This window comes from Microchirus variegatus, assembly GCF_963457635.1.
Source record: "Microchirus variegatus genome assembly, chromosome: 14".
NCBI lineage: Eukaryota > Metazoa > Chordata > Actinopteri > Pleuronectiformes > Soleidae > Microchirus > Microchirus variegatus.
The window spans coordinates 10,648,940-10,793,118 of NC_139815.1; the positions used below are offsets into that span (position 1 = coordinate 10,648,940).

The 144,179-nt window shown below is 40.5% G+C and overlaps 7 protein-coding genes across 7 annotated transcripts; 4 read left to right on the forward strand and 3 right to left on the reverse strand.

The window, feature by feature from the left end:
* Window positions 1–12,636: 12,636 nt before the first annotated feature.
* Window positions 12,637–13,600, forward strand: cart3 (cocaine- and amphetamine-regulated transcript 3; the record flags this gene model as incomplete). The annotated part of the gene is made up of 3 exons (XM_083900953.1): window positions 12,637–12,807; window positions 13,308–13,391; window positions 13,493–13,600. 3 exons carry the CDS (start codon window positions 12,637–12,639, stop codon window positions 13,598–13,600), a joined length of 363 nt encoding a protein of 120 aa, XP_083757079.1.
* A 9,006-nt stretch (window positions 13,601–22,606) lies between these two features.
* cdkn2aip (CDKN2A interacting protein) lies at window positions 22,607–25,731 on the reverse strand (the record flags this gene model as incomplete). The annotated part of the gene is made up of 3 exons (XM_083901262.1): window positions 22,607–23,237; window positions 24,298–24,422; window positions 25,484–25,731. 3 exons carry the CDS (start codon window positions 25,729–25,731, stop codon window positions 22,708–22,710), a joined length of 903 nt encoding a protein of 300 aa, XP_083757388.1. The 3' UTR covers window positions 22,607–22,707.
* A 718-nt stretch (window positions 25,732–26,449) lies between these two features.
* Window positions 26,450–33,513, forward strand: tubgcp4 (tubulin gamma complex component 4). Its single transcript, XM_083900662.1, has 18 exons — window positions 26,450–26,544; window positions 27,485–27,613; window positions 27,860–27,982; window positions 28,065–28,118; window positions 28,231–28,287; window positions 28,610–28,689; window positions 29,197–29,398; window positions 29,494–29,659; window positions 29,737–29,861; window positions 29,954–30,004; window positions 30,080–30,185; window positions 30,589–30,696; window positions 31,185–31,329; window positions 31,417–31,594; window positions 31,692–31,826; window positions 31,946–32,062; window positions 32,669–32,808; window positions 32,942–33,513. Exons 1-18 carry the CDS (start codon window positions 26,467–26,469, stop codon window positions 32,946–32,948), a joined length of 2,001 nt encoding a protein of 666 aa, XP_083756788.1. The 5' UTR covers window positions 26,450–26,466; the 3' UTR covers window positions 32,949–33,513.
* A 263-nt stretch (window positions 33,514–33,776) lies between these two features.
* Window positions 33,777–50,872, reverse strand: tp53bp1 (tumor protein p53 binding protein, 1; the record flags this gene model as incomplete). The annotated part of the gene is made up of 28 exons (XM_083900533.1): window positions 33,777–33,961; window positions 34,895–35,031; window positions 35,206–35,402; window positions 35,599–35,693; window positions 35,784–35,972; window positions 36,708–36,890; window positions 37,452–37,643; window positions 38,721–39,118; window positions 39,391–39,561; window positions 40,145–40,365; window positions 40,905–41,057; window positions 41,135–41,194; window positions 42,678–42,948; window positions 43,725–43,817; window positions 44,416–44,482; window positions 44,632–44,823; window positions 44,901–45,017; window positions 45,376–46,480; window positions 46,845–47,035; window positions 47,122–47,216; window positions 47,321–47,447; window positions 48,168–48,328; window positions 48,417–48,471; window positions 48,861–48,962; window positions 49,072–49,139; window positions 49,242–49,326; window positions 49,429–49,516; window positions 50,693–50,872. 28 exons carry the CDS (start codon window positions 50,870–50,872, stop codon window positions 33,777–33,779), a joined length of 5,178 nt encoding a protein of 1,725 aa, XP_083756659.1.
* A 5,481-nt stretch (window positions 50,873–56,353) lies between these two features.
* On the forward strand, window positions 56,354–86,163 carry map1aa (microtubule-associated protein 1Aa; the record flags this gene model as incomplete). The annotated part of the gene is made up of 7 exons (XM_083900651.1): window positions 56,354–56,582; window positions 57,122–57,223; window positions 75,696–75,778; window positions 77,414–77,554; window positions 77,673–84,684; window positions 84,774–85,000; window positions 86,008–86,163. 7 exons carry the CDS (start codon window positions 56,354–56,356, stop codon window positions 86,161–86,163), a joined length of 7,950 nt encoding a protein of 2,649 aa, XP_083756777.1.
* A 4,848-nt stretch (window positions 86,164–91,011) lies between these two features.
* On the reverse strand, window positions 91,012–118,598 carry ppip5k1a (diphosphoinositol pentakisphosphate kinase 1a). Its single transcript, XM_083900882.1, has 31 exons — window positions 118,502–118,598; window positions 113,969–114,447; window positions 113,539–113,734; window positions 112,464–112,554; window positions 112,290–112,375; window positions 111,518–111,672; window positions 111,021–111,122; window positions 109,481–109,642; window positions 109,240–109,361; window positions 109,043–109,144; window positions 108,677–108,763; window positions 108,514–108,589; window positions 107,998–108,107; window positions 107,679–107,764; window positions 107,444–107,569; window positions 106,425–106,546; window positions 106,143–106,325; window positions 105,804–105,945; window positions 105,246–105,469; window positions 104,635–104,762; window positions 104,416–104,530; window positions 104,198–104,305; window positions 103,544–103,672; window positions 103,320–103,451; window positions 102,884–102,977; window positions 101,469–101,594; window positions 97,573–97,623; window positions 96,674–96,853; window positions 95,275–95,412; window positions 95,071–95,184; window positions 91,012–94,741 (listed from the first exon to the last, which is right to left on the reverse strand). Exons 2-31 carry the CDS (start codon window positions 114,110–114,112, stop codon window positions 94,131–94,133), a joined length of 4,242 nt encoding a protein of 1,413 aa, XP_083757008.1. The 5' UTR covers window positions 114,113–114,447; window positions 118,502–118,598; the 3' UTR covers window positions 91,012–94,130.
* Window positions 118,599–125,637: 7,039 nt separating this feature from the next.
* On the forward strand, window positions 125,638–138,501 carry LOC310936461 (aggrecan core protein-like; the record flags this gene model as incomplete). The annotated part of the gene is made up of 18 exons (XM_083900535.1): window positions 125,638–125,725; window positions 125,833–125,924; window positions 126,884–127,175; window positions 127,292–127,466; window positions 128,308–128,435; window positions 128,542–128,835; window positions 129,057–129,359; window positions 129,485–129,659; window positions 129,748–129,875; window positions 130,000–130,293; window positions 130,396–130,494; window positions 130,586–132,670; window positions 133,155–133,232; window positions 135,650–135,808; window positions 135,897–135,979; window positions 137,294–137,438; window positions 138,168–138,350; window positions 138,434–138,501. 18 exons carry the CDS (start codon window positions 125,638–125,640, stop codon window positions 138,499–138,501), a joined length of 4,869 nt encoding a protein of 1,622 aa, XP_083756661.1.
* Window positions 138,502–144,179: the final 5,678 nt, after the last annotated feature.

Genomic DNA, 144,179 nt, shown 5'->3' on the forward strand with positions numbered 1-144,179 from the left:
TGCATTGTAATGTACAGTATATTCATGGATGGCCAAAAGTATGTGGACAGACAAAATTGGAGGCAGAAACCAAAAATGTGTGTTTCCTAAATTTTGGACTTCTTATTTTGGTCCTGTTGTTCAAATATCTGTTCTACATGTGTGTATTGTGTATTTTTTATTGTCTGAATCTCTTATATTGAGTGAGTAGCAACACTCAGCATCACTGACTTTAAAATGGACAACATTCCACTCCAAATGTACAAAAATAAAGCCCTTACTAGATGTTGAACCATCTTGAGCTGGTGATGTTTCAGTCAATACGTTCTGCTCATTAGTGATCATGGGGTGGAGCTGAGGTATAATGAGTAGTAATGAGTCACTTTCAGCTGTTTATCTAGTATCAATTAACCCATTTCAGTCAAAACCATCCATGACCAGTATGTGTCACATGCATTAATGACTTTTCTGGATCATTGTTCCCCAGGCTCTTCTTCTGCCCTCTAACGCTGCCACCCCACCCTGATCGCCTCTGAGGTGTCACGTGTTTGCAGTTTTCGTGATCGTGATGAAAACCTCTCAGGATCAACAAAAGCAGAAGCAGTTTTCCAGGAGCTGTTAAGGAAACAGAAATAGCCAAAAGCAAAAGGAGAGAGGGAAACGTTGCGGTGGTGTCTGTGTAAGAATTTCAATTGTCTAAATTCTGGAGTGAGCGTCAGCACAAGTCAACAACTGTAAGAAAAACACATCCATCAAGATGAAGTAGTCAGTTTGGACATAAAGGATCATCTGTGGTGGTGACACCTTATTCTACATAACCTTATTCTACCTCTATTACCACATGAATTAAGATTTTTCCTAAGGTGTTAATACATGCTTAATATTTACTAATAAAGGGCTAGTATGCTACTTATATACATGTTAGTAAGCACATATAGTTAATGGTGAACATGTGTTCCCTTGTATGTGTTAGGTTCACTTTGTTGTCAGGGATACAAGGTTACGGAACAATGGAAAACGGACATAGACTGGTGGTTTTAAAAAGGGAAGAGTGAGCTGAGTGTCAGACATTCAGTCTGTACAACAGTGTCATGACTCATCGTTCGGTTTTTAATTACAGAAGTTTTAATAAGCGAAGTCATGTGAGATATAATAACACAGTCACTGCGGTGGGTAATTCCCACATGTCTTAATTAACCTTCTCTCACTAATTCAGTGCAGAACAGTGTCACTAAGATCTAAATGGAGAGCAGGGTCTCGCTGACTGACTCTCTGTCTGACAGTGGTCAGAGGGAGAGGAGGCTTGTCTTCCAATCAGAAGGTCAGGGGTTTGAACCCCGTCTCCTCTCATGTATGTGTGATAGAAAAACCTCTGCATATACACATGCATATCTTTCACATGCACCAATTATGTCAACTATAAAACAGGATGGCGATGGAATGACTGTATTTTCTGTTTTCAAAGTTAAAAAATAAACTACAACTTAAAAAAAAATAAAATAAAAACCACAAGCATGTACGCATAAGCACATGTTTGTGCAGCTATACCTTTAGGACACTGCATTGACTTCAATTCATTTGGACAGCCCAAACCAGGGGTGTTAAACTCGCCCAAGTCAGCGGCCACATACAGAGCAGTGTGATCTCAAGTGGGTCGGACGTGTAAAATAACAGCATACACTCTTAGAAATAAAAGCACTAAGTAGAACCATAAAAGGTTTTTGGCCTGTCCTCATAGGAGAACCCTTTTGGAGGGTTCCACGAAGAACCTTTTAAAACCCTTTATTCAGGAAAGGGGTTTTAAAGGGTTTTCTGGATCAAAATGGTTCTTACTGGAACCATTAGTGTTACCAAGAACCTTTTTAGAAGCAAATGGTTCCAGGTAGAACCTCAGCCCTTTTAGAAGGACCCTTTTGGAACCCTTATTTCTAAGTGTGCCAACCTATAAACAACAACAACTCCAATGTTTTCCCTTTGTTTTACATTTAATGAATCTTTTCACGCAAAACATATTATGACAAACCTGACAATGTTATGCTTAAGTTTACCATCGACACGTCACAGTGGATCTACAAAGGTATCTGGAACTAAAGATTCTAGTATTTCACACAATGATTAGAACATGTCAAGAACTAGAAATGATCTTACTACACATCTTTGTAGTATTACTGAAACTAAAGTGGGAGCTAATAAAAATGCGACTCAAGGGGAAAAATTAGGATATAACTGTTTGTATAACTACATAATTGTAGTTGATTATATTAACACCTTTACTTCTATGGATAGGGGATGAACAGGCGGTCAGTATTTATGCCAGAAAAGGTTCTAAAGAGGTGACAAATGCAAGAGTACGCACACAAACACACACACTGTATGTATGTATATATTCAGCCTCATCATATATGTGCATGTTCAATGTAATGTGTTTTCCTAAAGATCAAAGAGTCACTTCAAGCTGTGAAAATAAACACGAGATCTGAAATTCAAATTGATGACGCAAAGTGTCGTCACTGCCACGAAAACGTCATCGTTCAGTTGAGCAAAATGAGAAAGAGTTGGTTAAAAATCACTGGGAAAGATTAAGAGATTTAAAGCAACCGTATATGTAAAACCATAAGTGTTAGAAGTTGCCACAGAAGGACAACAAAGAAAGCTTTTGCATGTACACCACCGTGCTGCCTCATTATGCTGCTGCTGATTGCCACCATTGATTCAGGACTGATGTTATTAGGCTGCAACAGTCTGCAGTAATTTACTGTGTCTTTCTATCGCAGCAGCATCTGTTGAAGCTGCAAAGCATCAACACACAGCACCAGAGCAGAGCAGGGATTTCACGGTGACATTTATTCAACAACAGGTGCAACACGATATTGGACAAAAGATCTTAAGACAACAAAGACCTCACGGGACCTGGTTTGTGTTCATGAAAACAAAACAACAGGAACATTTTTCGACCTAAAAATCTCAGATATTCACACTTCTGTGTCAGAAGAAATCAATGAGACATTATAATAGTGAAGATATTCAGTCTGTGCAACATTTTCCAAACCGTTTGGGTCTTTTCTTCCATGTGACCTCCCTTGTCACTTTGAGTTGCCACACTGTGGCTGTGAAAGCCTGGAAAGGTTCAGGCATTATTGTCTGATATAAATATAAATATAAATATGAGTGACAAGCAACAACTTTGTTTCTACTGCTGACGATGTCAGACGTTACAGATTGAAAAGGATCTAAATGTCAGCGAAGCTCAGGTACATCTAAAGGTGCAGTGTATAACATTTTCCAAGATTTAATGGTGAAGTTGAATACTGCAGTCAAATATCCTTCACCTCGTCCTTCCCTTCCAACCGACTCCTGATATCAATAGAAAAGGTGAATTTTGTGGTAATGAAAACACTAGAATTCAGACAATTAGGCGTTTATACACTATTTTATCTTCAATTTCAACACAATTTCTCCTAAATTTTACACATTGAACCTTTAAGATACTTTGAGAATCTTTGCTCTTGTGTCTTGTGCAGAGAGGCACTGATACTGGATCAGATTCAACAGCTGACTTTTGCAAAAATGGTGAATGGTCGCCTGAACACTTTTTAAAACTGTTAATATATACTGATATATAAGTAGTCTAACAGTCGTATACATTATTGTTGAATATTTTATGTTTGATTAATTTATTACATATATATCTTATATTTTAAGTATTTTTTGTAAGTTAATAAGTCTAACTGGATTGATTTATGTGGATTTATAGTTCCACAACTTTGGTCTGTAAATGGGATGAAATGTAATAACTCATTTCATGGTATGTTGTTATCTCCAATCATACATTTGACTGCGATTCTTTAACTTTTTTAAAGCACAAAATTACATTTATGTTATGAAACAGCTGCAAAGTGGAAAAACATGGAATTCTGTTCTGTTCGTTAAAGCTCTAGTGCGTAACTTTTGATGATGTTTATAACCTCCGCCAAGGAGGTTATGTTTTTCGCTGGAGTTTTTGTTTGTCCGTCTGTTTGTTATTTAGCAACATAACTCGAAAAGTCACGGATGGATTTGGATGACATTTTCAGGAAATGTCTGCAATGGGTCCAGGAAAAAGTGATTGTTTTTTGGCCGTGATCCGTAGATGATATCACTAGCTACAACACTCGCTGTCTGACCCAGGCAGGGTGTATTTTGTTAGGCACTGAGCTGCCTTGGCGGAGGTCTGTGCTCTCCGAGTGCTTTTCTACTTGATAATGTTATTATTCTGCCCGTTTGGTTTTCATGAACAGGCAGTGACATCATTCATACTTAAAAATAGGCTCCGTGAAGCAATACTATCAGACCTTACTAAGGGATTGTTTGTATGTGTCCACAAGCAGTGCACAAAGGGGTGGGGGGCAAGAAGCATTTATCTCATCCAATTGCAGAAAAATTCACCTCTTCACCAGCTTTTTTGTGTGCTTCTTACTCCAACCTGCTTGCTGCCCGGTGACACAAGATCTAACCACCGCTAAAGAAACACAGAGAGAGTTTGAACTAGCACTGATTTGTTTATACTTTAAAGTTACTCACTGCACTTTTAATCTGATTGATTTCAGCCACAAATCTTAAAAACTTTAACCCACTGAACAAATGCTGATTATGATATAGTTCATTAGTTTGAGCTGTTAAAGAGGTAAAGTGTGTGTTGTCTTGTTTATGTGTATTAGTGCACAAGACCACTTCCGCACGTGTCTGTGAGAACACAAACACACACACGGATGTAGCAGAGATGAGGGAAATTCTTATCATTGTGGCAAAAACCGTCACCGGATTTATTCCCCACACTGCAATTACAGACGAGAGAACAGCGTGCATTATTTAGGGACAACTATATAAGCCGTGTAGGCAGACAGAAGCAGAAAAGTCCCGAACCCGCAACCCTTAATTACCTCTCAGTGACGCACAGAGCTCCTCTGAGGGATGCTGGGCTGACAGAGTGAACTTGTCCAAGTATATGTTATTTACCGATCCAGTGAACTCGGAGCTGCGCCTTTGTCCTGGGGGTTCAAAAGGAAAGGGTGTAGTGAGATACTTTTCCTCATGGATAGTTTATTATTCATTGCAATGTCTTTTTTTTTTTGCTCCCCTTCTTTTATATGCTCATTTTTTCTGGTCAGTAAAAATGGAATATTAATAAAGATAAACCAACGCTGATTCATCTTCACTTTGACAGACAGTTTGAGATGGACTTGTGCTGCCCACGCTTCAAACTCTGTGTCCTCAACACCCCAGACATCCTTTAAAAGGCCCAGCATTATGTTTTAATGGCAGGGATTTTGCATTAATCATCTCCATCACCACAGGTTTGGAAAAAAAGCTTCCTTCCTTCCCATTTGTTAATGGTGCAAATTGTGCAAAATAAACCAGGAAACTTTCATGGTGAATGGAAAGGGAACATCAGTTGTATATTTTCTGACTAATTAAACCCGATGCACTGTAACAGGGGCAGTCACGGCTGCTCTAAAGTTCTAACATTCTAACATTTCAGAATGACCTTGAGCTGGAGTTTGTCAGGTCTATAATCAGGGATTTGTTCTTACTGAGACGCTGCCTCTCACATTCCGGCCATCAGTCAGCAATCAGACATATACTGTAATTAAATGACCACTGTGTGAACAGAGGATCAACCTCCTGCTGCGGTAAATACACACCTCAGAGTAGGAACATCTTCATCTACGTCACAAAAAAAAACATGGGATCTCTGATGATCAATACCAGGGATGCAATACATCATTCATTACTGAACTGAACTCCGATTCAACACTTAATGTCCATCCATCCATTAGGTCATTGTGGCTAGAAATTAAGGTGGTAAGGTAGCAATTAATATATTTTCCCCAAAAGCATTGTCCCCATTCCTCCTGTAAGAACCCAGTGTAGTTCCTATGCCTGATGGGATGTGCACTTTGCACGTGGATATCATGTTATTGAGACTTGAGATTTAACTAAATAAGTGCAGCTATTTCCAGTGGATTGATAGTCACAGTAGTAAAAAAGCAAAGAGTTGTGGTGGAGAGCAACAGCTCAACACACTTACTGTCAGCTCGTCACACAGTGGCACAGCACGTCTACTACTGCTACTGATATACCTCATCACTAACAACAAAGGGGGGGTTGTTAATTTTAATCTGATTCAAATTAAGTTCTTAAAATAGTAAAAGGTGCCATATGTAAGAATGTGGTCAAAAACAGTTACTACACTCAAATTCAAAATACTGAGGTATTTTAGGTTTCGTCTTCTCCGCCATTGTAGCTCAGACGTAACTGGCAACCCGTGGTTGCTCGGCAGCTGAGACTCTACTGACTGCAATGATTGATAGACGCCGATAGGTGGCACCACATGCCAAAACATGATTTCAAAACATTAACATGATTTGCAGTCTGCAAATTATTATTTTTTTATTGGGAATATTTTGGCTGTACTGTTGTTGTTGGGGAGTTCAGTTTGTTATATGAACATTATTCCTGAGTCTCTGTGACATATTAGGAGGATTTTATGGCCAGTTGCTTTAGATTTATTACACAATGCACCTTTAAGAATTGATGTTGTAATTGATTTATCACGCTACACCAAGCAGGCAGCGACTCATCAGCAGTAGCTGCGCTGCCTGTAGCGGGGAGGTGGGAGTGAAGAGGCTGTGTCCTCACGGTGGGTGAGATATTTTCAACGCAGAACATGGTGTTATACTGAAACGACGAAGACGGTGTCCATTCACCAATAGCCGAGCACATATTTATTTAACATTAGCATGCTACTATTTTGCGGCTAACTTTGCGAACCCGTTTCCAAAGGTAAGCAGGCGAGGCTATGATTATAGAATTAGCCTAGCTAGCTGTTTTGTGACCGTCAGCCACGCTGGAATCTCTTTACAAGGCGTATTTGATTTGCGGTGTGCATGTACCTCCTACATGCAATGCACTCGTTCATTTAAAGTACATGGCAAGAATTTGCCGATGCAATACATACTGCACCGCAAAATACAATATATTGTGATATATTGGGATACTATAAGCACGGTAATATTTTGAGGACACCTCATAGTAAACTCTCATTATAGAAAATATCAATGTATAAACAGTATACAGTCTTGTATCTGTAATCAAATGGCTGAGGACCTAATGCAAATGAGTGTTGAGATGTTTAAATACACAGAAAAACAGATTAAACACAATATTATGCCATATTAAATATACTTAGATACATTATATTATTGATATATCATGGTTGAGAAAGAGGAGGATCCCATCCCATAGCATCCACACAGACACACGGTCACATATAGATGACTCACTCAGTGATGAAATCACATGTGACAGCAGCTGGTGGGGTCAGAATTCAGAGTGCCAGTTCATGTTTTCAAAACATGATTTGATATCGTATTGTGGCTGACTCTGTACAGTTAATGATGCTCATTAATCACAGGCCGGTTTGTGAGACTCGAGATGCGGCAATTAGCCATGAGTCACAGCTGAAATTACCGCTCAACCCCGATGCTTCTTTGTGAGTAAAGCTGACTACGCTGCATCAAGACCAATCGAAAAAAACCAACACTGGAAACGCATCCTGACGTACATGTCAGTGAGAACGGCTCTGACATCATCCCTCGATATCGCTTTCCTTATTTTCTTCCTCCTCAAAAACCACTGTGAGTTTATTTCTGGAAAGAAAGCTCCTGCTAACAAGACAGCTCAGTGTCAGTTGTATCAGCGTGTGTAATTAAGGCTGGGCTCTGCAGATACACTCATCACTAAATGGAGAATCCCCCTCTTATCAGTCTGCTTTCTCGCTTCGATGCACTCCTCTATGGACTTCTCTCGACAGTAAATCTCCCAATTTCCTCCTCCAAAAAAGATCTTAAAGCTTAAAAACTATAGACTGACAAGTTATAAATCTGTGGTGAACTGTTGCAACATATAGCAGATAAGAGAATAGAAAACATTTAAAATGAGTCTATATGCTGGACTCTTCCTGTTCATTCTATTAGCTTTTTCTGAAGAAATGACAGATGTGACAAATGACACTTTGATTTAAACTTACTATTTTTAGTTTTTCTTTCTGTTGAATGACGTTTTTTTTTTTTCTACAGACATCTGTCCTGGGAGGTGATGGGGGGAAATGTCAAGCCCAAAGCAAGCCAGGCTATTTTTAGGTCCAAGAGACTTTTTGAGGTATGAGGCAGCATTAACAGTTTATGATGGTGGAAAAATGGAACAGATGCCACGAGAAAAGATACAAGCTATTAGACTTGGTGTCAATTAATAACAATAAATAGTAATAAAGTTACAGGACGGAAACACATAGTGTAGTCATGAGACATATTGACCAGATAGAGACGACAGAGGACATCGTTTTCTTACATAATCTTAAAATCAACCAATGCAGACACGGGCTAAACCACAGCTAACCTCAGGGGTAATCAGTGGAAAACAACATAAAAAATGCAGATGATTCCATTCAGGAGCCATGAAGAGATCACTGAAGGGTTTGTTGAGCATTAACATGGTGTCAATCATGTGCTACGGTCGCCGGAAATCAACCCAACTGAACACAATGGCTGCCACTACTGCGATAACCCTATTTTTAACCTGTGTATCTTGTTTATTTTCATATATATTTAAATTGTCTTCTCTTTATATATTTATTTATTGTATAAGGTTATAACCTTAACGTTGCTGTACACTATACTGAGCATATTTGAATGACAAAGTCTGTCTAAGTCAATGAGAGACAGTGCTGTAACCATCATTATAAATAAAATACCATATCAGGAAATGTTTGTCAATAAAAATTGTGTGTTTTTTTTCCTCCTCATAATAGAAGTGAGGAATCTTTACCAGCGTGCGTCGAGGTTGTTCTACAGGCCGGGTTAGTCACTCTGTGATTCGAGTCATTTGCCACAGGAGGAATGAGGTGGGTTCAATGGGTAAGTACGTTATTGATCCCAGAGGGGAAATTACTTACAAGTGCAGGAACACACATACAATACACACACCACGTAACAACACAACAGTGCCACAGAGAAACAAGAAACTGTCCAACAACATTTAGAGTGACTGATGACATAGATGTGTCAGACACAAACATTTATAAATGTCAAAAAAAACCACTGGAAATAGCATTTTAATTTGTCGGTTATCAGAAGAATATAAACAGACGCTCAGCGGCACCCTAACCCCAGATGGTTTTCCATGTTGTGCACTCAGATATAGTCTTCAGTATACTAAACCTGAGAGTTATTTCTGAAATAGTCAGACCAGGCTGTCTGGCACCAACAGCCACACCACATTCAAGTCACTTAAATCACATTTATTCTCTTTTCTGATGCTCAGTTCAAACTTCAGCAGGTCGTCTTGACCATGTCTATATGGCTTAGTGCAAGGCTATTCAACTAAAGGCCCGGGGGCCAGAACCGGCCCTTCAAGCAATTTGGAGCGACCAGCGGCCCATTAACCCATAAATAACGAACGTATTATTAAAAAGCTTTGCCTATTTGTATGTACCAGAAAATGTTGCACTATGAGCCAACTGCAGCGGTACCTGTGTCTTGTTGGTACTGTATCTTTTATTTTTTGCACTAAGAGCCAACTGTAGCAATTGTGCCGGAATATAATAAATACTGTCACTTATATTTCTGCAAAAAACCTCTTACCTCTAATTTTGTAAGAGCAAATTGTGTTATTCCCAAATGTTGGCAAATTGTATTGTACCTGAAGGTTGGTGGTTTTGTTAATTACCTTTTTTGCACAAAACTAGCAGCCATTACAATAAATATGTGCTAAATAATTTATACAATTTTGTATCTATTTGTATCCATTTACTGTATATTGTACATGCAACCCAAAATATTAGTACAGGGGTTGACCGGCCAACTGGCTGGACAGCCTTCCAAAAAGCTGGCCCTCCGGAAATTTTAGTTGAACAGCCCTGGTTTGGTGCATTAAGTTGATGCCATGTGATTGGTTGATTTGTATTAACATGTGGATAATGGAGCAGTGAGAAAAGCAACAATATGAAATGTCAAAAAATAACCTGTGACAGTAAAGTGATTGTGTGTGAAACTTTAAATCTGTTTTGCATTTTGTGCCGAGTTGAGTAGGGCGACAGAATTATTGAGTGGCTGTGAATAAACCATCTCAGTCAATATTGTTTCTATTGTTTTCTGTTGCCACCAAGAAGCCAAAACGTCAATGAATGCCGTTTTAAAGCAAATTGGAGAAACATCTGAACCCCACTTTTGTGAAAAATGTTTGCAAATCTGAGGCCACTGTTTTGAGTCATACAACTTTGATATTATGATTTCATGATTGATCAATCATGAAATCACCTCATGCTGTCAAAAACAACCAGAGGAGCACAAAGTGAAAAGTGGCTCCAAATGAACCATACGCTTTTGCTTTGAAGTGGCGCCTCTGGATGAAACAGAACGGCTGGTTATTGTGAATGAAATGTTAAAATTGCTGTCTTAGTCATTAAAAGTAAGGAAAGAGAGACGTGAGTCATGCAGCCTTAAGCACAATCAAAGCTTCCTGCTCTGCTCTGCTCCTCCATCTCTGTCTCTTTCTCTGCTGAATGGACCCAGAACAGGCGGCTCAGAAACAGGGCGATCAATGTGGTGGGTGTGGTGGTGGTGGTGGGGGGGATAAGTCAAGCACAGGATTGAGGACAATACACGAGCCACAACAGCACTGCTGCTTTGTCTGTGCAGATTATGTGTAGACCCTCCAGCCTTGCTTTGGATATATAATGATACCAAACTGTGGCTGTGCAGAAAAAAACAAAAACAAAGCAGTTTTTGTTCCTTTTCACAAACTCTCTGATTAAGTACTTTTTACTTTAATGTTCAGGTTAATGGGGATGCTGCCAGTTTTGTTGTGCAGAGACAAACAAATAAAGTTTAAGTATGATCGTATAGCATCAATCAATTTGAGTTTTACAGTGTCAACTAAACATAGTTTAAAGTGTTTGTTGTTTTCTGCCTATGAAGACGTTAAACCCACCATTAACAGGCGTCTTCAAATTTCATATCGACTGAAATTTTCCAATTATACTCAACAAAATTATAAACGCACAAACTTGAAATGGTGAACAAAAATAGAATGTCACAACATTTGCTCAGATTCTTGATTCATTTGTTTATGGAATGATTTGTTTTGCTCAAACCCAGTAGTCTAGTGTCACTTGGCCACTCCTATTGACTACAATCTCAGATAAGAGAGTATTTCAACTCACAAGAGTCATGGAGCATGGCAGAGTGGTGGTCAATATGCGTGACCAGTACACAGACACTCTTTATGGTCTGGTCAATAAAAGGGCACACCAAAATGTGGACTTTTGTCACTTATCAATATGCCACAGATGTCACAAATCATGAGGGAGCATGCCATTGGCATGATGAGTGCTGGGTTGAGCGTGAATGAATGACCCATATTCACCAGACATGTCACCTATCGAACACCTTTGGGATGTTCTGGATAGACGTGTCCACCAGCGGGTTCCAGTTCCCCAGAACGGCCGCCAACTTCAAGTGGCTCTGCAGGAGGAATGGGACAACATCCCCCAGGCCACGATCGACAACCTGGTGATGTCCATGTATCACCGGTGTACCGCTCTGCGTGAGGGTAATGTGATTGAAGTTTGTGAACTTGGATCATCGACCCCCATTGTGTTCTTCCTGCCATTACTCCAGGACTTTTGTTTTGAAATTGATCCTAATGCTCGCAAATTAAAGCCACTTTATTGATAAAGTTGTACTGTTATTTTTGGATAGTTACTCTGTTTTGTCACATAACAATAACTACAAGTTTTTCTTTGTGCGTTTATATTTTTGTTGAGAGTAAATTTTCGACCATGTCACTCAGAACTGTACATAAGCTACACAATCTGATAAGCTCACTCTGTATTATAAGTGATGTTCTACCTATTCTTCCCAAATAAAATACATTGTGACCATATTCCTTATTGTTTGTTTCAAACAGTGACTTGATCTCATCGGCTAGTGTTACAGGACACCAGGCTCCAGATTAACTTCCATACACAAACTCTTGACTTTTACAAAAGAGAAAAAGTAACAAGGACAGCTTATCCTCTCAGTGCTGTTTGGTTTTGGATTTACAGGATGAGCTGATGGAGTCACTGAGTGGATGATGGAGAGGCTGCAAATACCACTCTGGGTATTAATAGAAAAATGACATTTACTGAAGTTGGAATACAAATAATGTAATACACTCTGCAGAAGAACAGTATCATTCGTTCTTTGAGGTTGTATTATAACAGTGTGGTTTTCTGATCCACAATCAACTGTCTTCATGCTCATCAACACTTCACAGATCATCACTTCATAATCTGGCGAGTAACGAGTAATCCGTTACGCCAACAGTAACTGTATGGCTGTTGTTGGTTTTTTTGAGGCATAGTTTGCCCAGCAACTTTTACGGTATGACTCACCCAAAGCAGCTGTTACGCATGACAAAGAAGGGGCGATGGGGCGAGGGGGGGGGGGGGGGATCAAAGGATAAGGTGGAGCGAGCAAATGGCAGGCGTGAGATAAAAAGGTGTTTGGCGCGGAGGAGCCACAATTTCGCAAAGTAAGATATTGCCACATGCTGCTGCTGCCGTGCGTCAGGACCATGCAGAGTTCCAGGCTGCTGCGCGGTGCGCTCCTGTGCGCGCTGCTGCTGCTCTCCAGCGCCTTTGGAGTCGAAGTGATGGACACCGAGGAGTCCGAGGAGGAGCTGAGCCCCAGAGCGCTGCGGGACTTTTACCCCAAAGGTCCGAACCTGACCAGCGAGAAGCAACTGGTAAGATTTGATATGGTCACTATTATTATTTTTTTTAATCGAACAATTGTTTACGTTTGTTTTTGCATGTTAGTTGTCTTAGTTAAAGTCAAAAAAACAAAGTGAATCTTCAGTTTATGCTCTCAATAAATGTCATAAATGTGTGCCATTTTGTCATGTTCGATTTATTGGCGTTTAATTTCATTTGATTTGCATATTTACTTATTTATTTTATTCCATACAAACTGGTTTTGTTATGGTCTGTGATATTGCATACTTTGCTGAGGTGCGTGTGCGCTCTTAAAAACACCAAATATTAATACAAAATCATTTAACGCAAATTATTGTTGTTGTTTTTGCTGAAAAATATATATATATTTTTTTAAATGTATTCCATGTCCCTAACCAACGATATAACGATTTTCTCTTATTGCATCATTATACGTATTTCTAAATGTTTTATACATCTGTATAATGTGAATTGAAAGACAACGAACACTGCTGTTTTCGTGCGTGTGCAGCTTGGAGCCTTACAGGAAGTTCTTGAAAAGCTGCAGACTAAGCGACTGCCTCTGTGGGAAAAGAAATTTGGACAAGTCCCAACGGTAAATATTTACTGTATTTATGTATTGATGAATGCATGAATATATGTGTGGCAGCAATAAGTGGATGGAGACAATCTAACCTCTCTCTCTCTCTGTCTCAGTGTGATGTCGGGGAACAGTGCGCCGTGAGAAAAGGAGCGCGGATCGGAAAGATGTGCGACTGTCCCCGGGGCGCGTTCTGCAACTTTTTCCTGCTGAAGTGCTTATGAGCCTCGTCAGATGTGAATGGAAACGAAAGAAAAAGGACAAGAACTGCCACTCGGTTTACTTTGTTATTAATGTCATATTTTTGTATGCAGAGCTGAGCATGTGGGGGCACAGTATCCCTCCTTTACAGAAAAAAAGGAGTATTTCTATGATGTAGATATTCAAATATCACAGAAAAACTACATGTCTGTAAGGATATTGTGATGGAATCACAGTTACTGTAAATACTCAGAACCACTTTGTGTGTGTGTGTGTGTGTGTAGTACACCCACAGGATCAATGTTGTGACACAGGAGACATAAGAAATAATAAAGTCACATGAGGACCACATTCACACCAAAGTCTTAAAGTGCAACCTTGGATTGATATGAAATCTGTCACATGAACCTGCACTATGTTGTCTCACATTGATGTTTTGTGTGTGACTCATAGCAACAACGTCAATAAACTGTGGATCATCTTGTTTTTGTAAAGCAGTGGAGTGGCTGCATATTCTTTTTAAATCTGCTGAGTCATGTAAACACCACTATATAAAAAGGCACATGTCTGAGTGAATTGCAACCCCAGTATCATAGCCAAAACTGTATGATGATGATTATATCAGCGCTATCGATAGTGTTTAAAACCATCACATATTGGGGTGGGTGGAGTGGAAGGTGGGGGGGGGGGCTCCATTGATTAAAAAAAAAAACAGGGTGGGGTCTTCAAATGAAACCTGCAAAGGACAGGAACACATGAGAGTTCTATTTCCTGTGCTGCTACAGTCTCTGAGTGCAGATTTAGTGACGTCAAATTAAAAATAGTTGTATGAAAACAATTTGCACGTATGTGCCTATTTCAAGTTTCACTTTGATGTTGGCACTTCACAGTTTTTTCACATTAACCTGTTAAAAAAAGATGGGATACGCAATATTGCGTCATTGTTTTTGACTTTCTTTTTTGTCACTTTGGCTTGTAACCATTGTCTGTTTGCGTCAGTCTATATGATTTATTTATTTATTTTTCTAAATTTAACATAGGGATCTGCAGTGACACCGTAGCTCGTTTGGAGCCAATCACAGTCCAGCGTTAAAACATGAATGAAGTGAGAATGATTGAACCTGCAGGGCACAGACACAGAGAAACTACTTTCAAGTGAAGAAATCCGTGTTGAAAGCAAATGACAAATCATTGGATGTATTCAAATTTGGAGAAGGTTATATGGTATATTGTTATTCAAAAAATATTAAGCAACCAGACACCAATGGCACTTCACATCACCGACCCTGTAAGTAATGGACAACCTGCTCCATCCCCTGAGCCACATCTGTCTTACACTCACGGTATATCTATATTATCATGAAGTGTTTTGCTTTAAATGTCTAGAACTCATGGTGTGGGAGCATTTCTGTTCATAGTAACCTTCAAGAAATAACAATCCAAATAGTTCAAAGTGGTGACCTACGTATTATAATGAGAGAAATGAATAGTGAAGATTTAGTAAAATGTGCAACTTTCACCCCTGTGGATTTGTCCAAATGTGCCATGATGCAGAACACAGCCTGGACCTCAGCACTAAATATTTACTGTGGAACAAGATCATGTCTGGAGGATAAAGCGGTAGATAATGGATGGAAGGAAGATCATGTCGGAACTCCTCTGTAGAAAGAATGATTCCAATATTCTCCTGCTGCCAGAGGAGGTTTATGAATTGGAGATAAATCCAAAGGTTCAGTTGCACAAGCACTGGATGGTTTGGTTCAATAAAGACATCAAAAGGTAATTGACTCATCTCTGTCTGCCTGGTGCGACATACATTAAAGTCAGACAATAATATTTGATCTGGAAACAGCTCTCAGAAATGGGCTGTTCTGTAGTCTGAGTACGTTTCACTGAACATCATGTTTATGTTTGATAGTAGAACAAAAGTAGTTGAACAGGTGTTCGTTAAGAAATGGTGGTTGAGTGGATAAAGCATGTGTCAGGGAAATAAAGCTAATCAACGTCTAGATTCATCGATCTATAAAGCAAGTTGCGTCTGTGTGTGTCTGTCTGTGACAGGCATATCTCGCTGACCGTTAGTCAGATCGCCCTAAGACTTTGGATATGGGTTGAGCATGGCCTGATGGTGTGCATCCTTGATTTTCACTGATTCAACACGCTACACCAGGCAGGCAGCGGCTCATCAGCAGCAGCTGCGCTGTCTGGAGCGGGGAGGTGGGAGTGAACAGGCTGTCCTCACGGTGGGTGAGACATTTTCACACGGTTCACCACAGAACATGGTGTTATACTGAAACGACGAAGATGGTGTCCATTCACCAATAACTTGGCAAACCTGTTTCCTAAGGTAAGCCAGCGCGGCTACGATTAGCATTAGCGTAGGGCTAACATAATACAAACACTGTGCAACCTGCGTTTACGTTCCTTATCATGCATTACCATAACTGAAAAATCTTCTTCAGCTCCCACTATAAGAATACATACTTCCTACAGGCACTGCACTAGTCTTGTAAACAATGATATATCACGGACTTAAAGTTTCCTCTGATGTCGTTTTTCCACCTCACTGATGTTTCAGTTGACCTGAAAATTCAAGCCCTCTGTGTTTTCATATTCCACGTCACTGTGCACACCTCTTATCCAACTTTCCACTCTGCTGCTGCCTGTCAGCAGTCATCAGAAATACAGAAGAGACACATACAAAATGTTCACTTGGACCAGTTTTGTGTAGTTGCGTGTGTGTGTGCGCACGCACTTGAGACATCTGGGAGGTCAGCTTGGACCTAAAAACATGATTGCATTTTTGTGCTTTCAAACACCCGACTGACACATTCCCCTGTTTTTTTCCCCCAGTTATTTCTCGGAAAAGCTGTTTTCATCATAAATATTTCACAGACAGGTGGAGGGACTGACTCTCTGGGCTCAAAACATGAAGGACTGACACTCTGCTTCACTGAGGTTTCGCTCTCTGAGTCACAATCATTCATCAGAAATAAGCAACATATGATCTTGTATGTAGAATTAACATCCTTTCAGTCCAGTGTGTAATATTTAAGAGAGGTTTACTGTTTTATTTTAAATTATAAAATATTAAAATGATAAATACTAAATTATACTACCCATAAGTACACTACCGTTCAAAAGGTTGGGGTCACCTATACAATTTTTTTTGCGTTTTCTATTAAAACTCACACTTTTATTCATACTAACAGTTATTTTAACACACACACGCACACTGCTTGACAGTTCCTAAAGGATGATCTTACTGCCACCAGCAGGTCAACCGTTTACCTGGACTGGCACGGTCATTTGAAGACAGAGTGGTTTGCCTCAATCTCAACGTCTGATGGATAGGTTCCTGGTAAAATCTAGACCCTCAGGTCTCCATCGAAATGAATCCCAGTGAAAATGTATCGATCCCCTGACTTTACCTCCGGTATCATCAATGGTTCAGACTCTTAATTTTTTTATCCAACACTTTGATTTATTCGCACAAAATCCAACAACTCCCTCAGCGCAAGCTGCACCTAATTTGTTAGAGTTAAATAAGTTTGGTGTTAATTTGTTGAATTGTTTAGGAATATGTGATGCATTGCGTTCCTACGTACTGAGGGAAATTAAACATCAAAACATGCTCCTTATAGCCTGTTTTTGACATTTCCTTGCTCCAACACACCTGATTCTAATGGTCAGCTCATCAGCAAGTACACTCTTAGAAATAAGGGTTCCAAAAGTGTTCTTCTACAAAGGTTTGAGGTTCTACCTGGAACCACTTGCTTCTGAAAAACCCTTACCCGTAGAAAGGTAACGATCAGTGTTACCAAGAACCGTGGAAAACCCGAAGAAAGGGTTTTTCCAGGGTTCTTGGTAACACTAATGGTTCTACCTGGAACCAAAAAGGGTTCTCGTATGAGGACAAGCTGAATAACCTTATATGGTTCTACTTAGCACTTTTATTTATAAGAGTTTTTATTAGAATCAATTGTGTTGGAGGAAGGAAACATCTAAAACATGGCAGTGGATCCCCAGGACCAGGATTGAGAAACCCTAACGCCGAGTAATGTTGTTATGGACATAAGAAACAAAATAAAACAAATGTATTTTCTTCAACATATCACAACTATATCATAGAGGTGTTGTGAAGTACCAACTAGAAAACATTGCTATTATTCAAACTAAGAAGATTAGCATGCAAACGTAAAGCTACAGGTTGTTTCTGGAGCTTTTCCACATTTTGTTTTTGGTAAAAAGCGTATGATGCATGGATGCATGATTGATTAAGACAATCCCTCTTGCTTTCCTTTAATAAACTCTGGATAACCAGAAACATTCACAGCTGTCAGAATGACAATGAGTCACTTTATCTTAATTCCCACAGCAATATTTTCTCCAGACAGAGAAGTTTTGTCATCGATTGCTTCAGGGTATAACTCAAGACATTCCACTTGATCGGAGTGAGACAGCGCAAACCTGCAGCTACTGCCCAACCGAGAGAAGTGATCGGTTTTGTGTGATAATTTGACAGCGAGGTTAATAATGAAAAGTAGCATTAGTGACAGCAAGACTGAGAGAACAAATGAGAGACAGGTAAGGTTCTATGAAGCAGGTGATGAATGGAGACGGAATGGAAGGTGTAAATGGCTCAATGACACCAGACGACGCTGTAGGCTCTGGAGTTGATTTAGAACATGACACTCCAACTGTTCTTGTCATGTTTCAGCGTATACTTCATGCATCACAACGGCTACGGCTGATGAGTATCAAAAAATTCAGATAAATCAAGGTTTGAAAAGCAACAACACCACATACATGTGGCTCAGTGTTAGTCAAACGTATGAACCTCTTTCCACTGCCACTTATCTCATGGACACTCGAAAAATAGTAAATAATGAAAATATACAGCAGGGGCCTCTCCAAACTGCCCAAATGTAAGATTATTTTAGGGACAAGATTTCACTGCCTCTGGGAATGTGAAAAGATTCAACAGTTTTGGCAATCTGTATGTGATGAGGTTACTGTGGTGATTAAGCAGCAACTATACAGCCTGATCCAATATTATGTTTATTGGCATATATCCTTGAATCGCATAAGAACACTGTACATGTTTTGCTTAAGTTTGGCCGAAAGGTTGTTATGAACAAATGAGTAGGAGATGAGCCTCCTTCAATATATCTGTGGAAGTCTTTGATATCAGACTATATTTCTCTGGAAAAAGACTAAGATTTCATATTAGCAGTCAGAATGACCTTTTTAAAGCAAAGTTTGACAAAGTGTTAAGATCCAGTACCTGAGAACTCAGAGTGCAACTGTCTGAAATGTAAGCCCTAACAAGGACCTTTGAGATAATTGCAGTGGGTGGATTCTGGATTTGCTACATATCTCATATAATCTGTACGCACTGTACTGGACTGAATTTTGAAAATGTTCAATAAAAAGAATGTTAGAAAAACCGTAAATAATGAAAATTGAATTAATGAATGATATCAAAAAACAGAACAAGCTCTCTTGTGTTGATTGTGGAAACCGCATACCAGTGGAAAAACAGGAAATGTGGTAGAAGATGCCACTAACTGGAAGTTTCTCACAACACAAAGCATGGTATTCAATGTACCGCTACAAAGAAAGTATACTACTACAAGTACCAAAACAGTTTAAAGATGAAAAAAAAGTATCAAGTCAAGCACACATGTTATTTATACACTTGATAGATTTAGACACGTAGGCTTGTCTACTTACAGCAGGGTCATGACACTTTATGGAGTTCTTCTTCAGGGCACATCACTTAGGAGAGGTCCATTCTCATCTGGAAAACACATTTTAACACTGGGTTTCTCAATCTTGGTCCTGGGGAACCAATGCCCTGTATGTGTTAGATGGTTCCCTGTTTCAACACACCTGATTCCAATGGTCAGCTCATCAACACACTCTGCAGGAGCCTGATAATGAGCCATTCATTTGAACCAGGTGTGCTGCAGCAAGGAAACGTCTAAAACATGCCACGCACAGTGGGTCCCCAGGACCAGGATTGAGAAACCCTGGTTTAACACATAACTCCATAAACAGACTGGTATCAGTATCCACACAGATTATTGATCTCATCATGAAACCAGACTGGGATCACACATGAAGAGACAGAACAGAGACATAATCCAGTCCCACTCATGAGCTCAGAGTCACAAAATGAGCACTGTCGCCCTCCTGTGGTGAACACCGAGACCAATTAAGTGACACAGAAAAACACACATCTCATTCTGCTCATCAGAGCTGTTCATATAATCTGTGAAGATGGTTAAATGAAGATTAAAGGCGATTATAATCTATATTATAATAACCCTGTCTGTGTGATACTAATATCTCTGCATTACATGATTGTCCTCATCTTTATAGATTTTGTTGGAAATATTCACTGAGCAAAAAGTAGTTTATTCAAGTGAACTATGAGTATACTTATTTTATACTAAAACTGAGACAGTATACTTGAAGTTGACTTTTTATATACTATATTTTGTATACTTAGGAATAGCATTGTGAATTATACTTGGCTTATACTGAAAAGTATAAAGAGAATAAGAGTCGAGAATAAGGTCAAGACATTGACTTGTGCTTACATTTATCAGAATAAAAATGTTTTAAAGAAGTAAAAAGTATACTAAAGTACAAGTATAAGCTTTAGTATTAAAGTATAAGTGTAAGTGTATTAATGTACTTGTTAATGTCTGAGACTTCTGTTTATGCTTTTCAGTAAAAGCCAAGTGGAATTCACTATAATATTCTCAAGTATATAAAATATAGTACATAAAAAGCAAAGTCAACTGCCTCTGTTAAAGGTGCATCATGTAATAAATTTAAAGCAACTGACTATAAAATCCTCCTAATACAGAGACTCAGGAATAATGTTCATATAACATACTGAACTCACCAACAACAACAGTACAGCCAAAATATTTGCATAAAAACATATTTTTGCGGACCGCAAATCATGTTTTGGCATGTGGCGCCATCTACCGCCATCTACCAATCATTGCAGTCAGTAGAGTCTCAGCTACCGAGCAACCACGGGTTGCCAGTTACATTACGTCTGAGCGACAACGGCGGAGAAAACGAATTTGAATTTGAGTGCAGTAACCGTTTCTGGCCACATTCTTACATATGGCGCCTTTAAGTATACTCGTAGTACACTTAGATACACTACTTTTTTCTAAGGGTAGGAACAGTCAGAATGTTAAATTAAAAAAAACAAACTGAGTGGCAGAGGTGCTTCACCAGTTTAATTTTTTAATGAAAGTGAACACACGTCCACCGCCAACACAATTAAGGACACCGACTGTCCAGAGAAGTGAAGTCAATCGACTGTGTTGATGAGGCCGAAACAGGCATCCTGTTTGATATGAACAATTGCTGTTTCTACTGCAGGGGGGTATGCATGTCACTCAGGTCAGGGTGAGATTACATTCATCTATTATAATAAGGAACTGACTCATCCTCTACACTTCTGTCCAAACTCGCCAATTACCACTAATGAGGAGCTACGTGACAATCCATCTGAACTTAAGAATTCCAAGGATTACCTTGATTCCATTTCAAACAGTCACTACCCAATATAAAGTTGCAGTCCTGAAAATGGCCAGTGTGTTGAATAGAAACCACATAAGAGTTTTCTTGCTTAAATTATGTTTATTAAAAAAAAAAAAAAACATATCGAAACAGAACCACTGGTGTAAACATACAGTAACATGAACCAGTGTAGATACTTCACACTTCAATGCAACCCTGTTTAACTTCAACTGAAAAATAATCACACCAGCACTTGACTTCCACACACATTTTAACAGTACATGCTTGATATCACTGTATTAAGTGAATATTCCTAACTATGAAACCCTGATATTATCAACAATATGTGGATCTCTGTTTTTCTAAACTCGGATAATGAAATAAAAGCTCACAGTATAATTGGTACTATAACTGACCAAGAAATCAAAAAGAACGTGAATGCTTATAACTCTATATACGTCCACCTTGGAATTAAATTTAAACTTAAAATAATGTATAGCTTTACTTTGCCAGTAGAAACTGTGGTTGACAGGTTGTTAAAATCACTGTCCAGCGGTTTACAGCAGGTTAATATTGCATTTGGATTGGATCACCATTATACTAACCACATTCAGAGCAGCATTATTCCACGTAAAATAAAGACCTGGTCCTGCGCTAATAAATGTAAAGTGCGAATCAGAGGAGAATCAGAAAGTCCACCCTGTCTCAAGAAACAACATTTGAATGCAAGTGTTAATGGGAACAGTTAGAAAAACCATATTTATAGAACATCCAACAGTCACCTACAGTTAGCGCAACTAAATCAACAAGTTTGGTGGTTTGATACTTGATACTCAATCAATGACGTGCTCTCATCCGGTGTGAACACTAAAGGCCATAATATAAGGAAAATAAGCGTGTTAGTTAAGAGTCTGGACCCCATCAAACCTCTAGAACCACATGTTATTAGTTTGTTTGTGAGACTTTTGGTTCCCGTGTACATAAGCAGTAGAACAGAAAAAACTTAAACCGTTGCCATGTCAACAAACCAGTAACATTCAGTGAAATCACCAGAAACAAAAACGAGTGGAATGATTAAAGGGGGTTAATGTTTCTCATTTCAGAAGCATTGAAAAAAATAATCACATCAATACAGGATTTTCTCCTGAGATATTACGGTGGTATTTTAATCTACCCTTGATACGAAATCACACTGGCAGTGGTGCTTTTTTTTTTCCAGAGGCTTTGATTTTTAAGTAATGGCACATGCTCGAACTCCACACACAGTTTCTCTGTGTTATGTGTATCATCTATAAACCTGAAATAGGTTGAAAAGGTTATCACTATAGTGTAAGGTTGTTATTTGGCAGTTTTAAAGACCACATTTTGATGTTTGTCTCACCATCTTTTTCCTGCATTTTGATACCAAAGTTAAGTGGGAAATTATATTGAATGGTCAAAGTTACTATATGACGATCGTGGTAACAGTCTGGTCCTGACACAGTCATGAATTCCTTCAGTAGCCCCATTCTGTCAATTCCACTTATTGATTCTCCAGCTGGGATCACTATCGAGCAGACATCACAGTTTGGCTTCTTTAGGAAGAACCCTCCTCCTTCTGCTGCTGCTGCATGTCCTGAAAAGGGTAACTGAGTGCGGGAGGAAAGCCCTGATTCCGAGGCTGCTCGTCCAACAAAATCAAATCCTCCACATCTCTCCCTTTGAACCTACGTTTACAGATCTTAACTGTCACTTTTCGCCCCTGAAAGGCTTTAAGGGCTTCTTTGGCAGCCATGGCTCTAGAAGCAGACTCATCTCGGCCATATCCTGTACCCATGTAGACAGTCTGACAGCGAATTTCACACACGTGGCCTTCTTTTTGTGTGCGACCTGTCGGGAGGCCTGTGATGTCCTTCAGTGGCACAAACACACAGGTCAAGGTCTGTTTACATGACTCAACGCAACTACGAAGGACTTCAAAATGGTCCATGTTGGGACCAAAGCCCCCGGCTGACACCAACTTCCAGGCCACTGCCTTGTAGAGGCGGTTAAAGAAAGGCTGGTACTCTGCTGGAGCCTGTGGTTGAGGTCCTGCTTTCTGACTCATCGGCCACGTCGCTGTTCTCCCTGTGGGTCGACAGTCAATCTCGTTAGGGCCACATTTAGCTCTTTTCACACAGTTCTCAGCATCAACCTCTGCAACAAAATGACACAACGGGCAGGGAACAGTGTTGCTCAAACAAAGAAACACCATCTAATGAGGAAACCGTCTCCAGCATCAGGTGTGGGTGTGTAAAGAAAAAAAAGGAAGAAAAGCATGTAATTACACTCACACCCTGCTGCAACAGAAAAGAGCACTGAGAGATGTTTGTGGTCCATAACAAGCAACAGGAAGTTTGTGGGAGTTGCTGCCACCCTCAGCATGTTTAAAGGCTACTTAAGGTAACCAGGAAAACAACTCTGTGTTTATAATTGTGACAGCTCTTCACTGCGTTCATTAAAATACCTATAGCATACCTATAGCATTCTGTTTGGCGGTATGCTATAGGTAATTTTATGAATGCAGTAAAGCTGTCTCACTTATAAACAATTCAGAATGTTTATAAGTGAGACAGTATTCATTAAATGAACTATAGCATACTGCCAAATTTTTATCTATGGCACACAACAGCGATGAGATTCGACAAGAAAGAAACAGAGATGATATTTTGCTTATATTACTAATAACCTTGCAATACTAAGCTTCTGATAAAGCAAATCCTTATGTCTGCAATTATGCCGTTATTTAACAGCATATAGAAAGACAGCTTGCTGGGTGTCAAACCCGATATTTCCTGCTCAAGAAGAAGTGTTTCTTGTTTTGTTTGCCCACACCATTTGCATAGTAATATTTAAAAAGTTTAGTATGTTGATTACCAGTTTCATATGTTTAATATTTAGTTTATTTTATTCAATATACACAAGTAAGGGACAAAATGCAGATGGGAGAGCCAGACCATGAAGGTTGTTCAATAAATGTTTATTTAAGTTGAGCAATTCTGTGTATCATATTAGAAAAAGACATGTCTATGAACCTCTACACAGGAATGTTTTCACACCTGAAAATGTTCTGGTTTCAACCAAATCATAAAGTGCACTTTACGCTTACTTACTACGTCTACTTTAGTGAAAATGTGTATTGCATTACCAGATATAGAACTCCGCTTTCCTTTCACCATAGATTCATCCTTTGTGGTTCTGCGAACAGGAGCATCTTGAACAACTATCCCCTCACTCATCTCCTTGATCTTGTCCATTACAGTCTGTGGGTAGCTGTGGAGTGAAAAGTAAGTAAGATTTTATTCATGCAGCACCTTTTAAAACACAGTTTCAACTTAAAGTTGAAGGCTATAATTTAAACAAATGTGTTTTTAGAAGCGTTTTGAATGTATTTGCATTTCTGACAATTGGGGGAGGCTGTTCCACAGAGATTACAAGGATTTGTGTGGTCGGAATTATATTTGGCAAATGAGAGTAGGGCACTGCAGTAATGGCATGAGAGATGGATGAAGGTATGTATTAATAGCTTCACGTGTCTGTGGAAAAGCATGGGTTTGATTTGAGCCAAGTTTCTTTTTTTGGAGGTAACGTGTGTGAATATGTTTATTTATGTGGTCTAAATTTAGACTGTTGTAAAACTGGATTCCAATATTTCTTGCAGAGGAATTAATATGAGGGATGAGTGAGACAATGCTTAGTTGAATTGTTAGTAGAAGTGAATTTGGTCCAATGAAGAAGACTTCTGTTTTATCAGAAAGAAGGCCATGCAGTGTCAGACTCCATTAAAAATAGGAACTATGCCATCTTCATTAGTATTACTATCAATATATATATTAATACTGGTTGATTTTACTGTTATTGTGACCACAGGCCTCTCTTCTATTAGCTTCGGTTACAATTCCTGCTATTTTCTACATCGATCATTGATGTTACTTATGTATATATATATATTTCTACTCTGTGAATTTGGCGTTTTTGTAAACTGCTGAATCCGTTTCTGTAGAACGACACCCACTACATGTTTGTCCATCCTGGGAGAGGGATCCTTCCTCTGTGGCTCTTCCTGAGTTTTCTTTCCCACTTTTCCCCCCTGTACAAGGTTTTTATGGAGTTTAAGGATAAGGTAGGGTGACCTAGACAGTTAAATGACATCCACTCCATGTTAGTGGCAAGGCAGGTATAAAGAGTGTGTTGGAGGCCGTGTCATTGGGTTTGCAGGAAATAAACAGCTATCAAAAGAACAAGGACAATTCACGCCTCATCTGAGGACCTTGATCTTTGCTCCCTGAAGCTGATCATTCTGCTGTTGTTGTTTTGTCAGTGCTTCATCTTACCTGCAGCCGAGGAAAACGTGATTGGCCCAGACCATAGACAGAGATATCAGCTTATCCAGACCGGTGCTGGGGACCCCCGGCTCCACTGTTGGGAAAGTCTCCATATTTCTCAATATGAACTCTCTCCGAGCGACCCACTGCTTGTTGGTCTCACAATACCCCCTGAGCGAGTCAATCCAGGGGGCCAGGTGCGGGTTCTGGCCCAGGTACTCTGAAACTATATCTTCTCCGCTCCTCTCCTCCGCCATCCCTGCAGTGGCAAACACTGGGTATGAGAAGTGAAAACTCACTATTAATTCCAATAAGATGCACAAAACACACAGCACAAGCCAGGAGACAGGCGTGTAACTACTTCTTTTGTTCGACCACACACCGCTGTGTTTTGTAGCCTGTATCCTAGGAAAGCTAAGTCCAAATACAAACAGACTTTAGCAACTGTTGCTATGTTACAACGAACGGATAGCCGATGACCATTAGCACCGACAACGGTCGCGAAGATGATCACAAATTCCTGCCAAGCTTAATAACAATAGTAACAACAGCAGTAAAAATTGAGATTTTATGTAGTAACATACCAAGCTCTCTCTGATGCGAAGTGTTGTTAGCTAGCTACATGACCGAGTGATGACGCAAGATTGACTTTCAGCAGGACATAGAACTATATTTCCCAGAAGCGCCGTGGACGCTGCAGAACTCTCGTTTACTTTTCTGCAAATACTTTGCTATCGTCTCGTAGCGCAGCAGAGCACCGTGTTAATCAAAAAGATGTTGTGACACATGAAAGACAAAGTGAGCACGAAGGGACACAGACCGTGTGTGAATAGCCGCCGCCACTAAACCAGCGCTGCGCACACATGTCCCGTGATGCTTTGCGTCGTGACGTCAATAGTTTGCGACAGCTTCGGCGGCAAGTTGTTTTGGTTATTGACTGACAAGTTCACCACCGCATTATTGTGTTGTAATTAATTAAAACTGAGCCAAAAATGATTCACGAGCTCTTGTTGGCTCTGAGTGGATACCCGGGGACAATTTTCACGTGGAACAAACGGACAGGTCTGCAGGTAAATCAATGAAATAGCACAGCTCTGTGATACAGCAACGTATCTGTTATCACTGCTCTGCTAGCGTCAGTACGTTTTGTAGCTTACTTGTAATTTAATAGGCATTTTATACTCTGACGTCTGAAAGTACAGACTTATTTGAGCTACCTATTTATCTGTTATTAAAGATTTTGATTATGTGGCAATAGTTTGAGTTCTACCATAAATATTCTGAATCTTATCAAGTAGAATCTACTGTAATTAAAATCACAGCCTTGATGATCTGCAGATACTGACATTAATCCGATTCACTATTTCGGGGTTTCGATGGTGCACATTAACCGGAACCGTCTGTTCTTGTATAATATTAAGGACTTTTGTAATTAGATTATATGTTTCTCAATTTCTGATAACGGATCCAGTGATTTTGACTAGTATCAAATCGATGCTGATTGACTAATCCTACTTGCAAAAGACTGAGATAAAGTTTCCCATAGATTATAAATCAGATTTTATTGTATGTTATTTCTGTGCCAAAAGATAATGTTCAGTCATTTCTACATTTATGTGGCCTTCTAATGGGTTTAACATGCAAAAGTCCACACATAGACAGGTATTGGCAGTCATGAGTCTCAGGTTTCTTTCAAACCACAGAACTCATGTAGACACTGTGAGACCATGCAGGTTTGTCGCTGGATGTAAGGTGTCAGTTGTCATCACAAGGGTAAAGAAATACACATTTTCTGTCAAAGTGCAGGACTGTAAATGATGCACAGCAAGGTTCACCGATCAATTCACATGCAATCCTCACTGAAGCAGGAGAAGGAACACCTTCATTTTTATTTTTGCTCACTTGGCAAAACTAGTAGTCCATTGGGTGAGGTCAGAAAAAATGCTTTAGTTGGAGTCAAACCTATCATTAATGTATTTCAGCTCATGAATCATGTCATCTTACCCACAGGTGTCCCAGGACCTGCCTTTCCTTCACCCCAGTGAGACAAGTGTCCTCAACAGACTCTGTAAACTGGGCTCTGACTACATACGCTTCACAGAGTTCATTGAACAACATACTTGCCATGTGCATCAACAGGTGAGTTCCAGTCCTACATCACAACATGTGTATACATTTAAGCTGTGGAAACCTTATCAGACAGGAGTTGATGTTGCTTGCAGGATTGTTCTCCAAACAACACATTTACCAAGAAAACACTTCCTTTATATTTCCTTTCAGATTGGATTACGTGGTGTGGCTTCATTTGAAAGTGTTCAATTATTGTATAAATGATTAGTACATGAAATAAAAAATGTAAACATATGTGCATAATTTGCTCTGCAGGAACATCACACGAACCAGCCCAACCAGACTGGACTTCATGGCATTTATTTGCGGGCTTTCTGCACAGGGCTGGACTCGATGCTGCAGCCGTACAGACAGACCCTGCTGGACCTTGAACAAGAGGTAAAATGACAACACGGCCAACAGCAGTGAGTGGTGGAGCATGTGACGGGCAGTAAATTCAACTTGTGTGTATCTGTTTCAGTTTCTCGGAGATCCTCATCTGACAATATCACATGTAAATTACAAGCTCGATCAGGTAAAGCAGTAATTAAAATACCTAAGGAGATAATATTTACAGATTCAGTTGAGAATCTTTCTACAATTACACATTTCTGTTTGTTTTAACATGGTACTTTTTCTTTTTTCAGTTTCAGTTACTATTTCCCTCTGTGATGATGGTGGTAGAGGCTATAAAATCACAGAAGGTAGGGGAATATACTGTATTAATTTCACCTAAAACCGTCTCCTACTTTAGCTAAAGGAAACTGTTCACCAACTCCAACTGTGCCTAACTATTGCAATACACAAGTAGCGATATAAGTATGCATGTTGTAGTCAATTGGAGCTACAATCCACCAGGAAATCCAGGGTTATAATCAGTTTAATTGTGAATGTTTTTGCCATGGCTCTGAACAAAGAAACCAATCCTGTGTGAATTCAGAGCTGTGTTGGCAGTAAGCTCCTCCGTCACCGCTAAGCAAACCAACTAATCAACATGTGCTTCCTGTTGTGTATGTGCTGCTTTAGATCCATGGTTGTCAAATCCTGGAGACAGTGTACAAGCACAGTTGTGGGGGGCTTCCTCCTGTACGCATGGCCTTAGAAAAGTAAGTGATTTCCATCTGGATCAGTTTCTGTTCTGTTGTGACGTGTTACTGACACAACAACTTTTTCTGTCTCTTTTACGCTGTTGTATTATTATATATAACTGGAAATCGTCCTTTTCTTTAAACCTGGCAGTGTTTATAGGTTAATGCACGGCACTTAGAAAAGACAAAACACGGGAAACCAAACAAAACACAGGGTTCTAGAGTGGAGCAAGCAGACAAGTCTGCCACAGGGGTGTCATGATGAAACATCAAAGAAAAAGCTGAGACTTCGGGGCTCATTTAGTCATGTCATTTCTATTCATTCAACAACACAAATAAAATGTCACACCTGTTTAGCCTGCAGTTATAAAAACAGAAGAAAAGCTCTTTGAAGAACCGTGCGCAATATGCATTGACTCACACCAGAGTGGACACCATGACATCCTTTTATGACCATATCATGTATCTTTGTCACATTAAAATACCAAACCATCATTTTTTTCCCCATCTTTTGCCGCTCTGCAGGATTCTTGCAGTTTGCCATGGTGTCATGTATAAGCAGCTAGCAGCTTGGATGTTGCATGGATTGCTGCTGGACCAAAGCGAGGAGTTTTTTGTGAAGCAGGGTCCCAGTGCTGGAGGAGCTGCTGCCAACCAGGAGGAGGAGGAAGAGGACCTGGGACTGGGAGGCCTGAGCGGGAAACAGCTCAGAGAACTACAGGATCTGGTGAGAATTTCAGGCCTGCATTACAACACTGGAGCTCATAGCTCAGGGTTTCACCTTAGTCTTTTATTATTATATTCTTCTGTGTTATTGTGCAGCGGCTGATTGAGGAGGAGAACATGCTGGCTCCATCTCTGCAGCAGTTCTCTCTCAGAACAGAGATGCTGCCTTCTTACATCCCCATCCGAGTTGCAGAGAAAATCCTTTTTGTGGGGGAATCTGTCCAGATGTTTGAAAATCACAACCACAATCCGTCGAGAGCTGGTATTATACTAAAAATCCATGTGAAAATATGTGGTAGCATAATTGTATTGCCTCATTAATTGTTTTGTTTATTTTAGGCTCCATATTGAAACACCAGGAGGACACATTTGCTTCTGAGCTGCACAAACTCAAACAGCAGCCTCTGTTCAGTCTGGTGGACTTTGAAAATCTCATGGATCGCATCAGGAGCACAGTGGCAGAGGTGAGCTCATATGGTGCCACATTATTTTCTTCTCTCAATAACATATAATGAAAAGTACAACATGAAGTCATCACAATCCTTCTGACTTGCAGCACCTATGGACATTGATGGTGGAGGAGTCAGATCTGCTCGAACAGCTCAAGGTTTGTACTCCTCTCAGCTCTGGATCATGACTCACAGCAGAATGAACAGTGTTGACGTTGGTGTTTTACTTCCAGATCATTAAAGATTTCTACTTGCTTGGTCGCGGTGAGCTCTACCAGGTTTTTATTGACCTGGCACAGCACATGCTGAAGACGCCACCGACAGCTGTCACTGAGCACGGTAACGTTTCATGTGTTTTACTGTGTCTGTCTGACTAAGACAAAATGTAAAATGGCTTTCAGCTATACAGATATATTATACTGGTGTACTGATCCTTTGTGAATACTACAATACATAACGCATATTATTTCATTTAATGGAATATAATTTGATTAATGGTTGTTCTCTCTGACATAGAGGAGACGATGAACTCAACACACTGCAACTTAAGGAAACATTGAGCAAATTATATTTAAATTTGTGACACTACATGTGCTGCAGATACAACAAAGGCAAACAGACAAACACGCTCTTCATATGCAAAACATGTAGCACATAAAACACCAGAGGTGATTCCAGGGGCACAAAAAATTGATGAAACCTAAAGCCAATGTATGAATGTCATGCGATTTCTGTTGTACAGATGTGAACGTGGCCTTTCAACAGGCAGCTCATAAGGTGCTGCTGGATGATGACAACCTCCTGCCTCTGCTGCACCTCACTGTGGACTATCAGGGCAAAGACAGCAAAGGTCTGAAGGTCTTAAGTTGATTTTTTGTTTGTGTGTTATTTAGCACCACTCTGTGGTCTTTCTGAATGAATGTGAAAGAACAGCACTTCATCTGCAGTGATTAAGTTGTTTGGTATATTTATTTTATTTGTGACTAGAGCTTCACAATTCGATTGCACCAAATACTTACTTTTTGGATGTTTTGGACTGCTGGTCAGACACAGTGGTTAGTCAAAAGATAGAATTCTTTTTTGCCCGGAAAATTGTGGTGCACATTATTTTTCCGATAATTTAATAGAAAAAAAGATAGTATTTGTATTCCTGTTCTCTGTCAAAGTTTAGCAGCTCATAATACGATCAAAAGATCATTGTGCATTAAAATGCATGTTTCACATCAGTTCATTACAGAGTGAAACTGCAATTTAAATGTGGTAAATCCTCACTGTACTACAGATCCACAGTCTTCTATATTAATAATTGTTTGTTTCTTTGGGTTTTCTTTTAAACAGATGGATCAGGCCCCAGAGATGGAGCCACTCCCCCGCAGGACACGTCCCCTCGTGAGGTCCCTCCCACAGGCTGGGCAGCTCTCGGCCTCATCTACAAAGTCCAGTGGCCGCTGCACATCCTCTTCACTCCTGCCGTCTTGGAGAAGTCCGTTTCTGTTTTTGATTTCCTATTCCGTCTACCAGAGCAGCTGGTGAGCGTCATCTCCTGATCATTCCTTCTCTTTGTGGTCAGGTACAATGTTGTGTTCAGGTACTTGCTCAGTGTGCGCCGGGTGCAGTCGCAGCTGCAGCATTGCTGGGCTCTGCAGATGCAGAGGAAGCATCTCAAGTCCAGCCAGACCGATGCCGTCAAGTGGAGATTACGCAACCACATGGCGTTTTTGATCGACAACCTGCAGTACTACTTACAGGTAACTGTTACCTGAGCTGATTTGCGAACTGCAAAGTTTGAAAGACGCATATGAAGTTGCTTTTTCAGCTAATCGTTTTCCTGTTGTCCGTCTTCAGGTGGACGTCCTGGAGTCTCAGTTCTCTCAGCTGCTTCAGCAGATCAACTCTACCAGAGACTTTGAGAGCATCAGATTAGCCCACGACCATTTCCTCAGCAACCTGCTCGCCCAGTCCTTCATCCTCCTGAAGCCGGTACGCATCACGTTTTTGAATTCCAACGTATGTTGGAATTCACAAAAAAAGCGAGGAGATTGTTTGATTTTAGAGTCAGGCTGTATGCTCGAAACATGACAAAATGCTCCTGTCCTCAGGTTTTCCACTGCCTGAGTGAAATCCTTGAGCTGTGTCTCACGTTCTGCTCACTGGTCAGTCAGACTGTGGCCTCTCTGGACGAGAGGGGAACTGCTCAGCTCGACATCCTGGTCAAGGTACAATTTTATTTGTCTAATGTTGTTGGAGAAAGGTTTGTTTTTTTTTTTTTTAAAAAGGTCCCATATTATGCAAAATCTACTTTTTAATCATTTAAATCCTTTAATTTGGGACTCTGGAGGACCTACCAGTCGCCAGTGTGAAAAAACTCCACTGGTCCTCCTCAGTCTAAGTACAGGTAATAAAACACAATTTTGATTTCCGCACCCATTGGGACATCACAAAACGCTAAATTCCTGGAATAGCTGTCTCGTGGAGCTCCGCTTTGTCCGTAAAACACGTGAGAGTGCTGGCGAGGGCAACGGTATCCGAAAACCGGAAGTCTGCGAAAAGTTCTATTCTTGGCTGCACAGTGCAGCACAGAGTTCTACACAAACTTCCAGCCTCAGACGATTTATCTGTCCAGTGGATACATGTTATATATGACAGCAATGTGCCTGCTAGAGCCTGCAAATGATCACTTTTCCAAATGCTAACTGCTGTTAGCTCCCAGTAGCTTTTGACCAAAGCATGTCACAGACATTGACACCAGGGAACTAGTTTAACTTGGAGAAATAGGATATAATATGAGACCTTTAAATAAAACTGCTATAATGAAATTTCAGGGTTTCAGGCGGCAGTCGTCCTTACTGTTCAAGATCCTTTCAAGTGTGAGGAATCATCAGATTAACTCTGACCTGGCTCAGCTGTTGCTGAGACTGGACTACAACAAGTACTACACACAGGCTGGAGGCACTCTGGGCAGGTAGGACACGCTATGCAACCTGACGAAATGCTTTTTTTAGTTATACAATATTATATACTGTCCCGATGCAGACAATTTAAACAAGTCTTCTGATATTAAATAATTAATTTAAATACATTTTGCTTTTTTACAGTTTTTAAGAAGAGCGAAACGTGGACCGAAGAAAATATTGTATATAACACTGCTAATGTGGCACTTGTATTAAAAGTTATCTTTGCAAGGTGTAGATCATCCAACATTATCCAATCATATTCAGTCACTCCCTTCTGGTGCCATCTGATATAGCCGGTTGTTTTGTGTGTGCAAAGGTCACCAGACATCTGCGTCACAATGTTCCGTGATTGCCTCACTACAACAGAGAGGGAACGAAATAAGCAGTAAATGTGTTTCTTTTCATGCATAGTGACAGTTTTTGATGCAGTAGACATTGTAACCCAAAGTTGTTGCAGTAACATATGTTTAAAACCAAGGTTTGAAAAACTGTAGATCAGATAGTTCAGCATTTCTGCTAAATGCACTTTTTTTTTTTGCCGAGTTAGATGAGAACATACAGTAAAACCACTCTGTTACATGAATCTGAAGCCAATGTTGTTGAACCGCTTAAGGACGCATCAGTTAAACATCAGGGCACTAGATTGTTTTTTTAACCCTGTAAACAATTATGAACAAAATCCCATTTATTGGCAGAAACCCGAGACCATCACAAATCCCTGATCAATGCTTTCATTTTTTTGTAATCTGGATGATCTGTACCTTGCTTCTTGTACAAACTGTAAATACTAAACCTTGTTACACGAAGATGTTCCTGTCGAGAAAATAAAACTGCAATCTATTAAAATGAAACGAGAGTCACAATTTATTATCCCATAAAAATAGCCAGGATAAAGTTATATACAGCAGAGGCATGCAACAGAAGAACGTTGAACATTTAACATGATCCAAGGCATTTTTGCACACGTGGAGTTGGATTACGAGGTGTAGTCGTGACAATACTGAGGTTTGCTGTGGAAATCCAGACGCTCCCCGCAGATGATGCTCTGAATGATCCACTCGGCGGACACAAGTGGGATTTCCTGTGACGTCGCGTTTTCTGCTACCAATGGTGGACAGGCATGGTCTGTCACCACAACATCGTACTTGCCAGCAGGAATGTCTGCGATCAGAGAGAGAAATGACCTCGGTTAATGCAGGGTGTTCGCCGCAGGGTTTTAAAAAGTATTAAAAGTCGATAAATCAATTTTGGGAAAATGAAGGCCCTTAAAAAGTATTAGTGTCTTAATTGCAATTTCAAGTTTGACTGCAAAAAGAAAATTAATGTATTTATTTTCCTCCCTGTTTTTTAAAAACAACGATGCAAGACCAACTCAAAATAATATCCAAAATCTCACAAAATAAACTCTATGGTTGTGCTCTATCGATGTAATTGCAAACTAAAACTGTTTTGTAAGTTAAATCTGTGTTGCTGATTATAGCTTGAAGTGGCAGTAAGGTCTTACAATATTTTGTGAGGGTCTTGAAAAAGTCTTAAAAAGGTGTTGAAATTAACTTCAGGATTCCTGCATATACACTACCATTCAAAAGTTTGGGGTCACCTATACTATTTTGTTGTGTTTTCCATTAAAAGCCCCACTTTTAATCCTCAAAAGAGTTGCACAATGAATAGAAAATATATAGTTAAGACACAAAAAATTAGTTTTATTCTAAAAAATAATTTTGCTCTTTCATCAAAGAACCAGCTAAACTGTTTTCAGGTGTACTAACATCATTGCACAAGGGTTTTCTAATCATCCAATAGTCTTCGAACACGATTAGCTAACACTATGTAACCATTAGAACACTGGAAATGGGCCTCTATACACCCATGTACATATTCTATTAAAAACCAGATGCTTGCAGCTAGAATAGTCGTTTACCACATTAACAATGTAAAGAGTGTATTTCTCGTTCATGTAATGTTATATTCATTGAAAAAAAAAAGTGTTTTTCCTTCAAAAAATAAGGACGTTTCTAAGTGACCCCAAACTTTTGAACGGCAGTGTACCCTGGCATTTACCAGTGCTCAGTGTTTGAACATCATGTCGAGTACCTGAACTGTCCTTGTCCCCCTGGAAGTGACGGACTGAGGAACATCCACCCATAGTGATCAGCTGAGCCCAAAGCTCCACTGGCTTCTCAAACGTGAGAAGGACCCGCAGAGCTTTGAAGGGACTGCACCGAGAATGCCTGAGTGAATAAAGGAATACAAGTTCAACATTTTAATAAATTATTAATCAATTAAATATAGGACAATCTTGACATGTAACTGTTCTTAAACAAAACATTTGAAAATAAACAGATATATGCTTTATATGAGACATTAAACCCTGAAGTACTAAAACACCAGGTGGAGCTTCATACCATTCTACCACAGCATCGTCTGGCCCCACTCCAGCAGGCAGCAGGTAATTCCTGTAATTAAGCAGCTTGTTCTCTTTGCAGCAGTCTCGCACCCACATATGAGACACACACGGAACGCCACTGGCCAAACACAGCAAATACTTCCTGGTGCGGCAGTGCTGGTCGGCTATGAGCAGGCTCTGATACGCTGCCTTACACTGATGTGGAACACAGGAGAAGAAGAATATGGAGATGAGCGAAACACAAATCTGCACACTGATTGATTATGAAAATAAGTAAGTAGAAATAAAGATTTCTACTGATACTAATATCACCAATTTTTTGTCCAGGTAAAATATCATGACGGAATCTCGTATACTTGTAAATACTGTGAGTAACAATTGGTGCACAGACCTGTTCCTCATTAAATTCAGGCAGAATGAAGCCTCCACCTGCCTGCAGCTGAGACTCTGTGTATGCTTTGTTGTACGGGCCGATCTGCACGTGATCTGTGGGGAGGGACACAAAAATATGTACCGATGATTAAAGGAATCAGGAGAAAACGCTTCAAATGACATTTTTTGTCATATCTGCCTCACCCTCGTCGTCGCTCCCGGCGAGCGTGTTGGTTAGCCGGTCGATCTCCGAAGAGGCCGTGAGCATGAACGCGAAGCCCATGAAGAGAGACGTGTTCTCGGGCAGCGGGCCGTGAGTTTCTGCCACGTCACAAGACTGACCAGGGAGATCTGTGCCGCTGCCCGATGTGTTACACTCACCGAGCCGCTGAGCTGAGGTCAGGAAAACACAGTAACAGACGAAATCTTGTTAGAACCAAATCTTACAATAACATCAGTTCTCTACTTTCAAACGTCTGGTCATTTAGATGTTTGTGAGAATTCAGTGATTGAAAAAAAAGAGTCATAAACTGAAAGATGTCTTTGAAACATTTTATCATACAATGTAGAAACTTCTAAATGAAATCATCTTAACTGAAATTTTACTCTTAAATCAAACACACCCGTGAAAAATGGAAAAAAACACCCTATATCTGCCCTCCACCTGTGGACCAGCACCGTGATGACACTGCCAGCATGTTAATTACCAAATCAGCCTCAGATGCAGCCGGCAAACAGCAGCAGAGGATGGACACATGGACGTCAAAATGCCTTGGTTACGCTCCGTGCAAGAAATTACACATTACTGATTCCACAGAATAATCTTAAAATATCATTAAAATTGTTCTAATACAAAATTAAAAACACAATATGCAATGTATAAAAAAAGTTTGCTAAAATAACTTCTCTAAAAAATATTTTATATTTACATTGATTCACACCAGAATCAGCGTCGTTTAAAATCTAAAAAGTATATGTGTTGGCTCACTATTACAAACTAGCGACAATTAGTTAAAACAATCACAACTTAAGATAAAAAAAAAAGGTCCTGAGATCATGATGTTAAAAGCAAATCATCTCGCTTCACATTCACAAGCGGTCACAGCGTCAGTGATTAGGTCTCTGTACCGGCTCTGGCGCCCGGACCTCTGCGGCCTCTCTTGGCCGGCGTCCTGTTGTCCCCACCGCTCGTCCTCAGCTTCCTCTTACCGGAGGGACCAGGAGTATGAGGACTGCTGGAGTCGCCGCGGTTGGGAGTGTTCTGACCCTCGGAGGTCACTCTGCGCCTCCTCTTCCCCTCAACTAGGTTATCTACGGAAAAGAACAAGACCTCGTGTTTTTCAAGATCTGTGTATATGGAAAGAACAATCCTCTGGGGAGATTTTCCTTGTTTATAATCTACACTACCATTCAAAAGTTTGGGGTCACTTAGAAGAGTCCTAATTTTTGAAGAAAAATCACTTTTTTTCAATGAACATAACATTAAGTTAATCAGAAATACACTCCATACATTGTTAATGTGGTAAATGACTATTCTAGCTGCAAACGTCTGGCTTTGAATGGAATATGTACATAGGTGTATAGAGGCCCATTTCCAGTGTTTGCTAATCATGTTAGAAGGCTATTGGATGATTAGAAAACCCCATTTTGCAACTATTTCGATGAATAAAAGTGTGAGTTTTAATGGAAAACATAAAAAAATTGTATAGGTGACCCCAAACTTTTGAACGGTAGTGTATATGTTTGTCAAGTTAAATACTCCATCATCTAGTTTAATAGTTCCCAGAGGATAAAGTTACTAACTTACTCAAACTTTAACAAAGCCTTGTAATTGGTCTAGTAAAAATGTGTGTCCAGCTGTGGTCGTCTTACCCAGGCTAATGTCAGAGGCCTTGGTCAGGGGAGTGGAGGGCTCATAAGGCCCAAGGCTGTGCTGCTCCCTCAGTTTGTTTCCCTGCTCCAGAGAAAGGATGACCGCGGTCCTGTTGTACCACTGCCTCTGGCCCTCCCTCTCCACACTGTAGAACAGATCCTGGCCTTCTGTTTTATGACCTTTCACCACACCTGAGACACAACCAGACAAATGTGAAGAAGTTCAATGTAAAGCTGTGTTGGACGTCCCCTGTGCACTGCCAGTAAGTCAGGACAGACAAGGAAGATAATTTCCTCTTTATATTCTTTTAATACAGGTTGCCATGGCTACAGCAAAGGGGTACAGAAGTCTTGCACAGTGGGTGTCCGTCTCCATTAATTTTCAAAGGGATACAGGCAAATATTTAAAAAAAATTATACAATTAGCTGTTTTGGAAACAAACAACTGCATTTCATGTTATTATTCGCCTATTAAATTGTTGCAATGGCTTCTGCAACACTGTAGTTATCCTTTTTAATTAATAAAATATGCTGAAATAATTTATTACAGTGATGCAACACCCCTCCAACACTTCTAATCATAAATCCAAACCAGTCTCTGATTTGCGACATCAGTAGAAAGTGTAGAGCAACACTGCCCTTGTCTTTTCTCCCTGAATTTTTATAATGGGCAAACCTGAAGATGTTTAAGTTTTGCCAAAAGTTTGTATATTTACTTTTCTCTAAGGAAATACCAGGGTTCCCACACCTTGGTTGACCTCAAATTCAAGGACTTTCCAGGACTGATTTCTCCTAATTGAAGGACTGAATGGTCTGACACAGCTTAAGATGGGACAACTTGGAAGAGCTGCTTCGCCCGTGGTATTCGGAGCACGCTCTGCATCAAGTGATGGTCCTTGGGATCGTGGGCAAGCCAGTCTTTGTAATTTGCATTTCAGAGATTTGCATATTTTGGTTACTTGCTCACTGTTATGCAAGGAATCTATCGAGCAATGCAGGGTGCATGAAACAGCAGTGAAACAAGGGCACATCGGCGGCGAGAGACATTATTGCACAAAATTCAAGCACTTTCAATGACCCATGTCTATTCAGGGCGTTTTTTTAAAAAACTTTCAAGAGACTTGATACTTTTTTTTTTTTTATTCCCAAACTTTAAAGGGCACGGGGGAACCCTGAAATACAGATGTTGCAGCACACTAGTGAAAACCCATTATAAACAGTGTGTATAATAAAATGAATAGAATAATTGAGGTTGTTCTTCATTCTCACCTATGCTGAAGTATTCATCCTCCAGAAGAGCAGTGACCTCAGTCTCCAGGGGAATGGGATCACACAGCAGGATGTCCTTGCCAACCACCTCACACTCGTAGCCGTCGTCAAACCGCAGACGAAATCTTCCCTCTCCGGCGTCTTTGATGATGCGGCCCGAGTAGAAGTAGCTGTTGGACGACCACTTGGCCACCACCCGCAGGCCGACAAAGCTGCTGCCGGCTGAGCTCGCCTCTTCCGGCGATGACCTGAGGGAGTCCGAGTGGCTGGGGAACTCGGCGTCTGTGGGGCTGACAGGGAGGCGAGGGGGGAGCATGCTGGTGTAGGGCTCGTCCTCGGAGGAGGACAGTAGCTGCCCATGAGTACTGAGTCTCTGCAGTGAGCGAGCAGCACCCCCCCTTCAAAGAGAAACACAGAGTTAAACACATCCTCGTATGAAAACATGAGCCGGTTTTTAAATGTGCTTTATGTTAAAATATTCATGTTTAAGGCACTTTGTTTGACAGCTCTATGTGAGATTAGGTAGATTAAGTAGATTAGTGAAAAGAGAAAAATGAAAGTGTAAGTGGAGAAACTGTAAAAAGTCTGAGCACAAGCAGTTTGCCTGTCTTTAGTCCACTTTTGTCCACTGTTTTGTAAACGTGCAGGACGAGCCTCAGGGAGGACTCACCTGGACGGGGAGGAGCGGGACGGGGGCCGGCCCCTTCTAGCCCTTCCTCTGGGGGTGGTTGGGACGAAGGCCGGGGACCCCAGGGTGCCATAGCCTCCGTCCTTTGTGACTACTGACCCTGCCCTGTGACCTCTGTGACCCCTCTGTTGATGCCCACCTCCCCTCCTGGGACTGGAGACACACAGAGGGGACGAATGGAGGCAGTCAGGTTGCACAGGCACTGATCTGGGATCACCCCACGTAGGACTTAAGGCTGTGGAATGATCCCGGATTTGTGCCTGAAAGCAACTTGTAGCTTAAGTAGGCAGGAATCAGTGAATCACTGAGATGTGGGTGTTAGAAAGTCAAAGAAGGTGAGGGTGTGACACAGGAATTGGCATGCAGCTAGCACAGACAGGTAAACAGAGGGACCATATGGACATGTTTAAAGCTGACATAGACCGGAAGCTCTAATCAACGCTGCTTTTGGGTGTGTATCTGCGACATAATCTCATTTATGAAGCCCTAAAATTTCATAACAAACAGTTCAGCCATTGCTGAGAGCGCAGGGTTTTAGTGCTTGCTAGTGACGTAACTAGTAGGTCTGTGAGGAGAGATTTAGATCGGCTCATTTGCAGCAACTAGGAGGTTTTTGACCATAAAAACAAGTTAATGTTTGTAAGTAGAGCTTCATAACTCATGTGAGCTAGGACCGTTTCATGTCACCTTTAAAGGGGAAATAGTAAAGAATGTGACTGCCATGTGGAAGTGGTACCTGTAAGATCTGGCCCCTCGGCTTGACGGCACAATGAAATCTGGCCTGGTGAAGCCACTGCTGCTCGTGGTTCCTCCCGAACTGTGCTGCAGGCTGGACGTCTTCGACGACAGGGAGCTGATGTCACCCAGGTCACCAGAGGTCACAGAACTGCTGCCTGTGCGGCACGGGGAGACGTCGCTGTCCAACACTTGGCAGTCGACCACTGGCTCCTCATTCTCCTGGAAACATCCCAAACATCAGTCACATCAGAAAGACACTGAACATTCAAGAGTGTTAATAGGCTAAAGTACACATACTTTGACATGATCTCACATTGGACATGAGGCTTTACATTTTGACAGAAAACCTAGGTTGCAAGTTAAAAACCTGTGGATTTGTTTGAACAAATGGCCGATGTCTTCTTGCTGATTTATATATATAAAAGACTTGTAGGATTTGGGGCAGAACCAATCCAGGAAACTTGGCATTGAGCATCCTCTGAGGTGAGTAGGGTTAATTCAGTTAAAACATGCATCATTGTCATAACCTTTAAATACTATGCGCACCCACTTAGTTGCTAGTTTATTGTGTCCAACAAGCAGGTTTGATGCAACCTATTACAATGATGCTGCAACAGATTCTACCGTCCTGGGGATTAACGTTTTTTTTGCAGTGCTGCACAGCTTTATACCAAGAAGATTTCCTTTCTCATTAGAATAGTGTATAAATACAATTCAATTCAATAGCCCTACAACTTATCAAATAGCCACATCGTTACCTCAGTCACTTTGCGCTCCACCTCTTTACCGTCCTCATAATATACATCGGTGATGATCCGTGTGACGGTGGTGCGCACTTCCTGGATGGTGCGTACGTGTCTGCAGTGGGAGGGACCTGCTGTTCTTCTAAAAGACGGAGTCTCTGGCTCAACCTAGAAGACAAACCCTGTCAGCTGAAGAATATTGGCAGACATAAGCTTTAATTTCTCGTATGCTTGGATCTCCCTACCCTGCCAGCTGGGGAGCGCAGTCCTGCGGCATCAAAGCTGGTCTGCTGGGAGATGGTGCGCTGATGGAGGTGAGACACACATGACATGAACCATGACACCTGACGTGTTATGACTTACTGCTGTCTCAAACATACTCAACACACCAAATGCCACCTTTGTGTCTTTCTTTATAAACCTAGATCTCCAAATACAGAAGATGATGAAATATAATATTATGTGCAGTAACTAAATAAGTAAAAAATAAATGAATGTCAAAACATCAACCAAAGACACTGAGCAAAAGTCCACCATTAGAAGAGATTACAAATTTATTTTCTAAAAAACAACTACAGGTTTAACTGTAAATTATTTACCTACCCTTACCTTTGTTTGCATGCTAAGGCATGGCGCGTTTCCATGACGACTGACCGGGAAAAGACGCGTGTGACATCATGTTTACGTGCCGCGACCATGGATGTATAATATGAAGTTAGTAATACATCCATGGCCGCGATACCGGAGTCCAGGCACCGTTTACCAGTTAGCTCCGTTGGCTCCTTTTAGCACGCCTACAGTCAAACTGGAGCGGTCTGTTTATTAAACAAAAAGAGCAGCGCTACAAATAACCAGCGTACCTGTGTACTGCGTATGTGTGCCTCTGTTTTTAAAGTTTAGCGTTACTTTAGAGACTCATTTTAACAATCCGTAGTCACGTAAACATGACGTCACGCGCGTCTTTTTCCGGGCAGTCGTCATGGAAACGCGTTGTGCGTTAATGTTGACGCCGTTAACGCACCCAGCACCAAGTGGAACCCTAATTAATATTAATGGTATTGGTTATTGGTTATTGGTTCTACCATTTCATGTTGAACAGCATCTGCTGTGAAAAAGGTCAACTTCACCAGGTTTACATGTTGTATGAGTCATTGTATTGGCATGGGTCATTGTTTGCTTGATAACATAAAAGCCAACTTTCAGTTTTCCTTGTATCCTGTGAAGCACTTTGAGTTGCAATGCCTTGTATGAAATGTGCTATATAAATAAAATTTGATTTATTGATTGATTAAATATAAACTTAAATCAGTTAAACACCAATCTTTGGATATCAGATTTTGCAAATATCTTTTGGAAGATTTTCAAATGCTTCCTCCATCTCATATAACAATCCATTTCATAATTACAAATGATACCCAAAACTGGACAAATAATCAGTTGATGCTGATTAAAAAAAAGAGTCTATGTCCTAAATTCATTATCCTCAAACACCTCTATTCATCCATATAGAAATTGGTATCTATTCATTGAACACTTACAATAACAGTGCATTTTATTTATATAGGACATTATATTAAAAAGTGGTAAAACAAACATAGGCAACAAAATACACATAATTCTATACCCTTGGAAGCCGAGCCAGGGGAAAAAATCGTGTGAATGAGGAATTGCAGAAATCTGCCTGCTATTTAAAACTGTGTTAAAGCATGTCAGTGAAATTCTAATTCTAACAAAAACAATATATTTCACTAAGCTTCGATTATATGCATCTCCTACACTGGCAATTACCTTTCTGGGGCTGGACAGGCCGGACGTGAAGGTTTGCCGGGAAACCACGTCCTTCCTGGCATCTGTACGGTTAGGTGTGGGGGGCTCGAAAACTTCCTGTTGTCCTCGTCCGTCTTCAGATCGCTCAGCAGGAGTGGAAGATTTAACGGTGTTCTGCTGTGGAGCTTCCAGTGTTTCTGGTTGTGAAGTCACCGATTGGCTGTTAGGGAGGCTGCTGCATCCAAGCGAGGATGCCTGGGAGCTTCTCTGTGGTGAGGCGAACAGTTCCCCCCTGCAGCGATGTTCAGATGTGATAATGTGAGATAACAACCACAAGGAAAAAATGCAGTGACAATATTTTAATCTACCCACAAATAGGAATTTAGTTTCAGAAGATGTGAATCAAAAACTGACATTTTTCTTTGTTAAAGCAAGGCTTGAGTAGATAAAACCACACCTTAATTCTTCACATAGCCTAAGAGGATAAACACATACTGCAAAAAATAGCAACCCATATCACCTCCAGGATCCAAGTAGGTCTCTCTCACTCACTCACACACACACACACACTCACACACACCAGTAGACCTATTTTTGTCGACTAAAATACATTACAACAGGGGAAATCTATGCTTGTATCTGCAGGTCAAATAGACGTGTGAGGCTCCAGCAGAATCTGCACAGAGAATCTTAACAGGCTTTGTGTACATAAAAGAAATCACAAACCACACTAACGAAAATGTATTCTGTTGTCAATTAGTCTTATGATTTGTGTGTGAAATAGTGAGAAAGGAGTCCTCTATTCATTATGGTGTAAAAAGAAAAGCTAACAAAGTAGGGCAACATTGCTTTCAGGAGACTCATATGATTGTGACGTGCACATGAGTACACAGGGGAATAACACTTGGCTAAAATGTGCCCCTTTGAGTCTGGGGAAAGATGCAAATATGGAAATGCAAAGGAACTGAGACAAAGGGTTGTTGGGAGCTTTGATAGTGGAATTTCTTCTTGTGCAAGCTCAATTTGAACGATGATCAGATCTGGCTTTGAAGCAGCAAGTGTGTTTACCTGACAGGTGCAGATTGGCCTGCAGGTTGGCTGTCGTCCTCTGCCTCCTGCTGCCTGTGCACCTGTCTGACTCGACTGAACACTGACGGGCTGCTGCAGAGACATCAAACATGAGCATTATTCGACTTTCATTTCTGTCATCAGCATATTCACCTCCTGCCAAGTGGATGAATCAGAAAAGGAGTGTCACACAAACACCAGAAGATGCATTTCACAATGCTTCACCAAAGGGCAGCTAAAGAAAATTAATCAGATACCAATATCAATTGATTTTATGGCCCAGATAATGTAGAATTGAATTCAAAAACCAAATACACACAGAAAGCTCTGATACAGGTTACAAAGTAGAGCTGAGGCCAAGTCATTGAAGTATTGTTTTTAGTGGCTCTGTGTGTCAGTCTGTTTGTTTGTGCTTCCACACTTGCACTTCATAATATGACCAGCAGAGGCCACCAGAGGATTGTTGCGTGAATGGGGTGAAGTCTAACGAGTCTAATGGGGTGAAGTTCAACATAGACATTATTTGACATATCACAATTACGACCTAATGGTGGCGCTCAAAGTTACTCTAATCCGTCCTGAGCAAATATTTGCCAATGATTATTGCAGTCCATCCAGTATTTGTTGAGACATATTTCACTCCACTAAGCAATATGGACTGAAAGAGATGCAGTTAAGTCATTTGGATTACCTGGTTTCAGCCTTGGAAACGGTGGTAACCTTGGTGACAGATCCATCCTCCTCTAACAGTGCTGGCTCTGTCAGGGAAAAAAAAATACAGTATATTACCATATTAGGATGATGCGAGTATGCAGCATTTCCATGGATACCATTTTGGCTCTCCCAAGAAGTAGATGCACCATAGCAGGGGCATGATCAGTGAACATGAGCACACTAGAGCTCTTACTCTGCAGGCTGAAAGTCTCTGAGCTGCCCTCTTCAACAGGGGTCACCAGCTTCATCCTCAAACTGAGCTTCCCCTCTCCGTTTTCCATCACATCCTCTTGGATGTCCCCAGACACAATGTCACTGGTAGCCATGACCACGTCTGCAGAGACATCGCCCGCCATATGCGACTTCTCAGAAAAGGATGTGATCTCTGGAAAAGAAAAAAGAAAGCTATAATGTTGTGCTATATGATATTAAAGAAAGTAGTTATTGTACACAGGAACTGACCAATGGGGGTGCTGTGTCTCAGAGTCTGCTTCAGCTGATTGATGAGAGGAGGTGTGGCACCAACAGCAGGAGCAATCAGCTCCCCTTCTTTGGGAAGCGTGAAGTGAAAGGATATTTCTGTTGTTGAAAACAAAACCACACTCAGATTAAATCTATACGAGTAATGTTTTCCACACTTTTTTCCCCCAGATTTTTAAACACCTGACATTCCTTTAATTAATTTACAGACAACATGTCAGTACGCTGGGGGTAATGTCAATCATTAAATTTAACCCCAAGGTAAGACAACTGGAGAAGAGGAATACAGGCAAATCATAAAGGATCATTACCTGAACTTTGACCTCAACTTACAACATAGTTTACACACAGGAAATCACGTAAAACAAAGTGACCCTTTTCAAAGCCATATTGGAAATCCTGCCCTCCATGTTGGAAATCAATTCTTTTAACCAACTACTCACTGTGCTCATCTTACCTCCTGAGCTATCACTGAGACTCTTGTCTTTGAGCCCTTCAGGTTCAGGCCCCTTCATCTCAATGTGTGAGAATCTATCAGGAGATACGTTCACCTCCTTCGCCTGAGCTTCGTGGCCGTTCGAAGAGGCGGACACATCGCCTCCGATTGGCTGGGACCTCTTGGTCTTTGACTGTGGCGTGACATCTTTCTTCAAAATCTGGGAGTCTCTCTCACTGTCTGTAATCACAATCACACTGTCCAGTCCCTGGTCTTCACCATCATCCTCCATGGGCTCAGGAGATAACATCTGACTCTGGGAGAGAGCAAGGCCCATTCCTGAAGCCCCACTCTCCTCTTCCATGAGTAGCTCCCCCTCCTCTTCACCCCGCTCATGCTCATCCACCATAACGTTATCAGTCTGGCTGTCACCAACTGTTGGACATTGTTGTAATGATGGCTCTACTGGGCGGCTCATTTCTCCTCCTCTTACATCCAAAGAACTCTTCACCACATCCACAACAGATGCATCAGATATCATGGACTGTGAAGGCAAACTTGAGGGTGTGATATCTGAGGGAGTCTCCTGCACACAAGTGTTAACAGTCAAATCTGTGGAACTGAGGTTTGGTTGAGAGCAGGACACCATGTCAGCAGAGCTCACCTCTTTGCAGTCACTCTTACCTTCTTTTACATTCACATTTTGTACATTCAAAGAAGTTGGTGTCTCTTTGTGCAACAGATTGGACACTTCAGACTTGGAACATTCGCTCTGGTGCTTAAGTGATTCAGCAGAGGTGGAGGATTTCACACTTGTGTCAATCTGCAATTGTACAGCAACGCTATTGCTCTCACTCCTCTGGTCACAGCGTGAAGTCACAGAATCAGTGGTATCCACACCGAGTGGCTTTTCAAATTCCTCGATCTGTGTTGCCTGACTGTCCTCTTCGTTTTGTTCCGAGGTCTCCGGAGCTGTGCCACTGTTTTCAGTGTTCACAGAGAGTTGCAAAGGCAAAGTGAACGGAGCCGACTCCAGACGTTGAGACGGTGTATCGCGATGCATTGATGCAGACTTCTTATCTAACGGTTTTGAGGTGTCCTGGCTCTGTGTTGGGGCAAACACATCCTAGGAAAATAGAAAAAGACCACAAGGTAAACCAAACACTACAGCAGTGACTATAGATCATCTACTTAAGAAAGATTATAATGATATTGAACTCTGAGAAATAAGCAAATCCTTATATTTATGAGAATCTGCATTAAGTGATTATCCGTCACTATTAAAACTAACAATGGATTTTCTGTTGACCAGCACCTATAAGACATCATCAACATTAATAGTAACTGAATAGCTTTATGTTTGAGACAAGCAATATAAGATTTCAGCTGTCAATATGTAGATAAATATGTTAATTTATAGATAAATGTGTTTGAAAATTAAGAGATTATGTGATTAAATTAAAATAATAATTAAAAAAACTAGTACATACATGGGAGAACTCTGGTTGGGAAGGTAATGACAAGGTGCGTTCCAACACAAAACCAGGGGAATTCTGAGATACAGGAGTAGAGGCAGAAGGTTGTGGTTTAGAGGCTGACTCTGTTTCCATTGGCTGTTCACCCTTTTCCCCTGCACCATCATCATCTGGAGGCAATGAAGTATCCATTGGTTCATCAAGACCTGATCAGAAAGATATATCAGCTGGTGAGCAGAGGTGCTGTTTGTCAAATTGAAATTCAGTCATTAAAGCAGCTTTAGTCATTTACCACTTCCAATCTCTGGTCCAGTGGGTGAGCTGGGAACAATTAAAGGAGTGTGGCTGAAGTTGTCTGGGGTTGGGGCAATATAATCTACTGAGCTCCTAGAAACGGGGGGGGGGGGGGGGGTGGCAAACAAGCAGCACGTAGGTTAGAGAGATATACAGTGTGAGGATGGACAGTATATATGAGCACTTGTGTGACTTACTGGGACAAACTCTCCTGAACCAGTGTTCCCTGTCCAGAGAGATGCAGCAGTCCCAGGGTGCGGGATGGCGTTGGGGTCGGGGGACCCAGCTGCTCTGGCTCAGACACTGTACTGTCTACTGCAGCACCTGATAGCAACGCACACAAGTGTTAACTACTGTGAAAAGTGACCACTTAGACCGACAATAACATTCTGCTTTTGAAAGTAACCTTCATCCTATGTACAAAGACAGCCGTTTCATGCTGGCATCCATTTCTATATAAATTATATGAAGTCCAGCTTTAAAATCATTCAATATACTCATTCAACTGGCTGATGCTTTACTATGGTATGAAAGTAACCTTGTAGATATTTGAAACACAAGGAAACGTAGGGATAGACTTATCGGTGCATATCTGCATCTTTTTTCTTTGTTTTTAATCCAGCGGCCGATAAGAGATCAATTTATTTATTTGTTTACATCTTCATTTAATTTTATAAGACACGCTGCTAAGCCTGGGAGCTTTCTGCACTTTTTGTCAGAATTTTAAAACAAAGATGTCTATTGTCTATTGTTGGTGTTAAAAAATTTGGACGCCAATATTTTAACTTACTGCAAATTAATATCGGCCGCCTTCACTACTAATAATCGGTATCGCCCCTGAAAAAAACATGACAAAAGTTTTTCCGCAAGACACAACCACATCCCTATTTACTACATCCATGATTTCTTAACATTTTAATTCCTGACTACTTTCCTTTGAAAAATACAATTTTTCCCACAATTCCCACAATATTCTTTAAATTGGGTGTACATGCAATGAAGTCAATTAGATCTACAACGTGTGCAACATGTGTATGAACGCACCTGACTTGTCAGCATGAAACATGTCCTCCTGTGAGGACAGGATCTCAGGGTCCTGCTCACCAGAAGCATGAAGGCCCTGCGAGTGCAGCAGAGCCTGGACACTCAGCTTCCTGCCCGAATGAGCGGGAGAGTCTGATGAGCTGCTGGAGCTCACCTCGGATCTGGCAAAGGACAAAATAAATGTTAAAGCCAGATCAGCAGGTGCATCATAAATGAATGTAGAATTTGAAACACCACATGGACCCGTACCTCACAGATTTGCTGTCCTGATTCGCCAAAGTCCTGGAGCAAATGTTCTGCTCCGCTGGTAATGAAAAGCAGGTAGAAATTAGATTGACTATTAAAACCATCAGCAGCTGCAAAGCAAGATGAATATTCTGATCAGGTACCAAAGAACAGAACTGCAACAAACAACAATGCTGTAGCACGCACACATGAAATGCAAGTATAAATACAACTAAGACAAACTGGGGACCAGACGGATAACACAATATTATATCGTCAGTGGAAAATTAAATATTGTTCAGGAAGTTCTTCCCAACATTGTGGCAGAAGCTACTTTTTCAACACCATCAACACCATTCTTCCACTATTACAACAAACCACGGAGAGTGGTAAAATGCAACATTTACACAACTGTTACATGTCAGCAACAAATACAGGACCTAATACCTGATTTGGTACATTTCTCACCGACGGGCTGCAGTGAGAGGTCTTCCTCCTGACAGTTCATCACTTCACCGCGCAGATCTTGACTTTGAGAAAGCTCGAGAAAACCAAACTGGGAGGCTTCCTCTGATATACACAAAGAAATACAGATGCTGTTAATGTCTGGTAATATTCGGGACTTAAAATCAACTTCACTGGATGTTACTCTTCCTGAATATGTGGAAAGGTCCCCTACCCTCATGATGATTACAGTGTGTGGTGGAATCAGCTCCAGAATCCATATCAGTGTCCTCTGGTCCACTCCTGAAAAAACAAAACACACACAAAAAAAACGGATTGAAAATACTCCATCACTCTCTGCACCTGAGCAGCATCAACCAGCAACAAAGAATGGTCAACACCTACTTTTTCTTGTGTGGAGGAGGGCAACAGTCTATAACTTGACTCTCCTCCTGGAATGATGAACTACAGTTGGAAACTGTGAGGATCCCTGAATAAAGAAAACAGCAGGTTTACTTGGTGTTTTGTTACAATTCCACAGACTGACTGATATGTAGCCAATTTCAAATCGTGTTTTTCGATAAGCTCTTACCAGGTTCACCTTGAGTGTTATTCTGGGGGTGTTCTAACTGGCTGTCAGTCTGAGAGCATCTGCTTCCTAGAGGTGAAGAGATCAGTTCCTGCAGGAAAAAACAAAGACCCTATTGTTTAGGTTACGCAGAGCAACGAACAACCCCAACACAAGTTCACTCAAATTTGTCTGGTTCCATCATTGCACTGATAACTGCACTGGTAACTAAAAGAAAAAAGCTTACATCGATGGTTCAATGACAAGCAGCAAGATTATGTGTAATACACTCTTAGAGACACGCAGCTAATGGTAAATGAAGGTGGTTCATCCTGCTTCAAGGAATCTCATATTTATGTTTATTCAAGAGAATAAACATAAATATGAGACCAGTATTTCCTTACCCTGGTCGAAGGTCTAAGGACATAGGATGTTGCCAACCCTGTGAAGTCCCGTGAGACAAACTATGTTTTGTAAACTGTGGGCTATACAAATAAAGATTGATTGATTGATTGATTGAAGAGAGAAATAAAGGCACAAGTCATGCTGAAAGAATAGAACATTTCAGTGCAAATAATAATAATTAAATAAGATCAACATGATCCAGTAAACGGACAGTTTCACTTTTCCATCATCATCAATTGCAGAAAACAAAATCTAAAATTCAATGCTGGAATTGGGATAGATCTGAGCATCTGTGGTGAGCACCTCAAGATGGACTGAGAAACAAGCAGCTCTGACCTAACCTAACAATAGGCATCATCATTGTTATCATTGTACAACATACTCGATGTCTTACTCTAGTTTAATAGAGCCCAGTCACACAGATAAATTGTAGAAACTACTAGAAACTAGTTAATGGGCCAGTTGTGCTCAGAGATGGATGTCATTCTAACTTATTTTACTTTGACAACAACAGTAAACTTCTGCTCATTCCATAAATTAATGGAATAGAAAACAACTCGCGAAAATGTATGTACACAATACGCCGTATGACATTGTACATATCCTGCACAATTGGCACAAAAATCGGTACTTGAAGCGCATATAGTTAATAAATAATAAATACTCGTGTACTAAAGCTGTATTTTTATGTTATATTTTGTCAGACGCTTGCTGTGTGTTTTAATCGATCGTAATAATCAATAATAAAAGGTATCTCATTAGCTCATACCTATAACCTGCTTTTGTTTCTCTTGTTGTATGTCCAACATGCATCACACAAGTCGATCAGAAACTATAACACGTTATCTTCTTAACTGTGAGTATAATGTGGTCCAATGCTTACAAGAACCGGGCTGCAGGCGGTGGGCTGCAGATTGGATAGGCGTCGGGCCAGCAGAGCTCGGTAGCTGCTCTCGGGATCGTCCTCCAGAGCGACACTGTCCGGCTGAGAGTCCTCCACGATCAAACACGGGTTCTCGGGCTGAGGCAGGCTGGAGTCCAGTTCACTTCCGCCGGGATCCATGGGGTTCAGCCGAGAACGAAAGCCTGGGTGTTGTTGTTAGCTACACAAACAGCAGCGAGACAAAGATCCACGCGTTAAAACCATGAAGACACGACTGCCCCGGTGGTAGCATGTTAGCCACAGTAAGCTAGCAGATGACGCCCCGCCCAACAACAACAAGGCGAGTAGCTGCTGCGCACCGAGGAGTCTGTGCTATAAACAAACTTAACACACGCCTGGAAACGCGTACTTCCATCGATAGGTTACAAATATGTCCCGGTTTCAATTAATATGTTTATTCGCGAACACGACAATTGCACAAGAAAACGTAAACACTCACTCCCCCTGCGTCCCGATACTCGCGGCAAAAGTTCATAGAAGCGATTTCATTGGTTCGTGTGGCGCGATGACGTAGAGCGAGGACGTAAATTAGTTTTATGGTTGTAGGATGTTTTTCCACGATTCGTTTTCTCTTTCAAAAGAAGTATGTTGACAACAAATATCTTTTATTTAAAAGATGACACGTGATTTAATAATTTTTTTTGACAAGTCCACAATTTGCTATGATATGACGTTTCTGACTATTTGACTATCATTTGTATAATAACAAATTGAATAGACAACAGCCAATCTTTTCCAGGAGGAGAAAAAATGCATTTTAAATGTATTCTTTTCTTAATTCTTGAGAAAAATACAAAAAAAAAAATCCTGTAAAATGAATGGAGTAAATACATATGAGTAGTTTGTAGGTTTGGTGCAATCAAAACTCTGGTTGGTTTGTCTATTAATGGTTAATCTGAGGTTACAGAAACAAAACCATTTTTATTCTAAAGTGATTATACATGTATGTAAATATACTCATCGTATATTCTCTGTCTGCCATAAAACACTTCTAAATGTTGGTGAAGCTTTTCAGTCGTCCAGGTCAGTGTTTCTCAACACTGGTCCTGATGACCCACTGCAAGTTTCCTTGCATCAACACACCTGACTAGAATAAATGGCTCATTATTTGAATCAGATGTGTTGGAGCAGACTGGAAAGTGTGCTATGCTAGTCTGTAAATGAAGGTACTGTACTGTAGGAGGACCTCCATTGTTAGACCAGCATCTCCTGCTCAATAATATAGTTTTGATCAATTTAGTATAAATAGAGGGAGGAAGTGCATTTACCAGGCTAAATGGTTCCTCCAACAACAACAGAAAAAGCAAAATAATCATAACCAATACTTTTCTGGATACAATCTTGAACTGTGAAGTCCTGCACTTTAGGTCAATGCCACAGAACCTGAGTTAAGAGTACAAATCAACTATGAAGCTATTGAACACAACTGTGCCATTTCAAGCGATTTCAAAAACACAATTCTCCAGCTCTGTAACAAATATACTCCGTCAAGTAAAGAAGAAATAAAAAGCTAAATTTTACAGCCTGTGCATAGTAAACCATGTGATATATACAGTAGGCATTTCATGCTTAGGTATATATCCGATCTAGTGACCAGTATAGGACTACTGAGTATCATATGGGCTCATCCCTAGATTCTGTCGGAAAAACAAATCATTTCCTCAAGTAATAAAATAGAGATTTAATTGTATTTTGCAACATTAGCATAACTAAACAAAGTTTTTACAGGTTACAACAGTGGAGTTTTACACTCCAAGGATAAATCACAAGAAATCTAGGACACTGCAGTGAGATCTTCATGGGCCCTTGTGGGGCTTCAGCAACATGATATGTGGGTTAACCTTTTTTTTCACTATCATTTCCCTCCGCTCGAGTCACTGACTAATGCATATTCCAGGGATTTACATCATATTCCTTGTGTCTGCTCTCCTCTCCACCCCTGAAAGCATTTGGCTAATTCATTCTATATTTTAAAGGTAGCTGAGGCATATTTTAAAGAAAATATCCGGCCCACTCTTGTTATTTACGGATTAAGAATTGAAGAATACTCATTTATTTTCTTTTAAGATGCATTTTCCATTTAAGAGCCGCTTGCGGCTTTGAAAATTAGCAGACGACCTTTCAACATTATTTTGTCTTCAACATTTGACAGCCTTGGTTTCCATGGAGACAGTACATTTTCTCTACTGTCTATGCAAATACAGATCACAGAGGTACAATTTGCATAGAAAGTACAAAGCACCAAGCATTTGACTGAAGGCTGCTGGTGAAGTTGTAGCTCAGTAAATCTTTAAAAAAAAATATGAATGCAAAATGTAACACAGTACTGTTAGTGGCTTTCTTTTGACCTCAGGTGAACAAGAAATCCTACCAATAAACTTCAATACCTTTATTGAAAGGTATAAGGTATCAAATGATGTATTGAGACTAATTTGACAGCAACTGATGATGACACCTACAAAATGTAACATACAATGATGCAGACAGTTATATAAAGTATAGTCTATAACATACAGCAACAAATAATCATTTGGCTGAGGGGTATGTGTGGTATAATTTGCTTGTGAATTAAGTAAGTGCATCACAACAGAGTCTCTTATGTCTGCAACCTTTGTTGTCTTTGATGTCTCTCCATCTTTTTTAAATCTGCCTCAAGTCATCTGAGGATGCAGTCTCAGCTGCCACACACCAGCCATGGATATGACCACAGCTCTTTACAGGAAAGCATCAGCAGCATCAGCATCAGCGTGGTCATCAATGACCGGCATTTCAGCAGCCCTGTGGAGACACTAAGATGGAGACATCCCGACTGGGAACAAAGCATCCACGATTATCTGATTCTGCTCAATAGCCACACACGTGCACGTCAAATATTGGCTCTTAAAATATAAACACGGATAAAGGAAATAAAAACGATTAGCTGCTGCTGAATGGGTGCTGTTGTGAGCTCCAGCCTCCTGCAGACATCCTTTTTTAAAAACGACTGGCACCGCAAAGTTCAACGTTACGTCGTCATTTCTGCAGCTCTGTCGGGCTGACACCCACATTAAGAAATGCGCAGCCATACCCAAAATGTCTAATGTGAGCCACCACCGCCACTGCTGGAGCTGACACACACAGAGATTCACAGCAGGAGCTGCTGCTATACAAACACGCCACTGCGTATCTCTATCATCCAATGCGAAAACAAACATAAAGAGATTGGTTTTTACCTTGGATATCAATGTGTGTTCCCCCCAGTTTGTTTCACTGTCCCGTTGTTTGCAATAATATCGAGTCCAACATCACGCACTGGCTCCTCTGCCTCTGTTTTGCTGAGAGTCAGGGTGTGGAATATACACACGCATGGATTACACGTCAAGATGCAAAGGCATTTTATTGAATGTGTCCATGCTCTTTGCCCCGCAAGTCAAACATGTCTGCCGATGGATGACAACACATTTAATTAGAAAAAAAAACACAAATTAATATTATTATTTATTTCATAAACAACATTTTAACAGGAAAAACCCAGTGTAATCTAATGTTAGACTCGATGCTTTGTTTTTTTTGTTGGTAAAGTTAAATCGAATTTATTTGAAACATTTGTGAGACAAAGAAATTACACACGTTATATGTGTCGGCGCATCAACAAACTTTTACAAATAAACAATAGAATAGAGGTGATAATAATAGATGACGGAAAACAACATTTTATAATCATCTACTTTAGTGACACATATGTCTGATCATTAGATTAATTTTAAATGTCATTTTGCCTGTAACACATGAATGCATCATAGTTATCCTCAAATAAACATACACGTGCTACATCATTACAGATTGTGTCCATGTATTATGCATTTGCCCATTTAATGATTAGTTGTATCCTTATTTTCTTTGTCAACACTTGTAAATCGTTATATTAAGTTTATTCTCCTACTCTGTATAGGTATCTATAACAACACTGAAATTATTGGTATTATTTTATTTATCTGTAATTGTAATTGCTGGTTGGCAATCACTAGGGCATGTACTGGGGCTGTTGTCGTTCTTCATCTTTCCAGCAGAGGTCAGCAGACACTATTGCTACTGCTGTCAGTGACAGGAATGCTGACTCATTGTTAGAAACGCCACAGACTGTATTATTTCCCGTGTGTTTATCTGCTGAACTGACCAACACTGCCATCACTGGAGCCATGGTGCTATAGCTGGGAATAAGGAAAGTCTTTGTTTGCATTTGCATGCTTAAGGACATCTTTAAAGAGTATTTTCTCTTACTATTCCACACATACTGCGCTATAAGTATGACATTTGCATCCCAAAATTCAACAGTAAAGGCCTTAACACCAATTTTCCTTGTTATCCCATATTCCCTGTAGAACAGCTTCATATTTCAATACATTTCACTATATATCACATGGCAGAAATTCACTCGTAGTTCACTTACATCCTCAGTGCAGGACTCATGAAATTCTTAAATGCAAATGTTTTTAGAGCCTTCATTTGAACATTAAATGATCAGGCACATGTGAGGTACTTTTCAAAATTAGCTAAATGTTATTAAGATGTAATTAACTTTTTTGAAGCTGGGTTAAACTGTGGCTTCCATATCCCCATGTATGATTGTTAGTTTTCTACTCTACATAGTGGAATAACTGAGGGCATTAGTTTGTTGCTACAAACAAAAGACAAGTACAATGTGTTAATCCCTCCGTCAGTACGCTCCCTCTCAGCCCTGTAAACATTGGTTCTTACAGAAAAGATAATTCTGTAAAAGTGGTTCACAAACATGGACACATACATTTTAAAAATATAAAAAAGAGAACCATTTCTTGAGGCACCTCAATGTTTAACGAACCTTACTATACAACTCTATAATGTTTATGTAATGCCAATAGCTTATTTTGCCTGAATTATTTTTAACATAATTAATAAACTTGCTGCTTTTGTGTTGCATAATTAGTTTGATTCAAATAACTTTTGAAGCCAGAAATAAAATAAAAACATTTTCTCCCTCTGCCGGCTGTGAGCCTTTGTTGTCACTGGTACTCTTTGCACAGATGACGCTTTATTCTGCTCACAATGAGAACAAAGATGCATCAGTTTAGCTACCAAAGCCCATGGCCTGGTACTCACAGTGACACTGATATAAATAGAACCTTTGTCTGCTCCTTTTGTCTGGCAGCTAAATTCAGTAGCTGTTAGAAACAACACCTGGATCACAGGAAGTGACTCTTCTCTCACTTACCCTGAAAACTATCAATGAATACATTTATGTGCTCTCAGTGATGGTCATACAAATGTTTTCAGACAATTAATTAATGGCATTTAACTTAAATTATTCACATGTACAAGAATACCTTAAATCTTCACTATCTTCCTCATCAACTACACCCTTGTATTTAAATGTGATTCTATATTTTAGCAGTGTCATGTTGGAAAATTGGATCAAGATAAATTCTCATATCCGTCTTTTCCATTGATCCAATAATACGCTGAGACATCAAATAGCCACATAACCTGCAAACCAATCACATATTGACTTGTCCCATAACCACGCCCACAACTCCTCCGACACCACCCTGCATTGTCATGGCGCTTGCTCCGGATGCAGTTGTCATGGAAATAGAAAAGGGCTCAGTGTCCACTGGTGGCACTGTTACCATGGAGATCCCCATCGCAGTAGCTGCCTCCCAAGATCGAGCAGAGCTGGAGGAGTCTGTTCAGCACCATGGACAGCACCAAGCCGGCGCAGCGTTTCAGCACAGAAACTATCGCATGCTGATTGTGATCGGAGAGATTTCCACCACCCATCACCTCGACACTGCCAAGAAACAGATCACACAAGGTATGGCAACAGAAGTCCAAAGAGAAAAAGTAATATTAATAAACAATATCATCAAAAGTGTTAGCTGTATTATACTGTACATTTAATATACAGAGGAAAACTTTGAAATATTGTATTAATACTGTGTGTAAACATGGATAAAATGTATCAGAAAAAAACACTAGTTTCTAATAAACTGTCTATAAACTGAAAAAAAAAATGATCCCAGTAATGTACAGCACGTCTTTGGTATTTTCAGACCAAAAAGTAATTTTTGTATGAGTATCTTGATTTAATATAATAATAACTTACATAATATGGAATTCAGGATTTAAAAAAAAGAAAAACCCAAATTTCTAGTTGTGTTACAACTGCATAAAGTATCGCAGTGTTTAATAGAAATTCTAGTGCTTTACTTTTAGGCCATAGGTGTCAGTCAGGTGATTCTCTGATGACCATGGAGTTGCCAAAGAAGCTCTTTCAGATCCAAATGTTGCACATAATAATCTACATTGGGGTTTTTTTCACTGTCAATGTTAATTTTCCCTGTTGTGTTACAGGCTTATGCTCCTGGAATGTTGATCTAAGTGTTTGTGACCTGAACAAAGAACTGCAAGTGTTTGAGACAAAGCACACAGCTCAGTTTTCAGCACAAGTCAAAGGTCAGTCTGAACTCTTCAAATCATATTGACGTCAGTATATATCGTTCAAAATATGCTGCTGTTGGTTTCCAGGGAGTGTTTTCACACTGGTTTTTGACACATCCTTGAGCATTCTCAGTTTCCGTTGCCTGGAGACAATAAAAGCCTGAGCTGTATCAGAGTTTCTGCTGCCTCCCTATCATATTTGCTGCTAGCTGTGTTTGCAGAGAAACACCCAGAGACATGCTGTGGATCAGATTGCATTCAAGTTTGACTAAAAATATATCCTTTTCTTTTGCTGCATCGTGTTTCTCCTCACGCTCCCTGGGTGTTATCCGATGAGATGGAGAACATGGACGGTATTGATCATATGAGCTCATGTGTAGACTGCATGTCAGGGTGGGAATCAATGAGGGGCAAACATGAGAACGGACACTAATTCTTTCAGGAATATAATATCAAACCATGTGAGAGCCTGTGATTAGAGCCTGCTATATTGCTGCTGTGAGTGTGTCTGCTCAAAGAAAGCACTTGTGCCACCCACACCAGCGTACTATCACCTAATGCAGCATAGTGGTGTTAAATAAGCAGATCTGAAGGAAGATCTTAAAATGTGCTCTCTTAGTGTTCACTGAGCAGATTTTTAGATCTGGTTATGCACATTTGCACAAGTCTGTGGATTATTGTACAAAAAGTAGTTTGCTTTTTGACATAATCTCTACAGACTTTGTTGTTCTCTGTGTTTAAAATATACTCTAGCAATTTATTATCAAACAACCATACATCTGAAGGACGTTAATGGTCAAAATCAAAGCAACACATTATAGTCTGTGGCTGTGGTTCAAGCTTTAAAAAACACGGGATTGTACACCCATAATGCAACCATCAGTGCTGGGTAAAATTATGTTGGCTTTCAAATTGTTGCACCACTCCTATGATTGCCTTTTTCTCCTCTCTGAATCTGTTTTCACTGTATGTACCTTTAATTAACACATTTTTCACCTCTCTCAGGCATAAACATAATGCGCAAATCGAAAGTGTGCATAAAACCAGGCAGCACACAGTACGTGCTCAGCTCTGCTTCAATTAAACATTACGTCATTCTCTCACCATCTTCATCCTCAAGATGCATAAATTAACAACCTCCTCCGAGCCTCTCTCATAACACGAGCATGTTCATGTTTTCTAATCACCTTTCTAACAACCTGCGAAAAATCTGCAGAGGTAAGGCATTTCTTCACCATGTTCACATATATTTTTAACTGCTGACTTCTGCAGGTGGTGCAGATGTATGCATTTGCATTATAGAAGACACTGGAGAGTCTAACAGTGTTGCTGCAGTGTGGCTGAATGAGACAAATACACTTTATGCTTCAATGTTATAAGTAAAATAGAACCTGAATTAATTTGAATGGATGGATGGATTAATGAATGAATTAAATTTAGAGGTGCACTAAAGAAGACTACATTATGTAGTTTCGCACTACAGAGCCTAAAAATAAAATAGGAGACATCATTAGTTTATAGCCCATTGTCTCTCGTTCATCCAAATAAAATTAACTTAACACAAATACACCATCAGGTTGTAAAGTGTGTATGTAACAGTTTAGAGAGGATGGTTCATGCCTTCTGGGGACGCTGGTTCAGGGTCAGACCACCAGCCAAAAGCAGGCACAGTAACACTTTATTCTAAAGGAGTCAATCTCTGCAAGAAAAGAAAAGATTTGAGAAACTGCTTGGTAATTTTCCTTGCGTGAACTGCGTTGGAGTTCAATACTCACCATGAGTAAGCAAAGAGAGTTCGGAAAATAGCTTAAAGTAAAACTAAAATAGTCACACAAGACTATTTTCAGAATAAGCGATGGAAAGACATAATTTAGTACGGAGTCAAGCGCTCACTCTTCACAGTGAGCAAATTCAAATGGAAGTGATGAGTGAACTTCAAATCGGCTCATGTCAAGAAACAGTCTGAGCCAAAATGGCAGCAGCAAACCTCTGTCTCTGATGTCTGGTTTTCTGTTTTGAAAATATACTGCTGAGACATTAGAATTCATGAGAATCTAATGCAGAGGACAGGGCCTTTTATTACACAATATTTGAAAGCTGATTGGCAAGTTGACAGAGTCCAGACAGAACAGAGGCGGCACACGTTAAAATAGTAGTTAAGATTCAAATCCAAATGAAGGCACGAGTGAGGGTCCCAAGGCACATGAAAAACAAGTTGTGGGCAAGCAAGTAGAGAGTTATAAAGAGTGAGATGAGCTGGTGTTAAAACACCTAAGCAGGCTACTGGAGTTGACTGACATATGCAGCTGGACTACAGTTTGGAAAAGGGAAGTCGCACCCAACTGAACCCTGAATGAACTAGCTGTGTTTGTGTGTGTGTTCATGGTGATGATGGAGGATATCACCAACTGCAACAGTGAGGCTCATTGATCACAGTCTAATGTTTTTTTTCAGAAACAATGGAGCTCTGTTGCATGAATGAATGAGAAATGTCAGGGTTTGGATGCAGTGTCCTAATTGGTTCTTGTTGGTTAGTTAATGTTCGTAGGTTGAAGAAAGTGCTGTATTTGCTATTTTTTGCGGGAAGAATAAGTGTAGAAATATCAACAAGCCTTATTTTTCAAGACTAGAGGGGAGATGATACAATGATACTTTTTCTGGTAGTTCACTTGGTAGGCTTTTATTTCCATCAGTGGTTTGAGTAAAAACTAGTGAAACGAAACACCAATCAATTGTTGGCGTCAGGGGGAGGAAGGAGGTGCACTCAGTGTGGAGAGAGCAATAGCTCAGTAATTGTGGATGTGCCAAGACACTGTGTGGAGACTGTGGCCAATATAAAGATTAATATTTTTCCTATTAAAACAATTCATCCAGGTCTTCCCAGAAACATTGTGCTTTAATGCTACACTGGTTTCTGGGCTACATGTAAGGATAGTTCACAGTTGAGTGAGGTAGAGAGGATGAGGTGGGATGAAACAACTGTGTTCGGTGCCGCAAAGGTCACATTGGAAAATTGACCAGATCCAGGCAGTAAAATGTCCTCAGAGGTAGGATCCCCCGTCACGCTGAAGGTCAGTCCCTCTACCAGCAGCTCCTGTCATGATGACACTCAGAGGACTTAAAAAAAACAAAGTCTTATTCTCATAGCGCACATAAGGTCTTTTAGAGGATTAGCTCGCCTGCCTTGTGAAGCTCCTTATTGTGGGCGCCTAATATACAGCTGATCAAAGAGTGCACAGTCATCATGGCTGACGGGCTCAGATGCAGGGAACACAAAGGAAAAATCTATAAGATCTAGAAGATGACAGTTTTGTTGGCAGTTGGATTAATCTGCCTACACTTAACAATCACTATTAGCTCCAAGATCTTAAGACAACACAAAACAGCCCACGTCCTTAGCAAAGATAATGGAGCATCAAGAGCATTTGAGACATATTTATTTAGTACAAATTTTGTACTAATCTGTCAAAGAATAACACCACTATCACCACAAGTTTCCCTCTATACTCCACTGATGGGAATGTGGAAAAGCTCCAGCAGCTCCAACATGACAGTGACCTCCTGATGGGTGGCATATGTGCTGAAGAACAGCCGGTGCCCTCGGCGGGTCTCAAAGGCTTCCTGAAGGCCTTGTTCTGATACTCTACAACTTGTCTGCATAATATTGTACACATTTCAATTGCCCCTAACATAACACACAAAAGGCCGATAAGAGGACACAGATTGTAGGTTTTTACCTGAGTCATCTGCTGTTGGACCCCCAGTGACATTACAATTCTCTTAATGTCCATTTCATAAATTTTAAACCTCTAAAATGTGATTATTTAACCATTTATATGACAATAGCTCCACAGTCTGTGGGACTTTGACTTTTGGTCTAACAAAAACATTGCATGTTTTATATTTTCTTTATAAACAATTTAATATATAAGAAATATCACTTTTAGACATTTTCATAACGAAAATGTAGCAAATTCAATAAAATAATGCAGGTTTCTGAGTTGTAATAAAATGAAATGAATCAAAACACAATGAAATAAGCTTGAAATGGAGCAAAACAATCAAGGTCTGAAAATTAGATATTGACAAAATGTCCCACAAGACCAGGCCACAAGGTAGAGGGTGGACATGGTGATTTATATTACTATAATGACATGCAGATAACATATAGGATTTTGAGAGGGCTTTTTGTCCACTTTGAAGCACAAAATAATTTAAATAACGTAATATGGCGGAAAAGAAAAGAATCCTCCTCCTTGTTCTCCCTCCTCTTTCTCCTCAAGAGTCACTTAAGTATCCAAAGCCATTTTCCTGTCAGTCTCGAGACTCCTCATGGCCTCTTTTGAGCTCCATGAAAACACCAGTTTCCCTGAGCAGTTGTGGTGTGTTGACGCACAGTGTAGTCTGTTGTGTCAGAATGAAAAGGATAAAGGTCGCACAGGTAATCACTGCATCCATCACTATGTATCCATGATTGCCTCCCAGGCCTCAGCATATTCTCTGCTCACAACAAACTGCGTCCCGATCGACCGATGAGGTACAAGGACAAACTGGCAGCACGGAAGATCATGTTTTATCCCTGGTAAGCAGGAGGAAGAGGAGGAGGAAGAGGAGGAAGAAGAGGAGTAGGAGGGGGGAGAGGGTGGCGGTAATGCCTCAATAAATGCAGCTGCCACTGATATGGTGCAGTTAATAAAGACTCAGTGGCCCTACCATACTGGCCAATTGGTAATAAACAGAACGAGGTGACATCCGACAGCCCGTCGTCAATAAAGCTCAGTGGCTCTTAGCATTCTTGTATGTGCACACAAATAACAAACACTCACTTAACATGTGAGCATTTTTTAAAGCCTCATATCATCCTTATATCAATACATTGACCCTTTGCTTATATGTTTACTGACACTGATGGCTAATAATTCAATATTACTAAAGATGACAGATATTGTCTTCTGATGATGTGGTTTTGATTGCTATTTTATAAAAGGTACTTTCACCCAGACAAATATTTTCGGGCAGATTGTTTTTATAGCTAAATCGGGGACACATAGAATTCAGCATCATCATCCAGGGACTATGGATGCCTTCAAAATGGTATCTGATAGCTAATGAGATTTGTTGCACATTTCCCTTTGCCCTTTGTTATTTGTACTCAGTCAGAGAGAGAGATGAGTGATGTCTCTCACTCACAGATATATCATTATCTGTAGCTTCAGATGATCCTTGCGTACACACAACAGACATACTAGCACAGAGTCAGAAGGGGGAAAAACCAAGGCAGAACAAACAATACTCAGAATAATGAAGGTGGAATCATCGTGAGTGGGTGGCAGAGTCAGCAAGCTCGTGTCTGACTACTGCATTATCACATTAAATCAAAACGGCACGTACAACTTGTAGGCAGTAGTCATTTTTTGTTGTCTCCCTTCTATGCAATGACATTCCTGAACCATCAGACCTGTTTCCAGTTTTCTCTCTCACACTCTACATTCATTTGTCTCTGTATTGATTTCTGCCTGAGAAGGATTTTAACATACAGCAAATAACAGAAATGTGCTGTGAAAAGCAATACAGGTTACACCAGCAAGCAGTAAATGAACTAATAAGGGTCCCAGATAATAAATAACCAGCAGGGAAACAAACACACAGTCTGCATCGCTCTCGGTTATCTATATTGAGTTGTTAAAATTTTAATAACATACTTTAAAAATGTCCAGGCATGGCAAAAAGCAGTTTCTTGGGTGTGGTTTAGGAGAAGGCATGCTGGTTAATAATTTAGAGGCTGATATTGATCCGCCCCTCTGCGTCTCTGCAGTTCGAGTTATAGATCAGGAGGGAGGTTTCCCTGTTTCTGTGCCTTTCATCTGGACATGGCAACACGCAACCACATACGTGTGTATGTGTTTGTGTGTGTGTGTGTGTACACTGATGCATTGGGAGTTCTCACAGACAGTCAAATTACTGCAATGTGATCTGTCTGATGGCAAGAGAGGGACTGTAGGGACGTTTGTAATGTCCTTGGGGTGGAGGACAAACACATCAAATGACCACTTCATTAGGTACAGCTGCAGTATATAGTGTACTGCCTGGATATACAATAGAGTACAGTATAGAGACCTGTCATTAAAGCAACCCTTTAGAGGATTCTAATGTTATGTATAAAGACAAATTGCAGTGGTTCTTAGGGATGGACCATTATGCATCATTAATCATGTTCCCTTCAAATAACTGGAGGGGATATGTAATCATTAAAAGGAATATGTATTTGCCATCTTATCTGAGCATAATTGACTTTAATTTATTTGCTAAAATGGGAGAACAAATTGCCAATACTGTTATTGTTAAAACACAGATAAGACTCAGAAAAGTACTACAAGCTCTGAAATGCTGCACAGAGTTTCTCTGAGCTACCACAAATATATTATAAACAGCATTTCATTGTATGTCTGATGAATTAAAATTCTACAAATGGATAGCAATCATCCAAAGGTTTTTGACACACTTCTCCCAGAAACACTGATTCAAATCTTGTAATACCAGAGCAAAATATAAAAGAGTTTAAAAAGAAAATAATAAGAAACAAAAATGATGACATGTCACTTCACAGTAATTAAGTGGTGGAGCTGTGATCATACCTGTTAGGAGTACAGTGCCTTAACCAGCCAGGAGGGAGCAACAACTGAACAATCCTTCAGGACCTGAACAATTGCAAAATGATAATTACAAAATGAGATAGAAAACAAACTAAAATACATTTATAAAGTTGTTCACAATAATTAATGATTCCTGCTTGTATATAATTATTTGTCATGACCTTCACACATTCAACTCAATAAAAAATTATATTTTATTGAAAAAAATGTTTCATAGCCTGAATAAATGCATTTACTTAAAAATTCACCGCAAATAAGTGAATGAAATAAGTGAACTGCTGAAATGAGACAGGCTTTGTTTTCATAATTTGCAGCATTAAATTGAGGCATCACATTTCATATTCACTTTTACGTCACTCATTTATTAATGAATTGTTCTTTGTTGTCCTTGTTCTTTTGAGTTGAATGTCTGCCATGTTTAGTTATGTTTAATGTACGGCGTGCAAAGACAAACCGGAGTCAAATTCCTTACTGCGGTCAAGCTAGCCGACACATCGCGAACGACAGTCAAGCCAGCCGAACCCAGTTATTTGCTGTGCATGATTATAGTAGCTTTACGGTAATAGCGTCTCAGAACTGGTTTCAAAATAAAAGCATCCACTGTCAACGAAAATGTACGGACGTTGTGATGTGTACTTTCAAAATAAAACTACCAGGTCATGTACTATAACCCTGAAGTGGAATTATTGTTTGATAACAGGGCGTATTCCAATAAAGAAAAACAATGGCTTAAGTTTACAATTGTCAATAATATGAGCTTTTGATTTGAAAGTACATTTCACAACAATTGTCAATTATATTAGCTTTTACATACGCACGTAAGTACATTTCACAACATCCGTACATTTCCGTTGACAGTGGATGCTTTTATTTTGAAACCAGTTCTGAGACGCTATTACCGTAAAGCTACTATAATCTTGCACACCATGCAGTTATTTGCTGTGCATGATTATAGTAGCTTTACGGTAATAGCGTCTCAAAACTGGTTTCAAAATAAAAGCATCCACTGTCAACGAAAATGTACGGACGTTGTGATGTGTACTTTCAAAATAAAACTACCAGGTCATGTACTATAACCCTGAAGTGGAATTATTGTTTGATATCAGGGCGTATTCCAATAAAGAAAAACAATGGCTTAAGTTTACAATTGTCAATTATATGAGCTTTTGATTTGAAAGTACATTTCACAACAATTGTCAATTATATTAGCTTTTACATACGCACGTAAGTACATTTCACAACGTCCGTACATTTCCGTTGACAGTGGATGCTTTTATTTTGAAACCAGTTCTGAGACGCTATTACCGTAAAGCTACTATAATCTTGCACACCATGCACAGCAAAAAACTGTGTCGGCTAGCTTGACCGCAGTAATTCCTTGTATGTGTCCTCATACTTGGCCTAACGTAAATCTGATACTGATTATGTTAGCATCTAGCAGCTAACGTGCGGGAGATTGCGGTATGTGCCAGTGCGTTTATGCACGTTTTTAACACGCACACAAAACGACACAAGCGGCCGAACGAAGCCGGCTTGTTCTTACAGCAACTGGGCTCCATAGCTACCTCGGAAGCTAGCGTTAGCATTTTAGCTAACCTAATGATAAAGAAAATAAAGCAAAATAAAGAACACGTCTTGTATCATAAACCCAAATAAACTCACGCTTAACATGAAAATACTACAAAATAGGTATAGGTGAAAATAAACATCCTCTTACCTTTATTGAAAGCTCAAACCAAAATTGATTGGAGGAGGATCTGGAGGTCAAGTGTCATGATGCGTGCGCAGTCTCGCTTCGCCATACTGCCACCGTCTGGATGTAAGAAATATCACAGGCCTAATTCACTTGACATAAATAATAAAGTTATGTCGAAATTACACATTAGAATTTTCTAACAATACGACAAACGACTTCATTAGAAAACATATTTTAACTTAACAAATACACGTATTTTAAGTAAACTGAAAGTAAAAATATAATATAAAGTGCCTCAAAGTTGAGGTTGAATAAAAGGTGAAGGTTAAGGATAATCTGATATGTCTTCAGTTGTACAGAATTCAATCTCACTTCAGGTGAAAGTGAAATCATCAATCATCAGTTCATGGTGATTTGTGATAATCCTTGACAACCTACTCACATAAAGGCCGGATTTATACTTCAAATTCCACAAATACTGACAAATCATGTGACCTTGACCAGCTGCTTTCTCTGTCTCTTTCTGTGTGTGTGCCAACTTCAGTGTGTGAGAGAACTGACGATGATGTAAGGAGTTGGAGGGAGGGAGGAGAAGCTTTCAGGGGAGAGAGAGAATGGGTTTTCGACTGGAAAGAAGGGCTTGGCATGGAGCAGCCGAGCTGTAAAGCTAACAGCTGTCTGACATTTAGAGACTGCCGGTCATCTGAGATGATGCTGCCTCAACACAGTGAATGTGATGCGCTTGAGTTTCACTAAATGGCTTTTTTGCAGAGATAGAAAAGCAGCTGCAGACAACACCCTATATTCGTGAAGAGAACCATGGTATAAACAACACCAATGTATGAAGTCACACACCAAATATCTAATAATGAGAATTCAGAGCATCATTAACGTGGGACTCCTCTGTTCATCCTTTCCTTTGCCATTTCCTCCTTCTTTGTGGGTTAATTCATCAGTTTGATGTGGTCAAATCACTTCCATAGTAATGCAGGTCTGTTCTGTCCATAAAACAAGGCCTTTGCCTAAATTGCATACGTAAAGACTATTCTATGGCTTCAGAAACCAAGGTAATTTTATTTGAAAGCAATAGCACAACTTTAGTGGGGGTGAGAATTATTTCATTCGTTGACAATCTCATCCTTTATAGTTGTATGCACTTTCCTTCGTGGGCTATTTCTGTATAAAAGAAAATCCTTTTCTGTATCATATCAAAAAAAGATGTTTTAATTCAAATGAGTTTTATTTGTATTGCGCCAAATCACAACATACATTATCTCAAGGCACAATAGAGAGAAGAGAAACCCAACAATTCACACAATAGCTCTATAAGCATCAGTGGAGAGGAAAAAAATCTCCCATGTAAGAAAATTATTTAAGGGACGAAAGCACAGTGACACGTCTAGAACTCATCTTTTGTCTCGCCATTGCAAGGAGACTGAATCTGTGCCATCCAGCGTCCTGAGTTAGCGTCTGGGTGAACGTGTGCATGTGTGTCAAATGATATGATTCACAGTTTATTGTGGGTTGAGGCAACAGAGCTTGTAGTCTATTTTAGTTTTGTCCCACCTTGCAGCTGCTGTTTGAGTCACAGCTGTGTGAAAAGCCTCCTCCCAGAAACAGATAATCCACTCGCTTCCTTCAAAGTGTATTATCTAACATGATTTGTGGAGATAAACAAGTTCCTAAAAGTGGACAAAACAATTAACAAGTGTAGCTTTGTGAAACCAGTTCTGTCTGCATTTTTTCACAGATTGATGTGTAATTAGTATGGCAACAGGGGAGTTGTTTTAATTTTAATCAGCTTCTCCATGTTAGTATTCCTTCAGTGTTTATCACTCAGGAAGTACCGTATTTACTGATAAACAGACCAAACAGAGTATACAGTAAAGTAAAATTTGAAAAGTGACTGTACCAAAAACTGGATTAAAAAGTAATTTAGACTTTTCTGAAAGACAAACATTATGTTGCCACAGACAGATGACCAAATAACAAAGAAACAGTTGCATTTCTCCATGTTTGAAATGTGCATTAAATACTGTTTTAAACAAAGTTGCTAGAAAGTAATTGTGTTTATACGTGCCTTGCACTTCTGATTTACAATAGGCCTATAGCATTTGGCTGAATGTTAAACGAACCGATTAAAAAATATAATTATGGGTAGATATAATAGTATAATAACAATAACATTTCAATGCAGAAGAGGTTTATGTTAAAGTAGCTTCACTGCTTACTGAGACAAGGGGAGGTGAACGTTTGGCAACTGTTCTATTTCATTCCTGAAAACCTCACAAAATCTATATTTTATATAACCAACAAAATATTAAATAAATAAATACAGAAATAAAGGCATTTCTCTCAGTAGATAACTTAATTCCTCACACTGAGCAGGAAACTGATGTTGATGAATGATAAAAAGTGACATTCATACAAATCATGGTCTGACAAAACACCAGAGTCTGAAATCCGGATTTAAAGCTCACTCCGAATTGTCCCGATTCACGTGAACGCAGCTGGGTCACGTTGCCACCTGTGAAACACGAGTGTACGACGGGTTCCTGAACGCAGCACGAGTGAGTGAGTGCAGTGTGTGAGTGTATTTGTGTGTGTGTAGGTGTTGAGCTCAGTACCAGGCCGATCCCGTGCTTCATCTTCATCCGCAGCATCAGCATCATCATCATCATCCCCGCCCCTCCCTCCGCTCCATCCTCTGCTCTGTCCTCTGCACCGAAGGACGGTAAGACGATTCATTCACCCTTTTTCTTCTCGGGTTCAGGCTTTTACTGTAGGGGGAAAACAGCAGGACGCACAGCCACTGCTTTTCCACCGGCATGATGGCACCACAGATGCGCGTAAAGACGTGGCTTATTAGGACTGGACTGGCGCGCGGGCTGCGTGTTTTATTATAAGCGTTTACTGTGGAGCGACACATGCAAGACGGTCAAAGTCAGCGCAGGAATCCGACCGCAAGAAAACAAGTATATATGTGTTCGGATGCACTGCACTAACGTGAGTAACGTTATGGTCAATTTCACATGCATATAGTTGTTATTCCGGAGTGTGCATCCCATAACCCACCCATTAAAAAAACTATAGGCCTTACTGTAAATACATAAGGTGCTGTTTAATCACACTTTGTGTGTTCTCTTGGTGTCAGGACAACACTATGGTCTTCATCTCACAGGTCACTGAAAAACAGCCTTTTTGAATAAACGCGTTGAAAATAAATGACACATTCAATTCTGTTCTATTTGTCCGTGACCTTATTCTAATGATCGATGTAGTAACTTTGATATAAGGAGCTTATGTGATTTATTCAGCATTAGTGATCCTAAAGGAGACAAGACTGTACTGTACTGTTCTGTAGCCTATCAAACTGTGTGGTTATAGGTAAATAAATGATGTGTATTTGTAGAAGGCATAATGTAAATGCTTCAGAATCAGATTTATTGCCAAATAGGAAGTAGTAAACAGTGTTTTGATGTTTAATTTTAGTTCTGATGTGTGGCCTCCCCTTCTCTCTGATCAACCACAGCCTCTATGACTCAATGTCAACATCCAACATTAACAACATGATCCACATTCAGCCGAGTACATTCAGGTGACCTGATTTTTTTTTGTTCATGGTGGGAAAACTGCAGCTTGTCCTCTGACCTTGAGGTTCCCTGACGGTGCAGGTGGGTCTCTGCTGTGGACCCCTGTGCTCCCCTTGTTCCTGTGGAAACTGTGCGAGGAAGTGGATTATACTTCACTGTCTGACGAACACCAAACTTACAAGACTGACCAAAATAGATGCAGAGCATGGGGACTGACAGCTGTTTTAATCTAGAAAGGCAGCCAAGGCAAGGGTCACTATTTAAACCCCCCCCCACCACCACCATTTATGTTTAATCCTAAAGAAAAAACTAAATTGGCAGAATATTAATCTGTGTTTATTTTGTCAATGATGTAATAGTAAAAGCTATTAAAGATAGTGTTTGTGAGATTGAAGTGTACGATATCTTAAGAATACATTTGCTGATTTACCTTGCCATTAGGCCAGAGCATGCACGCACCCACGCACGCACGCGCACGCACGCACGCACACACACACACACACACACACACAGTGATCACCTTGTCCTGGACTCCCATCATTCCTCAGGCTGGGTGAGGCTGACTGATGAGCTCAGCAGCTTCAGTCTGGGTGGGAAGTGGACACACCGGATGCCCAGCAACAGGAATAGTCTTTAGGTGGATTGGTAGAGGTGCGGCTCCAGACTGTCTGGTGTTACATTCATTCCACTGCTGTGATGCTTAGTTTTTATCAAGAAGAGACTCAGCACTATTTTAAAACTGATGATCATGTCTTTTCCCAAAGAGCTGGATGCCAGGCTAGAATTACTCACCTGTTGAATGCGGCAGCAACAACAAAACATTTTCCAGCCTAACTTTTCTCACATGAAACCTTCACAGATTAAAGGTCCCATATTATGCAAAATCAACTTTTTTAATCATTTAAATCCTTATATTTGGGACTCTTGAGGCCCTATCAGTCGGCAAAGTGTGAACAAAGATGACTCACTCATGTTTTTGTGGTCCTCTTGACTTCTGCGCTCACTGGGACGTCACAATGCGCAAAATTCCTGGAATTGTTGCCTACCAGAGCTCCACTTTGTCCAGAAAACAGGCGAGAGTGCTGGCAACGGTATCCGAAAACCGGAGGTCCGTGAAGTCGGTGAAAAGTTCTATTCTTGGCTCCTCAGTGCAGCACAGAGTTCTACACAAACTTCCAGCCTCAGAGAATTTATCCATCCAGTGGATACATGTTATATATGACGACAATGTGCCTGCTAGAGCCTGCAAATGATCACTTTTCCAAATGCTAACTGCTGTTAGTAAGAGTTACTACTAAACAGAGTGTTCTGAACAGGGCTGTTTTGGCAGGGTGATTGAACTGCTGTGGTTCTTCATCTTTAAGGTATTTTGACCAAAGCATGTCACAGACATGTTCACTAGGACACCAGCTAACTAGATTCACTTGTAGAAATAGGGTATAATATGGGACCTTTAAAAAAAAAAAAATCCCATTCATAACAAAGTGTGCGATGCCATTTTGTCACAGTTGACACCAATCTGTTTCCTGGTTGTTGGAGGCATGATGTAATCGAGCTTCCTTTGTGCTTCCTCAAGGTGGGCCTCATTCACCAATTAGTTTAAAAAAACAAATTTCCTTTTAAAATCAACTTGCACACTTTTGATTAAGACCGTAGTGTTTCACAATGTTTTTTTTTTTATCTGGGCTTTGTTCTTCAGAATCCACACATGAAATAAAAACACTACAGCTTAATTGACATGTCATGAATCTGATGTTAACTTCTATTTCAGTTTCTTAACGATAAGGTTAAGAAAGAAAAAATTCAAGAAGATAGTGATGATTGAGGCACACCATGAACTGCAATAACACTCGCTCCTGTATTTGTCCATGAGAGAGCTGCACAAGTCATGTCACACAAAATACTGTGTAAATGCACCTTTCATATCTTACTTTGAGGGATATTCTTCAAATCTTCAAATTTATTTTGGACTCAAGGTCAAATCTTTGGTCTCCTGTGGTCAAGGCACAAATTTTGTAAGCCTAACAAAAAGAATGTACACACTTATTGTGATTAAGTTTCATACACTCGTAGAAATAAGGGTTCCAAAAGAGTCCTTCTACAAGGGCTGACGTTCTACCTGGAACCATTTGCTTCTGAAAAACCAATGGTTTTCAAGGGTTCTTGATGGTGGTTCCAGTAAGAGCCATTTGATCCAGAAAACCCTTTAAAACCCTTTCCCTGAATAAAGGGTTTTAAAAGGGCTCTTGGTGGAACCCTCCAAAAGGGTTCCAGGTAGAACCATTATAAAAAGGTTCTACCTGGAGCCAAAAAGGGTTCTCCTATGAGGACAAGCCGGAGAACCTTATATGGTTCTACTTAGCACTTTTATTTTTATAAGAGTGTAATAACACTGCTGTTACACGAGCGGCTGTTATTCTGGAGGAGTCAAAGGCCTCAATCACTAGTTTCAGGTACTTCTTCCCTGACCCTCTTTTTGGAGTCCCTGCTCGAAAATCAGGTGTCAGTTTCACTGTAGATGCCACTGTGTCAGAGTAAATGTACATGGAACACAGCATAAATTAAGGATTTTTTTCTCTCGCCTAAAAAAATATTGCATTTTAAAGCAAATATCACCTTTAAAATATGCAGTAGGAGCTTAAAAACACATGGAGGTCATGAAACAACATGTGGACATGAGCTGTGCAAAGTCTGATGCTGCTGAAATGAAGCAGAGTGAAATTACAGAGGTTTTATTAAAGAGATGTCTGGGCGTTCTCCCTTTCGGCACAGTTTGGCACCATCTGTGCCATTTGAGATTTCTTAGGTACCAAATTATTAAAAAAACATTTAATTTTATTTATATGTCACTATTGGTCTAAAAGAACTTGTTTTGAAAAAAAAAAAGAAAAAAGGATGATAACTCGCTTGTTTTGATAAACAGTAAAGTTAAGACAATATTTCTGGTTGTATTTCTTGAAAATCAGTTGTTGTTTTGCTCTTATTTTGGGGCTGGATCCGTGAATCTTGATCATAGATGTGATAAAGAGGTGATAAAAATTTTACCGCTGGAATCTGTAGATTCTCCGCTGTCCAGTCGACACATGTTTTTTTTGTTTACATAATCACGCTGACGCTCCAGTGCCGCTTTTCAATGAGTGCGCTGTAACGTTTTTTTTCGATCCTGCTGGTTTGATCCGTCGGTGTTTTAACTGTGTTTTAACGGTGAACATAAGAATGGTTTATATGAGCTTTTAGCTGAGTTTCTGACCTTTCTGTGGGTATGCAGCATGTCTGTGTTTGTTAAAGTTAGACATGGTTTTATGACGCTTTTGTCACTGCGTCTGACGCTGCCCCGCTACCGGGGGCAAACATGAAGAAGAGGTTACAGAGCTTAACATTTGTAAATTATGGACTGGCGACCTGTCCAGGGTGGACCCCACCTTCTGCCCAATGTCAGCTGGGGTTGGCACCAGCGTGACCCTCATGTGGAGGATAAAGCTGTAGAAGATAAAGGAAGGAATGTTCCCAATTAGGAGTTGATCAAACAAATGAGTGGTTGACAGTTGCAAAAACAGACATAGCGCAGGTAAAATTGTGAATCTTGAGGCGTCACAGTGTGAGTTTGTTTTGTAGCTGACAGACCGTTACATTTTTATATACTGTTTAAACCCCCTCAGGGTGCCTGTATCTCCACTCAATACATGCATATTGGGTTCTCCCTGCTTTATGACTAATAACCCCCCCCCCCCATAATAGCTGAAAGGACATAACAAAGGGCAACTCAAGGCCCTTGTTATTAAGGAACAGTATCATTTATCATCTGTCCATGCAAAATGAATCGTGCAAGTCATAAACAAAAACTGCTGCCAGCTGGAAACTGTGGCCTGCCAGAAAAAAACGAGCAGCATCTAATTTGCTTATTCTTGAGACCATATGTGGTGTTAATGTTTTCGATAGCTTGACTGAATTTGCTGCCATTAACCCTTTATTTTTTGGGGAAACATTCTCTGCTAAATACATGCAACAGTATGTTGGTTATTATAGAGATTTGTCTAAGACATATAATAGATGTATGGATGGGGGAAAAAAGGAAAACTACTGATCCACTCTGTGCTTTTTGTAGTGACAGAAATACTGAACCACCACAGACAACATCATCCCGGTGTATTTTTGTAGAATCGTGCTATGTGGAGTCACACAGAGTGACATATGTGGGCCATGGTCTACTTTCACAAATAAACACCAGCCCACAGCTGACATATGTCTTGGCCTCAGTTGGTGATTCTGTACGTGTGAAGCTGTGGCCGTTGTGGCTCTGGGACGAGCGATCGGGAAATGTGCTACCGCTACGGCTCAAACAGTGGCAGCTGCAAACTCTATCGCACCATACAGCACACTCAGGAGTGTGTAGGCTTGATCTCTTAATGCTGCGAACACCCACTCCTCACTGTTAGACATCTCCTTAGCACCTTCTTAATTTGTAAAGCTTAGTAAAAGGAAAACAAAATGTACTCTAAGTGTTGTGTCTAATATTAATACATATGTACATACACAGAGCTAGCATTTGTTCATGCCAATCGCTTTTTTGGCTTGATCATTTCAGAGTGACCAAGAAAACAGCAAGATAGGAAAATAAAATAAGACCATGCTGAGAGAGATTCTCTTTTGTTGAATACATTATCTTATCTTTTTGGTTTGGTCCCTTTTGCCCGGGGGCCCTGAATTCCCTTGAAATGCCTCTATGACACATGCACATATGTTAGCAACACATCTGGCTGTGGATCACCAGCAACTTTCAGAACTTGAAAGAGCTGTAGAAGAAGGCAGGGAAGTGGAAAAGGAACTTGGCTTGTTCTAATCCTGACATGTCAAGGACTGGGGTACCCCTGCGCTAGGTACCCAATCCCCATTACTTCCCACTGATTGGGTTAATTGGATACTCTACACTGACCCCATCATAGGGGGCATATCTAGGGCACTCTAGTGCCGGACCAAAGCTGGCATAAATAGGGGGTTGTGTCAGGAATGGCATCCAGCATAAACGGTCTCTCAGTGATCTGAGGATAACTGATACGCAGATCACTGAACAAGCAGACGATCTAGAAATATGTGAATCATTGAGATCTCTCGACCTTCTGAAGATGCTCCTCCAAATCAACATGCTTTTATTCCTTTTAGTAACACTTGCTTTTAGTATTCCTTTTTCTACTTGAAGTTCTCCTTCGTCTTCTTCCAGTAACAATTTCCAGTAATGTAATGTAATGCTGCCCTCCACAGTTTGAACTTCTTAAATCAATTCTACTTTATGACATCTCCTCTCAGTCTCATCCTCTTTTCATCTGTCTTTATCGTGGTTCAAAGCTCTCAAACGTAGCCCCCAACCACCCTCCCATCTCCCCAACCTCGCCAATAGCAACCTTTTCATCAAAGCTATGCGTGTGTGCACAGTTGCTAAGTAGAACGGCTCATCGGAGCGAGCGTTCATTCTCAGAACAGCACTGCGATTAGTCGCTCTCTCGTCAAAGGCCAGGTTTCCCAAAAGGCTGCAAACAGATGTTTAGCTCTCTCCCAGGTCACTTGATACACAGTAAGCTGACAGGTTATTATGGCAGGTCATTAATGCTCATTAGCGCTAAAACTATGCTGCCTAACCCAGATTTTGTTTTTTAAAAAGTGACTGGGACTAGAGCCTCAGTTTCACCCAATTGTGTGTTTTAACAGTTCCACACCATGAGTTTGATCACCAGCTGTGCAAATTCAGATTTGAATCTCTTCAGAGGAGAACGTGACAGAAACACAACGGCACGTACAAACGTGGCCACAATGTGTGTTTAATCATTGGCTTTGAGTTTGCACAACCTGGCTAATCCATCTGACTCGATAGTGACAATAGCAATTGTGTTGTCTGTGTCTTTTGTATTTGTTGTGTGCCGTTGTGTTTTGTAGCCGCATACATTTATTATCGCTGCCGCTGCTACCTTAGCCCTCGCCTTCACCTCCTGTTCTATGTGATGCTGCATGCATATATACTGTCATGCAGGACAAGCCTCCCCTCCCTCTCACAGAAATGCTGCAATGCGTCTCCTTCCTGCCCACTACCAGCGAACACAGTCAGAGAACGTCCCCATAGCAACAGCCAGTGAGGCTTATGGCTGAGAGATATTTCTTGTGCTGATGTTTGATTGTATATATATACTGTATGTACTTACTTTATTTGCAGGATTATATATTATATGCAGGATTTGGGGGTTAGTGCCACTGCAGACATACAGTATGTTGATGCACGTGAGCAAAAGAGGAGCTGGGTGCAGCTGATGGTGCACTGACGATGGTCAAAGCATATTAACATATAACAGTTATTTTTTTAGTTAATCAACTAGCGAGCAGCATACAGATCATGAATGTAAAACGCAGAATCACAGCCAGTTTATCTGTGAGGATGTACTCTGTAAAGATAACATGTTTCCCCCCAACTTTAAGCAATAACTAATAGATAAAATAACATATGAGCTTGGTTTGGTTTCTAACTTTTTGTTGTTTTTCCTCTTGTCTCATTTCCGTAGGCCAGCGAATTCTCCAGTATCAGAGCGACGTCCTTAACACGGTGGTGTTGGTGAACCCATCGGAGGAGACCACTGCTTCAGAGGTGAGTCACGCCCAGACAGACAACACAACTGCAGGGTGATTACAACGACATGCAGTGTTTGGTGTGATTTAATTGAGCTGCGTTTTACTCAGTGAAGCAAACATCAGCTCATCACATTTATTCCCTGTGGGAAGTCTCTGTCTCTCACGCTGGTGATTATCGTTCATTGGAGTCACTGGAGAAAACACATCACTCTCAGATGAAGCTCCTTGAGAGTGAGGCCCTTATTTAATATTCACTGACAACAAATGAACATTGAGATGGCTCTGATTTATTTACATGTCAGTTAAGTGTAGGCTAGGCTTTTGACCACAAACCCCTGGTTATTGAACCTGAGAAAACAATACATTGTGCTGTGAACTTATTTGTTTTAATTTTATCACTAATCTGAATGATTCAGAGCCTTTAATTGTCTCCTATTTCGGTTGAAAGTAGAAGACATTTTGGTTTTTTTTCAGAGATCTATTTCAGGTATGGATTAAATGGACAGTATTCAACTTCTAGGATTAATTTAAGACTATCATATTTCAGGTTCAGCACAATTACTTTATTTTACTTTAAAAGAACAGTTGCTGCAGGAATAAAGACGTTTCTATATGGCTTAGTCTGGGACATTAAATCTCCAAGCGTCATCATGGTTCTATCAGTATGGAAATGGGAGAACTTCTGCAGACAGGAAAGAAGATGGTGTCCCTTCCTGCACATAGCTTCTTTAAAATTCAGTGTAGAGTTAATCCCAATATAGCTATAGATTTGTATGCTTGATGGAAGAGGGCTCAGGTGTGTTGGTAGTCTAAGGTACTCTAATTTTCTTGGTGCAGACTGATGATTACAGAGTCTTCTGCATTCTTTAAAATAAAACACTTTTTCAAAAATTCTCTGACACATGTTAGTATAGAGATAAATAGAAGCACACTTTGTCAGAGTTACCACGATTATCTGCGTCCTATTCGTTGAAATTCAGCCCATAAGATTAGTAAATGTGCAGTTGAATCGTTTTATGTCAATGAATGAAAGGTGTTTCCATGTGTTTAAGAGCAGGTTAAGCAGTGTGTGTGTGTGTATAGCATCCTTCACTCTCCTCTTTTGGGCCTGTAAACAAACTGTAGTTGTACTCTGAACGTACCAGTTTTCATCATCAGTCATAATAATTGAGGTTAAAGCAACCAGTCTACAGCAAGATTTGGGGACAGGAGATTTGTGTTTCTAAGCATGGGTTAAAATATGGTCAAAAAACTAGACTTGGTTCTTTTGCATAGGTTTTAAGTAACTGGCCACAGATATTTTCTGGTCCATGACTTTTGTTGTGCAACATCCATCTGATTCACAGAGAAATGCTGGTTGTCACACAATTTAAGGCTTAGTTCTTGTATCTCGACCCATAACACAAGTCCAAGGTTCTACTACTGCATTATCAAAAAGTATATGAATTCTTTAAAATGTATCAGTCTTTAGCCTTAATCATCACATGTGCTGTTATCATGTAGTGGTTCAGGGTTGCTTGGATGACAATATTAAGGGGACAAATTGAGCACCTCACTGTATCCATGATACATAAAATATTATTGACCATTTGCTTTGCTTGTGATTTGCCACAATTTAATATTAGCAATTGCTATTCTCTATTGTGCTCAGATCCGTTCCTTGATCACTGACTCTGCTGGGAATAAGCTGTTGATTCTAAGTGGCCAGAGCTCTGAGCAGGGAGGTGACGTTGCCGTCCAAGGAGGAGCTTTCTCCTGGAAGAACTTCTCTGACATCATCTCCAGCCCTCAAGTAAGCAGAACACACTTTCTCACAGTGCATGTGTATGGATTAACTTGCGACGATACAATGTACAAAACTGAATTATTTCAGTTGGTTAACTTCTTTCCTCCTGTTATTATGTTCTCAGGTGATTGAAGTCCTGTCAAGGGGCTCTTCAGAGCAGCCGGCCAAGCTTACAGTTTCCTGTGAGGGAGACGGGGGTTGGAGCTCCCTGGGCCAAAGCCAGGAGCAACAGCCTCTCCAAAACCTTCTGGATTACCGCTTGAACCCTGAACCTCACCTCCCAGACATGGATGGAGTCACAGAGTTCACAGAATATGTCTCAGAGACGGTGGATGTGCCCTCGCCGTTCGAGCTCCTGGAGCCTCCTACATCTGGAGGTTTTCTGAAACTTTCCAAACCATGCTGCTATGTGTTCCCTGGAGGCAGGGGAGACTCTGCTTTGTTTGCCGTCAATGGGTTCAACGTGCTGGTGGATGGAGGGTCTGATCGAAAGTCTTGCTTTTGGAAGCTGGTTCGCCACCTGGACAGGATTGACTCTGTTCTGCTCACCCACATTGGAGCGGACAACCTTCCTGGCATCAATGGGTTGTTTCAGAGGAAGATTGCTGAGCAGGAGGAGGAACGTAACCAAGGCTCTGGCTCCAGCAACAATGGTGACTGGATGAAGAACCTGATCTCGCCCGAACTCGGGATCGTGTTTCTCAATGTGCCAGAGAAGCTACGGATGCCAGAGTCCACGCTGAAAGTGAAGCGAAGCATTGAGGAAGCATCGCTTACACTGCAGTATCTCAACAAGCTCGGTATCACACCAGAGCCTCTTCACAGAGTAGTCAGCAACACCATTGAGCCTATCACACTGTTCCACAAACTTGGTGTGGGAAAGCTAGACATGTATGTCTTAAACCCTGTTAAAGAAAGCAAAGAGATGCAGTTCCTCATGCAGAAATGGGCTGGAAACAGCAAAGCCAAGACGGGAATTACAATGCCCAATGGAAAAGAAGGGGAAATATCTGTTCCCTATTTAACATCAGTTACTGCTCTCATTGTCTGGATTCCACACCGTCCTACAGAAAAGATAGTGAGGGTGCTGTTTCCAGGAAATGCACCCCAGAATAAAATCTTTGAGGGCCTTGAGAAACTCAAGCATCTGGACTTCCTACGATACCCAGTGGCTACCCAAAAGGACATATCTTCTGGTGCACCGCCTCCTATCATCAAACAGACGAAAATAAGATCAAGAACAGACAGTAAAGAGAGTCTCAAATCATCACCCAAACCACATTCTAAAACAACAAAGAAAGAAACCAGTGGACAAGAGGATGAGTCCAAAAGTGACATTACTAAAGAAAATAAAGTCGAAAAGAAAGAGGAGAAAAAGCCCAAAAGTGAAAGTCTAAAAGCCACCAAACAACAGAAAAACAGCGAGGTGGCTCCAGTGACCGAGAAAAAGAAAAAGCCCAAGGAAAAAGGTGACAAGAAAGATAAAGCATCCAAGATGGATGAGAAGAAAGACAGAGAGAAGAAAGAAATTAAGAAAGAAAAACATGACGTGAAGAAAGATGAAAATATAAGAAAAGAAGAGAAGAAGGAAAATAAAGCCAAAGTGGAGAAAAAGAAAGACCCAAGCAAACCAGAGTTGAGAAAAATCACCAAACCTGACCTTAAGCCACTCACCCCAGAAGTGAGAAAAACTCTGCATAAGGCCAAGACCAAGGCCAAGCCCAAGACGGACAAAAACAAAGCAGTCAAGGAAGAAGCAAATGATAAAATACCAGTGACGAAGAACATCGCTGAAGAGGTGGCAGCAGCTGCTTTGGCTGATAGGTCCATTGTGTCCTCCCCTGAGGACCTCACTGAGGACTTTGAGGCTCTAAAACAACAAGAAGAGATCTCTAAACCCAAGAGTGAGCCAATCCAGAATGATGTAATGCCAGGCCATTCACTGTATACAGATATTAAAGCTAAAGTTTCTTCCTCAGTTTTCACTGACGAGAAAACCATCACAGCAGCTGAGATCAAATCTACTTTGGCCCCATCTCCAGTAAATCAGGAAGAGGATAACATAGATAAGGGTGCATTGAAAGAGAGTGCAGCCGCTGAAAATGACACAAGTTATGGCTTTGACAAGAAGTATGAAGAGGAGAAAATGGAGAAATATGAGACATATCAAGCAGAGAATGACATGAAAGATCGATCCAAGAAGAGTGACAGCTCAGAGGAGGAGGGCGATGTCATTGAAAAAGCTGAGTTTGAAGGAACCGAAGACGATGAAGTACTCAAGTACAAGCCTGAGGAAGGGAAAAAGGAGAAAACTGGAAAAGTGTGGGCCACCAAGCCAGCTGAAGAACAATCAGCTGCAGCTGTTTCTGTGCAAGGTTCAGCAGTGTCCGCCTCAGAGCAGTTCTCATTCATCCAAGATGAGACCATTCCCGGCTACTCTGAGACTGAGCAGACCATTTCAGATGAAGAGATCCACGAGGAGACAGAGGACAGGATCCCACAGCTCCGCTACGATGTGGGCTCCTATGACATATCTGTTCCTGATGTCCCTGGCACCTTTGACTCCATGCACGGTATCAAAGAGATGAAGAGCTCCATCGTGTCTGATGTTGCAGATATCAAACCCAAAGTTTTTGTGGGACGTCACGAGCATGAGCTCGCGACGTACCCTCACATCATTGCTGCTCCTCTTGCAGAGGAAGAGCACATCTCCTCGGCAACATCCATCACAGAATATGACAAACTGTCATCCTTTGCCACGTCTGTAGCTGAGGACCAGTCAATAGCCTCGGTTACAGCACCTCAGACTGAGGATATGGGGAGAAACTCGCTCCTGCTCGACAACATCAACATTATCCCCACCCGTGCAGAGGCCACCCATGGAAAGGACTATCTCCACTCAGCAGGAACCATCTCACCCACCTCCTCCTTGGAGGATGACAAATGCTTTAAGTCGCCCTCTTCTGATGAGTACCAGCCCAACGTTCCTGAGATGGAGGGTGATGCAAAGATCAAATCAATGCAGTTCAGCCCTGAAGTCGAAGAGGATGAGGAAGATGAGGACGAGGATCAGACTCCAAATGTTGACATCCCGTTGGGGAAACTCCAAGAGGGCTATGAGCATGCAGCCTCCAAGATGCTCCAGGAAAAGGAGAAATCTGACACTTTTTGTCCTCCTCCCATCTGTACTACACAGTTCCCTCCTACACAGGAAGTCAAGGAAAACCAGGCTCTGTTTAATACTGAAGGATTAAAGGTTGGTGCTGATAAAAAGCCTGCTTCACCTCCCCTTTCTTTCTCCCCTGGGTTAGAGTCTCACTCGAGGCAGGAAAGCGAGGAAAGATGCCTAAGCCCAGATGACAGCACAATGAAATTGGCGTCACCCACACAGTCCGTACCTACGAGCAGCAGTTACTCCCCAACAGAGGAGAAACCATTTAAGACAGAAGACAAAAATGAAGATGTGATCAATGTGAAATGTGACGTCCAGAAAACAGAGAGATCTGTCACTATTTCAGAGAATTCTTCGTTGATCGGTCTGCCAGGTGACAAGACAGCATTTGAAGCATCTGATGAATCTGATGAAGACAATGAAGAAGAAGAGGAGGAAGAGGAAGAAGAGGAGGAAGAAGAAGATTACTTTGCCAAAAAGGACTTAAAGCCTACTGTTACAGCCAAGCTTATGGAGGCAAAAGAAGGGTGCTTCCTGGATGATGACAACACTTTTGAGGCTAAATCTGCAATTATAGAAACAGAAGTGAAGGACCCATTCAAGGCAGAGGTTTCTTTAAGCCCAGAGGAGAAACCTAAACCTCAGGTGGTGTACTCGGATGAAGATGAGGATGAAAATGACGATGATTTTGAAAGAAGCACACCGTCTAAGCCCTTATCAGCAGATAAGACACAAGTAGAATTTAAACATGATACTGCGGAGGATGTTGACACCTCTTTAAAAGAGCCAGAGAGGGGTGTTCATTTCAGTCTCTATGATTTCCCAGAGAAGGAGAGCAAGGAAAAGGCTCAGTATATAAGACAAGACACACCCTATGTTCATGGCAAAACATTTTCATACAGTGACATTTATGACAGCAAAACAAGCTCAGTGGAGTCTGATTCCTATCATCAGGAGTCCTTGGATAAAGTGGACCAAGTCGTTACAAAGAGTGGAGTGGATTTGCAGCAACAGGACACGTCCGCCTCAGTAAAACCTGTGGAGAAGATGTCAGAAATAAAGGGGTTTACTGCCTCTTATGGAAAAGAAGATACCACTGCATCATGGCTCAACTCCAAGAGCCCATCATCTATATCCCTATTTGAAAAAGAAGACACAGAAAAGACGACAGTGGATTACAGTGCAGGCAGTAGATTCCCTTCAGTGTCAGACAGACCTGAGGCCTCTACCACATCTTTATCATCAGAAAAAGACTATGTGTCTTTTAAAGGGCCCCCTGACACCGCAAAGACCCAGACACACTCCCCGGTAGCAGCTTTTGATGTCGGCAAACACGAGGCTGCAATCCTCAGCGACAAAGGAGCGTGTTTGGAGGTTGACATGCGAAAACTAACAGCAAGAGATGAGGAGGACTACGATGACAATGAGGTGCTTGATGACGATGATGATGATGATGATTACGATGAAGATGAGGAGGAAGAAGAGGAAGACGAAGGTGCTTATGATTATGATATCGAGAAAGGTGCCCAAGAAAAGTCTGAGAAGGAAGCGAAAAGTCCAATCAGTGAAAGGTTTGGCTCAAATAGACCTGAGTTTATGGTATCCATGGCTGGTTATGGCTATAACAGTCAAGGGAAGCCGAACGTGAGAGAATGTAGCTCCAGCTCACTCACAAAGGCTGAAGACGGGACCAAAGCTGACTCCTTGTCCTTCAGTGGAAAGCCAACAGACTTAGGGGCTACGGGTTTCTCTGGCTATTCCTCAGGATTTGACTACTCATATGGACACGAAGAGAAAGATTCATTTTTATCAAGTCAGAACATAGACAAAGGAAAAGAGGATTTCTCTCTTAAATCGACAGAGGTCAGTTATTACCAGAGTGATGCTGAGTTTGAGGACAAGAAGACACCAGACCTTCCGAGTAGGAAGTCACTTGACACAAGCTTTCAGTACACAACAACAGCTGCCCCTGGGTATTCTTCGTCCTCAGCCTATAGCTATTCATCCTCCACCTCTGGCTCGCTCTCCACCAGCCGTCAATTTGGAGAGGAACTGGAGACACCGGCCTCTGCTGAGCCTCTCTTTGAGTACTCCTCTTTCAAAGAGGAACACTCACTGGTCATGGATTCCCCCTTCTCGAGCTCTGCTGGTGCCAAAGACGATTATGTGGAAGTGTCTGAAAAACAACAGATCACAGCTGCAACCACGGTGGAGTCCGCCTCCAGTTTAGCACGATTCTCACCCCTCAGCCCATTTGAGGAAGTCAAATCGTTCCCCTCACTCTCGTCCTCCAACTTTGCTGAGGCCAAGAAGGAGCATACCACCTCCTTAGGTGAGGTTATGGACAATAGTCCCCAGTCAAAGTGTTTCTATAAGCCTGAATGGTCTGAAGGGTCCAAACTAGAAACGGCTGTTGGGTTTGGGGCCTCAGCTGGTCTGTTGTCTCAAACAGAGTTTTCTAAGGATAAAGAGGCAGCCAGTGCTGCTCTGTTTGGTGTCACTTCCTCACCACGCCCAGACAAAGAAGGCAAGCATTACTTTGAGGAAACGGACAGCAGTGAGGAAGAGGATGAGGAGGCTTATGTGCGTGAGATGACTCGAAGTTGTCCCTCCAGTGGCCTGGGAGGGAGTCTCTCAATTTCTGACAAGCTGGTTGCTCCAGCTGGCTCGGAAAAGACAGGTGGTGTCCTCCCTGATGTCCATGACTCCTTCATGACTTCCCCTCTCCAGGCCAGCAAGCCAGACACAACGAATGGCCCCACAGAGGTCACTACAAGCTCCACCTTCCCTCCTGAAGCAGCCAGTGGTGCAGCTCCAGGTCTTGCCAAGGTAGAGTCCAGGGAGGGAGCAGCAGCTTATAGGAGCTCTTATGAGTGGGAGATGCCCAAACCCCAGATGGGGATGGTTCCAGGAGATTCTCCTCCCCATTACCGTCACGATGATGAGTTTGAGGAGGAGTGTGAGATGGAGCCAGAGCACCCTGCCCGTCCACTTTCACTTTCTACAACAGATCAGCCCTTCCGCTCACCATTCTACTCTGAGGAGTGCAGCCGCGGAGGACAGGATGATGACGATGACGATGATAGCGATCAGGATTTTGCTGGTGATGCACCCATGGGAGCCACCTCCTCTTATAACAGCCGCACATCCCCTGGGTATTCTGCTTCTGAATTCAGGCAGCGCAAAGAGGACCTCTCGCCTTCTTTCATCAACCCCTGCATGCGGCAGTTATCCAGCGATGAGGATGATGACGACGAAGAACGAAGAAGCAACCAGTCGCAAGAAGGCAATGACCATGATATGTCAGTGAAGAAACGGGCCCACAGAGAGCCTCTTCATGACCAGGGTCACGTCAGGGAGAGCAGCGCTCTGCACCAGGCTGGCGGCATGTCAGCAGTGCTGGCTCTAGCCACAGAAGACACACCGCCCACCTCAGTCAGCGAGTCCGTCGGTTCTCAGTCAGACTCTGATGGACCTCCAGGCACAGAGGAATACCCCTCAGTCACTGGTGAAGGCAACATGGACTCAGATGAGGATGCAGACTACATGCCTGTTGATAAATTATCTGCCACGGGAGGAGGCAGCCATCACTCCTCGAGGAGGAGCCATGACCCTCCTCCAGCTCCCATCATGGACCCTTGCCCTCACCCTCCACGCCCAGATGTTTGCATGGTGGATCCTGACTCTTTGGATAACGGCTCACTTAAGAAAGAGCCAAAGACAAAGGGCTTGAAGAAAACCTTGAGTAAAACCAAGTCTTCATCCCCTGCTCGGCGCAAGAGGTCTCCCATGCCCGTCAAACAGACATCGTCTCCTCGCAGTGCCTCGCTGAAGAAGAAGGACGCAGACAAGAGCTCACGTATGTCTCGCCTGTCAGATGGACAAGGCTCCAAAGATGATGATCTTTCCAAGTTGAGCTTCAACACTGGCAAGGGGCTGACGAACAGTGTCAAAGGCAGTTCAGGTGAGCAACAGAGGACTGTGTCTGTCTTGAAAGCTTTTTAGATACCACTTGATTTCCAACATAGTGACAGTTTTGGTTCTTGCTTCCAGGTTCCCAGAAGTCTGGCTCTGCAGCTGCTCCTGGTCTTCCAATTTACGTGGACCTGGCCTACATTCCCAATCACTGTAGTGCCAAGAACGTGGACCAGGAGTTTTTCAAACGTATTCGCTCTGCATACTATGTGGTGAGCGGGAATGATGCAGCGAATGGTGAACCAAGCCGAGGAGTCCTCGACGCACTGTTGGATGGCAAAGCTCAGTGGGGATCAAACCTACAGGTAGTGTTTTCTTCCAGGCACACTTAGCTCACCGCTGAAGTTAATTTGTAATCTACAAATAATCTGTGTTGTGTTTTTCCTGCAAACATTGCTCTTGATATACAGTAAATAGGAAAAAGAAGTTCAAGCCAGTCTAATATTAAACAGACCACAATAGAGCTGGAATCAGATGCAGCAATTGATGTGAAAACAGCATTGAGCACTGCTCATAGACATAATAATGATTCAAGATCAGGGTAAACACAAGTTATGAAGATAAAATCTCCTCAACATAATTACATTTAAAATGTATTTGTGCAGGCTGTATTAGGCAGTGATGTTAAATCTGGAACCCTCTCTCCAACCTAAGCTATTTGAGGATATCCTGTCGGTGGGAGTGCGCCAACATTAGTTTGGATGATGTTGACTTCCGCACTCATTGCTACGTCACAGTGAGACATTCTTTGAATTGTTGTCTCGTGGAGCTCCGCTTTGTCCATAAAAAATATGAGAGCGCAGACGAGGGCAATAGTATCCGGAAGAGCGGAAGTCCGCAAAGTGTTCTATTCTTGGCTGCACAGTGCAGCACAGAGTTCTACGCAAACTTCCAGCCTCAGAGGATTTACGTGTTCAGTGGATACATATTATATATGACGGCAATGTGCCGGCTAGAGTCGGCAAATGATGGCTTTTCCAAATGCTAACAGCTGCTGGAGCCTCAGTGACGCTGACGTAGTTTCCTGTGTCTCATTTGCATTTAAAGAGACAGGCACTCAAAAGCGAGCGTTCTGAACAGGGCTGTTTTGGCAGAGTGATTGAACTGCTTCATCCTTAAGGTATTTTGACCAAAGCATGTCACAGACATGTTCATTAGGACACCAGGGAACTAGGTTCACTTGGCGAAATAGGGTATAATAAGAGTCCTTTAACGTTTTACTACAAAGTTCCCTGTTTTGTTGTTCTTTAACAGCATAACAAAAACTTCATCCTGTTTGGGTTCCTCACTCATTCCCTGCTCTTCCATTCAGGTGACTCTGATCCCCACCCATGACTCTGAGGTGACCCGTGACTGGTACCAGCAGACGCATGAACGGCAGCAGGAGCTCAACATCATGGTTCTGGCATCCAGCAGCACCGTTGTCATGCAGGATGAGTCCTTCCCTGCCTGCAAGATCGAATTTTAAGATTCCTTCCTCTTCTTCCTCCTGCCCCCCTACTGTAGATCAGTTTTTAATAGCCTGATATACAAATCTGTCCCTGCTTTGTGAGTTTGTGTCATTGCTGGGCCAAAAGCAGGAACAGGTCTGGATAACTGTCTATGTTTTTTCTAGATTTTTACTCTATTATTATTGATTAAGATTTATATTTTAATCTTTTTGTCACCATTTGTATTACAGTGGTAGTTTTTTCTGACAACTGTTTGTCCTCAACTTCTTGATTATTATTCAATCCCATGAAAGGAACGATGCAGTTTTTTTGTTTAAATTTCGTTTTTTTTTAACCCCATCAACTTTCTTTTATTAGCTGAGACAACGTGTCGTGTTGTTAAAAAGAGAAAAAGAGAGGAGCAGGTTGTTTCTGTAAATTACGTCACACTGGTTAATTTAAAATCTGATGCTTTTCTTGTCTTTTAATTGGCCTGAATCGAAGCACAACACGGTGCACTTAAGAGCTGGTGACAAAGTACAAAAAAAAGGTTCTTCCACTGAATTACAGACGAAGAAAAAAGAAAAAATCACGATATTATATCCGATCAATTCATACCATTGTGCTTTCAGTAAACCATTCAATAACTTTACTTCTCCCTTATGTCCCTCTTCTAAAACAATGACATTCCCAGTGTTGAACTTTGTACCTCCTACTGGTAGTAAGATAGAAATGTTCCAGTAAATCCCAGCTGTCTTATATCTTTTTTGAGTATATTTGGTGTTGGCGTAGAGGAGACCATATTCAAGAATCTGTATCGTAGTGAAATATATTATTCCTACAGTTCTCTCAAAGTGAAAATCAACCTGTGATGGTGCAAATGACTTTGTGGCTGTTTTATTCCCTACCGTGAATTTGATCTCTATTTGTTTCTGTAGTCTTTGGTGTATTTTTTTTCCAGCGTATTTCCAGTTAATCGTGGCAGAGGATCATGAGGGGAGATTTTTATCTTTACTTACAGAACAACACTCTGTGTTTGAAACTAATATCAGTTGTTGTGTCTGAGAGATCTTTATACAAAAGCTGTGTTAAAGGGACAAAGAATGTATTCCACTACAACAATAGGAACATGTGGTTGTGAGGAGAGATTGTGTTTTCCTGGAGAAGAAGATGTGGTCTGGTTTGATTGGTGGTCGAGGTTGGACTGTCATCCACATGTGCCTTTGTGTCCTGCTGTGCTGGAAGGGAAACTAAAATGTGTGTTTGCTTTAGAAACCTTAGGTATAAAGTGTGTACGGTACATCCATGGCTCTGTGGCAGAGGCTCGGCTGAGCTGGATTCTCTCTGTGAGTTGTACAAAGGTCGGAGTTGTACATAGTTAAGTGAAAAATTGCACTTTTTAAAGCATCAACTCAGTATTTCAGCCGTTATGTTGTTTTTTTTTGTTTTTTTGTTTCCTGGCGTTGCCGCTTAAAGAAGCACAAAGAGAAAAACCAGTGTGTGAAAACCCAGAGGCAGTTTCTGCTCTTACATAAACGGTTAGACTACAGTATTTGCACTGAATTGTGCTGCTTTTTTCTGGTTTTTATTTGAATTACTGCAAAAGAAAAAGATCTTTATGTTGAGTTAAAATTATTATTTTTTTAATCTACAATCACCTCAGTCTTTAATCATCTTCACTTTCAGTGGTAAATCAGTGGACGTTTTGAAATAACACCTTTTTAAATGATTACTTATAGACGCGTTTAATTTCATGTTGATTTTATATTTTTAATAGAGAAGTAGTCGTAATTTCACTTTAACCAGAATTACCGAACTACTGACAGGACCAACAAATCTTTCCAGGGTTGCTCTTTTACGATGCACATTGACAATACAGATGCTTTGCTGTACAGCATTTTCTTTCCTTCACGTATTTAGAGATGCATGTACTGTACGACAGATGCACGGACGTATGGGCTCTTGAACAAATATAACCACAGAGGCTGCAGGCAGACGGCGCAGACCTGATTAGAATGTAAAGATGCAGATTACCTTTATGTTCTCTGTTGAGGACTTTTCATCTCCTGGTTGCGTTGGTCACAGCAACAAAACTCTCAGTAGCCTGCAATAAAACCCTGTGCAGAGAGGAAAAACTAAAAAAGTGACGCGACTGTCAAATACAGGTTCCTGATTCCAGGAAATGGAAATAACCAGGGCGTCACCTGTTGTGCATTCCTATTAAATACTGCACCACTGTAAAGGCAAACACTAGTCATTTCTAACAACCAACACTACTAACAAATGAGCAGGTCAGTCACAAACCAAACTGCCAGACGTGAGGGACTCAAGTCGCTCACGTCAATTCATTTCTCTCCATAGCTAACTTCCTGTTATTCACACCTTATTGCAAAGCTTACCATAAACACTCACCGTAACAGTAGCTGCTGCATTTTTGTATTGTTCTAAAAAAAAAAGAAAGAGAAAAAGGAAATATTTGTGTCATTCAGACTCATCTGCGTGATGGCCCACTGGTTTCTGCTGAGCCCTGCTTGTACGTGCATGTGTACCTTTGAATCCTGTATTGCAATAGCTGAAAAAACAATTTAAAAAAGATTACTTATTATAGCTATATTATAGATGTATATTCAAGAAGCTAATCTGTCTGGTACTGAGGAGGCACATCTAACCTGGCTTAGCTGGCTTTATTTTTTTCTTCTTCTTTCTGCTTCATTATTTCCATCTCTTGTTTTAGGTGCAATATTCTCTTGAACACTCATTAAATGCTTAAAAGGGTAAAATAGCAACAGATTTATTGTCATAAGAGGAAATAGTGTGGTGAAGAACAATAAAAACACACATTTACTGAAGAACAAACGTCTCCCTGTGCTTTCATGTCATGACACGTAAAGGCCACCGGTTTCCAACCTTTGTGTGACGACGTCAACCCTTCTCCTCCTCCTCCACACAGTCTGCAATAGGATTTAAAAGACCTGATGAAAGAAAACTCTCCAGCAGGTCAAAAACAACACCAATATCAGTTTTATCCTGATCCTGATATCCTGATCATAAACTGAGCTTAAGGAGCAAAGTTAAAGGGGACATATTATGCAAAATCTACTTTTTAATTATTTTAATCCTTATATTTGGGACTCTGGAGGTCCTATGAGTAGGCAAAATGTGAAAAAAGATGACTGACTCATGTTTTTGTGGTCCTCCTCAGTCTAAGTATAGGAGATAAAACACGTGATGTTGACTTCCGCACTCATTGCTACATCACAATGAGACAATCCTGGAATTGTTGTATCGCGGAGCTTCGCATTGTCCCTAAAAAACGAGAGAGTGCAGACGAGGGCAATAGTATCCAGAAGAGCGGAAGTCCGCAAAGTGTTCTATTCTTGTATGCACAGTGCAGCGCAGAGTTCGACGCAAACTTCCAGCCTCAGAGGATTTATGTGTTCAGTGGATACATTTTATATACGATGGCAATGTGCCGGCTAGAGTCGGCAAATGATGGCTTTTCCAAATGCTAATTGCTGTTAGCTGCCAGAGCCTCAGTGACACTGACATAGTTTCCTGTGTCTCATTTGCATTTAAAGAGTCGGGCACGGTGAGGCACAGGCAGGGTGATTGAACTGCTGTGGTGCTTCATCCTTAAGGTATTTTGACCAAAGCATGTCACAGACATGTTCATTAGGACACCAGGGAACTAGGTTCACTTGGAGAAATAGGGTATAATATGTCTGCTTTAATCTTGAACTGATATTGGCACTGGTTGACAAAAGTGGGCACAGAGGACAGACAGCTGCATCTTCTGGGTACCGTGAACTTCCTAAATAAATGAAATCCCTTAAAATTTAGAAATAAGTCAGGGGGAATATAAGATTTGTCCTGCAGGAAATCAAACCATAATATGAGTTTTCACACCTAGGTACTGATCGATGCTCTGTAGACACCAATTGTCCTCTTCCTCAGCATCAGAGCGCAAGGATGACGAAACCCCACAGACGAGTCCAGACATTGCAACACTGTGGGCTCTTCTTTTGTTCAACCCCATGTTCAGTGGCAGTGACGAGTGGAGCAGCAAGCTCTCCCCTCTCTGTTGTCACAGTAACCAGAAACAGCCCAGACAGGCAGCGTTTGGTCTGTGTGAAGCTGATACTATGCTGCAGGAAAAGAGCAGACAGGAAGACCATCACCAGTCTGACAAGTGGCAATGACATCACCTGCAGAGTCACATGAACAGGCTGGAGAACAGCAGGAACATTAAATGGGAAATTTCAGGTGGAAAATAACCAGTAACTCAGGTACTGTAAGTAGGCAACATTTATCTGAGTACTAGATTTCTATTCTATTTTGTCCATCCATACATTATCTAAACTGCTTATCCCTGCTAACACGAACACAAATACCTTCATTTCCCTTCTCATCATGTAAAATGAAGTGAGACCAACCCTTTTAACTGGATCTGCTCGACTGCTGAGAGCTTTAAAGGGTCATCCACCAAAGATATGAGAATGGCTCCACTGATTTTTAACAGTTCCAGTTCGATCTATTCAAGTTTTAAACCCATTTCTCAGAAGTCAGTTTTAAGTCAAATACAACCGAGAACAGTTGAATCATGGATCCATTTGTCCTGGTGCATGCCAAAATATTATAACCTGCATGACAAGACTTAGATTAAGCCAAGAAAAGCTGATTTACAAAAGGCTACTCATGTTTCACCAGAGCTCATCTCTGCTGACCTCTAGTGTTGAACCACCAGAACTGCATCAATGTGTGTGGTTACAAGAGAAGATGTTAGTTTTACAAGATGACATCAGATTATTTTAACAGTAAATGTAGAAAAGATCATAGAAATATGAGAATATTGTTTTTATTTTACTCTTTCATTCAGTTAAGGTTAGACTACATAATTACATTATTAAACCAACAGTTGACCGTATTCTGATTAAAACATTCAGATTGTGTTGACATAAATTGCTATAAGCATATTGCAGTCATTTTCCCGCTTACGTAACGTAATCAGAAAGAGCCGTTCACGAGGCAGTAACTTAATTAGATCTCCTTAATGTCGGAATACTGCTGTCCATGTAAACAGTCACAGTCTGTCCGCCGCTGCACACAGATCTCAAGCCATTTGTACAAGTTTCAAATAAAGTCCTTTTAAACAGAACAGATAATTTTCCCATGTTTCAACTCCCAGAATAATGCTGTTTTTAAGACAATGATAAGCTTCTTAAAACCAATCAAACAAAGATGATCAGCATTACTGGAGGTGAAAAAATATTTGCGCTTTTATTCTTGATCTGTGTGAAGGAATCATCAGCACCTGCTACACAAACAGCAAAAAACAGCGAGCTCAACAACATGCACACGCCGACTATGGTGTCATGTTTTTTTTAACCAACTCTTATTTTACACCACTACAGTTCATTGCACTGTAACATGAAATAAACACAGATTTGCAAATCAGTATATTCGTTCTCTGTGTTTGCTTCTCAAGCATGTGTGCATTGACCCCCGCACACCACCCCACACACACACACACAAACGCGCACACACACGAACACACATACCTGCTACATATAATTGCTTGCCATAATAAAGCTGCTTGAATGTAAAACCTGTTTGTTCAGAGGTAAAATGAGATTAGCTTTTACATTTTCCCAAAATGTGAGGTGATTTTACAAAAATATACAATAGCTCTGGTGCAATTAAATATCTAATATGTGGCTAATAAAAATACCAGGTTTTTCTTTTCAAGCTGTAATTTCAAAATAAATATTTTTCTCTACATCTGATTATATTAAATCTTCGATGAGGCTTAAAGACTTTGGCAGTAAGCAGTGCACACACGTGGTTGACCTGGAGATTACTTCCATTTTAAACGTACACATTCAACTGGCAGAAATGACTCATCATGAACAAATAAATCCCGATTACAGGTTACAAAAGATGTAGCCACCAGCGATACTCGCAGGACAGACTGACAGACGTATGATGAAGAACAGACCAGCCACCGACTGTGTTTCATGTCAGTTTCTAATTGCAAGTCACTGTCTGTGCTTCTTATAAAAGCAGCAAGTCTACAGGTCATTCCTGCAACAAACATGGCACAAACGGCAAAGCTCATCAACAAACTGTGGCTGCCCCAAAGTCAGGGAAAAATGTCTTAAAACTCAAACTACTGCAGCTGTCCCAGAATACATGCTCAAGCGAAGAAAGTATAACAGTATGTTAAATCAATTAAGTTTTAGTATCACTATGAATTAACTAAATCAACTCGATTCAATGTGAAAACACTCACAGACGTATAAGACTACAGTAACAAAGAGTTGTTGAATAAAGTGGAACATCTCGCACTTAAGTTGCCTGGATTTTTTTCTCAAGAATTGCTGGAGCACCTAATGTGACACTTTAATAACAGAGAATATTCCAGGGGTGAAAAAACCTCGAGGGTGTGCGTTTGTTTTCCTTCCCCCAGTGGCCAAATATCAACAAATGCAGCTTTAGGGAAAGTTGTTGTCCAACAGTTTACAGTAACGGTTGTTTGTGGTCACTAAAGTTTCCCACACAAAGAAACATGGAGCTGCACTTGCACTTAACACAGTGCAACTCAGTGTAGCACTGTTCCATGTTTGATTTTTTTTTAATAAACATTGAAGCTATTTGGTTCACTTTCATGTGTCAGTAAGTGAAAGTCCACCTGCCTCAGAGCACGAGAACTATAACATGAGAGGAGACGGCAAGGTGACAAAAATGAACTGTAGGAATATAATATACATTTAATATAAAGCATTAGCTAACCTAAGCCGGAGCTCCGTTTTGCTTCCCTGTCCCAAGAGAAAATGATCCACACCAGCATATCCGTCTGTGACAGCCTTCACTTTCAGCCATCTATATTTTAACAAACCTCCACTGCAGACCCTCATTTTCAGACACTAATTTGGTTTGGTAGCATTTCTAACCCATAGCTGTAGGTTGTTGTGTTTGAATGACTCTGCTGACAAACCCAGTGTTGAAATGCTCTGAGCTGCATTATTAGATACATGGTGCAACAAACCAGAACCCCAAACTAAAACGGTTTGCGGCCCACACATGAAAACAGAAATTGTGAATGAACTGGAACCATTAATATCAATGAGGCCAGTATTTTACATGTTTTCCTAATCTCTGACGATGTATGATGGTCATTTTATGACTGAATACATATACCCCCATTAAACAATAAAACTTGACCTTAAAAGAACTTGCTTGCTACATCTTCAGAAACAAATGGACCGAGCCAGTGGCCTGTCCAGAGGAGGCTCAGTGATGTTACTGCTGCGTCTGCAATGTGCTTTTTAAAAGGGAACAAACAGCACATATTATGGCATCATCACGCTTGTCCAAAACAGGGACGAATGTGAGGACCAGCTAGCTGCACGTAGTTACAACTAGTGTTGGGCGGTAGACCGGTTCATACCGATTTTTTTTAATGATATGAATTTTGTATACCGCAAGATATATGGAAAATGGAACACGGCGCAGCAGAACACTGTTGGTTAGCCCTTTTCACAGCTGCACCACACATGTAACATGTTGTAGTAACTTGTAGTAAGGAATGATCAATTTACTCCACCACCTTAGGAGAAAACAAGTGGCAAGAATGTATACAGTTACGTTAACAGACATGCACTTGGATTTCTCTTGCACTCGACCACTTGCATATGAGCAAACACACACACACATATGCCCCCACACCTTACTGTGCCTCTCTCTTGCTGGAGAACTCACTTATGCTCATGCATAAAAAAATATTTTTGTATACCATGAAAACGAAACCGTTGAAATTTTGAGAAATACCGTGATATACATTTTTTTGGTCATACCGTCCAGCACTAGTTACAACACACAGTAAGTTAGAATAGAGGAGAGGCTTGGTTGGCTCATGATTGACAACAAGAACGAATCCTGTGTGATGCAAACACATTAGTTTCTGTTATATATATATATGTAGTATAATGTTCTGTAGTTTTTCACCCTATGGCTTCATTGGGTGAGTGGCTCCAGGCTCTACAGGCGTCTCAGGAGGAGGGAGGCTTTCTGGACTGTCCGTCCATAGCTCCATGGACTCCTGGGTGTCAAAGAACTCATCAGGTCCTTCAGGAGACTGGGGAGTCTGGGAGCTGGAGCCGGCCTCGCTGCTGCTCTCTCTGAGCTCCAGCAGTACAGGAAGAGAGCCTGGCAGGCAGTAACCCTCCATTCGGCCCAGAGCAAGCTCAGTTAAAGCAGAACAGGCTGGCCTCAGGCCAGCATCTGGAATTAGAGAATCCAAAGAGCCCGAGGTCACCTCTGGCTCTTCAAGCAGATGATGATCTGGCAGGTGACCAGTCACCACGTCATCTTCTGGTGAGTTGTCTGCAGTCAAAGGGGCCTCAACAGGGATTGAGACAGCAGGGCAAGCTGGGTCAAGGTCCTGTGATCCAACGGCAGACGTTGGCTGAGTGGAAGCGTTTTGAGAGGAGTGGGTTTCTTCACTGCTCTGAGGGGTCAGGGAAATTTTATCACTGAAACTAAAGCGTGGTGAAGTGTCAGCTGTGGTGGGAGAAGACGGCCCAGCGCTGGACACTGTGCTGGATGGACCACTGCTGTCTGCAGAGACAGAAAACAAACCCACAGAGGGAGTATGAGAGGGAATGAGTAAAAAACAATAGAGAACAGAGTGTTTTTTCTTGTCTTTTTACTATCAATCTTAAATGTCTATTGCTGGGGGAAAGACTTGCAAGAGAAAGATCATTATGTGTTTTGCTGTGTTTGTCAGGTGGCAGATAACGTTACTGTAAAATAATTTAAAAACAGGCTGCAAAGGGTGACTTCAATACCATAAACAGTCCACAGACACCTAAACCTGCGACAGCTCAAGGAGGGAAACCAAGGAAGGTAGAATTTTGGTGTGAACAAGCAACTGCTGTGATACTCACACCAAGGAGGTCTGTCAGAACGTGATCTGAGAGAGATGGAAGAAGAAAGGACTCTCTGAGGCATGCAAGACTCTCCGGATGGATTGTTGTGTGTGCCAAACATGGCTGTCAGAGCTGCAGGGAAAAACAGGAACACAGGTCATGTTAAGAAGCAATAATGGCACCGTTTTAAAAATCACATGAAATCTAGGTTCGTCGTCTAACCTCTGGTCGTCCTGCTCTGTGGGTCCCCGGCACTCTCGCACACTTTTGTGAGGAACTCGTTGACCTGTTTTAGCGACAGCGAGTTGTGCAGTGTTTCGAGCGGATAGATGGAGGGCACCATGGAGCAGCCTTCAAAGCCTGCGGCAGAGGAGAAAAACATGACGCCCGCAGGCACATCAGCCCTCAGCTTGACAAGGCTCTCAGAGGAGGAGCAAGCAGATCCACGTCATCTGACACCTATGCACCATTGCCAACCATAAACTACACCTCAACACAGTGCTCAAAAATCCTGTTCATGATTCTGGACGGGACCAAACCCACTGTGAACTCCCACCAGCCTCATTGGTTCATTTCCACACAGGCAAGTAGCAAAAACCATGCTAAAAGCCAAGACAACATGACACCATATCAACTGGTTAAACAAGTCTACATGAGCCAAACATCGGGCTCCATTCGCAAAAGCAAGCAGGTCTCCAAAACACACGACGTCTGCCTTTCTGCTCACACAGGCTGCAACTCTAACAGCAGCACACAGCGGTCAAAGCTGTCCAGACCACAGCTCAAGTCCAAACATCTCATCACCTCATCCACTGTTAGTTTATAAACAAGCCGCATTTCACCAGAGCCGTTCACAAAGCGTCAAACCACAGCTTGCCTCACTTGTTTAAATCCTCCAAAGAGGATGTTTTGTACAGTGTTCATCTGCACAGGGTGTGAGTTAGCCACGTGTACAGCAGACAGGCAGGAATCACATGCTGGTTAAGGTCAGGAAAGGGGGGCAATTGGCATTCAAATTAATGTGAAACACAGCCTAATCCAAGGTTGAATGTGATGGAGATGAACAGGTTCTGTCTTTATATGACATGGAGGGGCAGGATGGTGATGATACGTTGTCTGCTTACAGCTGAAAGTAAAGAGACATCTTAATGGAAAGAGGGTGTGTCACTTAAACATGAAAATGTTACAATAAAGCCCACAAAAATGCACAACTATGTGTACTAATGTAGACTCATGAACATTGTTTGGGGGAATGTACATCGTTTACTTTATATTACTTTGGGGTTGCTTTAGCCTTACAGGGTTTAAGAACCTATGAGGCTTCATGAAAAAATAAATCTGAGGGTTTAGATTACAGATGATTTGGGCAGCTGACACCACTGCAAAGGGGGAGAATCAATGTTGCATTTGGCAAATAAATAAATGGCCCAAAAGTGCCAAAACAGCTCACACCACTCCAGCTTGCAATCTGCATGACCACAGACACAGGCAAGCATGCAGAAACATCAAAAGGCAAAGCACGAGAGTCAACCACAGAACAAGCACAGTCCCAACTAAACCGTGAGCAGTGCTTGGACAGGGCATGAGGCTGGGGGTATGGAGGACAGGGCCAGGGGCTGACCGTAGAGGTACTCTAGAGGGTCCTGGCCGGAGATGAGCCAGTTTCGAAAGAGGCGGAGGTGGTAGGAGCACTGGTGGAGGTGGTGGGCCAACGCCCTGTCCAGAGTGTGACGGCGGCCCAGGCTGAGGTCGGTGGAGAAAGGCCTCAACAACTGGGCCACATGGTGCTCTTCAAAGGGCTCTGAGGAAGAAGAGGGAGAGCAAGGAAGAACACACCAGTGGAGGAGGAGGAGGAGGAGGAGGAAGGAGGAGGAGGAGGAGCAGTACAACGGACATGAAAAAATAGGACATAAGCAAGCAAGAACGGAAGGAGGAAAGGAGCGAAGTACAATACAGATGAGAGGAAATAGGAGAGTGGAGCAAGTAGGTAGGTATACGACAAAGAAGAAAGAGGAGGAAGGCGAAATGTTTGTGTTTATATGTGTGTGTGTGTGTGTGAGTATGTATCAAGAGTACTGCAAATTAAGCCAACAGCTTATCAAGGCTGTCTCCCAAACAGCCAACAATCAGGAAACAGCAAACTCATCTCAAGCAATTTTTTGTAAAATGAAACAATCCAGCTCTTCAGAGAAGCTCAGACCCAGGAAAAAAACACAATATTGCTCCTCTGTAGTTTCTCAACTACTCCTTTAAAATGTTTACACTACCAATTGAATTGCTCTAATCTGTAATGTAAACTCACAAGGGAGCAAGTGTGATATAGGACATTTAAAGGAAGCAGCACAGCCCAAAATAAGAGCCGCCTCTCAGCCCCCTCTCCAAAGGAACACTGCAGATGCAGATAAATAAGGCATGGTACAGACACATTTTGTTTTCCACCATTTTATATCACTTTTCAGACACTCAGACCAAGCTGGAGCAGGTGCCAACACAAAACTGCATCAATGGGGGTCGCCATACCTGTTGCAGTGCTCCAGAGAGGTGGAGCCACTGATGTGTCATCTTGTGTTCCTGTGGTAAATGACACATGTAAGACAAAAACACTGTGTGTATGTGTAGCATGAATGGCTTTTCAAGTGTTAATTATGTGGGGTAATTGTATCATTTCTGAAGAATAGAGATCGGACAGCTGTGCATACATGTCACAGCTCTCGCTCTAAGAATGACTCTCACAAGAACTAGCCACCAATACACAATACCAAGACCAAAAAACAGACAGCTCTTCAATGTTCAACTATTCAATTCAAAAGCAGAGACTAAAAGCATAAACAAAATCCCAACTGACTACTACTGTCCATTAAATCTGTTTAATAGTCTTCAGATAGCAGAAAGAGGGAAAAATGCCGGATCGTGAAGGTACTGAGTGTAACTCAGAACAACGCAATACCTTAAAAAAAAAAAAAAAAAAAAAAAAAATACTTAAAATTACACCACATTTCATCACTAATAATAATTGAATTTTTGCTCTTTTTTTCAAATCTTGAAAATACTGAACCACTGTGTACTGAAAACAGTACAGTTCAAGTGAAGTTCGGATCACAAAACACTGGGAGATGATGACCTGTGCTAAAGCCAATATCTTTAAGACACATTTAGGCTGAGCCTTCACACTGTTCAAAAAGAACCTAACCTCTCTACAAAATAAAGGCTCCACTTTCTGGAATTCAACTACCCAATTTAAGCGCTCTTTTTAGTTCTTTGTTTCATTCTGAAATGGTAATCTAACAGTAGTTTATAAACAACTTTTAAATTTTTTCAAACAGATCTTTTTAGATCGTTTAGTGTGAATTACTCGTGTTGCATTACATTTAATTTACAGTGAATGACAAAGGCATTGTGTGATGTGACATGTATCCATCATGCAATATAAACAAGTGCAGTGGCCCTTGTGGCCCATAGTGAAGACGATATCAATACTAGTGGCAACAGGGCATGGTGACTGCTTCACAACCAAACATGATTTGTTCTTTCATTAGAAACATTGACGACAGCCATACTGGACCTACAGTGGATATTACCTTCATTTCCCAGACTTTTTTTTAACTGAGGAGAAATGGAGCTGTTAGTCAAGTTATGGCCCAGGGGCAGCTCCTTTTTGGACCTTTGTATGATTTGTATGACATTACACAGTATACAGTCTCGGTGACAGGGAAATCAACTTTCACACTACAGATACTGGGTGTGTCCACTCTGCTGCTCTGATTGCAGAAACAAGTTTCATATTAAAAAAAATAAAATAAAAAATAAATCAGCTGACCTGAACATACTGACTGATCCTAACCTGATGCCATCACTTTAACAACTCAAGCAAACAAAGAGAAGTGAGACTGTGCTGAATCTAAGTTAAACTGGCCTCAAATAGACAAACTGCAAGACACAACAAATACTATCAAAAATAAATCACTATGGGCTGAATACATGAAACGCAAAGGCAATAGAAATCACATGTTCACTGTGATTTAATGAGGTATATTATCATTAATGTATAAAGACGAGATGAAATGATCACAGCCTACAAGCATGTTTCTTGTTAATTGTTATAAAAGACAGAAACAGATTTTAATTGAGAAAATGTTCCATTTTTGAGATCTAATGCTTTTCATCATGGGTAAAAGCAGTGTAAAGATGGCTGTGTTTTGTGCATCACTACAATGATGCAGCTGTAAAATTTGTTGACATTCCCCGTCGTACTAATTCACAAACTGAATGACCAGTGGGAACCCTGGTTAGAAAGAGAATGTCAGGTTGTGTTAGAAAAGTAACAATCCAAAGCATATGAGGAAAAAAATGTCAATAATTAGAAAACAAAAAAACTAAAATGGAAACCTGGTATGCTGGAGGGCCATGTGAAAACAAAAAACCCAAGGTAAAAATAAACTGACATGCAAGACAAAGGGAGGTGGAGTGGAAAAATACTTGAAAGAAGCAGACGTACCATTAGTCGGATGCTTTGCAAACGACACAGAAAATCGTTTTACTGCCGGCATAGACAACAACTCTGAGGAAATAAAAAAAAAAATCACTAGTGTTACTATGAGCCACAGTAATCATTGTTTAATCATTTCTCTTTTTTTCTTCCAATGTGGACGAAACTGTGTAAAAAGAGTGGTTTAAGAATTAGAAATATCTGAGGTTAATACCTGTAACCAGGCACCTAATGTCAAAAATGGTCTGTACCTAATGTCAAACTACCTGTTACCAGGTTCCATAATGTTAAAAATGTGGAGATGTGTAAGGGTGGCTGCGGATCAAGAATCAGATGGAACATTCACAGATGACCAAGTGAAACAAAATGGTTATAGCTTAGGAGGTGACAAGACACAGAAAAAAGCCCATCATTTGGATCCGAGCACACAAAGTGCAACTGAAGTCACCCAAGTTATTCAGGTTATCTTTCATTTTACTTCTTGAAATCTAACTGACAAATCTTAACAACAAGCCCACTTAAATTGACAATGTTCTGACTGGTGTCATGTTCTGTAACACAAAGACAACAATGAGAAATACCAACTGTGTGAACCTGACTGGTGCTTCGGCATGGAAAAAAATTCAAAAAGCATGAAACCAACGCTGCACTCAGAGGAGCATGCACTGCTACACTGCGATTCAGGCAAACTGACTGCATGGAAAATACAATACTTCATTTGATTCTTGAAAATGATGGTATAACAAGATGGATGACAAAGACCAAAACGCGAGGCAATGTGAGACAACCAGGAGGATGAAGGCTGAGAGGAAAGAAACTCTGTATGACACCACACTGACGCCTACTGGACAACAGACGTTACCTCAGCCACACAATTGTGGCCAAGAACGTTGACCATGTTGTGATGCATTGTTGAGCCCTGAATATTGACAATTCATAATTGTAATTCATGTATAATGTTAAAAATGTTTGCCTGATATCAGCAGAGGGCTGAAATATTGGTGTATCATGAGAATGTAAAGATGATCACATTTTCTCTGGGAGATATACGTTTCTTTAGTAAATAGTCTCAATAAGAGAAATGGAAACTGAAAGACTGCAATAAGAGGTAAATGCAGCCATGGAGCATGCAAGATAGAAAATAACACAGGAAATCATAATTTTAGGAATGAAGGGCTGTGAATTAACACAAACGGAACAGCTACTTTATAATGTACATGCTGTAGCTCTGAAGGAAATCATAAAATGTATGTTTAGAAATGGAAAAAATATATCAAACCTCTAACGTCCAACAAAATTGGTGAACAATGTATATTGGGTTTAGAAAACTGAACTGGCCATGAGTCAGCATGTATATCGAAAGTGGTGTATGTCGAAGATTTCCAGTGGCACAGATGACTATTATGACGCTTTTTTAATTTGAGTAAAAGTTTCATTTGATGATGCGTCACGTAAATGGGATAAAACGGCTGTTCTATTGGCATATATTTCTATCAACATATCTTATATTTTAGTTACAACTGTGCCTTTTCTGTCTTTTGGTAAAGTATATTCATAGCTGTTCTTCTTATTAAGAATGAATCTTTTTATTTATTTTAATTTAATTTAATTTAATTTAAACTCATTTACATCCAGTCTATAAATCCCCAAATTGTTGAAAAGAACATTAAACTACAACAATAGAGTGGTGAGTTTTCTGAATATGTTCTTCTGTGATTTTAGATATTGTCTGACTACTTCACTACTAACACTTAATACTTAACATAATCTACAGTGCACATTTCTACCTATTTTATTCAAGGTGCCCAATTACTTCGCAGGGTTTTGATGCCGATGTCCAACTCACAGTATTTTAATGATTTTAGGTCAGTGTGTAAGAAAATGATCTTCTATAAACCCTGTGCAGTTTGGTGAGGTCTCAAACACGTACCGTCTTTGTAGGACAGACTGCCAGTGGAGAATTTTTTGCGGTGTGCACGTGCGTAGTCTTGCAGATTAGGGGCACTAGAGGAGCCACCTAGGACAGTGGTGCTGAAGAGCCCGGCGCACTGAGAGCCTGCGAGGGGGGGGCGGGGGGGTTAGTCACAGCTAGATAACATGCTTAAGCAGCCCAGTTCACACTACATGACCCGATTGCTGGGTGGCTTTTTTGAATCATCTCTTTGATGAGTTCGCACAAAGCAACCGACAATGAAGCACTCACTGGAGGCTTTCGTAAGAAACTGGAACATTTGGGCTGGAAATCATGTAGTATAAACTAGGCTTGAATAAAAACAACTAGAATCAATTAGAATCTGAGAAGGAGAGAAAAAGAGACAGAAAAACTGAAAAAAGGCAGGCAAGGCAGACAGATTCAAGAACCCAGAAGAGGCCACACGACTTAGACCAAGATCTCCCTCTCTATATTTTTCACTCCTCACAAGAGGCAGGAGGAAAAAAAAACAGACTGAACTTTGGCTGTTTGCAGTGTGTTCGCATCTACTTTACATTTTCCTTGCATCTTTCAACTTCAAAAACAGAGCTCAGAGGAAAAGGATAACAAACAAACTTGACGTCCTTATGACTCTCATTACTTTCAACCCCCCCTTTTTGAAGTGTTAAAAAGGAAAGGCTTGAGGTTCATTGCCATGGAAAAGGGACAATGTACATTTTAATGTGTGGACCTGTAAAAAGTTTAAGGGACCATTCACATGCAGCATGCTTAAGAAGCACATGGAAGAAGGCGTTTTGAGGGGTTGTGCTTTTTTAGCATCCATTTTTAATTAAGCAACAAAAACCTGGGAGCTGCATTATGCAAAAGTTGCTGCAGCCTCATTGAATTAATTAATGTATTTAACAAAAAAAAATAAAAACAGATAACGGATTTCCACCATTGCTTTTCCTTCATCTGAGATTTGTTAATTGATTGATGAAAACAACTTATTGTTGTATCAAAAGACATGCTGCATGTGAATTAAATAGATATATAGATATAATATAAAGCCTATGATCTTCATTATGTTTAGTTTACATGAGTGAAGATGTCACCCAAACATTCTTAATTACATCCACTCAAACTGGATTATTCTCAAGTACAAATCAATGTAAAAAGACTGGTATGAAATTCAGATTTAGTTTCATCATATGTCAGCACATATTGTATTTGGAAAGTATTTTTCTTCCAAGCAACAAATACAGGTATATTTGCATCTGTCTGCCTGCCTGCCTCCCAGTGTCATGTGCACTAACTGTTGGACTTTTCTCCGAAAGTCAAAAGTCGTCCAACGACAGTTGCACCTCTCAAAGATTCATTTTGCATCGTTTTTATAAATGGTTGCTATGGAAACAGGACATGATGAGACCTACCTAATCCACTTTGCTTCATCTCAGGAGACTGACGTGTGCAGAAAGAGAAGAGGCGATAGCTGCCTACTTTAGATGAGGACGTCTCTGACAGGACCTGGCAGAACACACACACACACACACACACACTAATTAACAGGAATATATGGCATATATGATACTACATAAAGCAGTCTCCAATAATGGCTGCTAAATTGTGTAGTGAAATATGATTTTGGGCAACAGGAAAGGCCAAAACCATAAAAGTTTGGACCTATAAAACATAACTGATTAATAAGTTACTGAAAATTATACCATATCTGTTGAGGTTAGTAATTTAATATTTGATAATAAATTGTGCTGTATCTTTGCAAGCTCACAATGGAAGGTGGTTTAAAACCGATTTCAGTAACAAGATTTCGCAATGCTTTATTATGTGCATTAAGTTAGTGATACTCACCTCCATGGATCCAGTTTTACGATTGCGTACAAGTGGAGACCTCTTCTGAATAGTGATAGGCTCGGACAGCGGCCCAGGACGGTCCGTCTCGTCTCGAGAGAGGTCCTCTAGACTGCCAAGGTCCGTCTCTTTCTGCTCGTTGTGAGTGAGCAAATGAAGAGAACAAATTATGTAGACTAGATTACGTGCAGAATATTGATGAAAACGTTAGGACGTGATAATACCTGTCGTGCTACTTCTGCAGAAGCGGGCCTGAAGCCAAAGCCAGTGGGTGCGTTGTCTTCCTCCTCAACACCTTTGACCCCTGGGCTGAAGTGAAGCTCGACATGGAAGCGTTCCTCAGAGGCCAAGTCCTTTGGAAGAACAGAGGTGTTTGAGATATTCTTAAAAATTGTCTGAACCATCACCCCACATGACCATCAAGTTTAATTACTTATTTTCTAGTATTTGAATTTGAGGAATATAAAATGTCCTAGTTGTATACAAAAAATTAAGCAGCTGTACAGTGACACAACCCAGGTCTACATTTGATGATACTTTGGTTCCTAAATATTGGTTATATATGCTTTAAAACGACCATTGTTACTAAACGGGTACATTGTCATAAAAGCATTTCTACACTCTACAAACATTGTTTTAACGGATTCTTCAAAGTTGGGAAAATGTGTATAAGTGTCATCTTTCCTTGCTTCATACAAGTCTCATGTTTTGTTGTGCACCGATTTGTAAATCTACAATTTCTAAATTTACAAATTAAAAATGTGTGCATTTACTCACTAACAAATGATCAGATAGGCAGGTGCTACTGGGATGAATGAAATGTCGGCCATATGGTAAAATAGCAAAGTAAATAACACAAATAATAAAAACCCTGCTACCTTATTGTTATCCTCATATAGCATGATGACAATCTGAGTCATGTAGTTAAGTTCAGAGACAGCACTGAGGTAATCCATGGCACGCTTCCACTGCTGGTCCTTCTCCTCCTTTTAAACACACACACACACACACACACACACAGAGAGAGAGAACCTCAGCTTCATCTATAACCCCCCATAAAAAACATTTAACATTCTCTCTCGAGTTGATTTCTTACATCAAGCAAGCCTCCATAGCGGAAAATGCTGAGCAAGGAGTGGACGTGACTCTCACTGGTGAAATACAAACGTGTCCTGACATGGCGTCCAGGAGACAGGACTCCACGAGAGTACCTGCAAACAAGTCAATTTCACAATGTCATTTTTTTTTTCTCAAGAGGTCCGACTGCAATTTTTTTTTTTTTTTTTTTTACAACAACAAAACTAATCAAACTCACAGAGGATGTAGTTTGTTGACAAACTCATCCTCATGGGTCCTCTGTAGGTCAAGCCGAATCTTTCTGACCAGTGGGAGGCAGTAGGCATATGCTATGTCCAATTTCTCTGCTTTATTTATGCCATATTCCTAAAACCACAAAAAAAGCACAACAATGCTGCTGAACTTGTAAAATTAGTGACATTTCTTTCTTAGTTAATATTGTGAAAAACAGTGAATTTTAAAACATTAATTTTAACACTGATTAGCAAATACCTTTATTTTTAAGAGAGAATAAGTAGTTCAAATGTATCAACATTTAATTATTAATCACCAACACTTAAAATGTCTCAGTTTGATTACTGAACTCCCCTTCATGTCTTTTTGTCAACTTTTACATGTGAAGGACTGCACACACTTCGAAATAAAAAAAATAAAATGAGTAGCTAAATGTTTAAATGGTTATTTGGCTTTTCTTCTGGTTATCTAAACTCATCTTGGACTCTTACAAAAGACAAAAAGAAAAAAAAAACGACCTTATGCACAAAATGCTCAATATTGCTTTGAAATTTTACTCTATTAACATCTACCTTTCCTCCTCTTTATTCCCTCCTTCCTGTCCCCATCTCTCACCTGAGGGATAACAATGTCGGCCAAAGCTCGAGACAACCTAAACAGCTCCAGTGTGTCTTCCAGGCCCAGAGAGGCATTGTGTATGACATCGTACTTCACACAGTCATAAATGTCAGGTATTTTACTGATGTCATAGCGGCCATTCTTCATGCGGAAGTCTTTTTCAAGTTTGGACCAGCGCTGCAGCATCAGCTCCAGTGTTTCACTGTGGTACAGCTGTAGGTCTTTGAGACAAGAGGGAGGATGAATAGTTTTAATATGAACCAATAATTACTGTTGTTAAGCATCAGGAACCCATTGGTGACCTGTTTGAAATTGATCAACTAAACATTTGACAAGACTGAATATCTTCAGTTAGGCTTTACATAGGCACAACAATATTTTGGGCAAAATACTTAAATCATCATGCTCATAATGATCACAATTACCTGTGCAATGTCTTAGTTTTGGGTGTTGGATGCTAACAATTGTTTAATACTGTATACAGTACAAAATACAGATGAGACTGTTGAAGTTCAGAAGTTCAGAAGATCTGTGCCAACAGGGGAATTAACTCACCAGCTGATTTGGGGTCCTCCATTCTTTTGCGGATTTGGTAAGTGAGGCTCTGAATGAGGGCATAGACCTTGTCGCATGTGGCCACTGGGTTCTGGACCATCTTCATTGAATTCATTAAAGAGTCACTACAGGTCGGGGCCAGCTGTCACACAAAGAAAAGGAGAAAATTATACAGCAGAACAAATACAGCAAGAGGTTGATTCCTGGTCTGAGTCACCATCCCCACACTAAGTTTGATACAATTTGGCTCATTGCATTTTTCATATTCCTGCTAGCCCCACTGGCAGAGGTAAATAAGTTCTTCATGTGTCAAAACCACTGAACGCATTAATCAATCACCCTGTCATAGTCCTCTTCGATGAAGTCCCTGTCCTTTTGCAGAATCTCGTGGAGCCTGGCCTTGACACGGTGCTGGCAGCTGCTCAGTGAGTCGCTGTCGCTGTCTAGCAGCCCATTCATGTTGGCACTCTTAACCATCTGCACCAGGATGGGTGTCAACTCACCCTCCAGAGCCAGCAAACCCTGTTCACATAAACAACATCAACCAAAAACAAGTTGAGGTTTTGGAATCAAACTTTCACATGAGAAGGTTGAACAACCTGCTCTCTGCACACTGCATACCTTTGCAAAAGCTGCCGCTGTCATCTGTACCCTGCCTTCATCAGACGCATATATCTTCAGGTCATGTCTGTAGGTGCTGTGTAACCGCAGTAACCCACATCCTGGAAATCCAGCATAGTCACCTACAAAAACACAGAACCCAAAATATTAGTGCATAATCCGTGTGCTGGTTTTAAGTTCACCTGACGTAGGAAGGGCATGGTACAAATTTGCTCTTCAAGAATGAACTTGAGATGAATGCTTGAAGAGTTCATTCATTTATTTGATGATTAAATACAGACAAAACTACACTGCAATTATTACATTATTATTATTGTGTGTGTAGAGGATCTGATCTTCCATAACACTTCGTATTGGTACACACTCTCTTGCTGAACTTTTTGCATCCTCGCTGCCATTCTGATCCTTCTTAAATATCCTATGATTATTTGCTTTGCCTTTCTGAAGTGTCACTTTTCTTGTCAAGGTTTTCATTGATTAAAACCTTGTTCTAAAGCAGGGTTTCTCAACCCTTAACCCTTAACCCATATTCTGTCTTTCTTTTCACCTCTCATGTGAATTAATGACTGTTTTGACAACAAGCATATGTTTTTATGACAGCAGAAATGCCTATGTAACAAGCGCTAATTACTGCACACAAAAAAACAAAAACAAATAAAAACACAAATCTGTACGCAGGTCAGATGAGAGGGTGGGCTCTAATCTGTGCTACACATTCATGTAGTTCAGGAATGTGGCCACATGTAAACTCAAACCACCTTTGCATGTGCTCTCTGTGATCTGAACTGAGGACACATTCAGACCTGTGTGTGACGTGAATGGAGCCTTAAAGGCTCATTAATACGTGGCCAAAGCCTATAATTACAGAAACTATTACTAGATGGGTTTAACCCCCAACTTCTAAAAAATGTAATTAAAAAAATGTGAATTAAAATAGCAATATAATCTTGAGATGCAGTTAACGGCCGCATGAGTATGTGACATTGTTTCAGCAGAAATAGCACAAAGATGCACCTCACCTTGTCCCCCAGGGTACATGCAGCGGAAAGCCCTTCCCAGCTCCTCAGCCTGTACTCTGCCAGCCGGAGTCAGCTCTCCTCCCCACTTCAGCACCAGCAGCAGAGATGGACCTTCCTTCCGTGTATCTAAAAACAGAATTTTTGGAAAACAATTCATAACCACTTCAAATTTTTGAACATCTTGTAGCTTGGTAACATAGATTTTAAGTAGAAGGTGAAAAGAAAATGCTCCTACCTTCTTCCTCACTTGAGGTTTTGGGCTGCCCATAGGGCAGGTAGGTTAGTTGCACTTTTCTGTTGATCCCAGAGAAATGGCCATACCTTTGTAGCATTAAAAAATAAAACAAATTCAGACTCATTAATGTATAAAAATGGTTGTATTCTACCTAACAATTATCTGTCTATAATGACTACTATAATGTTAGTTTGATACAAAAAGAAATATATAACTGAACTGCACAAATTTCCTCCAGTACACAAACTAACTATAACTACAGGTTATATTGTCTTGGGGACGATGGTTAAACAAGCAAACCAGTTGTCTTGTTACTTACATTTCCAGAACAGTCTTCAGCTGCTCTAATTTGGACTTCTTCTCTTCTATCTCACAGTCATTGTGCTGTCCAAGTTCTGCTAACAACTGCCGTGTGATGTCCAGCACCTCCTGATTAAGTAAAAAGCTGTCAGAGACATTGTACATGTTCACACAAAGTTAAAGCAGCACAGACTTTCTGTTTGGGCAGTCTCGGGAGGCTTTCAAGATGACATGTAGATGGGGGTGAATCATTAAGTACTCTGCTACCAAATGGTCAAAAAGAAAGACAATTGACTAATGAGGCCAATGTGTCTTCTTTGCATGAGGACACACTGGCTTTGACCAGGCTGGGATGTGAATATTTTGAGAAAGGATGATAAGAACCATCTCAGAAGTACATAAATTACTATCTCAGACCACTGATAATTGTTGTTGAATCAAACAGGATTGATGATATAAAATGTTTCAATTCTGGGACTGGAATATACAGTAGGTTACTTATACTTATATATTATATTGTGTGACTCTTTGTTACCTGAAGTTGTTTTGGCTTCTTCAGCTTTATTTTCCCTGTTTTGTAACCTCCATATTTTTCAAACAGCTCAAAGAACCTGGACAAATCAAAAACATGGCTTCACAAATAATCAAAAGAGAAATAAACTGCAATTAAAGGAAAAACAACAACAGATTTTACATACATGGGGTTGCGTACTTCCATCTTCATCTTCTGCTTAGGCGTTCTGTCTCCATGTCGGATGACAGCAATGACACAGCGCAACTCCATCCTGAAGAGTGCAAGACAAAACAAGTAAACAAAAAAAAAAATTGTAACTACAAACATATTTAAAATAATAGTATCTGCTAAAGTGAGTGAATGATTTTGTGAAAATAAAACAATTAAGCAGAACTCTGCATGAAGGTCTATACAACGGATATTCATCTCATTAAATCAACTTCATAACATGAATTTTTTACATAATTATAATTACAGGTTCAACCGATTTAATATGAAATATACTGGTCACACCACCACTGGAAATTTTTCAAGTTCTACTGCAACTCACATTGTCCCTGAAGTGGTGGGAACAATAGGGATGTCCTCTGCCTCAGTAGGGATGGACCAAGGAATTTGAAACTGAGGAGCCAGCTCACGCATCACAATGTTCCTAAAGAGGAGTAAAGACATGATAAATGAACTAAAGCCAGCTCAAGCTAAAGAGTAAACAAGACAAGGACAGAGAATGACAAAACAAATAGATACCCAAGGATTTTGGCACAGTCGTCATAGTACTTCATTGAGTTCTTCACAAAACTGAATCCATTGACATCACAAACATAGGAGTGACCATTGGCTCTGAGAAGGTCAAAGCCACAGACAGTTTGCTGTAGAGGAGAACACATGCCATTCAGTGATGTGGAGATGCAACTGCATCAGTTAACAATTAAAGAATGACAAACAGAGACCAATCACACTACATCATCAGCAGGATGCCTTTGCTCACCTTAAATGCAAGGCAAACCTTACGGGCCACCAGTTTCTCCATGGCAGAGAGCATGACAGGGTAGCGGACCTCCTTTCCCTCACTGTCTCTCTCCACCTTCCCATCCAGAGCTGGCGACTTACGGGCCTCCGCATGAGCATAGTCCGGTCCCACAGTGTACACCTTAGAAACCAGTTATTTTCATCAGTATTTTTTAGGGCTGTAATCAACCAAAGAAACTCTTGGTCGACTAAAGCCCTGAAATTTCGACCAAAAATCAACTAATCGACGGGGAGCCGCAGCCGCGGCTGGAGTTCAACAGCGTCTAACGGCTCTGACAGAGTTTTGCATTATGTTCATCTGCGCAATACTATAGCCCGTGATATCCGAAATAACTACTAATATCAGCACAATAACTGTTGAGGAATACGGAGCGAGACTGAACAGAGCAGCTCAGCTTCACAGCTGAGACAAAAAATAGACCGCGGGACGCTGCCGCTGTTGCGGGCAGGTGCGCCTGCAGTAATAAAACCAATCAACGATTATTAGACTAAAACATTGAAATATGCTAATAATTCTGATATGTTCATACTCAAAACGGACGGAGCAACCTTAGCTTAGCGTTTTTAAATGATATGTCATGTTTGTAGTAGAGCTGTGAAAAGCAAACTGTTTTTTTACCGTCATCTACTTGAAAAATGCTGCGCCACTGCTGATGTCTTTGACAGGGGTGCGACAGGAGGACTGACTGTAGCCTCACATGAAAAGCTCAAAATTCACTTCTAATTAATGGCAACGCTAATCTGTCTGTCGCTCATGAGCCACGGAGCGACAACAACCCACTGGGCTGGACTAAACCAAAATAGTAGAAAACAAGGGGGGGGGGTTCTCTGAAGACAGGCTGTTACCTGTGAAGCATGGGTGCTGTAAAACACCCCTATAAGCATGCGGTACTTTCCTCCTAATGAAATTCACCATAAAAAAATAATAAATAAATAAAAATTAGTCGACCAATCACAATTTTGGTCGAGCCAGAGCCTGTCGACCAATTAGTCGACCAGTCGACTTTGACTTTACAGCCCTAGTATTTTTATTTTTTATTTTTCAAAGAATGCAGAGGAAAACCACAGTGGCATTGGTGCAACAGAAGAGGACATGGGGGTTAGGGTAAGACGGAAACGGATGATCCGTTGTGGTGACCCCTAAGGGAGAAGTTGAAAGACGCAGAACTGATCTAGAGAAACACTTGGCTGTTTCACACAAAGTCACCACACTCTTTTACCTCACTTTAAACAGTTCCACAAATTAATATATTTTATTATAATTATCATCTTTATGTATATTAGTTTGTGAGTAACCAAGAACCAGGTGCATTTTATTGGTATTTCAGGTAGCCTAGAAGCTCCAGCGGAGCCCCAATAGTGAGCTTTATAATACAGTCAATGGGAAAAACCCGATGAAATGGAACCTTGACATTTCAGACAAAATAAATTATGTTCCCTTTACAAGTTCCATATTACATTTTCGAAGTGAGTTACTTTGAGAATAATCAATACTGTACCTTAACATCTGTGCCATCTGTTGGCATGAACTCTTCATATATGTATGAGCCCGTCTTCCTCACACTGCTCTCTGGCGAGTACACACTGCTCCGACTCCCAATCTGCACAAATAACAGGGAGTAGAACAAATTACTGTCTAAATATAGCTTTGCAGCTCCAAGTTTGAAAACAGTAAATGGCACAGGTACGTGTGGTTAGGTTGCTGCTCAAAGTTGTGTCTAACAATTTTACACCTTTTTTTCTTTTTTTTTTTAAATACAGATTTCAAAATATATCTTTGGTTTAAAGCAGTGTTTTTCATAAATGCTTGCACATGCTTTTGAAGGTCTTATCCTATTTTGCCTGATTAATAAGATTTAAAATGGGGGGTTAGTGTAATGGCCATGAGATCACTGTTGTGGGAAAAGTTGAATGCTTTGAAAGAAATGCTACTTTGCAGTGCAAAACATTTGAATTAGTTGCAACTTTCAGGACTTGTAGAAGAAAGAAAAACAACCTTTCTGAAAAGACGCTGGCTGCCTCCACCAGCAGAGGTGGGGTAGTAGATGTAGACATTGTGGTCCTCGGCACAGACAGGCTTCTCAACAAAAGGCTTCTGGAATATCTCTCCATTCACCTCCACGTGGTCCTCGCCTTCCACCAGGTTACACTCTGAGAAACACATGGAGCACATGTTTGTGTTTGCGCGAAAACCTTTTTGTCACAATGATATACACAGATGACGTCAGACCGATCAGTGTTTATTCTTGCGCTGTCTCACTCTGAGGACTGCAGCCCTGCACTCTCCATTACTCAACAGTAGTGATTCAAAACATCTAATGGCTCATGACACCAGGGACTGTCTCTGTGTAACTTCATACCATAGCACTTAAGCATGGGACACTGATGACTGTTTTACATTTGATACTATATTTACCCACAAGCTGAAATAAAAACAATGCAGTCTTAAACTAGAGAAGGGACTTGACAAACCTCTACCAACGGCGCTCAGCTTTCCACAGTGTCAATTCAATACTTCTCCGATAGTACTGGGCAGCATGTATGAACAAAGCTTACTATAACTATATTTTTCTAAGTATAAACGGTTTAAATTTGACCCAATCATACTCTGACACTCACATTACTATACTCCCTGATTATACTGTATAATAATCTCTGCATAATTTAAGAATTTCTTAAGATATGTTCAAAACGTCAAAAATTCTATACTATACTATATAAGTATAGAATTTAAAGTGTTAAAATGCAAGTATTTAAAGCACACTGACCATCCGGTTTATCTGGGTCACGATTCAGCACAGTATAGCGCGGCAGATCAATACCTTCCTCCTGCAGGATGCGATATACCTCTCTCCTGTTAAAATATACAAAATAGATACACAATTATACATTCTCTAGCCTTTGTGAATACAATAATATGAAGTTAAGGCATGTACCCTTACCTGTCCTGTATGTAGTACTGCATGTTCAGGTCATTGATGAGCAGAGGGTTTCTAAGTTTAGCGTAGCTCACTGCTTTGTCCAGTGGGAAGCCTGGTTTACATGGATTGAAATAATGCAACAAAATAAGCTAAGACTTTTCATAAGAAGTTATTCAAGACACCTATGGAAGACATGATTTAAAATACATCCTACAGATGACTTGAATCAAAATGCGGACAAAAGAGACACTAATTGTGTAGAATAACAATTATCTTCTTTATCCCCTCCAATAAATCTAATCCCTCCAGGGGGTACAGGAGGAGGGGTTGTCGATGATCTTCATAGCACCTTAATGGCCATCGAAACACTGGTTGGCTGACACAACGATTGGCCTCTGCCAATACGCAGGGATCTAATGTCACAAGCACATGGAGAAATGATTCATCCCCTCACGCAGAGAAGCTAGCAGACTGATCCATGAAAGGATCAATCTGAGGACTGTGGGGATCCCTCCTGGTGTAATAGAGACTATCCAGAGTGCAAGAGCCTCCTCGACAAGGTCTCTTTATCAGAAAAAATGGCAGATTTTTAGATTATCATGGAAACCCCTTTCAGCAGTGGAAAAAAAAGTACCACAGCCTTGGTCCTAACCCTGTCCCTTAGTCTGTCGTTTTATGAATGGTACGTGCTAAAAACTCTGTTCATAAGTCACTGGTCTTGTTCTTGGACCCTCTCAGTCTCACCTTTTGAGTCAATAAAACAGGTGGACTTAAAAATGCTGGCTTTTAAGTCAGCCTTGTTGCCGTCTCTTGCTTCAGCTCAACAAAGTGGGTGAGACGAATGCCCTTTCAGAGTACCAACCTGTACAGAGTTCTTTGTGTGGAATGCATTATTTTAAAACCTAACCCTGTTTCTACACCTAAAGTGTTGTTCCCCTATTTATCTGGTGCACTTCTAATCCTTATTCTTCAAAGGAGCACCATACTTTGCACATGTTGTGTCCGGTAAGACCATTACGCATCTACACATTGAAAGAACAGAAAGGAAGAGTGAACTGCACTGTCAGTGTACAGCATGTGTTTGTGTGCATTGTACCCTTAGAGTGAAAGGAAATGAGGCAGTCACACAGAGGCCATTTGTCCACAGGCTCGTTGAGGATGACGTCCTCTGGGAAAATGACCACAGTGATGTACTCAAATTTGCACAGCCTCTCCAGGATCTGGGTCATTGGCTTGGACTTAGACTTCTTCATCATGCAGCAGATGCCCACCATAATCTGTTGCTCTGGGGGCTGAGGAGAGGAAAGAGAGCAACATATTATGATTTGTCTGCCAGGAACAAGAAAACGACAGCTTTGTTGCTAATATTAAAGGACTAAACCTCTAGTAGCGATTGATGTATCCGTTTATCTTTTCTGAGAGAAATTAGTGGTATGTGGCATTCCTGCTGGCTGTGATTGCAGGGAGAACCGACAGACTATAAAGAATTACTATAAAGGGTATGTTGTGTGACAAAAGCCTCCCACCGAGTCTGTGTCCTCGTCGTCCTCATACAGATCCATGTCTGTCCTCATGCTGTCCTCCAAGACCTCACTCTCATCATCTTCGCAGCCCAAGAAGAATCTGGGAGTGCCACACTGGCTCTCACCCGAGCTGTTGGGCTCTGACATTACAGTCCCCCGCAGCAGCCTTCAGCATCCCACCACGCCATCGACGTCCACCAACGCGCTGCCAGAGCGGGTCACCAGTGGGAGGGCACAAGGTCTGGGAAAAAGGACAGGTCCACTCCGCCCTAAGTTGGATTGCAGAGCTGAGAGATGAGGGTATGCAAGGCAGACGGGTAGGACCGGCCAATCGTCTCCTATTATGTTGTTAATCAAATTTCTCACTCTTCATTCAGCAGTTTCACAACGTTTCTTACAGGCCTTCTTCAGCAGATGAGAGTCCTAAGATCCAATTGTCTGAAGACAGTACTTTCCTCCAGTTTTATGCAAAACGGATAGTTCTACAAAAGAAACAAAACATTTAACATCATTGAAGAAATCTTTTTATGTCATGTTTTCAATGAGTATTTTCAGCATAGAAGAAATGGCACCAGTTCCAACAGCAAAAGCAGGTATCTACAAATAAACATATCAATATATATCTTTTAAAGGTTAATTGTGAATTTTTTTTTTATCAGCTAATCAATAAATTGGTCAGGCATTACTTATGTGTCATTGGACTGAAAGTTACATGTTCTGCAGCAAGAAAGAAACCAGACAAATAATAACTTGGAACAAGTCAATTTTTTAAAATAAATTATTTAGACCAAAATTTGCCCACCCACAACAAATTATATCTATCACTGAAAGCTTGAGACTTAACGTCAATTTTGAACATTCACAAAAAATAAGAGATCTTTTAAAAGATTTATTTTAAAGAGATAAATGATGTTACAGTTGCAGGGGCTATGGTGTCTTAAAATGACTAATTGCATTATGATCTTGTACATTGTTAAGGATTATGTCAGGAAAAAGATCTCACTTTATTTATCTAGAGTGTAAAAAGTTATTTTAGTATTTTTAAAGTTCTAAAAATTATAAGGCAAAAGGCATTAACCTCTTCTTCCCTGACCCTCTTTTTGGAATCCCTGCTCAAAAAAGACATGCCAAAACTAAATAGAGTAAATCTCTGCAGTTACAAGCTCTATGTGAATTATCTTGATATCAAACTACAGATAACACTTGTGAGATTCCACCAGAGGTGTACGTTTCACTGTAGATGCCACTGTGTCAGAGTAAATGTACATGGAACACAGCATAAATGAAGGATTTTTTTCTCTCGCCTAAAACCTTTTTGCATTTTAAAGCAAATATGCATAGTGACATTTCAGATGTTTTATTAAAGAGATGTCTGGGCGTCATCTATGCCATTTGAGATTTCTTAGGTACCAAATTATTAAAAAACCCATTTAATTTTATTTATATGTCACAACAGGTCTAAAAAGAAAGAAAAAAAAAATTATGATAACTCGCTCTAAATCCATGCTTCCTTTGCAATGAGTAATAACAACTCTGTGAGTCTGCAGCTTCTTCAGTTACGCAGCGCCAGAGCTCTGGCTTACCTTAGTTAATTAGGGTGATTGACAGCTCGTGTTAAACCTCTAAACCGGTAGAATCAGACCCCGGTCTCCAAATGTGTGTGAATCACTTCATTGGCGAGTCAAAAGGACATAAATGCATATGACGCATTTAGGCGGACATTCGCCTTTCTCTAATCAGAACGATCTAATGTCGCTCTGTAATGATCAATCAGACCGGGATTTGTTCCCAAAGCATGCTGGAAAGTGTAGTTCTTCATTAGAAGTGGTTTTGTTCCGGTGGGAATAGCTTGTTTTGATAAACAGCAATGGTAAGGCATCATTTCTGCTTGTATTTCTTGGAAAGTCAGTTGTTGTTTTGCTCTTATTTTGGGGCTGGATCCGTGAATCTTGGTCGTAGAGTGATAAAAATGGTACCGCTGGAATCTGTAGATTCTCCGCTGTCCAGCTGACACGTGTTTTATTGTTTACATAATCATGCTGACGCTCCGGTGCTGCTTTTCAATGTGTGCGCGGTGACGTTTTTTTCTGCTCCTGCTGTTTGATCCATCGTGTTTTAACTGTGTTTCGTGGACATAAGAATGGTTTATATGAGCTTTTAGCTGAGTTTCTGAACTTTCTGTGGGTATGCAGCATGTCTGTGTTTGTTAAAGTCAGATAGGGTTATATGACGCTTTTGTCGCTGCGTCTGACGCTGCCCCCGATCTCGGGGTTAAGAAGAAGAGGTTAAAGTGAATATAACTGTGTCTAAAACATTTGCATCTGATGGTCAAATAGATAATTAATTTTTAGAGAAGCATTGGTCCATGCCTATGGTGTCTTTCGAATGGAGTCTTTCAACTGCACAGTAAAAAAAAGCAACATTATCTGGCATTGAAAATATCAGCCAATGTGGCAATATTATAAGCAGAAATATCCATGTACTGGACCAATAATTACCTCCAACACTTATTCAACTGTGACATACTGTATTTACCCTGACTCTGCAGTCTGGTGCTACAAAAGAGCAGAGGCATTAGTTCTATTCTGCATTTCTATCGTAACTAAACATTAGCCAGTCGTGTAGACAGGACAGGCAGTGGTCATGTCCTCAACTACTCATTACCCCTCTGCACGCTACGAGACGCACATCTGAACAACAAACCACTTTGCCATCAGGCACAGTCACTCAAGTCTGACTAGTTGCAGAAGAAAAACATATTGTTATTCACAGCAGCAGCCAAGGCAGATGAAGCCAAATGAAACAGTAAACAAAGTGTCCAAAGCCTTAGGGATCTCCTGCTGACAGAACAAAAACTACATTTCCTCGACACATTTTGTCTTTTTTGTTCTGTCTAATATCTCAGGATATTACAATCTCCTATTAAACAATAATAATAAAACATATATAATTTATATTTACAAAGCTGTTCTGTTATTTTTGTTTGGCCCCCACCCTGTCCACACCTTGAACCAGATGAGTCAGGACTCCTTGCTGAGGCACGCTCACAGCTACCTGGTCTAACAGAGCAGTTTCACTAAATTACAGGTATTTTCATCTCGTTCATAATAGTGACATCTTTGTTTACTTGACAAAAACTGAGGAGATTCAGATTAGGTTAAGACAACATCTAATCAGACTAGCTGACTGAAGACAGTGCATTTACCAAAGAGAGAGAGTGTGATGGGCACACTCTACTTTGTTCCATCTGAAGGCTTACAGTTTTCAATTTTTTTAGCCGAGTCTTCAAATTATTTGCTGCAGAGGTGCAATGCTGCCCGACACAGGAAAAAGGATGTCCTGAATGTCCTCAGTTTTAAGTTCTTGATTGCAGTTATCACCGTTGTCTTCTATTTCTAATAATTTATAGCAGGCCGCACACGAACAGGTGTGATGCTGCCCTCCACTGTCCTTCAACACAGTATAAAAGTTCAAAGTTCCTTAACTAGTTCAAAGCTCCCATCACACATCAAAGTCTTTATTTTTGTATAATAATCCTCATCCTTAAGCCACTAATTTATAACAGAATTTGCAGAGACACATTCATCCTTTCATATAAAAACCCTCAGAACTAATATTTCCCTGGCCAATGCTTCTTTAAGCAAGCGTATCAGACATTTAATTTCCTTTTCTTAGATTACAGCCCATTTACTCTCAACCCTGAATACGCAACATAAGATTTCAACAGGCAGGTAAGAACAGGCCCTTGATTTTCCATCTCTCAGCACCATCAGAGCTGCAAATAATGGCACAGCAGTCACTAGTTACAAGAGAATAAACCTAGTAAGCACTCTCTCCATTACTTAAATAAATGTATAAGAAGGAATTTATGAATGATTCCCCATTGAAATCAGCAGTATAATGCAATTTACCTCTGTTTCACCTGATTTCTTCCACTATATTCCAGTAAAACAGCACATACAGGCCTCTAGTCACATGCATTTTAGCCAATAGTTTTGCTGTACTCAATAATTTTTACTAGACTTACTGAAAGAGAGAATCTCCCCATCATTACGAAAAGTGTTATACAAATAAATAAATAAATAATTTTGGAATACATACATTTTCTGACTCAACCCCTTCCCTAAAAACGTTCAGACTTTTGAACCCTGCTAACACACACACACACACACACACACACACACACACACACACACACACACACAATACATATGCAAACACGTACACACACGTTCGCCACAGTAGTATGACACTTAAAAAGACAATTTTCATTTCACTCTCCACCGTAGCTCCGCTATTAAGCCTCGTACGGTTTGCAAAAGCCTCCGTCAATTTTGGCAGAGTAATTACATTCAGCTAAATTTGGCCACTGTTAGCATTAAGCTAACTAGTATCCTGGTGTTCGTAACGACGACAGGGGCCTACGTGTAAGACAAATACTTAGCTCCGGTGCTAAAATTCATGTTAACGCTTAAGACAAGAAAAGAGTGGATGACATTTCTATTATCAGCGAGAGACATTTAATAATGAACTCACAGTGTCGAGTAAAGGTTTGTTTCGCTGCCATGAGCTCCCTTCCTCGGGCTGTTGACAGTTGGCCTCAGTCAGAACGACACTTTTTTTTCAGTTACAGTTTGACGCAGTGATGAGCAACGTCAAAAATGACCAATGAGAGAAGAGAGAGCTTTAAAGAGGGCGTAACCCAACAACACACGAGCCAATTAGAACGGCGCAAGTCACTCGATAACAAAAGGGAGGGGAGCACCTCTGGCGACCTCTGGTGTTAGTACTGAGACTAGCAGGTAGTTTACCTGTGAGGGCTCAAGGAGACGAACAGTAAACTGTTTAATTAAAATGATAATATGCACATTCATTAGTAATAGCTTGAATGGTGAGATCATACAGAAATAAATAATGTTATTAAATAATTACTAATCTAACAGTAAAGAATAAGCATGTTGGCATTTGTGTAGTTATTTTATTATTATTACCAATATATAAATACGAAATTATTATTCAATTATTACTATTAAATGTTTTATTAATATTTCTATGACACTTATCATATAAATTTCCCTCAATTCAGTCACATAATGCAGATGAGGAGATTGATTTACATTATAGATTATCCACAGTTACATTCCAAATTATCGGTTGGTCATGTTTTAGGTGATACATCAGGTAAACTAACTATTCACATAGCTAACACAAATAATCTACAATTCATTATCTACATTAGAATACAGCTTCAACAAATAATATGATTCACTGATGCACAGTAATAAATCAATTATTATATAATACTAAAACCATGTCAGGAGAACAGCCCTACCTGAGCCTGGGTAGTAACTATTAATATTGAAAGTCAATCAAACAGGGAGAAATGCTCAATGCCACCAAGAAAAAAACTAAAATAAGGTGCAATAAATAAAGAGACCCAAAACAACCACAAAGCAATTTAAAATAATCCCCAAAAAGATTCAAATGAAGCAAATGAAAAGGGGTGCAGAACAACAAAAGAGAATAAGAAATACAAAGGGATGCACAAGGACAACAGAGACAAAAACTGACCATGGGAGACACAATTATGCAAAGCAGCTGCAAAGCTGCAGTGCAACTATGTCGCACGTGATGATAATGATCTACAACCATCAATGGTAATTATAAACCACTGCAAAACAAGTCTCACTGATGGATAACTTTCTAAGACTGTTGTGACATGTATTCCATTTGAGCTCAGCATTTTTTTTTTTTTAAATGGCCATGTCCTGCCTCAGAAGAGAGACATCAGAGCAAACTACACACTGACTGCTGCTGCGGTGTATGTATAGGGTTTTAGTGTTGATGTCATCATGTTGATGTCTGAACATCCCTGTGCAGACCTGACTCTTATTTGTTTGCCTCCATGTTGGTTACATACCAGCCAGGGCAGTGGCTGCATTGAACTTTATGGGGTCATAGAGGACCATTATACTCCTTATGAAAGACATATTTCATTAATGGCTGGGTGAAGAGAGTGCAAACAAGGCTCTTCTATAATCAAACTGTACATGTGGAGGTGGGGGCCTCTTCCACTTGCACAAATAGAGTAAAATAAAAATGTCCTTTTACATCAGCATTTCTTTTTTAGAATATAAAAACAGCAAGCAATTTACACAAAAAGACAGCTGTGTTTTTTGTGTTGCATCACTTGGTCTCTCTAGGTCACTTGAAATTAAATGTAAAAGTACGGTGTGTGAGGTAGAGAGGCAGATTATCTGTTAAAAGTCTACAGTAAAGGATTCTGTCTTCACCAAACCCTGGCTGCTTTTACAAAGGCGCTCTGTGAAGAGTAGCTCTGCTGCACTACCACCTTCATATGGCTTCCATTTGCCATAGTTAGGAGTGTTACACTCTCCGTGCCTTACAGCAACAGGTCAGACCAGGTCAAGGAGTTGAATTATGAATGCAGTGCCAGTTCAAGACAATATTGGTGCTGTGTTTGGTCGCTCTGGACTAAAGGTCCCTGCAGGGGCTCGTCAAAGTGTATACAAATATGCAGCATTTAGCTGAGTGGTATCAACCCTAACCTTAACATATATATTATAGGTTAAGGTGCAATAAGTGGACAGTTCCATATACAAAATAATATGAGTAAAGGTTAATTTTTAATTGAAATCCTAAACTAGGAGTCAGGACCCCCTGGGGGTCACACGGTTGGCGTGTGCATAGGCCACATGGTTGGCGTAGTGGTTAGCGCTCTTGCCTTTGCAGCAGGAAGACCTGGGTTTAAGCCCCGGTTGCAACAAGGGCCTTTTTGCAAGGAGTTTGCATGTTCTTCTTGTGTGTGTGGGTTTTCTCTGGGTTCTCCAGCTTCCTCCCACAGTCCAAAAACATGCAGATTTGGGGATTAGGTGAATTGGACACTCTTAATTGAGAGTGTGAGTGAATGGTTGTTTGTCTCTATGTGTGGCCCTGCGATGGACTGGCGAACTGTCCAGGGTGTACCCCGCCTATCACCCTATGTCAGCTGAGACAGGCACAGCACCCCCCGCGACCCTCTGGTGGAGGATAAAGATGTAGATAGTAGATGGATGGATAGCAAATTTTACCCAAATTTAATACAAAAGATAAGTTTTGTCCTACAACTCTGTAATTTCTATGTGAACAAAAAAGATCTTCAACAGGTCACAAAGCACCCTTTAGTGTAAGAAGTCACCCATGATGTTGAAGGGTTTTGTTTGGCTATATTTTTATTTTATGAAGTGCTTTTATAAAATAAACTTTACCTGTTTTCCATGTGAATGCATCTTTCACTTTAATCTGTTCCTCTGTTTCAAGTAAAACTGCTAAATAAAATCAGATAAACAGTTACTTAAGAAACTCAATTTATTAAGGAGCTTCACAGTGGCTTAGTTATTTTAACACTATGAGAGAACATGTCCTGTTGTAAGTGTGTGTGGTGGTGGCAGAAAGCCATATAAAACATGCACAAGACTTCTTTCAGTGGGCGATGGTACGTGTCCCACCCGTGCACCTACGAGAGTCACGTCGTGGTTAATGGCTCTGGGTGTCGAGGAAACGTCAGCTGGCTTCTGGTGGATGTTGTCTTTCATCAGCTATGTTTTCCAGCTTGACTCAGGTCGAAGAAAGTCTGGTGTGTGCGCTCTGGGTGAAAAGGAAACAGTGTTCTGTCACCGACCTGAACCTCAAGTCCACAGAATAACTATTCATGCTCATTTCAAAAGAAAGTGGACATGCATGAACCAGCACAGACATGTACTTAAGCTTATCATATTAGGAAAACCTTTCTTGTGGTTTTGATGTGTTGACTACTGAATCAAACAGACTTTAAAAGTGTTGTGCAACAGGTGAGCTTCTTTTATGCTTAAACTTATGCAAAAAGATCATCAGTCCATTCTTCATAATAAGCTCCTTCTGTACACATTTCTAATTATTGACTTCTTGTTTTCAATCATTAACCCTTTAAGCTACACACCAAGAAAAAAGCAAAGGAAAAAAAATGTCTTTGGAATTATTTTAATTTTTTAAATTTTACTTATGATAACAATAACGAAAAATCAATATATTTTATTTTGTATTTATTTATTTTTAAATTAGACCCTACAATATTTCAGATACAGGCCTCTACCAAACAGTTGAGATGTCTGTTCATAATAAACCTTGTTTGCATAATTCATAAACTACAAGTTACATTAAGTGTTAGTGAGTTCAGCTTGATGCCTTTTTCAATGAGATATAGTGACTTAAAGTGTGGTCGACCAAATGGTTGAGTAGCACCTAAATAACCTGCCTCAACCTTTTAATTACAGGAACTTTTAATTTAATGCAATCAAAGTAAAACAAAAATGAATTAAACCAGCTGTAGAAATGTGACACAGTCGATATTATTATTGCCTGTGAACAATATTATATCATCTCATTTTGTGGAGAACATGAATGGCTGCATCACATTTCTGATCTATCCATTGTTCTATTTCACCAACAATAAAACAGGCAAAAAAGGCAACAACATGGCTTCAAATCAGCAGGTTCAACAAACTGATCGACAGTCGAACTATTCATCCTGTTGGGACCCTTACATTTCTTGATCATGTTTATCAAAGGTGTTCATCAGTTAAAAATCCATTGCATATAGATTTTGATGTCAAGAGCTAGAACTTTGTAGTATGTAACTGCTTTTGAATTTCATACAGAACTCAGAACTGCAGATGTGTTTCTGCTTATACTTAACATACCCATACTATAAGTTTCTATTTCTTCTCAGATGGATAAGACAGGACTTTTAATATCATGTTGAACTGTTTTCAACAACTTAGTGATCAGTTTCATCATTTAGTGCCTCCTTGTGATCGGCACTGTCATTGACTGAATACAAATAAAGTTAAGAGCCAGAGAAACTTAAGTAATCTGTCCCTTACACCAACAGACAAACAATAACTTTCTGTTTGCTGTTGCGTCATCGCGATGCTGCAGAACAGCGCTATTTTGTCCACAGTTTTCTGAGGCGGGGTTGGAGTGAAAATGTCTTGAGTTAGTCAAACAATTTAGTCATTTCCCCTGACCCCATGTCCAGTATAAATAGTCCTCTCTGTAGACACACCTTACCTTAAATACTCTGGACAAATATGCTCGAAATGGAAAATTCTAAATATTGTCGAGACAAATTAGAGACAATTGCAGGCACACAGTGAGCACAGTATTCACGTGACGTTACAAAAAGGGTTAAGGAGGAAAGGAATTGTGCATAGAACCCCAAGTGGAACATGTGCTGCTGTTGGAAGTATAGCATGATTGTCATTATATTCCACTTAAACTCAGCATCTACTTCAAGTGTAAGTTAGTATAGGGATCACGTGTCTGATAGCTTTAAAAATGATCTGTAATTTCCGTTTCCTGTCCAAAGAGTGCTTAGAACCTGGATGAAAGAGCAGCCTTGTCTCCGGGTGCCTTTTTTTTCTTCTTAATTTCGTGAATGCAAATAGTTGAAGAGCAGTTAAAGGGGCGAGGCATCACACTCTGAAATGCTTTTAAGGAAGGGAATCATACGATGTCTTTAATGTTGTATATTATTATTCAGTTATTTTTTAGTTTGTAATTGTTGGCTTGGACAATATGCTTTTGTCACAATTGAGTGTTGATTTCATTTGAATCAAAATTGAATCTATCTATTGCAATTGTCAATGTCAATATTTTTTTTCCATCCTTAAACCACAATTGAATGTTGCATTTCATGAGACAATAACCCACATATTTCCAAAATCTGACATTTATTTAAACTGAATGAGTGACATAATATGTACAACAGAATGTATTTAACTATTAACTGCTACATTTAGTAACCCCTGTTTTTTTGCCCACTCATTGTTCACTGCGCTATAGTGCTATAATAAAATAAAATTCAAAAAATATAATAAAATGAAGAGAGCCTCTCAAAACACCCCATGCACAGCACAGCATGAAACTTCAAATTAACATGCTTTAAATGAAAGTGAAAAAATGTATTAACTCCCAAGTGTAAAAATTAACAACTGCCAAATAATTCTTCAACAGCTCATCTTGTTCTAAATGCTGCTCATTTGCATGTAAGAAGGCATTATATTAGCGAAAAGCAGTCAGCTTTTATTTTGAAGGCATTGATGAGTGCTCCCCCTCATACTTCACTCTGAGCAGCTTAACAGAGGTGTTTTCCCTGTGAGCTTTGACAACCAGACCTGGTCACAGACTCTTTCCTCTGCACACAGCCAGTTATCCTGAACTCTGTGTTTCTGCTGCTGCTGCTCTGTAGGACTTTTAAACTCACAACCTGGCAACCCAGAGCTCCAGTGACCACAAAATACGCCACAGAGGAAGAGCTGGACTTCAGCAGGTGTGGAGGCAACAGGTAAGAAAAAATGTTTTACCACTTTATCATCTGCTAACCTGAATCCTTAATGTAATAATATATACTTGTTGGATTTGTTAACTTATTTTGTCTGTAAAACAGAATAAAAAAGACTCTCAACTCTACCTCCCTGGATTTATTTTGATTCATAATGCATATTGTCTTCTCGGCTTCAGTGTGTATTTGTATTGTTTGCACTGCACTTTGGTCGTTTGGGATTGTTTTTAGATTGAAATAAACTTTAACCTAACATCTCATCAGAGACAGAAAATACATTTTAAAGCGTATAGGATAGGAGTAGACAAACGAAAACCAACAGTGCTAAAAACAAGCAAACAAAAAACTGTTATCAATGAAACTAAAACAAACTTCCATACATACTTCCAACATAGAAATTCAAAAAATACATTTTTTAGCCTTCGATAATACACAAAGCCACATTGACAATGTCATACTGATTGATTCGATATTAAATTAGATTTAAAAACTGTGTCGTGAAAGTTCTGCAGAAAGTTTTTGAGCTTTCCAACCACAAAAGGTCACCACCGTAGGAATATTACAGTAATATTCACACTGCATATTTCCAATAGGAAGGTGTGTTTGATATATTTTAAAATACTTGCTTGCTTAACAAACAAAAACTATGATAAAAGCATTATTGGACACAAAAGTCTTGTAAATTTGAAAGGATGAAAGCCCTGTCACAACCTGTGACTCCTCCCATCATGTCTCACACTTCCCCAAATCTCCTGTCTGAATGAAAGCAGTGTTGAGATGTGATGGAAAGGCAGGCCACTGGAACATACACCTCGCTGTTTTCATAGGACCTGGTGTCGTCAGAGCTGCCATAACACCGGCTTCAGGGGGAACAGATCAGGTCTTATGGGCCCCAGAGTCTCTGTGGGAGTGGACCTCACCACAGCGGCTGAAAGAACACTGTGTGGAGTCGGCCAACGGTGCGGCTAACGCACAATTCAGCAACTTTTCAAAGTGTTCAGAAAGTTCCCTTCTTGTTTCACTCATTTCATCCAGGTAGTTTTATTTTGAAATGATGTGTTTCGCTGAAGAACCTAAATTGTAGAGAAAATAAATTGACACGCCATTAAAATGAACAGTGAAGCTTCTTTATTTCAAGACATTTTTGGGGAGTTTGAGGGTTATAATTTAACATAAACCATAGAAACACAACAAGGATTTTACAAGGCCATCGGGAAAATTGAGAAGTTGTCATGTTGTGCTCATAATCATAATTAGATTTTGCTTAACTTTGTTCATTTTCAGGTAAAATATGATACGGTGGACTTTACTGCTGTCTCTGTGTCTGAGTGTCATCTCAGCAACCTTTGACTACGTTTATGAGGAACAATCCTATATGGGTGAGATCTCTGATATTGTGATACAATTTATGGTTTATGGTGGACTCGATTGATTTTAACAGGGAGTAAATCTGTTGTCTTTTTTTTCCTATTTCTCTCTTTCACAGACCCGGAGGATGTGCTTACTGTGAGTATTCCTCTGGAGGGCCAACAGCGTCCTTTACTGGGAGGAACATTGGTGCTACCATGTCACTTTCAGGTATGTCATTTTAAGCTTTTGCAAAGTTTAATTTAATCCAAATGGTGTATGCAATGTGTGAGGTCACAATTCCACATCCACAAATGATTGCCACCTCACTCTGCAACCATATGAAACTTTGTTACTCATATGTTTAATTGACTACATGGGTTGATTTTTAATGCTTTTACTGCATCATTGGCAACAACTCTTCCAAACAGCTCCATGCAGCCGGCACATTTTGAGAGTAGCCACTGATATTTGTAGTTGAGTTCAAGCAGCTTAAAGGTGCCATATGTAAGAATGTGGCCAAAAACGGTTACTACATTCAAATTCAAAATACCGAGGTCTTGTATGTTTTCTTTTTTCTGACGTAACAACTGTTGTTGTTGGTGAGTTCAGTTTGTTATATGAACATTATTCCTGAGTCTCTGTGACATATTAGGAGGATTTTATAGCCAGTTGCTTTAGATTTATTACATAATGCACCTTTAAGGAATACCGGTGGTGACCAAAAACAGAGCTAAAATTATTTTTAATGTTGCTCTGTGTTAACCAGACATTCAGCTAGTTTGCTGATACTTTTGCCCCAACAACTATTGTGGTGGTTTGGGACTGTTGGAGCATCTTTTTGCCAATTGCCAAAAATGTGTCAATTCATATTTAAAGGTTCATACATACAGTAAATGCAATATAAACCAGAAAAGGTATATTGAAGGTAAAAACAGAAGTGACATAAAAGAGAAGAACATAATAGGAATGTCATTTATGCCAATCTACAGATCTCCCATTTCCTTTAAAAGTTCCATTGAGTGCTTTTTCATCAACACATTTCATGTCATGCTGCTGCCAATTGTAAATTATAAAATGTTTGTTAAGTTACAAATGATTTGAATTTGCAAAGATGCTATGTTATATGTAATTATTTAATTAAATTGTGAACCAAGGAAATAATTAGGCAGGGACTGTGTGTTGTATAGGACCTCACTGTCTCAGACCCAGGAGCTCCCACCATTACCCCCTTGTCTCATCGCATCAAGTGGAGTCTTGTCACCAAAGAAAAAGTCACGACTGTACTTGTAGCCTTGGAAGGAAACGTGCGTATTACAGAGAGCTATCTGGACAGAGTTCAGCTGCTGGGCTATCCTAAAAACCCAACAGATGCCAGTATCCAGATATCCGAGCTACGATCCAGTGACACGGGAGTGTATCGCTGTGAGGTTCAGCATGGCATAGAGGACAACCATGACATCGTCCATGTGCAGGTTCAAGGTATGTGCTGAGGTAACAGGTTATGGGAGCAGAATATGGATAAATTATTCCATATTTTTTTCCTTGGCTTCAAATTCAATAACGTTTTATATTAAAGCGCTTGTTTGTCTTCTCAGGTATTGTGTTCCACTACCGGGCGATCATGGGTCGCTACACCTTGACTTTTGAAAAAGCAAAGGCGGTGTGCATCCAGAACAGTGCAGTCATGGCTTCACCTGAACAGCTCCAAGCAGCATATGATGGTGGTTTCCACCAGTGTGATGCAGGCTGGCTCTCTGATCAGACAGTCAGGTCAGTTTGCCATGTGATGGGAGGCTTTCCTCTACTACTATGGTTTAACAGAGTGGGCACTTCAACCATATTATACATCCATGACTTCAACACTGTCCAACTAATAATGGCACACCCTATAGCAATAGATCGATACAACAAAAAGTTACATTGCAGAAGTTAAAACTACAAGTTTTACTCAACTACAAAGTTCAATAAGTCTGATTTGTAAAGTAGTAGCAATATTGCATTCATTCTATGTATGCTTTTTATTATATGTACAGTTTATATTTTAATACAATATTGCTGAGTGACTGTACACTCTTAGAAATAAAAGTGCTAAGTCTTTGGCTTGTCCTCATAGGAGAACCCTTTTTGGCTCCAGGTAGAACCTTTTTATAAAGGTTCCACCTAGGACCCTTTTGGGGGGTTCCACCAAGAACTCTGGATCTCTGGATCAAAATGGTTCTTACTGGAACGATTAGTGTTGCCAAGAACCCTTGAAAAAGCCTTTCTTCGGGAAAGGGTTTATCAGAAGCAAATGGTTCCAGGTAGAACCTCAGCCCTTGTAGAAGGATGCTTTTGGAACCCTTATTTCTTAAAGTGTAGCTTTGAACAGGAAAGAAGGAGGCAGGTTCCTGACACTGAAATTTAATTGAAAATATGGAACATTATTTTAATTTAGACAATGAAAAAAAACTAAAAGGCTAAAACTAAGAGAGACAAATGGCTGAAAAACATTAGATTTTGTTAATTAAAAGTTTTTTGCAAGTTCATATTCCAATTCTGTTAATGAAGAAATACAGGGGTGTTTTATTCTATTATTCTAAAGAAACCAAAGCTCTTTTTCATTTTAACAAAGATACCCAATCCATGATCCTCGTGTGAACTGCTATGGTGACAAAGAGGAATTGCCTGGAGTCAGGACATATGGAGTGAGAGCTCTGAATGAGACTTATGATGTCTACTGCTTCACAGAGAAGATGACAGGTATATTGTGCATGCCTCGCTTTGAGGGATTCTTCATTCTTTCAAAATCCTCCAACTATGTGTAAGTTCATTTTTTCACTACTTGTCTTTATCTCCTGTCATACAGGCAGAGTTTTCTACACTGCCTCAGCAGAAAAGTTCAGCTTCTCCGAAGCAGAGGCAGCATGCTCTAATAAAGGTGCTCAGCTGGCCACCACTGGTCAGCTCTACATTGCCTGGCAGGGTGGGATGGATGTTTGTAATGCTGGCTGGTTGCAGGACAGGAGTGTCCGCTATCCCATCAACGTTCGTCGGCCACAGTGTGGAGGGGGTCTCCTGGGGGTGCGAACTGTTTACCTTCATACTAACCAGACTGGATATCCATTGCCTGAATCCCGCTATGATTGCTTCTGCTACACAGGTAGGCTATCAATAGTGGAGATACTGCTATACTATGCTACATTATTCTATGCACACCAATCGGTGATTCTTATGCCAAGAGACAGACCACTCTATTCATCTAGCATTAGAATGTGCAATGTCACATAGCAAATCTCACGTTGGTTTTATGAACATTACAATAACCTCAATGAACTCAATGGCCTCGAGTTACCAGTTATCTCTCTCCTTCATCACCTTCAGAGTCTCCAGATGATGAAGCTTCAGGTGACATCGAAGAGGGAAGTGGTGTCCTGAGTGTTACATCGGTGACACGGACCCCAGAGGTATTCCTCAGGAGGACAACCACAGAAAGTGAGGCAGTCGGAGAGGTGGAGTCTCAGCATCCCACCGTTGTGGACTTCACCTTCACCGAGAGCCCCATTGAGCTGCCGCTGCCACAGCCGCCCACTGTCACTGAACTCGCCACAGATCTGATAAAGTCAGTCACCGCCAGGCCTGATGTAGGGAGGGATCCCAGCAAAGGCTATGTGATACCTCCAAATGGTTAGTTATAGAGCTTGTTGGTACATGCAATGATCACACATATTAAATTAAGTGGGTGATAAAAGTAATGTTTCTTCAGTAGAATGGTTCTAACACACAAGCATTCATCTCATTTGTGTATGCAGGTGTGGTCTTCCATTACCGCTCAAGCTCTGGTCGGTATGCATTCAGCTTTGTTGAGGCTCAGCTGGCCTGTCAGAGCACTGGAGCCTCAATCGCCACACTAGAGCAACTCAATGCAGCTTATGAGGCTGGATATCACCAGTGTGATGCAGGATGGTTGCTGGACCAAACCGTAAGGTGAGTTTTAAATCTCTTTTTTTACACAGACAAGAAGATTCCTGTCATGAACGAGATTTAGCAGCTGATCACTTTCACTCTTTTCCAGATATCCGATTGTTTTCCCCAAAGATAAATGCGCTGGGGATCTGGGAGACAAACCCGGAGTTCGATCTTATGGTTTAAGGCCTGCACATGAGAAATATGATGTGTACTGCTACACTGATTGGCTCAAAGGTACAAAATACACAATTTTCTTTGAGAAAAGGCCCTACTATAAAATCCAAGAACAGACTGGTCATCATAAATCTACTTTCTGTCACATGAAACACTTTTCTTCAAACTATTGTGTTCTCCTTAGGCGAGGTTTTCCATGTGGGGGCTGCTGAGGGTTTCACCTATGATGAGGCAGCTTCCAGCTGTCAAGAGCAACATGCAGTATTGGCCTCCACTGGACAGCTATACGCAGCATGGAGGATGGGTTTTGACAAGTGCCGTGCTGGATGGCTAGTGGATGGAAGTGTCCGTTATCCCATCAACAACCCCCGTGCAGAGTGTGGAGCAGGGACATCAAAAGTGCACACTGTGTACACTAAACCTAACCAGTCACATTTTCCTGATCATAGTGCCAGGTTTGATGCATACTGTTTCAGAGGTAAATACTTCATGGTTCGAAATACTGGTGCTACTGAACTTGCTCATTATTCATCAGTTTCATTTATTCAACATGTTTTCATGTATTCTTTAATTCCCACAGCTGACATTTTCCTTATTGCAAATGAAACTGGACTGAACATCACAGATATCCAGGAGGCCCTCCTAAACCTAACATCCATAGCTGATTTGTTGAGGCCTGGTAAGATCATGTACAACTTACTTTTTAACTGTTTGAATTTGCCTTTAAATTTCCACATTCCTTACACTTCCTTTTTACTATCTATTTTCAGTTGTACCTTCGATCGCCTCTCCTATCCCTGTGGAAATGTCTGGCTCCGGTTCAGGCTCAGCAGACCTAGGTTCTGGGTCTACTGACACTTCCTCTTCGGGTCATATTGGTTCTGGAGACCAGGCTACCTCTGGAGACCTCTCTGGCTCTGGAGACCTATCGGGCTCTGGAGAGCAGGCTACATCTGGAGACCTCTCTGGCTCTGGAGACCTATCGGGCTCTGGAGAGCAGTCTACCTCTGGAGATCTGTCTGGCTCTGGAGACCTCTCTGGCTCTGGAGACCTCTCGGGCTCTGGAGAGCAGTCTACATCTGGAGACCTCTCTGGCTCTGGAGACCTATCAGGCTCTGGAGAGCAGTCTACCTCTGGAGATCTGTCTGGCTCTGGAGACCAGGCTACCTCTGGAGACCTCTCTGGCTCTGGACACCTATCGGGCTCTGCAGAGCAGTCTACCTCTGGAGACCTCTCGGGCTCCGGAGACCAGGTTACCTCTGGAGATCTGTCTGGATCCGGAGACCATGTTATATTTGGAGATATATCGACCTCTGGAGATCTGTCTGGCTCTGGAAACTACTTTACCTCTGGGGATTTGTCTGGATCTGGAGATCAGGTTACTTCTGTAGACATCTCTGGCTCTGGAGACCAGGTTGTCTCTGGAGACCAGGTTATATCTGGAGATATGTCTGCCTCTGGAGATTTGTCTGGCTCTGGAAACCACTTTACTTCTGGGGATTTGTCTGGATCTGGAGGCATGGTTTCCTCTGGAGATCTGTCCGGAATTGGAGAACTGGCCGGTAGTGCAAGTGCTGAACTTCCCAGTGGAGAATCTGGTCTTGGTAGTGTAGATGCTTCTGGATCGGGTCTTAGTGGAGAAGAATCTGGTATTGCTGTTATCTTTTCCGGCATTGACAGCACTGACCCTGGAGAAGGCTCATTTTCAGGAGGACTCCAAGAAGCTGGAGAGGGGAGTGCAGGAATTCTTATTGTTCCTTCACCTGAAGCGGGTTTTGGAGTGATTAGTGGTAGTGGGGACTTATCTGGATCAGGGTTCAGCTCTGCAGAGAGTGGCTTTTCCACTGAAAGCTCTGGCGAAAGTGGGCAACACTCTGGCATTTCTTCTGGTTTTATTACCAGTGTGGACTTTTCTGGGTTCAGTGGTTTCCCATCAGGATTATCCTCCGGAAGTGCTAGTGGACACTCAGGAGATCTTTCAGGAAATGGAAATGCTCAAATCTTTTTCATAGATGATGAAATTATTGATGCGTCCACTCCAAGTACCCACAAGGAGTATGAGCTTGGCGAGGACCAATTGCTGTTCAGTGGCTCAGGAGACATCACAGGATCGGGGATTCTCAGTGGGGATCACAGTGGCTCAGCCTCGGGAAGTGACTTCAGTGGCTCAGCCTTTGGAAGTGACTTCAGTGGCTCAGCCTTTGGAAGTGACGTCAGCGGCTCAGCCTCTGGAAGTGACTTGGAGTTCTTCTCAGGCATGACTTTTGTGGGATCTGGTTTCACAGAACTTATTGTGTCATCCTCTGGAGAGCAGGAGGCCTCCGGTTTTATACTTTACAGTTCTGGACAGGGGAGTGGTGAACATCTGTCTGGATTTGGAAGTGCAAGTTTCATCTCTGGTTCTGGATCAGGAATGTCTGGATCAGGGTCTTCTACAAGTGGAGAAGAAGGCAGTTTATCATTTTTGAGTGGGGATTTCATGAAAGAGGTATCCAGAGATACTATATTGCCTATGGAGCATGGAGAGGGGTCAGTGGAGTACAGTGGAGAAGGCAGCAGTAGCAGCAGTGGCCTCTTTTCTGGCAGTAGAGACTACTACACATCCACAGCCAGTGGCATTTCCTCAGGTGCTTCCTCTGGAGATCTACCACGGGTGGTGTTGCCTACACCAGCCAGCCAATGGACAGTCACAGAGGAAGTCCTTACTGAGGTTGACATCTCAAACACCACTGATAATGTCTATGTGATCCATGGGCATGCACTCGCCCCTGCAGGATTGGCTGCTCCTCCCACCACAGATACACCAGCGACTGTGCAGACACCAGGCATTGTTGGAAAAGAAGAGACAGTAGAAGGTAGACCAACATTTTCTATAGTCATATTTAACAAAATATTTTCTTGGTCAGGAGACAATTTCAAGGCATCGGCTTGGGCTGTGCAAAACTGTCCTTTTGATATGATTATCTCTTATTGTCTTGCATTTCATAGGACTTAAAAACTGTGAAATATGGATTATTATTACAGTCAAAAGTCTACACAGTATGGTAACTGACATGACCAGTCATCACTAGCATATATCTATTTGGTGTTTATACCATTTTATTCATTTTATGTGCACTACCCTACACTAAGCATGCATGATTTAATCCAAATGGCTGATGACAAATTTGTTTATCTTTGATGAATACAAAATAGCTGGCCCACAACAGACACAAAACATATTCATATATTACCATAATTTTGATAATCTATGATAAAGCAAATCCGATGAATATCACTTTATATTCATATCTTATTTGTCAAGTGGAACATTGTTGAATAATTGTATTTGTTTGTCAGGTGGATTCAACCCATGCAATCCCAATCCATGTGGTGCTACTCCATGCACAGAAGAGGATGGGGTTGCTCTCTGTCATGGTGAGTCCCAAAACACTAACTTTTTAGAATCCTCCTTTAATCCTTTTCATATTTCTTTCTGTCTTTAAAATGTCTGAATTCAGTATTGTGTGATGATGGTTTGATTTAACACACTTCCCCAGTGTATCTGTATTCTGTATTTTCTCTCTCCTCTCTATGTTGTCCTGATGTGTTTTGCATCTCATTTTCCTGTGTTTTGTGTTACTTTTTTGTTTGCATTTTGTCTTTGTCTGGCTGTGGGTCCCTCTATGTTTGTATGGCAAATTTGAATCTCAGAGTGTTTGTCAAAGATAACTCTGCTATGAGGTTGTATCACATCTGTTTTTTCATGTTTATGACAACTGCCTTCATTCTATTATGTTGTTTTTGGTCTGCTGTGCCTGCACACTTCATCTGTTGTATGCATGCTATTCCCATATGTGCTCTTTGGCATTATGGGACCTGTCATTCTGCTGGAATAAATACTGATATTCTGCTGCAACTAATCATAGATTCTGATACAAATTAAATGCAAATATAAGCAAAATTCTCCGTTCATAAACAGAAGCACATTCAATAATAATGTTTATGAAAATTAACAAAGCTCACGACTCATTGTGTGCATTAATCTGTATCAGACGTTGCAACAGATTCAGTGTTTTCACTAATTCCTACATGCTAAAGGTGTTATAGTCTTGCTGACACAGTCCCGCCCCTTCAACCTCCCGCCTTCCACTTCCCATCGCCCCCCACCCCATGCTGAAACAGTAGTGTCAACCGCCACCCTCTTTTGCAGAGATAGATGTGTGCCACTCCAACCCTTGTGCCAATGGAGCAACCTGTGTGGAGAGTGCAGACTCTTACAAATGCTTATGCCTGCCAAGTTACGGAGGGGAACGCTGTGAGATCGGTACGAGATCGGCTTCAGCTAATACATACTAACAACAGCCTCTCCAAAAACAACTGAACAGAGCAAGATGCTAAACGTCACCCGCAGACAACAATCAGCACTTACTGTGGTTCTAAAAATGCAAAGTCCTTTGTGCAACTGCTGTGTCCCAGAGCAAAAGACATGCAGATCAAAAATTATATATTTCATTCCCAAAGTAATTTAGTAATTATTGTGTTTTACCTTTTCAAACAGTGACCAACTGACCCATTGTCAGGCTCCTTTCTTGAGCAGCAGTTTTAATAACTGTAAGATAATTTCACCCTTTGTATGACACCGAAATTCCATTAATTCTAGGAATTCCATAAATTTCAGAATTTAGTGTCAGTGTTAGTCAAATAATATAATTAGCATGGCAAAATAAACATCTGCATTTGCCCATGCTTGTTGTGATGATGTGTACACAAACACAACCAGTAGTGTTTGTCGTGTTGAACATCCCTTAATGACAGTGCCCTTGCAGTTTACATTACAGATAATTAAAAATATGAGGAAAGCAACATTTGAATGTTGGCTTTATCTGTTATCTATAATATGAAATATTATTATTTTCTGTTTATGACTCATGTAGGATCATTTTCCTCCAAATACCAAACATTTTAAGTGTCTGGTATAAGCCCATTTCCATTTAGCAACAATATAAGTGATTTTCATGGGCAGTCAATGCTATGCATTTGCAGTAGCATGTCCAATGTTCATTTGGAGTATTTTTACCTTACTATAAAAGAACAAAACTCAATATAAAAGGCTTAACGTGTATTTTCAAAATATATATTATGTAAATGTCTGGCTACAGAGCTTCTGCAGAGCTTTCTGAAAGGACGTATATATGTATTATATAATATATGTATATTATATTATTATATATTCCAGCCTTTCGTTGCCATCTTACTCTGGTGTGTTTCCACCCTCGTTTGTCAGTGGCTTGAATGTAATGGATATATGTTAATATGTAACAGTTACATACTACATACAGCTTTCATTTCAACATTACAGACCAGCACATCAACAGCATTCATTAGAAATGAAAGGTCAAATGAAGCTTGTCTGTATGGCTAAATACAACGTGAGGAAAAATATGATTTTGTGCAATTTGGATGAATCATCAAGAAGCAAGAGAATGAATGAAGCCATTGAATGTTACACCAAAATGAACATTTAGGAAAATCCTCATACATTTCTGCTGTACTCGGCTCTCCCTTCTAAAATTAGGCATTATATGAAGTTTTCCATTCTGTATTGAGAAACCTGTTTTGATTTGTTTTTTGAAAACATTGTCTATCAACAGACTGAGGGCAGTGCAGTAGGGAAAAATATTTTTTTGACTCACAAAACCAGCACTGAGTATGTTAAATGCTGTGCTTTAGTTTTCCAACCCATATGTTGGGTGTGAATGTGGGAAAAAAAAAGTGAAATTCACAATTCAGTATATACTGAATGTGAATATCTGTTTCACAATGTTAACTCTCCCCCGGTGTTGCTGCTGCAGATGAACAGCAGTGTGAAGACGGTTGGGTTAAGTTTCAGGGGAACTGCTACCTACACTTCTCTGAGAGAGAGACGTGGCTGGATGCAGAGAATCGCTGTCGGGACCTCAACGCCCACCTGGTCAGCATCGTCACCCCGGAGGAGCAAGACTTTGTGAATTGTGAGTGTTTGTTATGGTCCACACAGATGGACAACAGAGACATCATGGGAAAAATGACTTAATGTCAATAATTTATTTTCTTTCACAGCAAATGCTCAGGACTACCAGTGGATTGGACTGAACGATAAGACAATAGAAAATGACTTCCGCTGGACAGATGGCACGGCACTGGTGAGTGAGATTATACAGCACTATGTCACTCATACACAAGGCAGGGCATAGTATGGTTAGGCTGTGTTCCCAACGTGTTTTGACAGGAAGTGGATTTTATGCCAGAGGGTTTTATTTTTGATGCAGTACATGGATGAAAAAGGGCCTTCAGAGATCAGGGTTAGTTTTGAAGTATCGTGTGTATGATTCTAGCCAGCTAATGCATAACATATCACTTTGTTGTAAAGCGTTATGTGTTGTTACTGGTAATAAAGTTGCTGTATAACGTATGGGAAGTTAAACATTCTGTCTTAACCCACAAGAGTTTATTTACCAAACAGGTGCAAGGAAGACATGGCTGAATTAAAGCTATTTAGTGGATGGAATGTACTGTAGTCCTCCTTTTACACCAGAGCAAATTTGCAGGTTTTACAAATTTTGACTCAGACACATTTTTTATTTAAAGGTGTATTATGTAATAAATCTAAAGCAACTGGCCATAAAATCCTCCTTATATGTCACAGAGACTTGTTGATGTTCATATAACAAACTGAACTCATCAACAACAACAGTACAGCCAAAGTATTTGCATTAAAAAAAATATTTTGCAGACTGCAAATCATGTTTATGTTTTGAAATCATGTTTTGGCATGTGGCGCCACCTACCGCTGTCTACCAATCATTGCAGTCAGTAGAGTCTCAGCTGCCGAGCAACCACGGGTTGCCAGTTATGTCAGAAAACGAAACCTAAAAGACCTCGTATTTTGAATTTGAATGTAGTAACAGTTTTTGACCACATTCTTACATATGGCACCTTTAAAGACGGCAGCAGCAGAAGAAAAAGCATGGTTCAACTTGCAGAACAACTTTGTGCTTTCAGCTGGAGCCCACCTGCGTACACCTGTGTAACCTAACTGAAAAGAATGACAGTCTGTGTTTCTTCAGATGCTGTTGGATGACTGTAGGGCTGTTTTTGAAGCATGCTGACACCTTTAAGATTTGCAGAAAGAGGTCTGAAGCCCAGCTGGTGACATTTCAATACATACCAAAAACAAAAAAAGTTTTGGACAATATTGCGGAATTTGTTCTTCTTCTGTAATTTATTTTCCTTCATTCTTATTAGCAGGAACTAACAGAGAAAATTTTATCCTGAAGAAAAGTCCACTGGGGTTAAAAGGATATTTAGTTTTTACTTTAGTTTTTACGAGGAAAGGTCAGGAACTCGTCATACATTTATTGGCTTTTCATGGCTGGTAGTTGACTGGACATACACTCAACAGTAACAAAATCAATAGTATAGTATAATTGTATATGATGACTTTCTTTTTTCCTCAGCAATTTGAGAACTGGAGACCAAACCAGCCTGATAATTACTTCAACTTAGGAGAAGACTGTGTAGTGATGATCTGGCATGAGAACGGACAGTGGAATGATGTGCCCTGCAACTACCACCTGCCCTTCACCTGCAAGAAAGGCCCAGGTGCAGTAGGAGGGTTTACGCAACGTTCATGATTCATTTGGTGCAGAAATAAAAGTAGTTTCAAGCCATAGCTGTGCTGAGGTTTTTGCCTTTTTAAGATGCTTATTTATACTTTTATCAGGCTCAAACTTCCTGACCTGCAGTGCACATGCTAGTAAATGTTTGTGAAATTATGTATTCCTGTCGAATCAACACTTACTAACAAGAGAAAGTTTAGAGTATAATTCTTTGTGATAATAGGCAATATTTTTGCATGTATGTGTGTATGTACTGTATGTTTTGAAGCCTTTATATATGTTTGTTTATGTTTAATCTCACATGAAATCAGAATTTTTAAGAGAAGAAAACTGAAATTATTAAGTTTGTGGATGTAATATAACTATTAAAATTGACAGGGATTAATAAGTAAACTAGTGGAATTACTTTTCCAAGTTCCTATTACATTTTTAGTGTGTTTCAAATGTCTACATTTTTAGATCTGATTTGAAATGTGCACATGGTGAACTAACCTGCATAAATTAATTGAAACAAAAAAGTAACCTATAGATTCTGGTCTGAATAGACAAACAAGTGCATGTTTTATAGACTTCATCCAAATTAGGTTTGCCCAATAGCGAGTGAACAGTATCAGCAAAAAAGACCAGAGTTTGGTTAAAGCCATTGAAAGAGACATATGTTTTTGATCATTTTGACATATTTTCCCCCTGTTGCTTCTGGTTTTGTCCTCAGTGTTTTGTGGTGCCCCACCTGAGGTGGAGAACGCCCGCATGTTCGGTAACAGGAGAGAGGAGTATCCTGTCAACGCTATCATCCGGTATCAGTGTAACGCAGGATTTAAACAGCGCCACCCACCTGTGGTTCACTGTAAAAGAGACGGACAGTGGGAGAAGCCCCAGGTGGAATGTACTGATGGTGAGTTTTGCTCTCTGTGGATTCCCCAAGTGTGTTATTTTCCAATAACAACTCATTTTTCTCATGTTTTTCCCTTGCCGTAGTGAAAACCAGAAAAAGAATACAGCGGAGGGGCAGCAAGAGGCTGGCAGCCAGTCACAAGCTTCACTAAGAAGGGAAAATAAAAAAATAATATATTGTTATAAAAGGACATTTACAGAACGCGAAAATCCATTTTCCATTTTGGTGGCGATTATTGAGAGGGTTACAAAGTGTGCTACATCATGATAAAGTGATTTGTTTGGTTGTTCTATGCCATGTCCTCTGCCCTTTAATATATTTTAATTCGATTTACTAATTTTATTGTTTTTGAGTGCATTGTAAGATAATCTTATTTGGTGAAATCATTGCTGGTATACGTCTGCTGTAGATCTGTATCAAAGCCACAGAAATGGTTGTTGTTTTTTTGATTTGTTCACTCAACACAGTGGTAAATCTCATAAAAAATTCAGTGCGAGAAAAGCATGACAGTGAGAGATGCACCTTTGGCAAAGTCAAAGGGAAATACAATTGTTTTCCCACAAATTCACACGTTACCTGCAACTGCTTCAGTCTTATCTGTTGGTTTCTACACTTTGGATACGAGCTTCATTCTTCTACTTGCTGCCATTTGGTCCTTTGTTGAAAAATGTAGAAATGCAGAAATGCAGAGTGTATGTTTGAAGTTTCTTAATGAAGGCATGGTATAAAGAAATCTGCTTTTGGAGAGACTGAGAGACACAGTATTGTTTAAAAAGGGGATAATGCATATTTTGACAATGACTCCTCAGTCAGTGTGATTTCTGCTCATCGTTTTTGCTCAGACATTAAAAGTCGTCAAACACAAGCCTTTCTTCTTTGATGTCACAACAGGGAGTGGATGTTGGGGGCGGTTGAGAAGTCTCAAATCAACCCACAAGGCAGGAGTATGAAGCTGAAATTAGGGCATAATAATTATTTTTGGGGATCAACATCTGAAGCAGACCTATTGGATTATAGGAAGAAATAAATAATCGACAACTAAAGTAGCATGGCTCTGTGGAAACATTTTTCTTAGATAGCTCTGTTTTGCACCAGTCAGCTAATTTACCTGCTGCATGTTGTTTGTACAAGACCCCAGGAATATACTGTGTCCAGGCAGGAACCGTCCATAAACCTACATTTAATCAGGCTTTTATTTAAATGAAATGACGACACATAATGTGCTAAGTGGTGAGTATTATAGGTGATGGCGGTATTTACCTTGAGTGAATTGTTTGCACAACAATAAAACGTATTTATATTGCATTATTTATGACATAAAAGCAGCTCAAACTGCTTTTCAAGGAATAGATACAGGACATATGATGAAGACAATGGAATACAGAGGTAATGTTGAGAAGTAGAGATTTATGTTAGATAATTGGCTGCTAAAAAGACTGGTTTTCTCATGTAATAAATTTGCATATTTCCCAAAATGTCAATACATGTTGTATTAACTTTCTTAACATCAAGTAATTGAATTTTTTTTTTTTAGACATTTTAGACATTATTGAATGTGGTTTTATTTCAAATCAAATCCCCTCCCACATTAATGGCAAAAAAAAACCAAAACAACCAGTTACAATCCTAATCTTGAATTTACTGATTCCACACAGTGGTTTCTTTCTGCTGGACTGAGCCTGTAATTGTTACACAAAAGATTCAGGACCGCTGGATGAGACATTGTGAGCAGCAAGTTCTTCTAGCTCCATACGACACCATAAATCATGTCGGCATGAATATGGTTTGTCACGTTTGGCTGGTTTTTTTCCCTCTTTTATTTTCTGTGTTTTTCTGAATCACCATCATGTTCCACGAGACTGTGCGGTGCATAGTGTTTGTGTGGAGCAATGAATCCAATGAACCCAATATTTATCTGTGTCATTTTTTGTAACCTCAGTGGAAACAACACCACTGTGATCATTGCAGTATGAACTGTGTTGTTTTATTATTTTCCACCTTTGACTGCTTTCATTTGTACACTTGTTTTGTGTCATTAATTGTTGCTGAGTGTGGGGGCTGTGCCTCCATCAAACATGAGATTGCCTGCTGAATGATAAGCCAAATACTACAATTTCCCTTTTCAAGCTGTACACGTATGTGCTGTAAACCTCCGTATTTACAGATTTATAGGATAAGGCTAGTGATATTTCAAGTTAGTTTTACAACCGTTCACTGAAGCACCAGGATTTAACTGTGATTAACTGAGTTTAATAAAAACTGCAAGGAAATTTCTTTTTTTTTTTTATTGTTTCCAATAATGCACACTGAAAACAAATTGTGTGAAAGACAAGCGTGAAAGTGAGCTTTGTGTGTTATGTCTTTTCATGTGGACACTAAGAAATACACCAGTCTTATCCTTGAATAACGAAATAAAACATGGGATCGATAGAAGGTTATATAATACATATATAATATATGAATAATATTTTTTTTCTGTCCTTTCAATGTATTTTGGGGCCAAAGTGTTGTGGAATGGACCTACGTGTGCCCTATTTTTAATTTCTTGTACTCTGAAGATGCTTTATTCAATAAATGTTAAACAAAAACAACTTGGCAACTCTTATACTTCATTTGAAACTCTGGTTTCTCTCATCTCTGTCAGCACAGCACAGCCATGATGTCCATTTACACATTGCTAAATGTACAAAATGAGACTGCAAAGATCCTTCAGATTTCCACCATTCCAGCACATTCACCACTGACGTATTCCAGGTACAGACAACAAACACGTCTTTCACCTTTTCGTCTGACTCTCAGTGAGCTCAGTGTTTCTGTGGCAGCAGCTGAAGTAAACAGACTGACTCATATGAATAATAAAATTACAGTAAATTTGTATTTGCTGAGCAGGGCGGGTTGCACACATGGCGTCACCGATGCCCTGTGACTGAATAGTCCCTTTTTAAGCTCCTCTGTACCCCGCCCATCACAGTGGTTCACCTCCCTGTCCCTGGATGATTAGTTTTTCTCTCTCTGTTCTGAAAGCACATTGCACGTATTAGTGTTTATGACATTTGTTTGTCACCAATCTTCACAGGGCAGCCACATAGTTGACTATTTGAGAGATTTGTCTTCATTCTGGGGGTTAGTAATTAACTAAGAAAAGAAAAGATGTGTAAAGTGACTGTGAACAACATCTATTTATTATTTGATGTCTGCCCTAAATTATTATTCTTATTCATTTACACATTTCATTGCTACTGTGAGTATCTGCCAGCCATAGCGGAACCAAGTACAGCACAAGTGTTTTCCCGGTCGGACCACATATTAGCAGGACTTATTTTGGTGTTTTTTTTCTTGCTCGATAATGGTTTACGAAGGCTTTCCCGGAGTTTATAATAGAACAAATAATTTCGTGTGACAATAAATATTCGACTCAAGACATCGACAACGAGCCGGTATGTACACAGTTACCCTGAAGAATTACGAAAGTAGTTGTTGGTTTGTAGACGTTTCCTAACTAAAGCATCTAAAGCTAACTAGCGCTAACAACCGCCAGGATATTTAACGGTGAAAAACTGCGTAATTTAGTAGTTAATAAATGAACGAAAAAACTTCTTCTGAGCAACACAGTCACATTTCATCTGCTGTCAACACACAAGCTGCTCGAAGCTAAAACAGTGAAACGGCTCTCTCAACTGTTGTTGGCCGTACATGGATTTGCCCTGCGTTAGTGAGTAGCTTATTATAGTATAGGGGGAAAAAGGCCGACTTAATATCACCTGTTTAGCTTGACATACAGTTACTAAAATTGTCCGAATATTCGTTTTAATTTAGCTGACTTACACAACATGATATGTGAAGATTAACGACACGTTAATCATTTTCGTAAAAATAAACATTTTGATGTGAAGGGAGATTGACTTGTTAAAACCTAAATCCTTATGTGGAAAAAAACCCACTAATTATTTGCTTTTTTTATATAGTAAATATGATATACGTTATGCTACACAATGAGTACTTTTAATATGTTTGGTCTTGTAAGTATATGTTGATGCTACTTTGTACTTATTACATAGTACTTTACTGTGGTACTGTAACATTTACTGTAGTTTTGTACTATACTTGTTTCTCTGTACAGGCCGATGGCTGGTCTTGGTCCCCCCCTGCCGTCTGCTCTTACCTCATTTCTTTCCATGTTGCTTCCTCCTGGTTTTGCTGTGGGGCCATCACAGCTATGCGAGCAAAAGCTGGGACTGTGGTGGGTAGGCCGCTCACTTGGGGCAGGATCTTTGCTCAGCAGAGCGGGGGACACTGAGTGGACCTGGAAATATCACACTGAGCAGATGATATACAAACAAGGGGCTGAACTCTCAATTACTAATAACTCTGAGTCTGAAACAATTCAGAACACAGAGACCGAGAAGGTAAACTATATGTATACTTTTATATAGATGGATAGATAGATAGTCTGCTAGTCCACATCTGAATGAAATTATGTAAACTGACAAAACAAACATTTCTACAGCTTCATAGCATAGGTAGACCAGGTGGTAATCTTATCTATTAAAGTGTGGTTGTACATGGTATTGAAAATTTGAAATATGTTCAATATGGACTGAAAACATGTGGAAAGGGTCATATGTGACCTGCCACACATAGTTTTCTGGCTAGAAACTGAGGTTTATAAAATGCTCACTCTCCCTCACCAAAGTCCATAGAGAAAATCAGTGCTTCTACATATACGGGAGGCCCACTGCTAAAATGTGTAACTTGTGACACTGGTGTTTGAAATCTTGTTCTAATTTACCTAATTGACACAAAAAAATAGGTAGTATTCTACTTAGGCCTAAATCACGACCATACATTCGAAAACACTGTTTCCATCAGAAGAATCTTATTAACACACACTTGTTATTTTGTTTATAAAAGTATTGTAGAATTGAATCAGTTCTCTATTCAAATAGAAACTTATACTGTAAGTCATTCCACCTGAAGGAAGTACAATCTTGTAAGGAGACATCACATTGCAGAGTCAGCCTTGAGATTCTTCCTGGAGATTTTGGTTTGGCAGCAGTCGCTTTTTATGAAGCCATTTGTCTCTTGTGCAGAGATAAAAGCAGCATACAAATGAACCTGTCGTTTTAATTAACAGCAGATCGGGTGGGAAGATAAGGCATCAGTCCTTGTGACTTTCACAGAGTGCAAAAGACGAAAAACACGAGAAAGAGTCAATGCAGGTTCACAGATGGAATCATTTATCAGTGATAATTTGCAAGGGCACTGCTGTGTATAGAGAGTCAATGCACAACATGCATTTATTTGTTTGTTCTCACTGAGTGAGACAATGGCAGTAACACTGCTGTGAACATTAATAGATTCAAGTAGTGGATATTTCTCTTTTTACTTTTCCAAAATATATAAACTGAATAGATAACCATCTTCAGATTATTATGGCAGTGTTAAAATTAATGTTAATCTTGAGCTGTTTTGTGTTGTTTAATAGCTTCTGATTGAGATAGCTGCAAACAAGGAGGCTCCTCTGAAAAAACCCGTCTGGATCAAGTAAGATGATACACCTCTGGTTCTTTAAAATGATCGCACCTCATGTAAAAGACAAATGCTGTATATATAATTTAGTGTATAACATCAGTTATTATTATTTTAAAATTCAGTGAATGAGACTCAGATGTTGTAGCACAGGCAAGGTTGAAGTAAAGTTATTTACAGACGGTGTTTCTTTACATTCATTAAGCAGTATTTAACTAATGTATCGGTAAGTGTGGCAAACACATGAGAGCATTTAATTAACATTATGTGGGCATATGACAAACAGATCTTTAGCCCTGA

Excerpts from the sequence above, each read along its gene's own strand:
- tubgcp4 (XM_083900662.1), top strand. The coding sequence starts at position 26,467 with ATGATTCACGAGCTCTTGTTGGCTCTGAGTGGATACCCGGGGACAATT. Across the intron at positions 29,862-29,953 it reads TCAGGAGCACAGTGGCAGAG|CACCTATGGACATTGATGGT; the intron begins GTGAGCTCATAT and ends TCTGACTTGCAG. Across the intron at positions 31,827-31,945 it reads CCTTCATCCTCCTGAAGCCG|GTTTTCCACTGCCTGAGTGA; the intron begins GTACGCATCACG and ends TCCTGTCCTCAG.
- ppip5k1a (XM_083900882.1), bottom strand. The coding sequence starts at position 114,112 with ATGTCAGAGCCCAACAGCTCGGGTGAGAGCCAGTGTGGCACTCCCAGA. Across the intron at positions 106,547-107,443 it reads CATGTACCCTGGGGGACAAG|GTGACTATGCTGGATTTCCA; the intron begins GTGAGGTGCATC and ends GTGTTTTTGTAG. Across the intron at positions 105,470-105,803 it reads GGAGGACCCCAAATCAGCTG|ACCTACAGCTGTACCACAGT; the intron begins GTGAGTTAATTC and ends CTTGTCTCAAAG.